Below are 144,179 nucleotides of genomic sequence, written 5' to 3' on the forward strand. Positions count from 1 at the left end.
GGCCAAGCCCAGATTCCCGTAAGGCCCTACAGAGGTTTCTGGGATTCGCCAATTTCTACCGGCGTTTCGTTCGCAACTTTAGCCAGATAGTCGCTCCTCTTACCGCCTTAACCTCCCCAGAGTGACGTTCAGGTGGTCCGATACAGCCGAGGCTGCATTCGCCAAACTCAAGAGCCGCTTTGTTTCGGCTCCCATCCTCATAGCTCCCGATCCCTTGCGTCAGTTCGTGGTGGAGGTGGACGCTTCAGAGGTGGGGGTAGGTGCGGTACTTTCCCAACGTTCCTCTTCTGACGACAAGATGCACCCTTGCGCGTTCCTTTCCCATCGGTTATCACCTGCGGAACGCAACGACGACATTGGCAACAGAGAGTTGTTGGCAGTGAAGTTAGCACTGGAGGAGTGGCGCCACTGGTTAGAGGGTTCGGGGTACCTTTTATAGTTTGGACCGATCACAAAAATTTAGAATATATCAGAACCGCCAAGCGACTCAACTCCAGGCAGGCGCGGTGGGCACTCTTTTTCGGACGTTTTGACTTCTCTCTCTCGTATCGCCCGGGTTCCAAGAATGTCAAACCTGATTCCCTTTCTCGCATTTTTGACCATTCCGAACGCCCATCCACTCCCGAGTGCATCCTACCCGGGACCCTAGTGGTCTCCACACTCACATGGGAGGTTGAATCGAGGGTCAAAACGGCCTTAGAAGGGGTAACGCCTCCGCCCGGTTGCCCGCCTAATCGGTTGTTTGTGCCGGAGGGGTGTCGGTCCGATGTTATTCGGTGGGGGCATTGCTCCAACGTAGCGTGTCATCCAGGAGTCAGCCGCACTAGCTTTTTGGTTAAGCAACGCTTTTGGTGGCCACTGATGGCTCGTGACATTCACAGTTTTGTCTTGGCTTGCTCGGTTTGTGCCACTGGGAAGGCTTCTAATCGACCCCCAGATGGGTTACTCCAACCGCTGTCGGTCCCTTCGAGACCCTGGTCCCACATCGCGCTAGATTTTGTTACCGCCCTCCCGCCCACCCAGGGCAAGACGGTTGTTTTGACCGTGGTGGACCGGTTCTCGAAGGCGGCTCATTTTATTCCCTTGCCTAAATTACCATCTGCCAAGGAGACAGCGATAACTCGCTTACAGCGAGTAACTTCGCTTACATGGCCTGCCGATGGACGTAGTTTCTGACAGGGGGCCCCAATTTGTGTCCAAGTTTTGGCAAGAGTTTTGTAGGTTACTGGGAGCGAGTGTCAGCCTGTCTTCAGGGTTTCATCCCCAGAGCAACGGTCAAACGGAGAGGGCCAACCAAGATTTGGAGAGAGTGTTGCGATGTTTGGTTTCTAAGAATCCCTCTTCCTGGAGTCAACAACTCTCTATGGTTGAGTACGCTCACAATTCGTTGCCAGTGGCAGCCACGGGTCTCTCTCCGTTTGAGTGTAGTTTAGGTTACCAGCCACCTATCTTTCCCAGTACGGAGTCCGAGGTCACTGTTCCCTCCGCTCACGCTTTCATCCAGAGGTGCCGTCACGCATGGAGCAGAGCCCGTGAGACTCTTCTCCGGGTGGGGGCGCGCACCAAGGCTAAGGCCGATCGCCACCGGTCGAAGCCTCCGGTATACGTCGTTGGCCAAAGAGTGTGGCTTTCTACTAAGAACATTCCACTCCGATCCGTTTCGAACAAGCTTGCCCCCAAATTTATCGGCCCGTTCAAAGTCACCAGGATCATTAGTCCGGTGGCGGTCCGGCTCAAGCTTCCTCCGGCGTATAGGAGAATTCATCCTACCTTTCATGTGTCTAAAATAAAACCTGTGTTTCAGGCACGCATTAACCCGCCGGTCCCGGTTCCTCCGCCGCCACGACTTGTTGATGGGGAACCCACCTTTTCTGTCAATCGTATTTTGGACTCTAGAAGGAGGGGACGCGGATTCCAGTACCTGGTGGACTGGGAGGGTTACGGCCCGGAGGAGAGAAGTTGGGTACCTGCTAGGGACATTCTGGATCACTCCCTTATCGATGATTTCAATCGACAGGTAAATTCGCCTGGGAACGCCAAGAGGCGTTACAATTCGCCAAGAGGCGTTCCTAGGGGGGTATTGTCACGGTTCATGAATCCACTGCCTCCCTCTTTCTCTTTCTCTTTCTCTTTCTCTTTCTCTCTCTCTCTCTCTCTCTCCGTGTTTGTGTGGGCGTGGTTCCCAATCTCGGCCTGATTGTCTGTGCCAGCTGGAATCACTTATCTTCCCCTTATATGTTCTGTAACCAGTGTTTCTTGTTGTCAGATCGTTGTTACTTCTCTGAGGTTGTGTCGTGTGTCCGTGCTCATCTCTCACCGCCCTTGTGTGGATTATCTGCTGTGCTTCCTCCTACCCATCCGGACACACTCCCCTGGATTTCTCAGCACGATATCATCGGAAGATGCTCCCTAGTCCCTGGGTCGGATTCCGTCTGAGTACAGTCTGTCTGTCCTGTTGCTGCTGTAAACTGTATTCATTAAACCATCGTTGCTTGCATCTTGCATCCGCCTCTGTATTGTCACAACAGTATGAGGTCACAGCCACACATAAGGGTGAACCCTGACCTCGACTCCTCTTCTTGTTGATATGCCGCTGCACTCGACGAACCATCCGCTTCCCACAATGGCACAAATACACGTGACCCACATGGACAAAAGTCGAGTGTGCTGAGGGGAGGACCGCTTATAATAATAGCTGGAACGAAGCTAATGGAAACCATGTTTGATGTCTTTGATACCATTCCACCTATTCCGCTCCAGCCATTTCCACGAGCCCGTCCTCCCCAATTAAGGTGCCAATAACCTCCGGTGATGGACACGTACTTCAACACATGGGAACTTGTGTCCAAGAACACGGTGCACTGATGTTACACTTCTGACATCGCTGGCCAGGTTTACTATCTAATACTGTAGCTCTATGCATTATATGGAGAGTTATTTCAGACCGGGGTGTGGAATCTGGATGTATATAATCACACAACTTCAGCTCATAAACAAATGCATGAACTCTAAGAGCTGAATTGTAAAGCAGTTTATACACTATGACTAAATTGAATGGCTCAATGAATAGTATTGTATGTGTGCCATATTTTAGCATCCTAATCAATACATGGCACCATTGGGGCTATTTTCATGCCTCCATGAAATGCATCCTAGAGTAGATTATGTAACATTGTTTGGAAAAATGGCTGGGTCTGCTACGTCATGGTTATCATAAATCCCCTTAGAGCTGGTTACTGCATTGCGCAATCATCCAACAGTGTTTTCAATAACAGTGTTGAGCCTGAACAGTTATGGTTCGGCAGACATTAGTCTTTCTCCTAAGTAATTAACTATTTCTCCTAGACTTGCCAAGATAAGCAGGCTTATACTTGATTTGTTTATAGCGTTGGCTGACTTTTTTCTCTCTCAACTCTGCAGATTAAATGTCTTGGCAGTACCTATGAAACTCTTAATGGTGTGGATGATTATCTTAAGGCAGGAACTAACACATGCGACCATTGACGTGAGGCAGTTTTATATGATTTCAGTCCTGCTACTAGCTATTACTGGAACTCTGTTCATATAAAAATTCACCATTTATTCAATTCAATTTCCCTTCCTTACTGTATGTTTTTTTTTCAGCAGGGTGGGGATACTCTGGAGAGCATTCTGAAATACCCCTTTTCAGCATTTTATGTGGACTCTTCAAAATGTGTTTCTCCTACCTTTTTGATTCAAAAATGCATTACTTGTTAAGCAAAATCACTTTCTCTAAGCAATTGTGGAGAATACAATATAGCTCAGTATTTGAATAATTTTATACAGTCTTTATTGCTAATCTTTATCAAGGGTGTCAATCATTTCAGACCCCACAGTATGTTGTTGGAAATAAAGATTAGTCTGTTAGCACTGCTGAAATGTTAATGCACTTCCGCAAGGTCAAATCTGCAAGGTCAAATCTGCAAAGCATTCATGCACACTTTACACACTTGCCTACTGATTTGCCTACTTAAAAAAGGTTTAAAAAATATAAATTAATTAAAAAACATCAAGTCACTCAGCACTGCTATTTTTACGTTGGTGTTGTCAGATAATCTGACAATTATTGACTTGATTCTTAATCAACTTTTTGCATAGTGCAGAAATGTATTCTTGCCATTAAATCTGTGCCAATCTCTGTCATGCCCACAGACCTGGTGGTGTAGCAGGACATTCAGGTCATTAGGTTGTGAGTCAAACCCCAAGTGAGGTACAGTCTCAAGTACCAGCATTCATCAGCATACTGTTCTTTTACAGCAATAATACCTTAATTCAGCAGTATAAATTAAGTCACTTGTTGTGTACCATAAAATTACAGGAACTTTTTAACAGTGTAGAATTTCATGGCATAAAAGGAAAACATGGTGGAGAGGGAAATAACTATCACACCAGTAAAGAACCCTTCCTGATGGTTGGTTACACATATCACCCTCACCTTTAGTGTATGCTGGTCCAGCTGGTCTGCAAAACCATGCTCATCATTATCATATTTCCCAGCATGCTCTATTGCAGTCTGATTTGTAGAGTTGTTTCAATATCTATAATATTTGCATGTACATTGATTGATTAATTCATCACAAAGATAAATAACATATATTTTTCTAAACTAATCCAATCTGTTAGTTGGATGTATTGCTCCCATTACTGAAATGGTTGTTCCAGTTGAGATGGTTTAGTCAGTTTTGTTCATTTTTCTTTTTAACCCTGGCAGTCATTCTGAATGCATTTTGTGGCTGAATAAAAGTTCAAATTGTTGGATATCCCTAATTCCAATAGTAATTAGACATCACTTCGTAAACCAGCATAATGTGATTTATTGCTGGTTTTGCAGGTGACCAACATATGCTGGTACAATACGTTGCTGGTCACCAGTGCCCAAAACACAGCGAAGGCTGGTCCCCAGCGAAAACACAAGCTCATGGTTATTGATGGAGGTTCAGCACATGTGCAAAAAATGTTGTCTGCAACTGTTTCCGTTTATAAATTCCATGACATTTGTCAAAAACAAAAAATAAACTTTGGACTGACACGCTGCGTCCCATTCAGCATCCTGTTTGTTCACAGGGAGAGACATGCTTCTCCTTGTGTGAGTGACCGCGTTGCATACTAATTGTGCTAAATACCATATGTGACACATACTCTCTAACTGAATGTGTGTTGTTTTCCTAATTAAGGTCACAGTTAAGGTAACATGGATAGGGGATGGTGGGTAGCTGGAGGGGGCGCGGATGGGGGTTTGGATACTCTACCTCCTTTCCTCTGATTGGCCAAGAAGGGGGACTATACAGCTACTGTCTGTGGCCGGCCCTGTTTCTCCTTCACTGCACTGGGTCAGCACTTAGCATCTGTAACCATACATTCCCTCCAAATTAGACACGACGCCACCAGTATGGGAACAATGCGCCCAAGCCATCAGCAGAATGGCCTTTGTGGAAATAATTGTTTAAGGCCACAATCCAGCAAGAAGCGTGGTTATGAGAGGGCTTAGCCCTGAGATCCTTATGGAAAAAACAGATGTTCCCTCTCTTCTCTTTCTCCTCTCCATCTATTCTTCCCTCTATTCTCTATCAGACCAGTCAGCTGCTGCTTCTGCATGGTGTGACCACAGAATGTCAACAGAGCCAACTTTGTCAAGAGCAATTCCAATTCAAACACACCGAGATAGTATGCTTATAGAGATGGAGCTGTTTGTTTGAATTTCTCCAAGTTTTAAACTTTCTATCATTCTATAGTTCGCTCTAGGTTTCCTTAATCATTCCTATATTTATGAGATGGATGTATTGTTACATATATATAGTTACAAACAGTACCTCATTACCTCATTATGCTCAGCATCAACAGTTAGATTACAAATAAACAAACATCCTAGATTATTAACATGCACCACGGGTCTATGTCTAACTTTTCTTTCTTCCTTTCTACCATCAAATAGTTTTCCAAATGACGAAACTACTTTGTCTGCCTGACGCTCCCTCACTGGCGTATCACGTGTTAATTAGAGGGGATTAGTTCAAAAACGGAGCGGCAGGCATTGACTTGTCTGACGGGGACTCTTTTCTCCAATTAAAATGGATGGGACAGTTTTTGGTGTGAAGTCGACCATTTCTCCTGTTTACAAAGGAGCTTTTAAAAATAAATGAATACAGTGTCCATTATAACACGGGAGAGTTATTGCCAGTTTGTTTTAAAGAGGGATAAAGCTCTTTCGCCATCACTACCCACATCTCCACTACTCCTCCCCTCCTCCTCCCACCACTTGCTTTCATAATTGCTTAGTGTCTACCGTTTCTTTTAAGAGGGCGGCAGAGGCCTCTTCTGTTTTCATGAAAAACTTCAGCATAACTGGGCCATTTATTGTGTAAAACGAATACAGTTTTATGGGAGTGAAATAACAATGTGTAATCTCAGTCGTGTGAGTTATATCCTTTGCTTAATAATGCAGTCACTGTATTGTGTTCTGTTGTTCATTTGTTGACTCCTGGTAGCATTTCGGAATACTGTACATTTTCTCAAACATAACTTAATCAGTGGCTTGTGCTGAGACACTGCCTGTTTCACATAACATCTTATCTACCAGCTCTCATAGCAGTATTGCAAATTATATTTTCAGGGATGACACTTTTTACTTGTCCTCTTGGTGACAAAGAATAAATTGTTTATTCATGTGATAAATGTATTCTTATTGAAAACCTCATTCTCCAGTGTGTGTGTGTGTGTGTGTGTGTGTGTGTGTGTGTGTGTGTGTGTGTGTGTGTGTGTGTGTGTGTGTGCGTGTGCGTGTGTGCCTGTCTGCTGTCCACCTCAGCTGCTAGCAGAGGGGGGGGGTGAGTGTAGTCTGCAGCTCTCCAAATCTCTCTGTATGAATCACAGCCTCCTTTTACAGAGGAGCACTAACACCATGCTTTCTGTACCCAGGCTAGCAGCCTTTTATGGGTTCCTCTCTTCACGCCGCCAGCTTGGCTCTGCTTGTGAGGAGCAAACGAACAAACACCACACTATGCTACACTATAAAAGCTGAACTATTGGAGGATGCTTCTAAGCAATGAAAAGAACAAAGTACTTTGCTGTCTGAAATCCTACACATCTTCTGAAGTCCATGCCACAATGAGAACAATGTAATGTGGGGTTCAAGAACACCTTAGCTGCTGCAGCAGGACACTTATGAAGTAAAGACATGAGCCAAACTCTCTTGAGCTAAGAGAGCTAAAACTATAGTTGTGTTTATCATCTCAAAGACATGAATCATTCCTTTCTCTGTCATGGATGACAAGGTCTTCATTTGGCATGTCAGGGTAAGCCTATGGTGTCTCTCTATTCTCCCTCAGTGGGTTAGCTGCATGATGTTTAACAACTACATACTGTACATGGTATCAAGCTTTCTGCAGAGTCACTTTTTGTCTCCAGCACGTTATTGATTGTCCTGCAGCTGCGCTAGCCAAAGGCAGTTAAAAATACCCTAGTGAACCAAATGAGGTGCAATTTGTTTGTTTCTCCTCAAGCTTGTAAAGTGGAACCATGTGAAGCAGACGTATATCTCAAAAGAGTTTGCAAATAATTGGAAATCCCGATTTCTAGTTACCGCATTTCAAACATAATTACAAGTTGCAGGCATAGTTTGTTGTGTCTGATGTGGTCTCTGCCTTTTCTTTCCTCTGTTTAAGGCTTTGAAACCAGAATCAATAACTTTTTCTTTTTATTTAGGCCAAACAATGCCCTGAAATAAAATGAAGCCAGAGAAAGCCCCCCCCAACATCCACAGCTAAAATAATGTTTTGAAATATACAAATGTTTTCTGATTAATCTATTGCAACATTTAGTTTACTGTTCAGGTATTGTACACAAATCTTCAGTAAGCGCGATAGGTAGGTGATAATAACATATTTTAAATTTAAACCATTTACTTTCTCAGAGGTCTGATGTTAACTTAGCTGAAATAGCACAGGAGTGTGGTCAGGTGGTCAGCTGTGGAGAGGGAAAGCCCAGTTCCATGCTATACTTACACGTTGGAGGGTTGGAGGGGTGAATTATCTCCTCCTGACATACTTCTTCTTCTGCCTCAGCATCTTTATTTCCTCCACAAGGGAGACCTAACAGAATTAGGATAACACCTTCAAGTTAAAGCTTTTTTAATGGCTGTGACAGAACACTTTACAAGACCCTGAGACGACTTGTTTATGGTCTGTGGGTGATAGAGTGCACTAGGTGGGGCTCTCTTGGAGCCATACACGGCCACAATTATGTCACGTGGGCTTTCTGCCCCTGACCTGAAAAAAAGGCTGCTTTTCTGAGCTTATGTAAAACACTGTGACCATTCCTCAACTCATGAAGTTCGGCAAAATATAGTCATACGTTCTCCTCAAATCTTAATTTTCATGTTATTCAATAACGCTTCTGAGAGGAACACTATCCAAATAGGACCTGTTTGAGCTTTTGTGTCGTTGCACTGAGAAGAGCTGTCTGTGTAGTTTAGCTTTCAAAGTCTTTCCAGCATCAATTACGAAAGGTTCCATAATGCCTGTGGTCTGTTCCCAAATGCCCTTTGAACTATTTATAAAGTATCTATTTGCACTGGCAAGTTCAACGCAAGTATCAATAGTACTATTAAAGATGTAAAACAATCTAGGTCATCCTTGAAAGTATACTTTTTGACTTAATGGTAGATTAAATGTTAGAGAGTGCTTTCCTTCAGTGGGAATTAAGGTGGTGTGGTGGAGGTCTATGTACCAACCAAGAATGGGAGATGGAAGTTTCATACTGTCCCTTACTCCTCCAGCCTCCAGGTGAAGGCAAATATGTTAGTGCCATGCTAGAGATATTTCAGTGCTCCCATACTTAAAACAGTTCAGAAATTGCAATAAGCATCCATTTACAGTGTCTTCAACACTTGATTTCCCTTCAAAAGACTTGTATGTCCCTCTATTCTGAGCAGTATGTGCAGAGCAACCATGCTAATGTAGCACCCTTCAGATAAGTGTCCTTCCTTAGGTGTGAAGATAAACCCTTCTGACAGAGTGATGGATGGTTTGTATGTCTTTAGAGGCAGCTCTTTGAAAACCAGTAACATTGGGAGAAAGCTTTATGGACACAACAGCCAAGAGCACTTAGTGTTAAAGGGATACTTTTTTGTTTCAGCTTCATGCAGACTGCACTCAGTGGAAACAAAAAAACAACTATTTTAAACATAATTCAGACTTCATCAGAGAGACCCAAGATGTGAACTGCACATAACCAGAGAGCATGAAGAATTCTCGGACATAGATGGGATTCACCCCAGTGAAAGTAACAAACTCAGTCTCAGACACTGTCTCGATAAGTGAAGTTGAGTCTGATTTCTCAGAAGCATTTCAATTTTTTGAGGATTCAATTAGCTCAAATATAACAGATGACTTATGACGATAATCTGTTTTGTGTAGATCTGATATGAGCACTTGGCGAACCAGCATTGTAGTGTGGCGTAGTGCGTGTGAATGGGCCTTTACCATCACCCTCCTTAATGCCAGGCTGGAAAGGACAAAATGAAGACGTCAGATCTCTTGGTTGTCTGCAACATTACCAAAAGATTGCACATAATAAGAGCTCGGATGGCTTAGGCAATCAGGGCCTGATTGCTTTGGCCACTCATGAGAGTTACTGTGCTGTTTGATGTGCTAACCAAAAAGCCCATCTCCTCTGTGTGACCGCCTGCTTTCTCATGATAGTGGTATTAAACAATGCTAAACTGATGCAGAAGTCCCAAAACCAGCTGATACATAAGTGGCTCGGACAAATGCTATGTAAGAACAGAAGACAAAGATCTCACAAGGCATACAGGGTGAATTTCAGAGCTACAGTATATAGGACCCCACAGTGCATTGTGACCTTTTTTACAGGTTCAGTCACCAAATAATATAGCATTTGTTATGAACACAGGCTTTAGTTTTTGGAGTTTCATTTTTTACATCAACAGGCTTTAATGACCATATAATTAACTATTCAATTCAAGGTATAAATAATTTATTGTGAAGTAAGCTTATACTTTATATGGATTTCATGGTAGTTGCAATCACTAGATTTACCCGTTGACATCACTAACTACAAGGAACAGTGAAAAGCTAACATCGGCCCTTCATTGATGACCTGCCTACTAATGAGGAGGAAATAATCTCTCTGGTTTCCTGGAAACATGTCCAAGGACCGAATAACAGATCTGTTCTTCTGTCTCAGAGAAAGACGTACTGGATACAAATACAAAAAGATGCCTTCAGAGTACCAACTTTCTATTATAAAGTTTGTCAAATATACTTACAGTGAAGAATAGTTACTTAGTTAGCAGTATACAGGGGCGTTTAAATGTCACCTTTAGCTCTCTATGTATCTGTATATTGATGATGCAATCATAGATACACTTGCTAGGGTTTTTTCCTTTCACAGAGACTTGATAACTCACTACATGAGGAGCAAACATGCATATACTGTAGGTTGAGCCCTAATTTAAAGCCATGTAAACTTTACACCAAAGACTATTTTAGTAAACTGAGCTCACTGACACACTCCTCTATATGAGGCAGGAAGTGAACAAGTCCAACAGCTCTACAGTATATCACCCTTCTACAGCAGCTGAGTCATGTCATACAGGCATATTTTGGCTGTGAGCTCTTTTCTGTATGGTGAAAATGGCTTAAACGTTACATTGTAGAGTAGAATGTCATTCAGAAGGAGTAGTTCTGAGAGAGTAATTGTTCTGTCTGTTTGGTCAACCAAGAGACTGCAGAAGGAAAGGAATAGCCCAAATGTCAATCCCCTTTTTGTTCAATCAGAGATACTCCCCCTTAGGGGACACATCACTAGAAGTATTCAGGTAGCCAATACAACCCTCCTAAAATGAAGACTGACTTGAAAAAGCAAAACGGTTACTGGTGCTTACTCTACCTTATAAGCCATTTTGAATGGGTGGGACACAGTGCAAAGCACGCCTACTGTATTTTTAGTACATCCTTTTTACACAAAGTTCATAGTTTTCCACTAAATCTACTTCTAAATCATCATATATTTCTTTCAAGTTGTTAATAATGGGTTATTAATACATTTGAGATTTTATTACAACTTTACAACCACTCCATTTTGAAGAAAGTGACGCAGCTGCGCCATAAACAATGTACCATCACCCAGGCGTATTGGTCCAATAAAAAAGGTTGAAATGTGAGACTCATCTAGGGCCTGTGGTGATGGTGACGGGGGGTTGGAGGGGACCCACAGGGAGCTCCCCTTGTGGCGTAGCCACACTGTCCCTGGCTGGCCCCAATGTCCATGGGCCAAACACACCCAGCAGGTGATACTGGTAGCTACTGTTAATGAAGCTGTTTTGTGGGCAGTAAAACCCAAGAAGAGGGTTATTAGGCCCTGTCTATGTCTGAGAGACCCCGTCCAAACAGTTCAGCACGCCTAATTACAGCATATAAATGCTGAACTGCTTTAATTTTCATTACTTATCGCTGAGCCCAGCAAAAACTAAAGACTGTTGGACAAACATATCTAGTATGCAAATTACTGTATGGTTGTCCTCCATCTTGCTCGACTCAACTGACTGTCTGATACAGCTCTAATGTTGGTGACAAGGATGCTAGAGGTTCAAAAAGGTTTTCCAAACCAATAATGTATAATACTGAACCAGGATACTGTGACTGGGTGACATTATTTCCCCCCAAAACATGACAGAATGTGTTTACAAGAGACTTGGCCAAGCCCACCTGACTGACTTCATCTGAAACACCATGGGAACATAATGGTGGGAACATTCAAACTGAAAAGGTGTAAATAATAATTTCCTCAATAATTATGTTTAGACAAAACAGACCGTAACCATACTTAGAAACACATGATGTATTGGCAGCATAACGTATGATTTCATAATCATGGAGTAAACTTTGTCTGGGTAGCAAGTTCATGAACATAACATCATAGTTTAATGCCATACTCTTTTCATTAGAAACAAATGTTGTGGGCAAAAAAATGGGCTTAGTCTCCTTGAAAAACAAAAGATCAGCAAATCTCAAGAATCCCCGAGGTTTCATGTGGGATTTGAATTTCAGATAATTACGCGAAGTGTGAGGAGAGTAATCCTATTTTCCAAGATACAGTGTTTATTTTCTGATTAAGACCAGATCATATAGGTTTTTTAAATTGCAATTGCAATCCATTCTCATAATACTGTCTTATAAATGTATTATATTTGCTAAATATAAGCTATATCCTATTCTCACCCTCTGTGCACTTTCTTATTCACCAGTCTAACGAGAAATAGTATTTTTATGATCTGAAGTAAATCATAAAAAGATGGACAGGAATTTCTCTAGGCTAAACCCAGAGGCTATCAGAACATTAGGAAGAGTGCTTGTACAGACAGGAAGGAAGGACATAACGTTTGGTGAAAGGGACAGAGAGCCAAATTAAACACTTGTCTGTTGCTGCTCAGCTTTGCTATGGTTACCATTCTTCACACTTTTCTATTGCATGTGGACTATATTGGTACAAAGAGGTACAGACATCAGGAGAGTATTGCACTCCAGCATGTGGGGGAGATGAACCCACCCAGTCACCTGGGGTGAACTTTCAGGCCATTACCTGTTAGTTAAATAGTACTTAATCTCAGTGTTGTAAAGTACTTAAGTAAAAATACTTTAAAGTACTACTTAAGTAGTTTTTAGGGGTATCTGTACTTTACTATTTATATTTTTGACTATTTTTACTTTTACTTCGCTACATTCCTTACGAAAATATTGTACTTTTTTACTCCGTACATTTTCCTTGACACCCAAAGGTACTCGTTACATTTTGAACGTGTAGCAGGACAGGAAATAAGTCAAATTCACACACTTATCAACCGGACATCCCTATCCCTATCCTTATCCCAAAAACTCTGATCTGGCAGACTCACTAAACACACATGCTTCATTTGTAAATGATGTCTGACTGTTGGAATGTGCCCGTGGATTTCTGTAAATAAAAAATAAAAAATGGTGCCATCTAGTTTGCATAATATACAGAATATTTGATGATTTATACTTATACTTTTGATAAGTATATTTTAAACCAAAAATGTTTAGACTTTTACTCAAGTAGAATTTTACTGGGTGACTTTTACTTTTACTTGAGGCATCTTCTATTAAGGTATCTTTACATTTCCTCAAGGATGACAGTTGGGTACTTTTTCCTCCACTGCTTAATCTTACTCTCACATAACCATATCCTAAATGATTTTTCCTTTTGAGAAAGTATTTGAAAGTATACACTCTTTAAAAAAAGGTGCTATCTAAAACCTTAAAGGGTTCTTCAGCTGTCCCCATAGAAAAAAGCTTTGAAGAAATCATTTTGGTTTCATGTAAAACCCCTTCCCCAGAGGGTTCTACATGGAACCAAAAATAGTTCTACCTGGAACCAAAAAGGGTTTTCCGATGGGGACAGCCGAATAACCCGTTTGGAACCCTTTTTTCTAAGAGTGTATGCAATACTACTGCTGACGTAATTGTTGACCATAACAATGACTGAAGCATAAAGATGTGGTCATGCCCTAATTATATCCACTTCTCTAGATGAGGTGAGATCATTGCTTCTGCTGTGCATATCTTAAATCAACTCACAGAAATGATAATTGCTGTACAAATAGGCAACACTGATTAAATACATTCAGTACTTCTTTTAAAAGCTTCCAGAGCATGGCACTGCATTTAAGTATGTGTCATAACTCTTTGTTGCCAATATCACAAAGACCGACAGCCAAGCATTCGGAGACGTGTGAAGCAGAGGCGGGGTTGCGTAGGAAATACATTCCTTAATTGGGCTCATGCAGGGAAATTTTTAAAAAGCAAAACACATTTAGTTGCATGTGTGGGAGGGTGTCTTTGCAGTTGTGTTTCTGTCAAAAACATTGAGACTAACTACTTGCATTTATTTTATAAATTAGGTCTGTCACTTTGCATGCTACTGTCAAAGGGCAATGAGAGCTCATGTAAGTGAGGTATAAATCCTGAGTGTGTGCCTGGATAAACAGTTAGTAAATAGACTTTGAATGGACCACCCCTTCACTAAGGACTTGGTTTTATTTGTCAGCATAATTTAGAATCTGTCAGCATTTTCAGTTGATTAGCTCTGGCAGTGGGATTGAGGTGGAACATAGAAATGTGCCAATACTCTTTGGGTGAGAAAGTATCTCTCTCTGGCTGTACTCAAGTCTAAGTGAAGGATTTGAGGTCTCCGCTGAATCCTGTAATAGGAGTTAGGTGCATTGCTTCACATGAAGTAAAACGTCCAGGTTTCAAACAATACAGAAACAGGAACAATTTAGCAATGCTAATGATAGCCTAGCCGTCTTCTGGTAGATGGAAAGGCTTTCCCCAAACCATCTCTATTAAATGTTAACTAGCTACAAGTAGCCCATGCCTACCTGTCAGAACTATATCATGGTGATTATTTGCATCAGTCCAATGGCCATTTATTTTGCAAACTCCATCTCATGTGCTACAGAAACACTGCTAATCAAACAGTAGTGCTAGGTGCCTGCACACTTGGTCAAGGTCTTATGTTTTTCCCAGGCCTCAAAAGTGGTCTCCTGATGTGGTTTAAGCATTGTTATGGACATAGAACGCACAATTTTGTTGCCCCCAATATATATATATATATATATATATATATATATATATATATATATATATATATATATATATATATATATATATATATATATATATACGTATATATACGTATATTAAAAAAGTGTGACTGAACTAGAACCTGAAAAGAAATCTCGAACATTTCTGACCCAGTTTTTCTGTTTCATATTGGTCTTCACAGTCAGGCCAACCCAAGCTGCACTCTGCAGTAGGTTAATAGTAGGTCTACTATTAACCTACTGCAGAGTGCAGCTCGGGTTGGCCTGACTGTGAAGACCAATATGAGATGTGTCATTTTAGGTCATTCATTGTGTATGTCACTGTTTCTCAGAGAATATTTCACATAAGGCACCTTTCTTTCTGCGGGCGGGCCATTTAGATTATTGTTTTGCAAAATTAAAGTATACCTACTTCTTCAGGCACCAATACACCACTGAGGCAGGGTTAGGGCTGGTTATTCTCATGGAAAATACTGTCAGTCAAATGGAAATTGACCGTTAAGTAACATAAGCATGTTTAGTGTCTCTAGGCCTCCACACATACAGGCCTCATACAAAGCCTCATGCGCTGCTAATGCGCGCCTTTGGAACATCTAGCCAACATTTAAAATAAGTCTAGCCTAATAAATCCATTTAATATACACCATCACAATAAATCCATTATTTATTTTATGCAGATATTTTCTTGAGCAGATGGTTGGGGGGCCAGATCATAATTATTAATCATTTGTAGACTGCAAATTGACCACAAGAAGCTCGAACATTTATAATATTTGACGAAAAAATTATAATTTCAAACCTATTATGCATGGAAATACTTGGGAACATATTTTCAAAAGGGAAATCACTTGGAGCTGATTTCCTGGTGTTGTCTTTTATGTCCAACAATGGGAAGGCAGGATACCTAGTCAGTTGTACAACTGAATGCCTTCAACTGAAATGTGTCTCCTGCATTTAACCCAACCCCTCTGAATCAGAGTGTGGGGGGCTGCCCTAATTGACATCCACAGAACAGTGGGTTAATTGCCTTGCACAGAACAACAGACTTTTACCTTGTCAGCTTGAGGATTCGATCCAGCAAGCTTTTGGTTACTGGCCCAACACTCTAACCACTAGGCTACCTGCCGCCCCAATGAATTCTTCTTATTTTTTTACATGTATTTATTTATGCTCAGAAAACTTGGGAGGCCAAATAAAACAACCCTTCGGTCGCCAGTTGGGGAAACCTGCCATAGACTGTAGGTTTGTTCATTTAGCAGCCAATATGAGAATGTTTTAGAAATCATAACGTATATGGGCTGCATGATGCGACTACAGGCTATTGATGATTTGAGTATGGTACTCCAGCTCTTTCATTCCAAGCATCAACCATTGTTTGAGGAGCATGCAGCCTCTCTCTGCATGACAGGTGATATTCCACCAAAACTCTGTATGCCATGGGCTCTCCAACCCTTTTCCTGCAGCTACCCAGTACTCTGTATGCCATGGGCTCTCCAACCCTTTTCCTGCAGCTACCCAGTACTCTGTATGCCATGGGCTCTCTAACCCTTTTCCTGCAGCTACCCAGTACTCTGTATGCCATGGGCTCTCCAACCCTTTTCCTGCAGCTACTCAGTACTCTGTATGCCATGGGCTCTCCAACCCTTTTCCTGCAGCTACCCAGTACTCTGTATGCCATGGGCTCTCCAACCCTTTTCCTGCAGCTACCCAGTACTCTGTATGCCATGGGCTCTCCAACCCTTTTCCTGCAGCTACCCAGTACTCTGTATGCCATGGGCTCTCTAACCCTTTTCCTGCAGCTACTAAGTGTTTAATTTGCAAAACCAGGAGAGATCTGTTCGAGAACATCAACGTTTTCACAACTAAACATATTTCATTAAACTGTTGACAGCCCCTCTCTCTGCGGGCTTGAAAGGAATGAAGGAGAGAGGGGAGGAGACGGAAACGCATGGTGGTGAAATATTCTGTAGCTAAAGAAATGAAGGAGAGAGGGGAGGAGACGGAAACGCATGGTGGTGAGATATTCTGTAGCTAAAGAAATCAAGGAGAGAGGGGAGGAGAGACGGAAACGCATGGTGATGAGATATTCTGTAGCTAAAGAAATGAAGGAGAGAGGGGAGGAGACGGAAATGCATGGTGGTGAGATATTCTGTAGCTAAAGAAATGAAGGAGAGAGGGGAGGAGACGGAAACGCATGGTGGTGTAGCTAAAGGTGATGTGTTATTACTAGGCTATTCAACATAATGTACAAATTCACTATAATTGTAAACTACACTGTACGCCACCCAGCACAGTCAGTGAACCAACACCATCGCCTAGGCCTATATGTTCTCTCCCAGACTCATGGATAGAACGTTTGGAGCATAGCATAAGGTAACCAGTCCATCCAGTATGCATAATAATACAGTCCACAGTCAAAGGTGATTACTAGAATTAGTTTCATTTTGGAGTACAGACTAGACCAATTATGTACCAAAGACATTTTAAATCCGTTTTTTTGTCATGGTTTTCTGCCATGCATAATATGCGGTAGGCTACGTATTGTTTAAAGGCACAATCAATATTTTAATTTGTGTTTTTTTTCGGACTTGGTCTCATATATAGGCCTATGTCTTCCGGCGCCGACAGAGAATGGAGATGGCCGCCACGCTTCGCGTTCCTAGGAAACTATGCAGGTTTTTGTTTTTTTACGTGTTATTTCTTAGATTAGTACCCCAGGTCATCTTAGGTTTCATTACATACAGTCGAGAAGAACTACTGAATATAAGATCAGCGTCAACTCACCATCAGTACGACCAAGAATATGTTTTTCGCGACGCGGATCCTGTGTTCTGCCTTACAAACAGGACAACGGAGTGGATTCCATGCAGCGACCCAAAAAGACGACTCCGAAAAAGAGGGAAACGAGGCGGTCTTCTGGTCAGACTCCGGAGACGGGCACACCGTGCACCACTCCCTAGCATTCTTCTTGCCAATGTCCAGTCTCTTGACAACAAGGTTGATGAAATCCGAGCAAGGGTAGCATTCCAGAGGGACATCAGAGACTGTAACGTTCTTTGTTTCACAGAAACATGGCTCACTGGAACGACGCTATCCGAAGCGGTGCAGCCAGCGGGTTTCTCCACGCATCGCGCCGACAGAAACAAACGTCTTTCTGGTAAGAAGAGGGGCGGGGGCGTATGCCTTATGGCCAACGTGACATGGTGTGATGAAAGAAACATACAGGAACTCAAATCCTTCTGTTCACCTGATTTAGAATTCTCTTCGATTATAATCACAGCCGTATATATCCCCCCCCAAGCAGACACATCGATGGCTCTGAACAAACTTTATTTAACTCTCTGCAAACTGGAAACGATTTATCCGGAGGCTGCATTCATTGTAGCTGGGGATTTTAACAAGGCTAATCTGAAAACAAGACTCCCTAAATTTTATCAGCATATCGATTGCGCAACCAGGGGTGGAAAGACCTTGGATCATTGTTACTCTAACTTCCGCGACGCATATAAGGCCCTGCCCCGTCCCCCTTTCGGAAAAGCTGACCACGAATCCATTTTGTTGATCCCTGCCTACAGACAGAAACTAAAACAAGAAGCTCCCACGCTGAGGTCTGTCCAACGCTGGTCCGACCAAGCTGACTCCACACTCCAAGACTGCTTCCATCACGTGGACTGGGAGATGTTTCATATTGCGTCAGACAACAACATTGACGAATACGCTGATTCGGTGTCCGAGTTCATTAGAACGTGCGTTGAAGATGTCGTTCCCATAGCAACGATTAAAACATTCCCTAACCAGAAACCGTGGATTGATGGCAGCATTCGTGTGAAACTGAAAGCGCGAACCACTGCTTTTAATCAGGGCAAGGTGTCTGGTGACATGACTGAATACAAACAGTGCAGCTATTCCCTCCGCAAGGCTATTAAACAAGCTAAGCGTCAGTACAGAGACAAAGTAGAATCTCAATTCAACGGCTCAGACACAAGAGGCATGTGGCAGGGTCTACAGTCAATCACGGACTACAGGAAGAAATTCAGCCCAGTCACGGACCAGGATGTCTTGCTCCCAGGCAGACTAAATAACTTTTTTGCCCGCTTTGAGGACAATACAGTGCCACTGACACGGCCTGCAATGAAAACATGCGGTCTCTCCTTCACTGCAGCCGAGGTGAGTAAGACATTTAAACGTGTTAACCCTCGCAAGGCTGCAGGCCCAGACGGCATCCCCAGCCGCGCCCTCAGAGCATGCGCAGACCAGCTGGCCGGTGTGTTTACGGACATATTCAATCAATCCCTATACCAGTCTGCTGTTCCCACATGCTTCAAGGGGGCCACCATTGTTCCTGTTCCCAAGAAAGCTAAGGTAACTGAGCTAAACGACTACCGCCCCGTAGCACTCACATCCGTCATCATGAAGTGCTTTGAGAGACTAGTCAAGGACCATATCACCTCCACCCTACCTGACACCCTAGACCCACTCCAATTTGCTTACCGCCCAAATAGGTCCACAGACGATGCAATCTCAACCACACTGCACACTGCCCTAACCCATCTGGACAAGAGGAATACCTATGTGAGAATGCTGTTCATCGACTACAGCTCGGCATTCAACACCATAGTACCCTCCAAGCTCGTCATCAAGCTCGAGACCCTGGGTCTCGACCCCGACCTGTGCAACTGGGTACTGGACTTCCTGACGGGCCGCCCCCAGGTGGTGAGGGTAGGCAACAACATCTCCTCCCCGCTGATCCTCAACACTGGGGCCCCACAAGGGTGCGTTCTGAGCCCTCTCCTGTACTCCCTGTTCACCCACGACTGCGTGGCCACGCACGCCTCCAACTCAATCATCAAGTTTGCGGACGACACAACAGTGGTAGGCTTGATTACCAACAACGACGAGACGGCCTACAGGGAGGAGGTGAGGGCCCTCGGAGTGTGGTGTCAGGAAAATAACCTCACACTCAACGTCAACAAAACTAAGGAGATGATTGTGGACTTCAGGAAACAGCAGAGGGAACATCCCCTATCCACATCGATGGAACAGTAGTGGAGAGGGTAGCAAGTTTTAAGTTCCTCGGCATACACATCACAGACAAACTGAATTGGTCCACTCACACAGACAGCATCGTGAAGAAGGCGCAGCAGCGCCTCTTCAACCTCAGGAGGCTGAAGAAATTCGGCTTGTCACCAAAAGCACTCACAAACTTCTACAGATGCACAATCGAGAGCATCCTGGCGGGCTGTATCACCGCCTGGTACGGCAACTGCTCCGCCCTCAACCGTAAGGCTCTCCAGAGGGTAGTGAGGTCTGCACAACGCATCACCGGGGGCAAACTACCTGCCCTCCAGGACACCTACACCACCCGATGTTACAGGAAGGCCATAAAGATCATCAAGGACATCAACCACCCGAGCCACTGCCTGTTCACCCCGCTATCATCCAGAAGGCGAGGTCAGTACAGTGCATCAAAGCTGGGACCGAGAGACTGAAAAACAGCTTCTATCTCAAGGCCATCAGACTGTTAAACAGCCACCACTAACATTGAGTGGCTGCTGCCAACACACTGACACTGACACTGACTCAACTCCAGCCACTTTAATAATGGGAATTGATGGGAAATGATGTAAATATATCACTAGCCACTTTAAACAATGCTACCTTATATAATGTTTACATACCCTACATTATTCATCTCATATGCATACGTATATACTGTACTCTATATCATCGACTGCATCCTTATGCAATACATGTATCACTAGCCACTTTAACTATGCCACTTTGTTTACATACTCATCTCATATGTATATACTGTACTCGATATCAGCTACTGTATCTTGCCTATGCTGCTCTGTACCATCACTCATTCATATATCCTTATGTACATATTCTTTATCCCCTTACACTGTGTATAAGACAGTAGTTTTGAAATTGTTAGTTAGATTACTTGTTGGTTATTACTGCATTGTCGGAACTAGAAGCACAAGCATTTCGCTACACTCGCATTAACATCTGCTAACCATGTGTATGTGACAAATAAAATTTGATTTGAAATTTGATTTGATTTGATTTGATGTGTATGCATAAAGTCTAGTATGAGTGTGGGTGTTTTGAATTAATCATCACCTTAGAAAGCACTGTCCATTTTGTTGTGTTAGGGTTTGAAACAGCATCCTGTTGTTGAATTTATTTCTTCAAAATGATCAATCACAGTGAGGTGAGTTTTAAAATCAGACTGTTTTGATGGTGTTTGATGTGATTTTCAACAACATTTGCATTGATGTCAGAATGGTTAGAGGGACAATAGAGCCCTGACTACCAGGCCATTAGCGACCTGATGATCATTAGCGAGTTTGTTACTACCAGCGCGTGTCTAAAGTACATACTAAGTGTAGATTACCGTGCACATGGAATTTTACTGCGGTCATGACACATGACTGCCGGTGTGGCGGTAATATGGTCACCGCAACCGCCCTAGGCATGGTACTGGGTGGAGGCCAGCTAGTGGTGTCTATTTAACAGCCTGATGGCCTGGAGATAGAGCGCTGTTTTTCAGTCTCTCAGTCCCAGGTTTAATGCACCTGTAATGTCTCTGTCTTCTAGATATTAGCGGATGAACAGGCCGTGGCTCAAGTGGCTGAGGTCCTTGATGATTTGCATGGCTTTTCTGTGACACTGGGTGCTTTAGATGTTCTGGGGGCCAGGCAGTGTGCCCCCGGTAACATGTTGGGCAGAACGCACAATCCTCTGGAGAGCCCTGCGGTTGCTGTGGACATCTTGAAGCAACACCCACATTCCAACTTAAGTTGCAGAACCACTTCTCTGCTCTCGCCCACAATATCCCAGCCAATCCAGAGGAGATCTGGACTGCCTTTAAGAACAACATCACTGAAGCAGCTGAAAAGACACAAAGAAGAAGGACTCAGAGGCAACCTTTAATATAATCGGGGCCAGTAGAGCGGCCAGACTCAAAGGACTCAGGAGCGAGTTATGAAGGTTGAACTCCACAAGGACAAACAGAAGTGGCATGACACCATTGCTGATAAAGCCAAGGCTACTTCTAAGGTAGGAACCATGGAGCCTTTTACAAAACCCTCTGGACTCTCACTGTGAAGAATACAGTGTCAGTATATGGCACTCAATCGGTCTGAGTTAGAGACCTCAGAACAGCAACTTGAGTGCTAGAGTAAACACTTGTCCAAACTCCTTAACCTCCCTCCTCTACCTCCCTCTCTAATCCCAGATGAGCTGGCATCCTCCTCAGTGGAAGACTCTACCATCATGTCAGAGCCTCCCTCGGAGGCAGAGGTTGACTAGGCCATAGGGAAACTGAAGCTAGGCCGAACAACAGGTTCTGACTATATCCCCCCAGAGCTTCTGGGGAAAGGGGAGCCCCCCGTAGTCACCTGGCTGCACTGCTTTATCAACTCTATCTGGCAGACCATACCAATTCCCAAAGACTGGCTCCTGGGAGTCATTCTACCTTCCTGAAAGAAGGGTCCCAAGAACCAGTGCAACAACAACAGAGGCATCACATTCCTCAGTGTCGCAGGAAAAGCACTCACCCACATACTCCTAAAATGCATACGCCCCCTACTTCTGCAAAAACAGAGCTGTGAACAAAGCGGATTCACCCCTAGTCTTTCCACTACCGACCAGGTCTTCTCCCACAGACTTCTTGCAGAAAAGAGAGTTCAGGAAGCCACTATACGTTGTCTAAGTTGACCTAAAGCAGGCTTTTGGCAGGATGCACAGGGAAGCCCTCTGGAAATTCCTAAGGATCCTAAGAGTTTCAGGGAAGCTGACCGGTCTGCTTTCCTTGCTGTACAGGAACACCATCTCTTGAGTTCAGGTCAGCGGGCAAACCTCCCCCACCTTTAATAACAGTGGAGTTAGACACCACTGTGTTTTGGCACCTACCACCTTTAACACAACCATCAACTTCGTAATGGGAAGGACTGTTACCCGAAGCATGTGTGGTACCAGTTATAGCAGCCTCAGCTTCACTGACCTGGAATATGCGGACGATGTGGCAATCCTTGCCGAGCTCTTGGACATTATACACCCTGCTGTTGAATGAGGAGACCCAGCCACTTGGCCTCATGATCAGCTGGGACAAAACTAAGATCCAGTCCTTCTGTCACACCCTGATATGTTCACCTGTCTTTGTGATTGTCTCCACCCCCCATCCAGGTGTCGCCCATCTTCCCCATTATCCCCTCTGTATTTATACCTGTGTTCTCCGTTTGTCTGTTGCCAGTTCGTCTTGTTTGTTCGAGTCAACCAGCGTTTTGTGTCTCAGCTCCTGCTTTTTCCAGTCTCTCTTTTCACACCCTCCTTGCCTGTCCTGACTCCGAGCCCACCTGCCTGACCACTCTGCCTGCCCCTGAGCCTGCCTGCCAACCTGTACCTTTGCCCCCCTCTAGATTGGACCCTCACCCTGGACCTTACATGTCATCTGGACGCCTTTGACTCCCCGATACCGACCAACCTCCTGTCTCCTCCCTGGTCAGAGCCTCCTGACTCCAACTGTTTGGTCACCTGGTCAGATCAAACCCACCTTTGGAGCCTGCTCTTATCCTCAAGGAGCCATCCCCCAACTGGACATGCACAGGAGGAAGACTGAGAGCCAAATGGTCCAACCAGTTGGAGGACGACCTACACAACCTAGGACTCAACACCGTGGAGATCTATTTGTTGAGGCGCTATGCTACAAGGAGCGAGCGAAGATGCGTGAGAGTGATTTAGTACTTCCACCTCAAGATGCTGTGGAAAAGATTACAAATTATCTATTGAAACATTTGGTATTTGTATCTGTTTTAGTACACAAAACATGTGCAGTATATTGGAAAATGGCTTAGAGTTCGTTTAAGGACATAAATCAAATGGATTATGACATTAGTTCTGAGTACAATTACCATTTGTCTGGGACAATGGAGAGGAAATATGTCAGTATCTCTGATGTTTGGATATCTCATCACCACCACTCGCCCAAAGTAGTGGCAACAGCACATTACCTTTTGTCCTTTATTATAAATGCCATTTAATCCTAGTCATTTGTGCAGCTACGTCCTTCCCTCCTTCCCTACCTCTTGAACATAATAGTTTGTTCCACACTGGGTATTTTTGTTCTGTCCAAAGAAACTTGTGATTGTCTCCTTTCTATCACAATGTGAACATTTTGAGAATCCCTTTTTACTGAACAAAGGGGGAAATTAATGTTGAGGGTCTGGATGGTATCCAGGAACAAGCAGGATCAACATCCTCAGCTTTGCAAAAACCTGTCCAGTCCCTATTGTTGGTAAGCACACATACCTCCACTTCCTGTTCAATTTCCTCAGTGGCCTGTCTCCTTTTCTACATGAGCTGCATATGCTACTTTTCATTCTGCTTCATTCTGCTTTATCCAGCTAAACGCCCAAGCTCCCACTGCGCAGGTTTGTACACTAATGGGAAAAGCAGTACCCTCTAAGCATGTTAGACTCATTACCAGTAACCGTGACACTGCCCCCGATAAATCTACTACAACTCACAATATCTCTCTATGATCTCAAATGTCTCTTGAGAGGTATTCATCAGGCTAAGACAGTAGCCTTTGATCTTTACATTTCAATCTACCTATTCAGAGAGAAGAAAAAGTAGAGACTGCATCCCTCGTGTGTGTTTCAGATGCCCAGTAAGAGACGGGAGCCTAAGATTTTGTGGCAAAGTAATGAAACTTGAAGTATTTTTAACTTTAAAACAATCATTTGTCAGACAATGTTACTGTATATGTTTCGACATACGGAATAGTTTCGTAAGTAATCACACACCACACAGTCCTCCCTGCATCAAAAATCTTTGACATAATCGGTGTCTCATGTACATAGCCTTATATTGCGAAAATAGCTCACCAATGAAAACAGGCTATATTTTGACATTGGTGGATGTGTTCTTCAACTTGTTTGTTGAATAAGTCCACAGCTGTTAAAGGGGGTGCTATGTTATACCCAGCGTGTTGTAATGGCCTCTGAAAGTAATTTGTAGCCTACATTTCACACAAATCTACTGGATCTAGTAACTTAACAAACATGTTCTGTAAAATATTCAAAGCGTAATATGAAAACAAACATGTCAAGGGTTTAAGGGTTTGCATTCTGGTTGGCCCATATTGGTGTAATTTCTTGTGAATTGTATCTTGTGATCAAATCAAATCAAACTTTATTTGTCACATGCATTGAATACATCAAGTGTAGACCTTACCGTGAAATGCTTACTTACAAGCCCTTAACTGACAGTGCAGTTCAAGAAGAGTTAAGAAAATATTTACCAAATAAACTCAAGTAAAAAACAATAAAATTAACACAATAACATAACAATAAGGAGGCTATATACAGGGGGTACCGGTACCGAGTCAGCGTGCGGGGGTACAGGTTAGTTGAGGTCATTTGTACATATAGGTAAGGGTGAAATGACTATGCATAGATAATAAACAGTGAGTTGCAGCAGTGTACAAACAAATGGAAGGGGAGGGTTGTCAATGTAAATAGTCCGGTGTCCATTTGATTAATTGTTCAGCAGATATAGGCAACTGTGGTGATGGATACTGGAGCAAACTGAGGACTGTAGTCATTATGGTCAGGTAAGCTTTAGCTATTGCTACGAGTGCAAATCCAGATCTAGCTTAAACACCAGATTTAACTGGTTCTGATCATCAATCACAACATACCCACTCGGCACAGATGTCAACTCAACATATTTCTCACATTGGTTCAACGTAATTGAATTGAAATGACATGGAAACAACGTTGATTCAACTAGTGTGTGCCAAGTGGGTAATGATAATCAGAAGCCATTTTTTTCCTAAAGTAGATTTGAATCAGTTACCAGTGAGTAACAGTTTCCACTTGGCAGTCTGTTCTGCTCTGTCCTCCTACTGTCTACACTACAGCCATCCAACTTATCACTTGCTTTGGGAATACAAATAATATGTTATTATGATTTTGGGGGTCTTGTTTCTTTTCATTTGCACAAGAAGCCAGGTGGTGAATGTACAGGTGGATCTTGAACCAAATGGCTACATTAATTTTGTTACGCAAGAGAGAGGTTGACTTTGGGCCTTACCCAGTGACTGTCTGAGCCATTCATCACACATTACCTCTGGTTATTTCACTCTGTTCCCTCTGCAAGAGCAAGTGTATAACTGCGTACAGACCTTTCCCGATGAAATGACTGCTATGGCAAATATGTACAGCATTGCTAAAATAATCTTGCGCAAGTGATTCAATCGCAAGTATATTAGGTATCTGAAAAATAATGTAGGACTCGCCATTCTTAGAATACTCCTGGCTTGATTTTCGAGATTTGGATCTTGTCATGGTAAACCAGGACCCAACTGGCCAAATAGAGACTAACCGGCATTGCCAACGCACCGACCAGTCTGCATTGTTAGTGGATGCTGATGTGGAAGAAAATACACAGAACCTTATTTAGCGAGATGTGGAAATAATTAGTGTGCCAGTACAATTAGCTATTACATTTCTATGCCTGCTACGTAGTTTCTTTATTATAACGTTTCAGAGAATAAAAAGCTGTCAAAAACTGTCATTTTATCCTCACCAGTTTTATGATAACAGTTCCAGTCCCATCCATCTAAATCCAAGTGTCTTGTTTCATAGGCAGTGGCTTGAACTGGCTTATAATACTTAAATGAACTTGGACACCTTTCATGTTGCAGAAACCACTGTACTGTAGTTACCTGCCCCTGCACTTTACCATAATCTGTTCTGAGACCCTGTTTTTCTGCTCAGTGCTTCCTTCTCTGTGTCTCTCCCTGCCTCAGGCTCCAGTTGTTTGGGACAAGGAAGCTCATGAACCATATGCCTAATGTGCTGCTCACAGACTTCAAAAGCAAAAATGTCTGGGACACAGCTTTTTGCAATCAGTGGTTTATGTGCCTTGAAATAAAGGCACGTACAAATATGAATTGACTCTCTTTGTGTGTGTGCGTGTGTGCGTGTGTGCGTGTGTGCGTGTGTGTGTGTGTGTGCGTGTGTGCGTGTGTGCGTGTGTGTGCGTGTGTGTGCGTGTGTGTGCGTGTGTGCGTGTGTGCGTGTGTGCGTGTGTGTGTGTGTGTGTGTGTGTGTGTGTGTGTGTGTGTGTGTGTGTGTGTGTGTGTGTGTGTGTGTGTGTGTGTGTGTGTGTGTGTGTGTGTGTGTGTGTGTGTGTGTGTGTGTGTGTGTGTGTGTGTGTGTGTGTGTGTGTGTGTGTGTGTGTGTAATGATAAGATAAAAAAAGTATGAGTTTAAGGACCAATTCAGTCATTTGAAAATGGTCAAAAGAAACTAAAATAACTTCTTAGCAAAGAGAAATTTCTCAAGCAAGAATTTAGCTAGGAGTGGTCTGAGTGGGGATGGGAATACTGAAAACAAGCTGTTATTGACAGAGAGGTTTGGTCTGTAATTATTATTGGTCTCGAATTTAATTTACCAACTGGTGATGTCACCAAGCAGGCCAAAGCATCCCACCAAAACTTTTATTTTTTGAAAGCTCTTACACTAAAAGGTTATTATCATCATTTTCACAATTTCACAGTATTATTCCAACCTCATAGTGTGGAAATATATAAATATATAAAACACAGAAAAATCATGTTTTTTACTGCACTGGGCCTTTAAGTTTAATGAAGTGATGTTTTATGGCTGATATTATGGTAAGAACTCCCCAAGAATGCTTTTAGCTTTCAGTGATTGGTAATCTGGTTAAACGTTTCAACAATAATTTAACTTTTCTTATTATGTCAGTTCATTAAACAATTCACCAATATTAACACATAGTTCAGATACATTTCTGTTTACCTTGTGTTTTTGTGTCCTTTTCCATGGGAGGAAACCCTGGGGTCATATGCTCCCATGCTCTGGCACCCCACATTTCAGCACAGACATCCTGCTATGGCTTCAGTTATGGTGGACACTTCCAGGGCACTTCCCTAATAGATTGGGCATGGTGCTGTGTGCTTGTCTAACTGACAGTAAAAGTACATTAGCACAAACCTACTATGACTCAGCGCAAGTCCTCATGTTCATTAGACATGCTTAGAGGCGCTTTCCCGTGTTTAATATAACCACAGTTCGACGGCCTCTGTCCAGCAGTGGAAGAAAATGGATTGGGTAGGAATCTAATTGTAACCGCAAAGAAAGCTGAGACACCTTTTGAAATCTTCTACTCTTTTTTTTTAAAGATCTGCTACTCTTGCCATTTAAAATTGGAAGTATCCGATTGTTTTCCTTTACTTCTGCTTATATACACAGTTGGGAGCAGGTAGACAGCTCAGGAAACATGACTGAGCATAATATCTGCACTCACTGAGGAGCTGCACATTAAAGAACAACTGTGGATACAATTCACATGTAGCACACATACTGACTTTAGTTTCCACTGAATCATATGAGATCTCCCACATGTTTTCCCACACACATGTGGAATGGCTGGGTTTACCCTTACTCTCCATGCTCTATTTGAGTCTGATCTGTTTGAAGGGATGAAATATGATGTTCTGTTTCACCAATAATCCTGGCCGCTGCCAGCTAGCAACAGGTGGGATATTTCCATGCAGTGATTTTGCCAGAACTGCTTGTCAAAGTTGGTTAGCTGCAGCAGCAATTTTAGCAGGTAAATCTTGGTGGGGCAAAGCCCAACATTTTTTGGGGGAAGCATGCCAGCATAGCCACTACACAACACAACACTAAACAATACATTAATTGTACTAAACCGGTGACAAATGGTTCCCATAAACTGTTAGGGCCTACATAAAGCTGTCCCAACACCTTACTCCTGCTACACCTGGCTATCAGCGGAGCCTTGTCTGGCAGTGAAACAGTTCATTCAACCTCATTTACTGCCTTTTAAAAAAACATAGCTGATATGGCTGACTTACTTAAACAAATGTGGGTTCTACTGACAATTGAGATGTACAAACTATGGCATAAGGTGACGACAAGCGGATAAGAGATCATCCGTAATTTCGATTAAGACATTAATGAGCGAGCTCGGACGGATGTAGTCAATATAACTATTTGTTCAGCACTGTACAGCGGCAGAATTCAGAACATGGGCCAGAACATCTTACAGTATTCTCCCTGTGCATCAAGTCAGAACTGTAGGATTATTTAAAGGGGACATATAAGCAGACAATGAAAGCGCTTTCAATATTCAATGATTACATTTCTCTAAAACAGGTTATAGGCTACATGTGCACCACCAAGTCAGAACTGTAGGTGAAATGAAGAGGGGAAAATAGATCAAATTATTAGGATTAGGCACATGGGCTTCTAACAGCTTAATACACAACATACAATTAGTATTACTTTCTTAGCTACAGTATACATATCTCCCCGGCATATTACATAATTTATGCAGTAGCATACAAGACATTCTTGGACTCACCTTGTTGTGCTGTGCTCACTTGAACAGGAAGGTGGCCCGGCGGTCCTTCGTGGGCAAATCTTGCCATCAATCTTTGTCATCAAAATCTGACATTCTCTGGATTTATGGTGCTTTCGAGACAACTGGGATCTCAGGAAAAAAACAAGATCGAATCATGATGACGTTAGTGATCTTCAGGTCGGAGCTCTAGAAAAAGCCTTGAGTTCCCGACTTAGTTGGATGACCGTTCAAAATGTATTTTCCCAGTCAGTAAGGGTGAAGTGACTATGCATAGATAATAAACAGCGAGTAGCAGCAGTATACAAAACAAATGGAGGGGGGGGGGTGGGGTTGTCAATGTAAATATTCCGGTGGCCATTTGATTAATTGTTCAGCAGATATAGGCTACTTCCGAGTTCCCAGTTGTCTTGAACTCAGTTGTTTTGAGCGTGGCAGAAATTATGCTGGATTGACAGCACAACCAATGTTGAATGTTTATCATTTTAAGCTTGGAAAAGAGACCCTTAAAACCAGACTTGGGACCACAGAGCCACTCCACTGAATATCAGACTAGTGCCTGCTTTGCAATGCTTGCAGTTAGCCACTGACTCCTTCCTAACCACTCATTGTTGAATTTGCAATTTCCAACTTGTTCTGTAATGTTTATGTCTGAAGGCCGATGAGCACCGATACATTTTATCTATAATTTCTCTTAATTATTTATCTACATATGACAAGGATTTAAAATGATTTGCCAGTAGATTGTTGACTTGATTCATGATGATGACTGCTAGCTATTTTGAAAGTATGATGTTTACATGATCAGTCCAATCAAAGCTACTGTAGATATAACATGATTTGACGTAATTTTATCTGTGGCCAATGACCTTGAACCTTCTTGGATTGGCACTTCTAATGTAACTCTATGGCAGCACCCAAGGGGCTTGAATTTCCTAGCTCTACCCTTAGATTTGGCGGTGACGTAGTGTCCCCATGAGTGACAGAACACTGAACCAATCACGGCGCAAATACATTACCAACCCCTACGCTCCGTATTTTCCGCTGGCTGCCCCACCACCACAGAAAGCACTGAGCTAGACTGAAATATCTGCAATTTGTAGCTGCCTTATTCAAGAAAGCAAAAAAGAGACCATGTTTATATGCAGCTTCATGTATTTATTTTATTTAACTAGGCAAGTCAGTTAGAAACAAATTCTTATTTCTAATGACAGGCTACAAGTGGTTATCTGCCTTGTTCAGGGGCAGAATTACAGTTTATTTACCCTGTCAGCTGAGGGTTTTGATCTAGCAACCTTTTGGTTACTGGCCCAACACTCTAACCACTAGGCTACCTGCCACCCATAGGATTTTTCATAGATTTTTTGCATTGTTTGCAAACTGATATGTGACATATATTAATGCCAAAATAACATGCAAAACAGGCAACCCAGAATTTAAATAAATGTTTTTATAAAAAAATATATAGCTAAAAATGTGCGGCTCTAAACAGACGGGGCTCTGCCCTGAATGACGGGTCACCACTGGTTAGCTGACCCAGTAATGGTGACCACAAAGTAAATAGGGTCAAGTCTGTCTTATGAATCCACAGGTTTGCCCTAACAAGAGGTGGGAAACTGAAGAGCATATCAAAAATAAACATCAATTAGGTCCAAGTTAGTGACGCTAATGGTCTCGCTATAGACTCCATAGGACAGTTCAGTTACTAATAAACTCTGCAGAGAGAGGTGAATGATATATCTACCATGTACAGTCGATAGTTTAATTCACTTTTCATGTGTTGTGCTACTCATTTATCTGTAGTTTTGCAAGCTGTCTTTCCTTTAGAGGACAGCGAATGGCTAATCTGTCAAAGATGCCTAATAAAACTATTTCCCACCCCACTGACATGATAAAAGGAATAAATAACTTAAAAGCTTATTCTGTGATGAGAAGTCTACACCAAGCACCATCTGTTTCTGTTTCTGTGGTGACGTCATGATGAAAAGTTCATCTAGGATTTTTAGTTAGATTTACCAGATTTACCATGCATTGGTAGCACCGCCCTGGCCTTGTGGTCTGAGTGGTTGTACAGACAGCGGAAATGTAACTCAGACATTGAGGTTTCCAGTAGTCTTCGGGAGAAATTAAAGCTGTACTCATTTGAATCCTCGTTGTCTAAAAATAAGCATGCACAAACACAGTAAAACTGTAACCTAACCACTGCACCAAGTACAGTTACTTTATTTGACATTTATCAAGTATTCATGTGGTTAGCATCTGCACTAGAGAGGCAGAAGTTGTAGTATCACATTTTGTTTTCCGTCACCTTCTGAATGCTTTAAAATGTACTAGGACTACCATTTTAAATTGGACAATTCTGTGATATAGTTTTGCTAATGGACTTTGAACAATACCATCTAGTATTCCACAGTATCGGGGGTCATGTCTTTGCTTCACTCACACAGAGAATCAACATTTAAAACATATTTAAGAAAACTTTATCTTAATTAGGTGAACTGCTGTGTTGTTAGTTTTCACACTCAGCACAGTTCTTAATTTTTATGATCTCTTCTGTTATGTAAATACATTATGTAATACAGATTTTTCGTAGAAATGGTATGTGTTTGAACCATTTTTGTGTTGACAGTTGTACTTACAGTAACGTCTTGTTTAAAAGTCCTGATAAAAACTCATCGTTAAATTAAAAATCTAGATGAATTAGCATTGGATCAAAGTATCGCTTTTTTCCATTCTGCTTCAGCCACATGTGGTCTACAGATTGGGTCCAAACATGTGGTTTTATTTAGCTTTGTGGAAAGGTTAAATAGGAAACTTGGATAAGAGAAAAGCGCTGAGTCTTTTCATATTATGACATTTTGAAAGTCTCCGAGGCATTTTCAGTACATAATACTGGATAACTCTTGTCATTCTGTCAATATCCCCAAGCTGACTTTAACATAAATGATTCATTGTTTGGGGTTCGTTTCCTATAAAAGAGGAAAGTGTGAGCTACTGTAGTCTCAAAACATGACAAATGTATCTTTTAACCATAACATTGATCTATTTGATACCTATTAAACAGTAGGTCCTTCACTGAGGAGGCTGGACTAGACACATAGCCTGTATCAAGACGGACAAAGGCAAAATGAGGTGCAAATGATAACAGACTTGTAAAGAAAACAATCTTAAGAAAGAAAAAATCTTTATTGGGTTAAAATAGCTTTTCACAGATATGATTAATGAGGTTTTTTGCTATCATGCACTTACACACTGTACAACAGTGGATTTCCATGGAATGGCGTTATTTGATCACGTTATCAAACAAATGTACACCCAAGTTTGTCTTGTAATCTGTATGGAGGCCCTTTGCTTTAGCCTTGCAAGATCATTGAAACCAGTGGTCAAACAAAAGCACTGTCTGAATGTATGTACTGAAGTGATTTCTGCCTGGTGTTGTAAAATAAATTAGTAACATGCATATCCGAAAACACTTGCCACTTTTTTAATCCTATTAAACCCTAGTCAAGATCTCAGTGCAAACACCATCGTAGCTGAAAAACCCATGAAACTCTCTGTTTGAGTACCGAAATACTATAAATGCAAAATTGGAGAAAAAACCCGGAAAGAAAACATGAACATTTCCAATTGAAAATCCATTTACAAGTGTATGGTAGGTGTGGAGCTACATTGGCATATACCTTTTAATATATTTGACTAAATATTAGTCCGGCTCTATAAGCAGTCTTCTAAAAACTCACATTTGTGACACAGTTAGCTTGATTTACAGTACTAAATATCTATCTCTCAAGCAGCAATGATTACATTGAGTTTGGGGAAAAAAAAACATTCACTCAAAAGGCAAAACAAAAAAATCATTCTATTGCCCTCCTCTACCATCCAACAGGAAACAACATTAAAAAAACAAACACACACTTTAAAATGAGAAAAATATAAAGCCTTTCGTTCAAAGATGCTTCCGAGACACATTGCAATACAAAACTGTTGCTCTGTATTTCTCTTCCAGCAGCTTGAGTCCACCATCTGACAACAACCTCAAAAAAACCAAAACAACAAACATAAAATAAATCAACTGACAAAACATAAATTCAAAGTTTATCAGGAAATGACAGTCCACAATAATAAAAATCAACCTCTTATTTGTTGAACAAATTGTACTGCTGTAATTTGGATTATTATCAATAAATATGCAGTTGGGTGTATGGACATGACCTTGGATAGTAGTCAATCTTTTTCTAGTGGTGGATGTCCTGCATATTAATAAATACATATTTATTCATGAATTTGAGCATCCTTCTCACAACCCAGTTTGACAAGACATACTTGGAAGTCATACAGACAATGAGTGTGATGGAGACTTAAAAGCCAAGTGTTTTTCAAACTACTTCCAAAGCCTGGAAAAAGACACATTGCTATTATATTGAAGAGTCATCTTTCTAGATGTAATGTCATTGTGTGTGACCATATGGTGGAGGCAGGTTGAAGTTTATTGCCATAAATCTTGCACTGGAGGCAGAACTGAGCAATTTCTGCTAGATGGGCCAGCAGCTGCAAAGTCAAAATTGGTTATATCATAAAAATTTTAAAATTTAAAAGTTATTTTTGGTCTTAATTTAAGGTTAGGGTTAGACATTAGGGTTAGCAGGTAAGGTAAGGTAAGAAGTTCAAATGAAATTGTATGACTTTGTGGCTGTACCAGCTAGTGACCACTCAGCCGAGCTGCCTCCAGGGCAAGATTCATGACAATAAATGCCATCCTGCGTAATGAAACCTACAGGTAAAAACATGATAACTAAACCAAACACATCACCAAGGCATATTCTTCTAAAGTGAAATGAGGGACTGTTGGGCACAGTTATCGGAACACGGTCACATGTTCTTCACCAACGAGTTGTTTTCTTTTTAAAGCTTGTTAGCTCCACTAGTTTGAAAGTCATCAATAAATGTATAGTACCTCCAACAGTGTAAGTATTTGAATGTCTCTTTATTGACTAGATTCTCTGGTGAGGCTAGTGAATGGGCTATGCCCAGCCCACTTCAGCACTTTGAGAATGCTTCCTGTTCTCTGTTCTCTGACACCAATGGGGGGGGGGGGCTAGACATCTAGATCATCTGGCCTCGGCCGACTGCTCATGCGACTGCTGGCCCGACTGCAGGGCCTGGGGTCCATCAAGGCCAACGGCTGCAGCTCGTGCCCTGGGGTCAGTTTCTTACTCTCCTGGGTGTCGTCAGGAAAGTCAAAGGCCTGTGCATGGGAGTTGGAGATGGTGCTGCCATTCTGGCCCAGGCGGTTCTGCTCCGTACTGTAGTTGGCCCAGTTTTGCTCATTGGCTTGCTTATTGTAGTTGCGAACGGAGTTGGTTCTCTCCCCAGTGGCCAGCTTGTACCCCGGGGGTGACATGGGTGACAGGGGGGCAGTGGGAGAGGAACAGCCATTATAGTAGGCATACTTAGTGGTGGACAGATCCTTGGGAGTGGGGCTTAACGTCCCAGTGCCAGGGTAGTGGATGGGAGGTTGTTTCCCCTTCACGCGGTCCTTGATCCTCTTGAACATCACGTAGAAGAGCTCAATGACGTTCAGAAGCAGGGAGACCAGAGAGACCACCAGCATGAAGATGATGAAGACGGTTTTCTCAGTGGGTCTGGAGAGGAAACAGTCTACTCTGTGGGGGCAGGGGGACCTCTCACAGGTGTAGACAGCAGCCAAGCTGAAGCCGTAAATGTACCACTGTATGACCAGGAAGCCCACCTCAAAAATGGACTTGAAAAAAATGCTGAATATGTAGGTTCTCAAGAGGGCTCCCTTCATCTTAACCTTCCCATGCTCCTCCAGCCCATGCTTGAGCTTTTTTAACTCAATCTTCTTTAGAGGTACGTCCACGTCGCCTCCGTCATTCTGGATGGTTTTCAGCCCTTCCTCTTTGCGGTTAATCTTCTGCTCTATTCGCAACAGGTAGAACACATGGGCAAGGTAGAGAAGAGTCGGCGTCGAGACAAAGATAATCTGTAGCACCCAGAACCGTACATGTGATATAGGAAAAGATTTGTCATAACACACATTCTCACAACCAGGTTGCTGGGTGTTGCACTTGAAGGCGGACTGCTCGTCCCCCCAGGCAGACTCCACAGCCGTTCCCAACACCAGGATCCTGAAGATGAAGAGGACAGAGAGCCACACCTTCCCTCCAGCCGTGGAGTAAGCCTGTACCTTGTCCAGGAGCCTCCCCAAAGCACTCCAGTCACCCATGATGAAGGAGCTTTAGCTGCAATTAGACAGAAAATAATTGAATGCAATATATAAATAAACATTCCTATATACAGTAAACATGCTTATATATCACTTTCTCAAGTAACATTTTTGATTATAATCAAACACATCTCAACGTTCTATGAAAAAGTGGAATGACCACAAGTCTTGTGATAGCTCTTTCATGGCTCTGGAGTGAAATCCACTTCCTGTATGGACTAGACCAATAATGTCTTATTGACCACAATATGTCAATCCCTTATGGTATGCTTTATGAATCTTCAATCCAGAAAGTGAATTTGATTGCTATTGTCATCCTATTGGAAGTGATGAGAGGAAAGTCACTTTGTGTGGTCCTACAAGTGTTGATGGTACTTCTTAAACAACTGAGTAAGTGAATAGTGTAATGGGAGATGATAGAGCCCAGGTTTTTGAAACACAAGCACAAACATTTGTTTCCCCTTCATCGGCAGGCTATAAAAACATGACCTGTTTCTCATCAAACCATTGTTAATTTGGTCCGCATGCCTTATTTCTACATTGTTTCATGTTTATTAGGGTTGTTAAAAAGATGTTAAAAAGATGTCAAGTAGGGTGTGTGTGAGCATTTCTCAATGTTAACTTGTGTTGTACAGTGTGTTTGAAGGATTGTTATGCAAATACCCCCAAGTCTCAAATAAATGTCACACACAGTTTCAGACAAAGTTACTGTTCTTCACAAAATACATCAATTTACTAGTCAGCTGAGAATATAACTATAAGATCTATAGAATGCAAGATCTATTTGCATTCTGACTATCCTGGATATATAATTTTTATTATTTTTAAGTATCATCTTCAAGTAAATATTGTTCCTAAAAGCTGGAGATGGAATTAAACCAACTTCCACATCCAGGTATTTACTTTACTAAGCCCTAATAGCTCTCAGAGCATGCCTCAGATTGGGGAACAATGGCTCTCTTGCTGGGGCCAATAGCAAGAGTGTCTGGAGCGCACTCAGACAGTCCGTCTGCGCTCTGAGACTACAGCACAGGGCCCGTTCATTGTGCGCTTATTAGTGACCTGCCTACTGTAGCTCCGCTACAGAGACCCAACTCTCACAGATACTAAACTCACACTGCATGTCATATGAGATTCAAGTTTGTAAACACGAATACCATTTGAATAAAGGTTCTGAACGATGCCAGTACGCAAATAAATCCCGAGAATGACTGCACAATGAACAAACATGGATAAGTAGAAGCCATCTGTTAGGAGGGTGTACCAAAAGCATGTGTCTTCAATTAGCTAATAATATACTGCATATACTGTAGACATACTGTACTAGAGTCTGCAACTTCACATCACAAACAACCTTTCACATGCAGGTTTCACATGCATGAGCCCTAATGCCTAACCCCAACCTTGACAATGCCTAACCCTAATGCCTAACCCCAACCTTGACAAATTGTCATTCAATATGTAATTGTCATTCAATTTTGATGTTTAGCATAAAGGAAAACTTCTAAACTCCCGCCAAACCTCAAAATTATTCTCACTTGTGGACCCACTTCTCAAAGCACTGCAGTAAAGTGAAAAATAACACATCAATCTAAGGACTGCTTCTTACTCAACAATGATGGTACCATGATAAAAGCCTTTTCAAATAAATAATTTGTAATTCAAGAAAAATTGTTTAAACAATTTCACTGGGTAATTTATAGGCCTATTTAATATAACAGAATCATTTCGTGATTTGAGGAAGAAGAAAAACGTCCACAAAGAAACCCACTAAAGCTTAAGATCTCTGATCTTGTAATGATGTTATTACATCAATTAAATTAAACGTTGAGCGAATATGACAATGTATGAGATTGTAATAAGTACATCAGTTCAACCTCAATGTTTCCTTACAGGGGAAGCGTATTTTAAACTGCGCTTCCCAGATGCAAGGAAGAACTTCACAAATCTGAGTAGCAAAATTCGACAATATTTAATTTAAAAATAGTATAAATAAGCATGTCAATATGCTTGGTTAGGATTAAGTTTAGAAAACAAATCTATCTCCAGTCTACAGCTTATAAGCAGTTCAGTTGCAATTCTCTATAAGCTTGACATCAAATGCTGCTTTTAGAGTAATTGGACCCAGGTTACTCGTGTATCTCATAAGCAATGGTCACACCAAATTATAAAATAAAAACATCAAAAGTAACAAATGAATCAATGTCTCAATCTTTCCTGGAGGATCATTTACACTTCTCCTTGTTAAACACATTTTTTTTAAGTATGTATTATGGATCATACTATAGCGGATAGATAGCCTATATTAATACAATGCGTCTGTATTGGCACAGTGCATCTGGATTCTGAGCAAATTAGTTTCTCGGCAAATATATATATATATATCTGGATTCACTGCATCTGGAATCTGAGCAAATTAGTTTCTCTCTCTCTCTCTCTCTCTCTCTCTATATATATATATATATATATATATTTGCCGAGAAACTAATTTGCTCAGAATCCAGATGCAGTGAATCCAGATACTTCTTCAGATCAATATTGGCACTGGAATTTAACGCAACGCTTACCTGGAAAGTTACTCAGAAGGAAGAAGACAGCCCTTAGGGACTTTCCCTGTCACTTCTTGAAAACAGTCACCACTTTCTTGAAATCCAAGTTTGGGACCAGGGAGAAACTTAGACTGACTTGTCAAACTTTGCTTGCCTTATAACAGTCCACATACAGGCTGGGGGGAGAAAAAAAACGATGGAGAGAAAAGTTTGGAGTCACCTGACCCCTACGTCAAGGCTTAGACCTCCTTACGCTCGGTTTCTGTACTTTTTTTAAATTTTATTTTTTACTTTTTCTTTAAATAACAAGATTAACCGCAACTTTTTCAGATCACTGTGAATTCAAAGCTTCACCGAGACCAAGTCTACACCATATGATAGGTTAGAGCGGTCCGTTGATAGGTCCTGTGCGCCAATCCGTAAACCAGTAGCCTAGTTGAGGAGTATGTTTTAATTGTTTAAGATAATATCCATTGTAATGTAGATCAAATCCCACAGATAGTTGCTTAACATGAGTGACAGTCACATTTTCTTGTTAGTTGTAATGACAGACCACAAGTGTCAAGCATTAATCATGATGAGAATAACTCATCAATACGCTTAACGATTTAATGTTGCACTGATAATATGAAGCTTTGACATGAAAGGTAACTTGTGTTGCATGTGTTTATAAGCATAGAGCTAGACATTTAGATAAGACTACAGCCTATTCTGCAGAACAAAGTCGGACCACTGGTGCTGGTAAAATGTGATTTCAATCACCAAGTTTATGCTGCCATCTAGTGTAAGCCCTGGGAATGTGCGGCCGTGAGTTATTTTTCACGTTTCTTTTTCCAGTACTTTTATTTTGAACAAAGATATGCATATCCTACAAAACATTAGTCATCACAGTGTCAGCATAGAAACAAACTGTAATATTTACAACATTCAGTAACAAGGTAGTCTATTTGACAAACAAAACTCAATACACTCTGGAATGTTTTGTTTCCCTAATTTACTGGAAGTGTAGCCAACTAATTGGATATGATTACATCAATTCACATGTCAGAATATCATCACATGAAATCTATTGCAAACCTAAGGAGTATTTTTCTTTTCCTCCATTAGTTCAGCTTCTCTTTGGATGTTGTGAAGGGGTGAGCAATCTTCATGTCCATCCAGGTTACCTTTCCATTCTGATGCAGGACAGTAAAGTGTGGTTGGGTTCTCAGTTGAGATGATATGCAGTGGGTATTGGTTCTTGTTTCCACATTTTACTCTGGTGCAAATCAAATAAAACACCTCGATCACATTCAAAAGCAGAGAAACACAGCCCACCACCAGCATGAAGATGATAAAGATGGTCTTCTCTGTGGGACGGGACATGAAGCACTCAGCACCCAGTCTGGAACAGGGCTGTTGTTGACAGAGGAACATGGGTTTCATGACAAACCCATATAAGTAGTACTGTCCCACAATAAAAGCGAGCTCCAACACTATCTTAAAGAACAACTGGGTCATGTAGCTACGTAGCAGAATTCCCTTGATTTTGATTTTCCCCCGGTCATCTGTGTATTTGGGCCTCTTCAACATGCCATTGTCAACCTGGCTCTGCAGTGCCTCCCTCATTTTATCCTCCTGTTGGATGACATGCATGGCATGGCCCAGATATAGAAGAGTTGGGGTGGAGACAAAGATGATCTGCATGACCCAGAAACGGATGTGTGAGATGGGGAAGGCCCAGTCATAGCACACGTTCTCACACCCAGGTTCTTTGTTGTTGCAGTAGAAATCAGACTGTTCGTCTCCCCACACACTATCTGCTGCTGCACCCAGAACCAGGATCCTGAAGATGAACAGGACACTCATCCATGTCTTTCCGATGGCCGTTGAGTGGGACTGCACCTTGTCCAGTAACTTGGAAAGATATGACCAGTCCCCCATTGTCACTGATTATTATCTCTGTTGAAAACATAGGTCAGATTTCATTCATGAATACCATTTTAGAGAAGAAATGACAACATACTGAGATAATTAATTGCCTTTGATAGTAGTGAGCTGTGAAAAGACTGGGAAAGTAAATTGGCTTCACAGCACTATTTCAAAATGAAATACTAGTTATTTCTACATATCCATGAGATATTATCTTCAGTTTGTACAAAAATAAACAAATTTACTCACTTGTTATGTTGCTCAGATCAGAATTGTTTTTCATCAATAAACCAGAGGCAAGGAATAGCGTTCGTGAACATGGGATTAGGATATTGAAATACTCAGAGTAGCCCATTCTTATAAACCTGATGGGTTTGGTCAGCCTGACTCACAGTTATACAAAGTGCTTGGAGTAACACTTATACACCAATCAGACTTCCATGCAACAATTTCATAATTTCACTTCATCTCTCTCTTCCTCTAAAGTGGGTTGACCTTTTGACATCCCACCCCCTCCTCATGTTATTGTCAGCACAAAAGATGTGCTTGAACTCCCAATCTAAAAATGTGAACTATCACAAACACATTTTGCAGAGTCATTCAACACTCTCTGACATATTTTCTACAGAAAGTTTGTTTCTTACTGGATTTTTGTGTCAGTACTTTAAATGATTGTACACAGCTGAGATTCTCCATGAGCAAACTCATCTGTTAAAGTAAAGCATCTTTGGAAAGTCTCAAAGGAGACATCAACACAAACATAGAGATGAATAGTAGCATACCCCTCTAGGTAGGGACCAAATGCCATGGATCATGTTTGATAACATCCCTGAATCCACCATGACCTTTTACAGTCAATTGATTGCTTCACAAGGATGAGGCATTGGGTGGTGACTGACCAATGATGACATATTGGGGGGGGGGCAGTCATGAGTTTCTGCCTTCCTTGGTTTAAACATTTGTAAAGAGGAATGAACGACGTGCAAGTTGTCAGAGAGTATGGGGCTGGATGGGGTTGACCGGATGATTCAAACTGATGTCAAACTATAAGAGGGGAGAGTTCAATTCATTAAGAGAGAATTCCCCACAGTAGAGGAGAACTGGTGTGGGGAGATTGTGCTCACCTCTGAGGTAAGAAAACTGCTTTATATACTCAACATTTCAGCAAACTACCATGTTATTTAGTTTACGCTGCAGCAAAACATGTTACATGGAACATTGGCTGACTACTGGATCTTCATAGAGTATACAGATGTATGATCTTAATTTGACCTATGTTTTCACAGCAAAACAATCCTGCAGCAAAGGGATTTTAACGTTTAGTCCATAATGTTGCTTGATCAGTGGTTAGGCTATTAGCTGTCCAAAAGTAGGCTACATGAAAAGCTCTGTTAATATAACCGTGTGTTAGCGTGGTTAGTTACTGCACCGTGTGTCAGTGGATTTATGTAAATCACAAAGCTTATCTGCATATCCTTCGGTGCAGAAAAATTCTCAGCAACAACAGAGTGATCAAACTAAGATTCATATGTAGTAGATACAGTACTAACAACACTAATCATGTTTTATCTCCTATTATCCTATCTATCTTTGAACATCTAGCCATACCTGAAAAATGGGGGACTGGTCCTTTCTTGCTTCCCTGTTGGACAAAGTACAATCCCATTCTACAGTTGTTGGGAAGGTTTGGCTGACAGTCCTGTTTGTGTTCAGACTGCTGGTTCTGTTGGCAGGGATAGAAAAAGTATGGGGGGATGAGCAATCACGTCTGGTCTGCAACACACTGTCACCAGGTTGTAAGAATCTGTGCTACGACCGGGCTTTCCCCATCTCCCACATCCGCTTCTGGGTCCTTCAGATCATCTTCGTCTCCGTCCCAACTCTGGTTTACTTGGCACACGTCATGCACGTCATCCACAAGGAGAACAAACTGAGAAGACAACAATCAAAAGGAAAGAATGGAATCGTGAAAATGCCCAAATACACTGATGACAATGGCAAAGTTCACATAAAGGGGACCTTGCTTGTCAGTTACATGTCCAATGTGTTTTTTAAGATTCTATTTGAGGTTGGATTTATAGTGGGCCAGTATTACCTGTATGGCTTTGTCTTGCCCAGTAAGATTAAATGCAGTGGATACCCATGTAAGGGAGACCATGTAGAGTGCTTCATATCACGGCCCACTGAGAAGACTATCTTTATCATCTTCATGCTGGTGATGGCCTGTGTGTCTCTGCTGCTCAATGTGGTGGAGATGTTCCACCTGATTGGATCAAAGGTTAGGCAGGGATGTAACAGACAACCTCCTGTAGCTGAGAGGTATGCACTCCATGATAAACACAAGCAGTTTGATAAAGAGTCATTCTGCTGAATATTCAGTTGAATCACTGTCTATCTTAATTTGTTTTCTCATGTACAGTGTGGCGAGAGCCATTGACCTCACAATTATAACAAGAAATCCCCAATACAATATGTTGTTGTTTTTACTGCTGCTCTCTGACTCTGTTGTGTGAAATTGATTGAATGTACTGCCTATATGTTTAATGTGCAGTAAAAACTGGGATGTTCTAACAAATTCTAAGACATTGCTGAGTTGTGACTAAAATATCTCTGAAGTCTGACGAATACTAGAGGAGACTAGATGCATAGGCACTACTGAGACAACCGAATTGGTTCTTTTTGTGCATTTTTTGTTTGGGATATGAATCATGAAATAGTGCTGTGCATTTGATAAGGACGTGCCTTTTCAACAAATACAACAAATCAAATCAAAGTCTATTTGTTGCATACACAGATTAGCTTGTCTGGATCCATGCAGTCATATATCAAGCATCAAATTTGAGTTCACTGAGTTTTATAATGTTACATAATTTCTCTTCACATATGCAGCTGTATACTAACACATTTTGTCACGATGTAGTAAAAGCAAACTTTCACTGATTGGTACATAGGTGATTAACTTTTGAAAATGCCACCTCATCGAAATCTAACTGATGAAGTACTTATAATTGCATCTCCTACAATTCAACCATAATTGACTCAATATTATAGTACATTCCTGCAGATATAAATACAGTGTGTAGACTACAGCCACTGGGCATAGACATCAATTCAACGTAATTTAATTGAAATGATGTGGAAACAATGTTGATTCAACCAGTGTATGCCAAGTGGACAGCCTCATTGTACACATATTTGTTATGGTCAATTACCATGACAAGTTTGTTCGACCTCTTGACTCAGGAAGACTATGCTGTGTATATGTTTTATGTTTTGGTCTGAGTCAATTACATCACTGATATAATATACAGTACACATAAAGTCCTGTTTTGCTGCACAATTTACTTTTTTATATATGATGTACAAATAGAGAAAAAAACATCTCACCAGTCCCCTGTTGATATAATTTATCATCTTTCCTCATCTTATAACATAAAATACACTCAAGTCAACGCTCACATTTTTTTTATTTTATAAAACCATAAATAAATTACAAAATCAAATTGACATATTCACATGATGAAATTACAAATATTTTCTGAAACCATTTTTTTGTGTCACTTTAGGACAGTGTGGGTTCAATAACCAAAACAATGTATGCTGAATCGGCAGGGTAACCTAGTGATTAGAGCGTTGGACTAGTAACCGGAAGGTTGCAAGTTTGAGCCCCCGAGCTGACAAGGTACAAATCTGTTGTTCTGCCCCTGAACAGGCAGTTAACCCACTGTTCCTAGGCCGTCATTGAAAATAAGAATTTGTTCTTACCTGACTTGCCTAGTTAAATAAAGGTAAAATAAATACAAATTACATCAAGGTTCACACCTCATTAGAGAAAGACCCTGTGGTGACTAGCTCACTGAGGAGTGACAGCAAGACTGCTGAAAATTAGGCTGCTCCTAGTGCACATCATGAACAAATAAAAGACAATGATGCAAAGCTCAATGCATCAGTCCTGCTCCACCTACTGTATTGTATTAACCCTTACTTGTCATCAACTGTTCCTAGGCCGTCATTGAAAATAAGAATTTGTTCTTAACTGACTGGCCTAGTTAAATAAAGGTCAAATTAAAATAAATTAATTTACGGAATCAAGCCAAGCCTAAAAATAATCTTAAAGGTCCAATGCATTTGTTTTTATCTAATTATTTATTTATCTCAATAATTTCAATGAGGTACCTTACTGTGATTGTTTTCAATGTAAATGGTCAAAAAGAAACAAAAATAACTTCTTAGCAAAGATCAATTTCTCAAGAAATAATTTTGCTAGGACTGTCTGGGTGTGGTCTGAGTAGGGAGGGAAAAACTGAAAATTAGCTGTTAGCGACGTTTGGAACTCTCTTTCTTATTGGTCTATTTAACTAATTACCGCATGGTGATGTCACTATGGAAGGTCAAAACTCCATCCGAACTCCAATTTCAGGCAGCCATTTCAAACAGCTCTTACACTGAAAGGGCATATCATTATTCTCACAAGTTCACTGCATTAGTCAAACCTCATAGTGTAAAAATACATATAAAACACAGGAAATTCACGTTTTTTACTTTACTGGGCCTTTAAGACCCTGCATTATTGTAGGGCTGACAGTTTTAGTGGCATTCTTCCTCTGTATATCAACAGAAATGTCAATAGTGTTTACAATAGTTGATTGGTGATCAGTGACTTCAGGCTGTGCTGTGACCAGTTGCATGAAGACTCATCTTCTCGTTCTGCATCATACTGCCTCCATCCAGACAGCTGTGGATTGCGATGGCTGGAACTGCTTTGGCTCGTCTTCTTGAGCCAGAACCACACTTGGAGCAGATCAGATAGAATATCTCCACCACATTCAACAGCAGAGATGCGCATGCCACCACCAGCATGAAGATGATGAAGATGGTCTTCTCTGTTGGTCGTGACATGAAGCATTCTACAGTGAACGGACAGGGAGCTCTGCTGCATTCAATCTTGGGGTCCAGCACAAACCCATACAAGTAATACTGACCCACTATAAATGCTATCTCCAGCAAAATCCTGAAGAAGATATTGACCATGTAACTGGCCAACAAGTCACCTTTGATTTTGACATGACCCTTCTCATCAGAATACTTAGGCATTTTCCCCATCTCCTTGCCTGCCTGACTTAGCCGTTGCCTCAGTTTGTTCTCCTTGTGGATGACGTGCATGACATGTCCCAGATACACCAAAGTTGGGGTGGAGACGAAGATGATCTGAAGGACCCAGAAGCGGATGTGGGAGATGGGGAAGGCGTGGTCGTAGCACACAGTCTTACAGCCGGGCTGTTTGGTATTGCATTTCATATTAGACTGCTCATCGCTCCACACCTTCTCTGCCCCGGCACCCAGGACCATGATCCTAAAGATAAACAGGACGGTCATCCAAACTTTACCCACGACCGTGGAGTGTGACTGCACCTTGTCCAGCAGTGATGACAGGAATCCCCACTCTCCCATGTTTGCGGATTGTTCTGGTTGGAAAGAAAAAGAACATAGGAATGACACATGTGATGCTGATGTTTGGGAAAACAAATGTACAAGTTGAGTACAAGTTGAAAAATCTATGATAAAATTAAATGATGAAATATCAAATGACTAAAGCAGAATCACACACAGTAGGTAGCTCAACAGAGAACAGTCTGTGTTGTGGAGATAAGAACACAAGCTGTGTATGGGATAGTAAGGCTATTTCCTAGAGCCAAGTGAGCTATAAAACATATCGCATAACAGGAGAGATATCCCATGCTGTCTGTTAACAACCAGATTATGTTTCTTCTTAGTCAAAATCTAATGTGTCATCTTTCAGCATCTAACATTGGAATTCAGTATTTCGGGAGCAAAATACACTGAGTGTACAAAACATTAGGAACACCTTCCTAATATTGAGTTGCATCCCTGTTGCCCCTAGAACAGCCTCAATTCGTTGGGGCATGGACTCTACAAGGTGTCAAAAGCATTCCACAGGAATGCTGACCCATGTTGTGTCAAGTTGGCTGGATGTCCTTTGGGTGGTGGACCATTCTTAATACACACGGGAAACTTTGAAATGTGAAAAACCCAGCAGCACTGCAGTTCTTGCCACACTCAAACTGGTGAGCCTGGCACCTACTACTATGCCCCATTCAAAGGCACTTACATCTTTTGTTTTTCCATTAACTCTCTGAACGGCACACATACACAATCCATGTCTCAATTGGTCAAGGCTTAAAAACCCTTCTTTAAACTGTCTCCTCCCCTTCATCTACACTGATTGAAGTGCATTTAACAAGTGACGTCAATAAGGGATCATAGCTTCCACCTGGATTCACCTGGTCAGTCTATGTCATGGAAAGAGGTGTTCCTAATGTTTTTTTACACTCAGTGTATATCACTTATATATACCTACAGTATGTATTCTATTTCGATGTGATAACATTTTGTTACAAATTCTATTAATTTAGTTTTATGATATGCCCAAAAACATTGGGAAAGTGAGTAAATGTGATATTTTTTCCATGCTGTAAGCCTCACGGGGCTCTTATGAGGTCAGTATACCAGTATAGGTGGTCTGTGTGTTTAGTCTGCATCAATGATTTACTTGCTTCAAGTAATGGACACAGACGGCACGAGGCTATCAAAATAAAATGTCCCAAATACCACAAAATCAATATCTAAATAAAAACTATTACACTTGTTTCAGATAATAATTTGTAGGTTATGTTTCACTTAGGGTGTCCATCTTAGAATGGTTCAAGCATATCAATAAATCATTTTTTGATTATATTAGATTTTCATTCTCATGTCTATTCATGTTAGATGAAAACAATACAATTATTAATAATTGTAGGCAACATAAAAAGAAGTAGATAGATAAGTTTAAAAAATGCTTTACCTTTAAAGAGACCGTTTCTGGCCAGAACACAACAGACACCAGCTGTAGAGACAAATTATAAAATTCTGTGTAGTAGCCTACAACCGTCTACTTTGAAGTTGCACAATTAGCCTGTTGTGCAAGGTGGCACGTTGTGCATGACATCTTGAAATGAGAAGTCTGCTGTTTAGAATTTGGCTGTACCTGGGGTGATTGTGAAGGTTAATAATTGGCAACACAATGATAAAGTTAATTATGTATCAGTATTTCTGATATTGAAAAAGTGGGTGGTCCAGGTAGGTAGAAGGTAATATGAGGTCTTGAAATCTGAAATATATATTTTTTAATACAATATACTCTTTCAGAATATGTGCCTGGGTTGGTACTGTAGTAAATCCAGTTCTGGCAAAACAATAAGGATATTTCTGTTATATTATACCTGTAAGCCCCTTTATTGTGAGGGGTTGGGAGACATACCACTCTTCGATGCCTCTTTATTGTGAGGGGTTGGGAGACATAGCCTCTTTACATACCACTTTCTATGCCTCTTTATTGTGAGGGGGGAGACATAGCACTGCCTCTTTATGGTGAGGGGTTGGGAGACATACACTACCACTCTTCTATGCCTCTTTATTGTCAGTTTGGGAGACATACCACTCTTCTATGCCTCTTTATGGTTGAGGGCCCCTTTATTGTTGGGAGACATACCACTCTTCTATGCCTCTTTATGGTGAGGGGTTGGGAGACATACCACTCTTCTATGCCTCTTTATGGTGAGGGGTTGGGAGACATACCACTCTTCTATGCCTCTTTATGCATACCACTCTTCTATGCCTCTTTATGGTGAGGGGTTGGGAGACATACCACTCTTCTATGCCTCTTTATGGTGAGGGGTTGGGAGACATACCACTCTTCTATGCCTCTTTATTGTTGAGGGGGTGAGGGTGGGAGACATACCACTCTTCTATGCCTCTTTATGGTGAGGGGTGGGAGACATACCACTCTTCTATGCCTCTTTATGGTGAGGGGTTGGGAGACATACCACTCTTCTATGCCTCTTTATGGTGAGGGGTTGGGAGACATACCACTCTTCTATGCCTCTTTATGGTGAGGGGTTGGAGGACGCCTCTTTATGGTGAGGGGTTGGAGGACGATCCTTATTTTCAAATGACGCTATAGACATATTTTCATACTCTCACTTCTAGAACATTTGTCTTGATTGGTAGTTTGACAAAGTTCTGGTAAAAAAAATGAGAGTTTATTTACAAGCCCCTTTATTTTAGCATTTGGAGACCAGATGTCTTATGTTCAGTGATGTTAATTTGATAGACATATTTCCATAAATGGTGTCCTAAGATAATCAACTATTTCCTAATGTGTGTTATTTTGTTATGTTTCAGTGATTTTATTGATGGGTTTTCAGTCTCTCATTTTCATTCAGGCACCATTGATACAAATAAAACACTACCAACTTTGGATTATTATTTTTTTAATACACTTGTATATCTTGACACATTTATTGTATCACATGACAGAAAATATCTCAACTGTAGGCATTCAAGTGTGAGTTTACAACTCAATTCAAGACCCCAGCTGGTAGTTGCCATAACTTAAGGACAATTTTAGAAACGTAATACACACTACTAGTGCACTGTGCCTAAAACAAATACAAATAAAAAGACAAAAAAGGTAGTTATTCATTCAGATTTTCAACAATACAAAAGATTAAGATACATTCAAGGAAAATTAACTTTCAAGTGTTTTAGTGGTTGTCACCCAGCAAATGTTTCTCTTCCTTAGTTCTATCCAGACTACCCCCTAAACTCTGGCCACTCTCAAACTCCAGATTCATCTTGTTCTGTCTCAGGGCGTCCATTTCAGTATCTACGTGACCAGACCACCCAGGAGCCGGGAGGGGGGCTGGGTTCGCTGTTGAGGTAGTGTGATAACTGCGGCCTTTGGAGCCACCGCATCTTAATCTTGTACAAAGCAGATAGAACACCTCAATCACATTCAGAGCCAGAGACACACAGGCCACCACCAGCATGAAGATGATGAAGATGGTCTTCTCTGTAGGACGGGACATGTAGCATTCGACAGTGAAGGGGCAGGGAGATCTTGAGCAGGGGATCATGGGGACCATGACAAACCCATACAGGTAGTACTGACCCACGATGAAAGTGATCTCTATAATGATCTTAAAGAACAGCTGGGTCATGTAACTACCTAGCAAATTCCCCTTAATTTTGATCTTCCCTGCTTCGTTGCTGTATTTGGGCTTCTTCAATGTGCCATTGTCAACTTGGCTCTGCAGTATGGCTCTCAGTTTGTTCTCCTGGCTGATGACATGCATGGCATGGCCCAGATATAGAAGAGTTGGGGTGGAGACAAAGATGATCTGCATGACCCAGAAGCGGATGTGTGAGATGGGGAAGATATGGTCGTAGCACACATTCTCACAACCAGGTTGTTGCGTATTGCATATGAAACCAGACTGTTCATCGCCCCACACGCTCTCCGCTCCGGCACCCAAGACCATGATTCTGAACAGGAACAGGACACTCATCCATATCTTTCCGATGACTGTTGAGTGAGACTGCACCTTGTCCAGTAACTTGGAAAGAAAACCCCAGTCCCCCATGTTTGCTGATGTTCAATGGCTATCTAGAGTAAAGAAGAAGACATGAAACAAGTTACTGTCGATGAATATGAGGGCAGAATGGGCACGAGGGGCTCAGTACACAAGGTCCATCTTATCAATGAGTCAGGTTTTCAATGTTTTTCACCCAGTTTTCAGCCTTAATCATTAATCTGACCATTGGGAAATGCACACAATAGCCTCAAGCCAAGTGCCTAAAACTGATATCCCTTCGATCGCTATAATTTACCTTTAATAAGAAAATGATTGTTACAAAACATTGTCTTCTAATTCAGTGTGTATCCAAAAACTATTAAAACCAAAAATAAATCAAATGTAAGCAGTTTGTCAAATGTAGAGAAACCACTGATTGACAGTCTATTTGATAGTAAATGTATAGTATTAAATGTAAACGTAATCATTCTGAGATAAAATGTTGGTATAACTTTGGAATCATTTATATTTAAACATTTGATGATAATGCCTGTTATTCAGTAAACTTCAAAGACAATATCTACAGTGGAATCCTTATATCAAACATTATTACAAATTGAACTGCTGTTCTGTTCATTTTTCGTTACATTTAAAAAGAAAATGTTGCCTCTTACCTTGTCCTGACCCTATGGAGACTGTGGCCAACTGATGTTAACATAAGTTGAACCTTGAGATTTTAGGGCTGGTGGTAAGAATTGCGTAACCCATCTGCAGGTTCACAGTCACAGTCATCATAGGGAAATGGGATTTTAAAAGTTAACCCTTGGGATTGACTGGAAGGTTCCGCGTAATTATTGACAGATAGATACCAACAACAGATTAAACAGGAACACATCTACATAAATTATTTTATATTGCATTGAATTAATAACACAGAGCTCAGCGTTGTTCATGAAATAGGCATCATGGAGGCAGACATTCTGAGACTAATTTATAATAAAAGAGGAATCAAACCAAACACAATGATAACAGCCAGAATAGATTCTTATAAAAGAGTAATTTATTAAATCAAGATTATGGTGATATATGAATTACATTACATCAACTCATACAAGCAATGGCACAACCAATAATACAAATCCCAAAGAAATACACACATTTATATTATTTATCTGTGGGACAAGCTCAAAGAAATCCTCTATTCGATGAAAACATTTTTAAAAATGCAGTTAATATTTATGAGAAATAGACTTTCTCCATATTAGCAATGTTGTCCTCAGAAGCCACACTTTTCGTCACCCCACTGCCCAGCTTCCTCCCATGCAGCTCCAACTCCAGATTTTTTACAGTTCTGGATCATCTGGTCCCTGTTCTCAAAGGCCTTTCTCTCCAGGACAGGGGTGACCAGGGTCACCGTGTAGTCCTGCTTCCTGTCCTCACTCTTTGACCGATTTGACCAACAAGTAGAAGAGCTCGATGAACATGAACTGGATGAAGACAGTCTCTTCTCTGTGGGTCTAGACAGAAAGCAGTTCACCTGGTGAGGCCAGGGGAAGCGGCTGCAGACAAAGCGAGCCTGGAGGGTGAATCCATACAGGTGGCATTGACCCACAAAGAACTCCAGCTCTAACCGGATCTTCACCAATATGTGCACAATATAACAGAAGGCCATGCAGGTTAATCATCTCATTGATGTTTGTACACTGTGTAGCCCTTCTTCAGGAAGTTAATGGCCTTCTCATACTGTACTTGTTAATTCTTCTCGCACTTTGTCCAGCAGCTGGCCCAGCAAGTCCCATTCACCCATTTCGATTGTCCAGTTGGACAGTTTACTGTGAAAAAATAATATCAGTCAGAAGTCAGAAGTTTACATACACCTTAGCCAAATACATTTAAACTCAGTTTTTCAAAATTCCTGACATTAAATCCAAGGAAAAATTCCCTGTTTTAGGTCAGTAAGGATCACCATTTTATTTTAAGAATGTGAAATGTCAGAATAATAGTAGACAGATGTCACGCCCTGACCTTAGTCATCTTTGTTTTCTTTATTATTTTGGTTAGGTCAGGGTGTGACGAGGGTGGTATGTGTGTTTTCACTTGTCTAGGGTTTTTTGTACATCTATGGGGTTTTGGTTTGTCTAGGTATATATTGGTCTATGGTGGCCTGAATTGGTTCCCAATCAGAGGCAGCTGTTAGTCGTTGTCTCTGATTGGGGATCCTATTTAGGTTGCCATTTTCCATGTTGGGTTTGTGGGTTATTGTCTAAGTGTAGTTGCCTGTCAGCACTTGTGTTATTAGTGTCACGGTTGTTTTGTATAGTTTGTTCTGTTTTTATTCTTCATTGAATGAAGTATGTATTGTTATCACACTGTGCATTGATCTCCTTGTTATGATGAACGTGACAACAGAATTATTTATTTCAGCTTTTATTTTATTATTTCATCACATTCCCAGTGGGTCAGAAGTTTACATACACTCAATTAGTATTTGGTAGCATTGCCTTTAAATTGTTTAACTTGGGTCAAATGTTTCAGGTAGCCTTCCACAAGCTTCCCACAATAAGTTGGGTGGATTTTGGCACATTCCTCTTGACAGAGCTGGTGCAACTGAGTCAGGTTTGTAGGCTTCCTTGCTCTTGCACGCTTTTTCAGTTCTGCCCGCACATTTTCTATAGGATTGACGTCAGGGCTTTGTGATGGCCACTCCAATACCTGGACTTTGTTGTCCTTGAGGCCATTTTGCCACAACTTTGGAAGTATGCTTGGGGTCATTGTCCATTTGGCAGACCCATTTGCGACCAAGCTTCTACTTCCTGACTGATGTCTTGAGATGTTGCTTCAATATACCCCTACCCTGGTCAACAGCACTGCACCCCCCACAGCAACTCGCCCAAGCCTTCCCCATTTCTCCTTCTCCCAAATCCAGTCAGCTGATCTTCTAAAAGAGCTGCAAAATCTGGACCCCTACAAATCAGCCGGGCTAGACAATCTGGACCCTTTCTTTCTAAAATTATCTGCCGAAATTGTTGCCACCCCTTTTACTAGCCTGTTCAACCTCTCTTTTGTGTCGTCTGAGATTCCCAAAGATTGGAAAGCAGCTGCGGTCATCCCCCTCTTCAAAGGGGGGGACACTCTTGACCCAAACTGCTACAGATCTATATCTGTCCTACCCTGCCTTTCTAAGGTCTTCGAAAGCCAAGTCAACAAACAGATTACCGACCATTTCGAATCTCGCCATACCCTCTCTGCTATGCAATCTGGTTTCAGAGCTGGTCATGGGTCACCTCAGCCACGCTCAAGGTCCTAAAGGATATCTTAACTGCCATCGATAAGAAACATTACTGTGCAGCTGTATTCATTGATCTGGCCAAGGCTTTCGACTCTGTCAATCACCACATCCTCATCGGCAGAATCGACATTCTTGGTTTCTCAAATGATTGCCTCGCCTGGTTCACCAACTACTTCTCTGATAGAGTTCAGTGTGTCAAATCGGAGGGTCTGTTGTCCGGACCTCTGGCAGTCTCTATGGGGGTGCCACAGGGTTAAATTCTTGGACCGACTCTCTTCTCTGTATACATCAATGATGTCGCTCTTGCTGCTGGTGAGCCTCTGATCCACCTCTACGCAGACGACACCATTCTGTATACTTCTGGCCCTTCTTTGGACACTGTGTTAACAACCCTCCAGGCAAGCTTCAATGCCATACAACTCTCCTTCCGTGGCCTCCAATTGCTCTTAAATACAAGTAAAACTAAATGCAATGTTCTACAACCGATCGCTGCCTGCACCTGCCCGCCTGTCCAACATCACTACTCTGGACGGCTCTGACTTAGAATACGTGGACAACTACAAATACCTAGGTGTCTGGTTAGACTGTAAACTCTCCTTCCAGACCCACATCAAACATCTCCAATCCAAGGTTAAATCTAGAATTGACTTCCTATTTCGCAACAAAGCATCCTTCCCTCATGCTGCCAAACATACCCTTGTAAAACTGACCATACTACCAATCCTCAAATTCGGCGATGTCATTTACAAAATAGCCTCCAATACCCTACTCAACAAATTGGATGCAGTCTATCACAGTGCCATCCGTTTTGTCACCAAAGCCCCATATACTACCCACCATTGCGGCCTGTACGCTCTCGTTGGCTGGCCCTCGCTTCATACTCGTCGCCAAACCCACTGGCTCCATGTCATCTACGAGACTCTGCTAGGTAAAGTCCCCCCTTATCTCAGCTCGCTGGTCACCATAGCATCACCCACCTGTAGCATGCGCTCCAGCAGGTATATCTCTCTGGTCAACCCCAAAACCAATTCTTTCTTTGGCCGCCTCTCCTTCCAGTTCTCTGCTGCCAATGACTGGAACGAACTACAAAAATCTCTGAAACTGGAAACACTTATCTCCCTCACTAGCTTTAAGCACCAGCTGAAAGAGCAGCTCACAGATTACTGCACCTGTACATAGCCAATTTGTAATTTAGCCCAAACAACTACCCCTTTCCCTACTTTCCCTACTATTTTGCTCCTTTGCACCCCATTATTTTTATTTCTACTTTGCACATTCTTCCACTGCAAATCTACCATTCCAGTGTTTTACTTGCTGTATTGTATTTACTTTGCCACCATGGCCTTTTTTTGCCTTTACCTCCCTTATCTCACCTCATTTGCTCACATCGTATATAGACTTATTTTTCTACTGTATTATTGACTGTATGTTTGTTTTACTCCATGTGTAACTCTGTGTTGATGTATCTGTCGAACTGCTTTGCTTTATCTTGGCCAGGTCGCAATTGTAAATGAGAACTTGTTCTCAACTTGCCTACCTGGTTAAATAAAGGTGAAATAAAAACTAAAAAAATATCCACATAATTTTCCTGCCACGTGATGCCATCTATTTTGTGAAGTGCACCAGACCCTCCTGCAGCAAAGCACCCCCACAACATGATTGATTGCACTATTCGCACCAAAGTACGGTCATCTCTAGGAGACAGAACGCGTCTCCTTCCTGAGCGGTATGACGGCTGCGTGGTCCCAGTGTGTTTATACTTGCGTAATATTGTTTATATAGATGAACGTGGTACCTTCAGGCATTTGGAAATTGCTCCTAAGGATGATCCAAACTTGTGGAGGTCTACACGTTTTTTTTCTGAGGTCTTGGCAGATTTCTTTTGATTTTCCCATGATGTCAAGCAAAGAGGCACTGAGTTTGAAGAGAGGCCTTGAAATACATCCACAGATACACCTCCAATTGACTCAAATGATGTCAATTAGCCTATCAGAAGCTTCTAACGCCATGCCATCCTTTTCTGGACTTTTCCAAGCTGTTTAAAGGCACAGTCAACTTAGTGTATGTAAACTTCTGACCCACTGGAATTGTGATACAGTGAATTATAAGTGAAATAATCTGTAAACAATTGTTGGAAAAATTACTTGTGTCATGCACAAAGTAGAAGTCCTAACCGACATGCCAAAACTATAGTTTGTTAACAAGAAATTTGTGGAGTGGTTGAAAAACTAGTTTTAATGACTCCAACCTAAGTGTATGTAAACTTCCGACTTCAACGGTATATATTTATCACCTGGGGGATTATCACTTATGACAAGAACTGTATAAGATATTGCATTTTTTAAGCAAGGTTTTAAAGAATGAATAGATCTCATAACAGCATTATTAATATGTACTAATTGAAATGTACCAATGAGCGCTCAGTCAAAGACCCTCTTTATCTGTTCATTTGGACCAGTGAGTACATTGATATGTGAAGGCCCATGAGGCCCAGATATCAATAGCCATTCCAATAACAGACCTTTCCAATCTGGTGGGAACCAAGGACCTGACCTTGTTCAATCCCTAAACATTGATTGTTTTATTCAGAAGGCACATGAAGACATGAAGATTATTTTCCTACCTTTTCATTACATTCAGTTTGCTGTGCCACTATTTCATTCAGGAACATTTATTGAATACATACTCGAAATTAAATCTTTGCCTATCAAAGTTTTCTTTAGGAAAAACCTCCCACTGCAGATAGTAGTCTACTTTTCATCAAGGCTGTATGCGTAGTCTATTGGTAAACTAGTATGGTCACATAATGTTATAATTATCTGCCATTACTTTTTGTCAACGTCAGCAATCCCATCCATCCTTACAAAGCAGGTGATATATCTCTAATGTAAAGCTCATTTGATTAACCTCACTGTCTATGCATTATGACTGTCTAATACCAACAACTAACCAGAGGCAATTAACCATTACATCTCACTTTCTAATGTCATGAATGCAATTTTCACAAATCTGGCATTTGATCATGTAATTATCATAAGTGAATTGTTTGCTTTTTCAACTTACCAAGGGACAAGCCTGAAGAAAGGTCCGAGCTCAGTCTCTCAGGATGGTGATGTCAGGGTGAAGATGAGAACCTTCTCAACCTTCCCCTCTTATGGACGAGGCACCATCCAAACCACAACAAAGACTACATATCCCACCTCTTAGGCATGACACCATTCAATGACCTGTGGTAGTGCTGTGGCCCAAGAAGTGATCATTTAGGTTCCTATGATACCTAGTGTACAGCTATACCAAACATAGAGGCAGTGTATGTCAATATTCAAGAAATTCAAGAAGTTTGACAAATGATTTAAAAGTCAGAGACACTGCCAACCCGCAACAAGATTTGATTTTCATACACAACATGCATTTTATGTGTCTAATGATTACACATGTTGTAATTTCTTTGTCAATAGTTACTTTCTAATTGTTCCATCAATTGTTTTTTTTGTTTTTTTACAGCAGACTTTGCTTCACATGTTTGTAATCTTCACAATAACAATGCCTGACCTAATTTTTCCAAAATAATATGTCAACAGTGTTGGTCCTTCTAAGTGTAGATGATTTACTAAACTATCTTGTCTTTGTTGATAAAAAACAGATTTTTGTTCAAAAATGAAATCCTCATGAAGTACATCAACAAATAATGATTTAGTAAGGATTATCTTTATTGAGCTACATTTTGTATTGTGCTATGCATAACATATTCATATTCACCAAGCATAAACCAGATGGAATGTAATTCACAAGCACACAACTTATTTCTGCAATCACATCACCAATAATTAGAATCCCAGCACCATCAGTAAATAAAAAATAACTAATTTCAAAATGTATTCTCAAGTACTCTGTAAGTTGTCAAAACAACTGGCTTTACATAGGAACGGCAGTTAAACACCTCAAAGACCACAGTTCCTCAAATAAACATCTCAAATCACTGCAAAAAAAATCTCCATGACCTCACATATCTGTGCATTTCAAAGACGTCATCAACATAATTTGGGAGCGACACTCCTGGAGATGATTTAGTATTACATTCACTGAATAAATATAGATTTTTAAGATACAATTATTACACACACTCATTCACTCATCATCTGTTTGATGCCTGTATTAGCTAGGCATAACTTTGTTGTCATGAGTTTAGTGACTGGAGTTCAGTTTTCTGTATGAAGGAGACCTTTCAGCATGAGATTGTGAGCATACATGACCGAAAAACACTAATCCATTCTGGCATTGACTGCACAAGTCCAAACTAGAAAAGATAACACAAACAAGGGTCATGGTTGGCCTAAAGTTTAAAATGGACTATGGACTACTAAATGTCTATCCGTCACCCTTTCCGTCACCCCATTTTAATCAGCACTGATCTGTGTACCTGCAGTTTATGGGGACAATAGCCTGTGGTCCTGTGTGAGATGCCCAGGGTGGAAATGGCATGACAGGCATAAACAACTGACTGTGGTACTAGCACAAAGTTTCTAAACCCAGAGGCGCAACATCGCAAGCTTTCCAGGAATACTTGGGTTTGAGAAGTCAATTTTATTTATTTAACTAGTTAAGAATTTACAATGAAGGCCTACCATGACCAAACCCAGACAACGCTGGGCCAATTGTGCACCGCCCTATGCGACCCCTAATCATAACCAGTTGATACAGGGCCACTAACCAGGGCCTGTAGTGACACCTATAGCACACAGATGCACCACTATGGAGCCCAAATGAGAGTCTAACAGTATTCCATAGTTGTTCATTTTCTCGAAATCAAACATTTGTGCCAATGTCTTAAGTAGTTAAACGTTATTACAACAACCTCATAAAAGTGACAAACAGATACGTTGTCATTTTCGTCACCAACAACTTTATATCGAAGGAGCGCCTTTGATTTGACGGCTTACACATGGGCAGTTCGGTGCCAGATGACCGTTAGACCCGATGACGTGTTTTTACGTATGAGCTTAGCTAGCCAACGCCTTCATGGCCTCACCTAGACGCATGGTAGGAGATTTCGATTAGAGAAGCACTTTAAGACTGGCCCTTTTTTTTGCCTGTCTTCATACTGTTCTATTTTTGATTTGGCTTTTGACAGACGTTCCTTTCCCGGAAGAGAGTATAAACATGGGGGACCACGTGACATCTAACGGACAGGGATTTAAAGGCACAGGAAAAAGCATAGTGCATGAACACTTTGGTTTAAAATAACAGGAGTAGCTGGAATTTATTGTTTATCATAATTGTCAGTGTTAACAAACAAAAAAATATGGTGTTTGTTTGCACCCCTTTTCCAAAGTACTGTTACATGTTTCCATGTTTCTGCAGGAGGTTGGAAATTGTTGCTAACTGCACAACTATATTGGCGAAATGAGCAGTACGGTATGGAAGTCGTACACTGTTTATTACAATGTGATACATTTGCAATGGCTTTGCGAAAATGTATAACCAAGGTCTGTCATGCAAATTACTTTATCTCCTTACCTTCGTTGCTAGCAAGCTAACGTTAGCTACCATGTCAAACAAACAACGTCAACTAGCTGCAGTAACGTTACATGGCAAGATAATGCATGCCCACGTTTTAATACAATGGCATCGTTTGTCTAGCTATATTTGTTATATTTCTATTTGTTTTCTTCTTCAAACTGCACTGTTGGTTAAGGGCTTGTAAAGTAAGCATTTCACTGTAAGGTCTACCTACACCTGTTGTATTCGGCGCATGTGAGAAATACCATTTGATTTGATTTTAGTTGTTACATTAAAGTAGCACTGTAGCTAGCGAGCAAACTGAGTTGCCACTGGATAATCTCCATTCTGTGGATATTTCTGCAGAGAAGAGTGAATCCACATTAGGACCATGTCGCAGATCTCAGCTGCGGAGGAGTCTGAACTTCAGTCTGTTGAGGCAACTGCTAAAAAGCATCAAGACAGAATCTCAGGTGCATCTACCAATTTAATGTGCAGAGGAAATATTGCTTAATCTGGAGGAGATGGACAAGAACTTCCATAAATAAGCAGAATGTAATACCTTCTCATTTGCTACAATCAAATCTGTAGTAAATTATATCCATTATTATCTAACGCTTGTTGAATATCTGTCTCTTTTTCAGTTATGAATTTGTTAAGTACCTGCGGCAGTATGTGGAAAGGTCTCTGAGAGCCGTTATCAAGGAGGTGACAGAGAGATGTAACAGGAGAGGGACATGCTGTTGGGTCCGGTCAGGACACCTTGGTTCATGCTGTTACAAGGAGGACTAGAGAATCTGGAGAGTATGTATGGTGTCTCTATAAAGCATTATCAGTGAAGACTTGTCACAAGTGACTTCTGATGAACTTCATCCTTTACTGTATTCCCAACATGGTTCGTCACTTACTTCACAGAATATGTCATTGCTTACAGGGAGTCTAAATCCTATGTGCGTGTGTGCTTCACAATGAATACAATCTTGAAGCAATAGCGCCAAGGTAAAAATCTGTCGTTCTGCCCCAGAGCAAGGCAGTTAACCCACTGTTCATGGCACCAAAGACGTGGAAGTGGATTATGGCAACCCTCTGCACTCCTCTGATTCAGAGGGTTGGGTTAAATGCAGAAGACACATTTCACTTGAATGCATTCAGTTGTACAACTAACAAGGTATCCCCCTTTCCCTTAGTGTAGACTAGATTTTTCATTGTATTTACCTCTCTCATTTACTTTGTGTAAAATTTCATCAGGTAACAATAATGTAAATTCCTGCGCCAAAGCATGCGATCTTATCCTCCATCGGATAAGTTTCGTGATAAGTGCCTAAATGTCCTTTTACCTACTATACTTTGTTTCTGTGTTTATTAATACATGTGTATAGATGACCTAATGTATAATAACTGTTACCAATAATGTAGATAATGTAATGTACATGACGCGAAAGGAACCACTGTACCATGTCTGACTATGTTTGTTGCTCTACCTGAGTGGTCCACATTATGGTAAAAGAAAATCTGTAATATGTGATGTAAATTATTGTGTCATTGTGGATTGACACTTAAATACATTTCTCTGTTTCAAATATTTTTATTAAACACACACAAGAATGACAGGTATACAATTCTTATCTAAACATAAAAGAGCATACAGGAGCAACAAGACCCAGAGTTCTGGGTGCAGAACAAATAATACAAAACACGACATACAAAACAAGGACACGTAGAAAGAAAGAGGGAAGATCCCACCCCACCCCCTTATTCCCCCAACCCCCCCCAACGGCTCGGGTGGCAGGGCCAGCACATGCTGCCCAAAGGTAGATTAAAATATTACAATTGAGAGTGCGTTAATAAGTACAAATTCACAGCGCCGACTCGTCCAAGTAGGAGAGGAAAGGCTGCCAGATTTGATCAAATGTTGATAATTTATTGTTCAGAATATATCGAATTCTTTCTAAGTGTACAGTGTTTGCCAATTCACTGAGCCATAATTTGGTAGAGGGCGCTTCCCTCCTTTTCCAAAACAACAAGATTAGTTTTTTTGCCGAGATGAGACCGTACGAGATTAGTTGTTTTTGGGGGTTGGTTAATCCGTTTAGGGACTCAGATACTCCCAGGATTATCAGAAGCGGGTCTGGATCTATTGAAGTCTCCAAAACTTCAGAGAGGATCCCAAAATTCCACACCAATAACCATGCAAGCTAGAGCATAGGGCAAAGCAGTGGAGTAGTGTACCCTGCGTAGCCTGACATTTATCACATGTAGGGGATGTGTCAGGAAATATCCTATGCAGTTTAGTTTTGGAATAGTGTAATCTGTGTAATACCTTGAATTGTATGAGACGATGTCTGGAATTAATGGAGCATGTGTGGATGTACTCCAAGCTCTCTTCCCAGTCTGCCACCGAGATGTCAGTCCCTAGTTCTTCCTCCTATTTTGCCATGATGGCATCTGTAGAAGGTGTGCTAACAGATTGAAAAGCATCATATAGACGCGATATCAGTTTATCTGAGGTGGGGCATATTTTTATGCATCCGTCAAACATGGAAGGTTTAGCATTCCCAAATGTTGGGAGGTGTTTTCTAACGTAGTCTCTAATTTGTAGGTATCTGAAAAAATTACTTCTGGGAAGATTATAAGTTTCCCTCAGCAACTCAAAGGAAGCAAAGGTCCCCTCTATGTATAAATCCCCTATGGTACTTATCCCCAACTCTTCCCATCGCTCAAAGGTGTTATCAAGGTTAGAAGGGGCAAAGGAGGGATTCCTGGCGACAGGGAGCATGAATGACATTGGTCTAAGCTCAAAGTGGACTTTAATTTGCTTCCAGATTCAGACTGTGCTATGTATAATAGGATTGTTACAATAAAGTGACATCTCCAGATTGACAGGCGACAAAATCACAGCGCCAATAGAGAAGGGGTGACACTCCTCACGTTCCATACTAAGCCAGCTGGATGCCGGAAGTACGTCGTCCAACAGAAACGTAACAACGCGGAGGTTAGCGGCCCAGTAATAAAATATACAATTTGGGAGAGACAATCCTCCTTCCATCTTGGATTTACAGAGGTGTTTTTTACCTATCCTGTGTGTTTTATAATCCCAGATGAAAGGATTGATAATTGAGTCCAGTTGTTTATGAAAAGATTTAGGTATGAATACTGGGATGTTCTGATATAGGTAGAGCAGTTGTGGGAGGAAGACCATTTTAATGGCATTAATTCTTCCAAGCAGAGAAGTTGGTAGAGTTCTCCAAAATAGTATGTTTGCTTTGAGTTTTTGTATCAGAGAGGGGAAATTCTCTTTAAATAGTAAAGAGTATTGTTTGGTAACTACAATTCCTAGGTAGGTCAATTTTTCTGAAGATAACTTAAATGGGAGATGTTCTAGCCAGGAGGTATTTTGCGACCGTATGGGCATTAATTCACTCTTGTTCCAATTTATTCTGTATCCCGAGAAGGTACCAAACAAATTGATCACATCAAGAATAGCTGGGATACTAGCCTGGGGTTCTGTTACATAGAGGAAGATGTCATCTGCGTATAGGGAGATCTTATTTAGGGTATCTTTAGTATTATAGCCGTATATTGCTGCATGAGATCTAATCGTCTGAGCGAGCGGTTCGATAATTAGGGCGAAGAGCATAGGCGACAGCGCACAACCCTGCCTTGTCCCCCTATTGAGGTTAAATCGGGGCGACAATGATTGGTTAGTGAGTATTCTGGCACAGGGGTTCCTATATAAAAGCTGGATCCAATTTATGAACCTATCTCCAATATTAAATTTCTGTAGGACCTTGAATAGATAGGGCCACTCAACTTGGTCAAAGGCCTTTTCGGCGTCAAGAGATATGACGGCAAGGTCCACGTTGGGTAACCTCTGAGAATACATAATATTGAAGAGGCGCCTGAGATTGAAGAATGAGTTTCTGTTAGGGATAAAGCCGGTCTGATCCGAATGGACCAATTTGCCAATTAAAGTGCTAAGCCTGTTAGCCAGAGTTTTTGCTAAAATCTTCAAATCAAATCAAATTTTATTTGTCACATACACATGGTTAGCAGATGTTAATGCGAGTGTAGCGAAATGCTTGTGCTTCTAGTTCCGACAATGCAGTAATAACGAACAAGTAATCTAACTAACAATTCCAAAAACCTACTGTCTTATACAAAGTGTAAGGGGATAAAGAATATGTACATAAGGATATATGAATGAGTGATGGTACAGAGCAGCATAGGCAAGATACAGTAGATGATATCGAGTACAGTATATACATATGACATGAGTATGTAAACCAAGTGGCATAGTTAAAGTGGCTAGTGATACATGTATTACATAAGGATGCAGTCGATGATATAGAGTACAGTATCTACGTATGCATATGAGATGAATAATGTAGGGTAAGTAACATTATATAAGGTAGCATTGTTTAAAGTGGCTAGTGATATATTTACATCATTTCCCATCAATTCCCATTATTAAAGTGGCTGGAGTAGAGTCAGTGTCATTGACAGTGTGTTGGCAGTAGCCACTCAATGTTAGTGGTGGCTGTTTAACAGTCTGATGGCCTTGAGATAGAAGCTGTTTTTCAGTCTCTCGGTCCCAGCTTTGATGCACCTGTACTGACCTCGCCTTCTGGATGACAGCGGGGTGAACAGGCAGTGGCTCGGGTGGTTGATGTCCTTGATGATCTTTATGGCCTTCCTGTAGCATCGGGTGGTGTAGGTGTCCTGGAGGGAAGGTAGTTTGCCCCCGGTGATGCGTTGTGCAGACCTCACTACCCTCTGGAGAGCCTTACGGTTGAGGGCGGTGCAGTTGCCATACCAGGCGGTGATACAGCCCGCCAGGATGCTCTCGATTGTGCATCTGTAGAAGTTTGTGAGTGCTTTTGGTGACAAGCCAATTTCTTCAGCCTCCTGAGGTTGAAGAGGCGCTGCTGCGCCTTCCTCACGATGCTGTCTGTGTGAGTGGACCAATTCAGTTTGTCTGTGATGTGTATGCCGAGGAACTTAAAACTTGCTACCCTCTCCACTACTGTTCCATCGATGTGGATGGGGGTGTTCCCTCTGCTGTTTCCTGAAGTCCACAATCATCTCCTTAGTTTTGTTGACGTTGAGTGTGAGGTTATTTTCCTGACACCACACTCCGAGGGCCCTCACCTCCTCCCTGTAGGCCGTCTCGTCGTTGTTGGTAATCAAGCCTACCACTGTTGTGTCGTCCGCAAACTTGATGATTGAGTTGGAGGCGTGCGTGGCCATGCAGTCGTGGGTGAACAGGGAGTACAGGAGAGGGCTCAGAACGCACCCTTGTGGGGCCCCAGTGTTGAGGATCAGCGGGGAGGAGATGTTGTTGCCTACCCTCACCACCTGGGGGCGGCCCGTCAGGAAGTCCAGTACCCAGTTGCACAGGGCGGGGTCGAGACCCAGGGTCTCGAGCTTGATGACGAGCTTGGAGGGTACTATGGTGTTGAATGCCGAGCTGTAGTCGATGAACAGCATTCTCACATAGGTATTCCTCTTGTCCAGATGGGTTAGGGCAGTGTGCAGTGTGGTTGAGATTGCATCGTCTGTGGACCTATTTGGGCGGTAAGCAAATTGGAGTGGGTCTAGGGTGTCAGGTAGGGTGGAGGTGATATGGTCCTTGACTAGTCTCTCAAAGCACTTCATGATGACGGATGTGAGTGCTTGACTAACCTGCTTTCTTGGGAACAGGAACAATGGTGGCCCTCTTGAAGCATGTGGGAACAGCAGACTGGTATAGGGATTGATTGAATATGTCCGTAAACACACCGGCCAGCTGGTCTGCGCATGCTCTGAGGGCGCGGCTGGGGATGCCGTCTGGGCCTGCAGCCTTGCGAGGGTTAACACGTTTAAATGTCTTACTCACTTCGGCTGCAGTGAAGGAGAGACCGCATGTTTTCGTTGCAGGCCGTGTCAGTGGCACTGTATTGTCCTCAAAGCGGGCAAAAAGTTATTTAGTCTGCCTGGGAGCAAGACATCCTGGTCCGTGACTGGGCTGGGTTTCTTCCTGTAGTCCGTGATTGACTGTAGACCCTGCCACATGCCTCTTGTGTCTGAGCCGTTGAATTGAGATTCTACTTTGTCTCTGTACTGGCGCTTAGCTTGTTTGATAGCCTTGCGGAGGGAATAGCTGCACTGTTTGTATTCAGTCATGTTACCAGACACCTTGCCCTGATTAAAAGCAGTGGTTCGCGCCTTCAGTTTCACATGAATGCTGCCATCAATCCACGGTTTCTGGTTAGGGAATGTTTTAATCGTTGCTATGGGAACGACATCTTCAACGCACGTTCTAATGAACTCGCACACCGAATCAGCGTATTCGTCAATGTTGTTGTCTGACGCAATACGAAACATCTCCCAGTCCACGTGATGGAAGCAGTCTTGGAGTGTGGAGTCAGCTTGGTCGGACCAGCGTTGGACAGACCTCAGCGTGGGAGCCTCTTGTTTTAGTTTCTGTCTGTAGGCAGGGATCAACAAAATGGAGTCGTGGTCAGCTTTTCCGAAAGGGGGGCGGGGCAGGGCCTTATATGCGTCGCGGAAGTTAGAGTAACAATGATCCAGGGTCTTTTGGTCTGTATTAAGGAGAGATATTGGTCTGTATGACCCTACCTCTTCTGGATCTTTACCCTTCTTATGTATAACTGTAATGAACACTTCGTCCAAAGTAGAAGGGAGAGCTCCATCCTCATTGGCCTGAACCAACATTTTGTGCAGGTAGGGAGAGAGCATGTTGCTGAATGTTTTATAGAATTCACTAGGGTATCCATCTGAGCCCGGGGTCTTGCCACTCTTTAGAGATTTAATTGTTTCTCAAATTTCATCAAGAGATATTTCCTTATTCAGGAAGTTAGAATCTTCCTGGTTCAGGGCAGGAAGATTACAGTCCTCCAAAAATGTTTGCATAATTAAGGGGTTAGGATCCGCTTTAGATGTATATAGAGTCTCATAAAACTGCCGGAATCTGTCATTGATGTCTTTGGGGGAAGAGAGTAATTCCCCAGATGCAGATTTAACCCTGTGAATCATTCGGTCACTCACATTTTTTCAAAGTTGTCTGGCGAGTAATTTTGTGGTTTGTCACCAAACTCAAAATATTTTTGCTTGGCATAGAGAAAAGATTTAGCCATTTTAGCTGAGAGAATCTGATTATATTCAAATTTTAAAGAGGTAATTTTTTTACCCATAGATGGGTGGCTAGCATTCTCCCTATCCAGTAAGTGAATTTGTCCCTCCAGTTCTTCCAGTTTTCCTCTGTTTTGCCTACTCCTGGCAGCCTGAAAGGAGATGATACAGCCTCTCAGATAAGCCTTCAGTGTTTCCCACAATAATGCTGGGGAGGTCTCTGTGTTGTCGTTGGTATCAAAGAAAAATGTAATTTGGTCTTTAAGATATTCACAGAATGTTGGTTCTGTGAGGAGCTGAGGATTCAACCTCCAGACCCTCTCGTTTGGTACAATGTCACCCAATCTCAGGGAGAAGGTGAGTGGACTGTGGTCCGAGATTATAATATCATGATACCTCACATTACAGGTATAGGGGAGTAGTCTAGCATCCAACAAAAAGTAGTCAATTCGAGTGTAAACCTTGTGAACATGAGAGTAAAAGGAGTATTCCCTACCCGTAGGGTTAGCGATCCTCCATATATCAAATAAGTTCGAATTTTTTATGTAGGTATTCAAGAATTAGCTTGAATAGGAGGTAGGGGTTCGCTGGGTAGAGGATCTGTCCAAATATTGGTCTAGCACACAGTTAAGGTCCCCTCCAATGACCAGGTTAGTATGGGAGATATCTGGAATCAGGGCAAGGACTCTTTTGAAAAAAGAGGGGTTGTCAATGTTTGGCCCAAAGATATTTAGTAGAGTTACTGAGGTAGTAGGAGTGGATTTCTCCTATCATGATCACATACCGACCCTCTTTATCCGCAATAGTGGTTTTATGTAGAAAGGGAATTCCTTTCCGTACCAGAATCGCTGTGCCTCTCGTTTTGGCAGAGAAGTTCGAGTGATACACTTGCCCCACCCACCTACACTTAAGTCTGCTATGAGAGTTATTCTTCAGATGGGTTTCTTGCAAAAATATAATATCAGACGAGAGTGCTTTCAAGTGGGCTAGGACCTTGCCCCTCTTAATTGGTTTGTTTAAACCCTTGACATTCCAGGAAGTGAATGTAAGCCCCGCCCTCCTCTCGTTTGTAGTTCCTATGGTGGCCTGCATACCATGTAACTTGATAAAAAGGTAAGAAAGCGCACCAAACCATCACGATCAGCATATGTAGCACCTACACCCGAGCACTATCCAACCCACCCCTCCCCCCTGCAAGCACCTTTACTTCCCACCCTGTACCCCTAATTTCCCCAACACTTACCCCCCCATCAACCCACATTTAACAGGCATGTACAAACAGGAGAAAAAAAAAGTAAAAATAAAAATAATAAACACATTGTCTGGCCGATTCCAAAAAAGCACGCCGCGACCTCGAACAAGAGGTAAAACAAAAATAAAATCCCAACTATACGTTCACCTCTCACTATCCTAGAACTTCTACTAACATATGAACTGAGGAGGCTAAGTGTTAATTAAGTGTTAAGTGTTAAGTGTTCAGTTAGCATCTAATAAACCTAAACCGAATAAGTTGCAACTTAAACATATTGCGCATTTAAGCGTCATCCTGGGTCAATCCCAGAGATAAGCAAGATATAGCCTCAAGATTATATTGCTAAGCACTGCCGGTCAAAAAATAAACCATCCGCAACCGACATAGTCAGCCGTACCTTTACATACTGTGGGTCAGGAGATCGGAACAAGGATTTGTTAAATTAAACGTTCCCCCCATAAAAAAACATGTTTAATAAGAAAGAAAGAAAAATATATGCATACATATATATATACATACACACATGTACACACATACATACATACACACATACACACATATACATATATATACATACACACACATACATACATACACACATATACATATATATACATACACACACATACACACATATACATACATACACATACATACACACATATACATACATATCTATACATACACACCCACACCCACATGTATGTATACATACCCACACAAAAAAATCATATATATATTTAAAGAATATGTATATACATCCATATGCACATATACACATACACACATTCATACCCCAGAATAACAATCTACACTGATTTAAAATATACACATACATAATACTAAAGTACAAATAGTAATTATATGTACGCACACCTACACAGACATAAGCACTGCAGAAGGCTGGTGGGACTCTAGTCGGGAGAGAGGCCCACGGCCAGACAAAGGCAGAACGGCACAAAACATCAACTTGCTAACCAGGTGTCTGCCCCCTCCCAACCATCACCCCCAGTCCCCCGTAAGCAATAAATAAATGGTATGGTAGTAAGAATAATGTAAGGATTGTAAAATAAATAATGAAACAAAACAAAAGTGGGGGAATATAAGTATATCCGTCCGAAGGTGTCAGTGATCAAACCTGGAAGTAAAAAATATGCATCGCTCTGAACACAGCCGGGATGAAAGTGAATTTAACGTTAAATGAGAGCTCTGACCGCCATTCATTGGTCTGCTCAGCGTCTTACATGTTCGGTAGCCCTTGTTGAGCCCGTTTAATACGTTTTCACCCAATATGGTATAGTATGGATTCGAGTCCTTGAGCAGACCCTAACACGCAATAACAAGGCACTCTAACCTGTACGGGGGATTGGTGTATATCCCCGGATAAACTTCTCTGCGTCCAAAACCGAGGAGAGCCAAATCTTCTCACCGGAAGGTGGGGTAATTCTTAGTCTTGCAGGGAAGAGTACGGCTGGGCGAAGATGGAGTTTGTAGAGTTTGGTCATGACATCTCTGTAGTCGGCGCGATGCTTTGCCACATCGGGCGCATAATCCTCATAGACACGGAATGGATGCCCTTTATGTGACAGGTTGCCCCTCATTCGAGCTTCACGCAGGATAAGATCCTTGGTCTTGAAACTGTGACAACAGATGATTACTGGGCGAGGACGTTGGCCCGGTCCAGGCACTGGGACAAGGGAGCGATGTGCGCGGTCCAGCTGGGGATCCGAATCCAAAACATCCGATCCCATTGCATCCTTCAATAGCTTGGCGAAGAAGTCGGTGGGGCGAGAGCCCGCCTCTACCCCCTCTGCCAGACCAACAACGCGAAGGTTATTACGTCTGGATCGGCCCTCCAGGTCCACCACTTTCACAGAAAGCCTCTGCACAGTATCCTGCAATGACGTGCATCGTTGACGTGCAGCGTTGAATTCAGAAGCTTTCTCAAGGTCCACAATACTCTGGCCATGCGAAGCGACCGTTCGAATGATGTTCTCGATTTTGGTGTCCAGTTCAGCAATAGTGGCCTTAAGATCCTCAGCTATAGCAACACGTAGCTCCATACATTTCTAACCTCTACTTTGTCATTTATAGATACAAGCAAATAATCAGAAACACTGAAGAACACGATGATGGTAGTTGTTGAACCATTGATGAATACATTTGAAGAGGACCAACTGAGAAGGAAGGAGCTGCACAGGGAGAGCCAACATCATCAGTTAAACAGCCATTACACTGACAACTGCTCCGACAGTCATTCTTCCTTCAATCAGGTAATACCATGTGAAAGAAATAGCCTACAAGTCACTCTTGCAAAGTAAGGATCCACCCAACGATCCATTGAATGGATTTTTATACACTACCGGACCAGTATCATTATACCGTATAAACATATTTTGTTGATCTGGATAAGTAATACTAATATACTTGTAAATCATTACATTATAAGCTTAAGTTGTTTGTGTTGCCTCTGAGTTGAGTTTGCAATCAGTGTCATTTATGCTGTCTAATTATAACTCACGAGCACAAAAAAGTGAATGTACAGTAATTACACATTAACTACAGTTGCAAATGTTTCCTTAGGGTTATGTATTTATCAAACAATAGCAGCTGCAAGTACTTGCTGAAAGGTTGGACTCTAGTAGGCCTAAAGAGTTAAAAGGATTTATATATGATTTCTATTCTGTATAATTTGCTAGATTATTACTAGATTGGTAAAAGTGTTATTAATTGCATCCAATGTTGTGTGCAAGTGCATTGGGAGGCCATGCAGGGTCTGTGTGATGCATAGACCTTGGATGTGCTGAGCTGTGGGAGTTGGAGCAGCCTGCATAGGAACCTCTCAGCTGCACTGGCTGACCCAGACCCTGACCTCAGTGTAAGTCACTGAAAAATGCTCACACAAAAGTTGGCACTTATGAGTGGAGATAACATGCTCTCAGCAAAATGCCTTTCTTATGTAACTTAGAAAGTAATATTAATGTACTACTCAAAGGAATGCAGTCATCCTGGTTTTGCTAATACAACAAAATGTTAAAAGGTAAAGAGCTGGACAGCTTAGTTTGGCAACTGAAGATGTCTGATAGATTAACTCAAAGTAAAGTAGGCCATCTTCATACGCTATTAAACATTGACAACAACGCTTGTAGGCATTCTTAGAGTAGACATTTAAAATCTCTGTCTTTATACTAGGTCTTTAAAACCCCTTAAAGTCGATTTCCGCACCCCGCGGAAATCAAATTTAAAAAATTACCATAAAAATCTGTCTATTTAAGCTAAAGATATCTGTTTTTTTGCATTGGATTTACCGCATTTGCTGAGGTTACAGAGCTAGGACGGTGTTTGTCAGACAATGAGACATCCCGAAAATCTGTCTTCTCACGAAATCGTCTGTAGCATCCGAACAGTTTGGTTTACACAATACTATGGAAAGGTGAGACTCTCACGAACAAATACATGTTCGTTGTTTTGCTCTAGGATGCCCGCAGGCTTCACAAGACTTGTCTGAAGGTCCCCTGGTACCATTTGAAAAAATGGATGGAAGTATGTATGGAGACTATACATGCAAGTGGCGCATGGATATTTTTTCCAGTTTTCAGTGATCAGTTTTTCTTGCGCTTTTCGATGAAACAGACGCTCTGTTATAGTCACAGCCGTGATTTAACCAGTTTTAGAAACGTGAGAGTGTTTTCTATCCACACATACTAATCATATGCATATACTATATTCCTGGCATGAGTAGCAGGACACCGAAATGTTGCGCGATTTTTAACAGAATGTTCGAAAAAGTAGGGGGTCGACTTAAGAGGTTAAGTGCCAAAAATAAGGGTTTAAATACATGTAAAACATGTTTCCTGATCTTTCTTATATCTCTCAGATATAGGACAGACACTTCAGAACAAACTTCCTTTTTTATTTCATTTTTGGGACTATCTGTTATTCCATGTAGTGAATCTGTTATTCAATGCCTTTGTATGGGCAAATAGCAGTAAGGCCAAATAAAATGTTCATGAAATACTTTTTAAATATTTTTTTTGATACTTCAAGGGGTCTTAAAATTCTAAATCAAATAGCAAAATTATCTTAAGTATGACCTTCTGTAAACAATTCCATAAACCTTAGTAAAACCCCTTACCCCAGCTTAGACAGGGCTTAGAATGTAATGGGCTAAATAGAATAGGATACTCTAATATGGGAATTCACCCCCTAGGGATTTTGTGTTCTCTGTTTTGTAAACAACTTTCGTTTTTTTATTGGTCTGATGAACATTTGTCACACAGTGAAATTGCAAAAATTCACACCTGCATGAGTCTTATAGTTTTGTTCATCCTCTATTCAGGATAAGGTCCGGGGCTTTTTTTATCAAAAACATTCTCTTCTCCACTGAATGTAATAAGAGAGATCTACAACAAGTTTAGGTAATTCATTAGTTTTCTCCTATATGTTTCTGAAATGTCTTGTTTCTTTTTCTATTCAAAGTCTGATGTGGATAATGATGTGAATAATGTATATTTTGCCTTCTGACAAATAGCTAAAAGTCTGGAGTCTGACTTCATGTACCTTAAACTGGGGCTCCCGAGCGGTCTAAGGCATTGGATCTGTGCTTGAGGCGTAAACAAGAATTTGTTCTTAACTCACTTGCCTAGTTAAATAAAGGTAAAAAAATAAATAAACTGAGCCTCCTGACTGGATCGGTTGGGATTAATGTAAACAGACCGGACATTACTCGTCTTCTAAAACAAGAATGCACTCTGTAATGTGATACTTGCATGGCAGTTATACCCATATGAATATGATATAGTTTTTATTGACATTTATTTTTCCACCAGATGAGACTAATGAATGATTTTCAGAAGGAAGTGACAATCTTTTGGATTCGCCACCCACAAAAGTGAGATGTTCTCTTTTACAGTATATTCAGTAATCAGCACTTGCAAAGTAATAGTTTAGTCTAAAATGTAATTTGATATCCTCTTTGTCTCACTAGGTACATGGAGGAGATAATAGAGTACTTTCTCCCTCCTGTCCTTACACCCTGAACACGGATTAGAGACACGAGGGTCAGAGAAAGCCTTGCACCTCATTGCCTTACTGGATATCAAAGCCACCTGGTTTAATAGGTGGATGGTGTGCACAATATAAACCTAGCTTCTATTAACACTACAAGAAACCAACCCCCCCGCCCATAAGTAGGCTAACTAATTGTCAGTGCTGAGTGAAGATGATGTCAGTCCTGTCTCCTACAGCAGGACCGTGGTCTACAGGCGTCTGGAGATGAAGTACAAGTCTCTGGTGAGTGAGTGATGACTAATCTTAATGGTTCTGTTCTGTGGCAGTGAGAGTGGATTGGAAATGAGGGTGGTGGTGAGATTGATGATGAGCTGATGATTGACCACTCCAGGAATCTCAAGGGTCTGTCTCTGATTCTCCTCCTTCGTGATTAGAAATGAGTTCCCAGTTTGATTAATATTAAATTCCTTGCCTTTATAGCTATTAAAACCTTGCCACATAACCTTGCCACATATGCTTGCCTTACAGTATGACATTGATGGATGATGAAGACATTACACTTGCTATTCATAGTTATATTCTGAGGTAGAGTTCTGGAAAATATATTAACTTAAAATGAATTAACCTTAAAACAAAATAATTTCCTGGTCTTCAGTTGTCTTTTTTTCAGTGTTTAAAACATCCCTTTGATTGATGTAATGAGTGCTGTTCTATCCCAGATTGTAGCAGCTCTTCAGCAGTGTATCTATTGAGTCCTGTGACCCATTCATAGACGAGACGGGTGAGGTCATCCACTCTATCGAGAACCAGCACATCAGTGAGTTCAACTTTAATCTACACAGGTATTTCTCTATTCTATTTCAATTACATTAAAACCAAGATTTACTGTAGCACAACACCAACAATTGACATGTAGGCCAATTTCATATCTAGTTGTTGGAGGTGAAAATGTCTATTTATTTAACCTGTTCTATATCCCTTGAGAACTCGATGCAGGCGCCAGAAGCCACCCCTCACAGCTTGCCTCCATCTCTCCCTATTGACCTAGTTCACACACCTCCTTATCCCACTCTGTGGTGGAGGGTGTTTAGATGCTGAATAGGTCAAGTCTTGTTTAGGCGGACTGTATCAGGAGTTATTAGGCTGGTTTGATTTCCTCTGTGGTCTTGGTCTGTCCTCCTCCTCTCCAGGCCCAATGGCTCTGCTACTATCTATCGCCAGAGTCGAGGAGTGCTCACATGCACTGATAGAGATGACCACTGTGTATACTGTATAGTCTGGGGAGGAGCTGCATAGTGTTGGTGGGGATGGAGGGAATCCCTGACTGGTCAAGCTCAGGTAGTACAGGGCTCATGAAAAGTCTTGAAAAGCCCAGATTGTCTATGACCATGCAATATGTATACATCATTTAGTCCATGATAAAACTAATGGCTTATGTGTGGACTAGAGCTCCCTCTAATTTTGCTAAATAACTTGTGGTAGGCTATATCATTCTATGGGGTAATTAAGTAAAGGAGACTCTGGGTTATGGAAATGCAGAAAGTATTTAAGAATCCATTAGGTGTTTTGTCATTTGGTTAGGACGGAACATATCACTTATCCTACGCCTGTATTCTAATTCAGACTAGCTTCTCTATTCTCTCTCATGCTAAATCCATTGAGACACTATTTTTCTCCATACATTGTTTCTCCAGAGTACAGTACAAATGTCCACAGCCTCATGTATGATATGGAAGGCCTAGTGAAAAAGAGACGCTTAATGCCTCACTATGCTGTATAGTTCTCCTTTAAACATAGGTGTTATTCCCTCCCTGCCTATCTCCGGAGCCCAGATAGCTGTGTTATCGTCAGAGAGGAGGGAGTATTTCTCCGGAACGTGCCTCGTGTTATCTGGCGTAGAGTGAGGTTGCGTTCTTGACCTTGCATTGGATGAGCACAGATAAACTGAACCCATTGTCAGTGATTGTACAAAGGCTTTTTGTCCCTTAAAAATTCGTAACATATTGTATAAATTGTAACATCAAACACATTTTTTGTTTTGCAGGACGAAAGATATATACAAAATAATTGATGTACACAACTGTACACAATTCTGAGCACCAGTTTTGACTCGTGAGTGCTACTTTCAAAATTACTGGCTGAAAATATACAAAACCTTTGTAGTGTCAGAACTGCCCGTTGTGTGTTTGAATTGTTTTAGCATACGCTAAAAGATAGGTTTGTGAAGAAATGGTATGAAATTACATCAGTATGCTATTTGTTATACATCAATTTTACCTGATCAGATGTTAATTGGGTCTAGACAGCATTTTATATATTATGTTCCCACTGTTGAATTATGATCTTGTTTCTGTTCAGGCATTGCTAAAAGTACTCTACACTGCCAAAAAGCTGGAATACACATATTTTGTTCACTCATTATGTGTGCTAGGAAGGCTTCTCATGTACATGAATGGGAGAAAGCTCTTTCCCATCAAAGTGGGGAAAAGCAAAGGTATGAGCAGAAATAAAATGTTTTTTTTTAAGTCTTATCATTTTAGATAGTTTGACAGTTATTTCACAGAAGTTACGTAGACCTCATCCTTGAGGTACAGCAGCTGCAATCCATTATTCTAGGTTGCCACCCTAACTGATCAATTTGTAATTTTCCTGTCTTACAGATCCAGTCAGTCTGACAGACCTGGTTGTCATTCTGATTAGCATCATGTACCAACACCCCAAGCCTCTGCACAGTGACTCGTTGCATGCAGGTGTGGTTCACGTTGCCTCTCCCATCCCTTGACTCACTACAAAGCCGTCATTTACACATGCTGCCCAGCTTCCGATTAAGATTATTAATTAACTATGAAAGAAGGTGTAACGGATACTGTAGTATGTGTCTTAGTTTTTATGACAGCCCTTTATCTCGATATAGTGTTCTAGAGTACACCCACTTTAATTCTGTCAGACCTTTTGTCTCGACTCGAGAGAACACTGTGATACTCACTGAGGTGAGACATAACAAAATCACTGAGATTCACTGGCGTGCCATAACCTTGTATTGAGCCATTAAACATTGTCTCAGTTGGTGACAGCAACACCTCTTTTATTTCCCCTTCACTTTCTTGACCAACACTACACTATCTTTATTCCAGTCAAAAGATCAATAATAATGTACCTTCCCTGTCTCACAGGATATCCTTTGTTTGTGCTTTGTCACTAACTAGTTTACAGCTAAAAACAGCCATATCATTTGTTATCTATGTTCAGATAATGATAACTGTTACTTAGGAATTTACGCTGTAGAATTTATGCTGCAATTCTACACTGCAGAACCTGAACTGACCCCTGTGGATGTGTGTCTAATCTGTTGATGGTATGTCAAGAGTTACATATGCATTGTATGAGTTGTCTGTGTCATTTTGTATTCATTCCGCAATGTGCCCAAAGCCATTTCAATTTGTTTTGTGTGTCACAGGCCAGATTAAACTCCCCAGAAACTGCTCTCATATAGCAGACACTCTCACAAGAATTGCCACCACGGAATGAGGATTGTCGCTTTTCTTATATGAAAGAAATCTAGTTTCTGCCGAGAGTGAAGGGTAAGTTAAAACTGATTTTATTCAGTACACAAGGTGCTTATTTATTATTATGAATATTACATTTTCAGCATACTAAGTATACTAAGAAAGTATGTAGAATTTCTTTCTTGTGTACTTACAGAGCACAAATAGGAAATTGGCTTGTTTAACGTCAACTGCAGCTCGGGTTTTTGTAATATCTCAATACCAAATCATTTCTGGGTAACAATTAAGTACCTTACTGTGATTCTTAGCCAGAGCAATTTCTCAAGCAAGTGTTTTGATAGGACTGTCTGGGAGTGAGTGTGGAGTAGAAAACTGAAATCTAGCTGTTATTGAAATGGATCACTAGCCACTTTAATAATGTTCCGTATCTAACATTACTCATCTCATATGTATAAACCGCACTCCACACTATTCTACGGTATCTTAGTCACTTTTAAATTGTGTTGACATATTGCATCTCCCATTTCATATGTATATACTGTATTGTATTCTATACTACACCACTGACTGTTAAACAGCCATCTCCAGCACATCAGAGGCTGCTGCCTATAGACATAGATTAGGAATCACTGGCCACTTTAAGGGAATGGACACACTTTAATAATATCTCTGTATCTTGCATTACTGTATGTGTAAACTGTACTCTATACTATTCTAAGGTATTCTAGGTATCTTAGTCATTTTAATTGTTTGTAAATATTGCATCACCCATCTCATATGTATATACTGTATTCTATACTCTGCCACTGTATCTTATTCCAATGCTGCTCTGATATATATGTATATATATTCTTAATTCATTCCTTATTTAGATTTCCATGTATTTTGTGTATATGTTGTGGAGCTATTAGATATCACTTGTTAGATATTACTGCACTGTCGGAGCTAGAAACACAAGCATTTTGCTACACCCACAATAACATCTGCTAAACACGTGTATGTCAACAAATACAATTTGATTTGATTTATTGGCAAAGAGGTTTGGAACTCTTTCTTATTGGTCTATTATGTAATTTACAACCTGTTGATGTCACCAGGCAGGCCATACTCCATCCCACCATAACAGGCAGAAATGTCAGCACTCTTTTCGAACAGCTCTTCTAATTGTCTCACGTCAGATTTACGTCACTCCTACGCAATGCTCGTCCCTTAACCGATCTGTCTGGATATGGAACTCCTCTCTAAAAATCGAGATTTTGCTCATCCATTTAACATTAGTTCCTTGTTTATTTAACCTTTATTTAACTAGGCAAGTGTGATACAGCCCGGGATCGAACCCGGGTCTGTAGTGACTCCTCTAGCACTGATGCAGTGCCTTAGAATTTTGGGATCCAATCAGGATCCAGTTCAGAAAATCACCAAAACATTTACAAATATTCAGAAAATCTGTGAAAATCCCTCCGCTCTTGGAAGCTATGATGTACTGGCTACTTGGAAAACCATGCTCGATCAGCTGAGCAAATTTGCTCCAGCTAGCAGGCTAGTGCAAGCTTGGTGAATGGCCATACGGTAGCTAGTGTGCCAGCTTGTTGATGAAGTTGTACAGCACCAACATTATGGGACTGTTCTCAGAAATCAGCAAGTATTGTATCTGACTCTGACAGTGGGCACTGTGCCTCGCTATTTTGTAACATTTGGCCAATGTGATAATGTCGCGGAGAGAAATCAGCTGTGCTGTAGAACTCGGCGCACCAATCACGGCAGAACAGATATCATGAAAACTGATATGTGCATTAGCTAGAACTTCACTTAGCTAGCAAATTGTCTTGCCAATTTTCGATTTTCATCAATACCACCACAAAATACCTTACTAGCTAGATGTAGAAATAGGTAGTGAAGACTTGCTCATGAAAAATAAGAGTCAATATTAGCTACAGGTTTATAGTTTTTGGTAAGATTAACTCTGCATTTTTTTGAGGATGAACGGGGGGGGGTTCAGTGGCTGACATTTTCTAATGAGGGGACAGCATTTTGTAGCCAAACTTATTTTTCGCTATCCCATGTGTGTTTGCAAGTTATCAGTGCAGACGTCCGTGGATGTGAGTCAATGCAGCTTTTACACTAAAAGGGCATTGTCATAATTTTCACAATATTATTTCAACCTCATAGTGTGGAAATATACACAGTACATTTGGAAATTATTCTGATTTGTTATTCTGATTTTCCACATTCCTTATTCTAAAATGCATCAAATAGTTTTTTTGCCCCCTCATCAATCTACACACAATACCCCATAATGACAAAGCAAAAACAAGATTTTAGAAATGTTTGCAAATAAAATAAATGGAAATATTTCATTTACATAAGTATTCAGACCCTTTACTCAGTACTTTGTTGAAGCACCTTTGGCAGCGATTACAGCCTTGAGTCTTCTTGCGTATGACGCTACAAGCTTGGCACACCTGTATTTGGGGAGTTTCTCCCATTCTTCTCTGCAGATCCTCTCGATCAGGTTAGATGGGGAGCGTCGCTGCACAGCTATTTTCAGGTCTCTCCAGAGATGTTAGATCGGGTTGAAGTGCGGGCTCTGGCTGGGCCACTCAAGGACATTCAGAGACTTGTCCCGAAGCCACTCCTGCATTGTCTTGGCTGTATGCGTAGGGTCATTGTCCTGTTGGAAGGTGAGCTTTGATCTCTGGAGCAGGTTTTCATGAAGTATCTCTCTGTACTTTGCTCCGTTCATCTTTCCCTCTATCCTGACTAGTCTCCGAGTCCCTTCCACTGAAAAGCATCCCCACAGCATGATGCTGTCACCACCATGCTTCACTGTAGGGATGTGCCTTTTACTGGGGAGTGGCTCCCGTCTGGCAACTCTACTATAAAGGCCTGATTGGTGGAGTGTTGCAAAGATGGTTGTCCTTCTGGAAGGTTCTCCGATCTGCACAGAGGAACTCTGGAGTTCTGTCAGAGTGACCATTGGGTTTTTGGTCACTTCCCTGACCAAGGCCATTTTCCACCGATTGCTTAGTTTGAGTCTTGGTGGTTCCAAACTTCTTCCATTTAAAAATGATGGAGGCCACTGTGTTCTTGAGGACCTTTAATGCTGCAGAAAACTGTCGGTACCCTTTCCCAGATCTGTGCCTCGACACAATCCTGTCTCAGAGCTCTACGGACAATTCCTTCAACCTCATGGCTTGGTTTTTGCTCTGACATGCACTGTCAACTGTGGGACCTTATATAGACAGGTGTGTGCCATCTCAAGTATAATCAATGGAAACAGGATGCACCTGAGCTCAATTTTGAGTCTCATAACAAAGTGTCTAAATACTTATGTAAATAAGGTATTTCAGTTATTTTCTTTTTAATAAATTCAAAAAACCTGTTTTCGCTTTGTCATTATGGGGTATTGTGTGCAGATTGATGAGGGGAAAATGTATTTAATACATTTTTGAATAAGGTTGTAACGTAACAAAATGTGGAAAAGTGAAGGGGTCTGAATACTCTCCAAATGCAGTGTATAAAAAGCTGTGAAATCATGTTTTTGACTGCACTGGGACTTTTAATTCTTGATTGTTGATACCAAAACATCAAAGCTTGTTACTTAAAAGTAAACATTTGAGGTGGATCAGGTAATCAATCAGGCTATTTGATCTGTGATCTTCCAGTTCACGCAGAGGTTCCTAGCTAAAGAGCTGCCATTGTTACAGGAGGCAGAGACATCCCCTGGTGTGAACGGGGCCTACATCTTTGTGTGTCGGCAGATGTACAATACATCTGAAGGACTGCAGGTGCTCAGGCCCTATGGCCTGCATGAGTGCATCGCTGCAGCCTTGAAAAAGGTAGTGTCTTCACTCTACCAAAAAGGGAGCAATATTTCCATCATATTACAGTTAAACTAAAGTACTTTGTTTTGTTGTGAGTATGGCAATACAAATTGCAGTTATGGGCAGTTCTTTTAGCTAAATCAGACCCAGTAACTCAAAGCATCTGTTCATTGGCTTTGTCGTCGGTAAAAAATATACAAATTTTCCCAGTGGTGGAAAAAGTATCACATTTTCATACTTGAGTTAAAGTAAAGATACCTTAATAGAAAATGACTCAAGTACAAGTTAAAGTCACCTAGTAAAGTCTTACTTAAGTAAAAGTAAAACAAATATTTAGTTTTATTCAAAAGTATATGTAATTGCTAAATATATACTTAAGTATCAAAAGTAGAAGTATAAATCATTTCAAATTCCTTATATTAAGCAAACCAAACGGCACAATTTTCTTGTCTTTTAAATGTACAGATAGCCAGGGGAACACTCCAACAAAACATTTGTGTTTAGTGAGTCCTTCAGATCAGATGCAGTAGGGATGACCAGGAATTGTATCTTTAAGTGTGTGAATTAGACCATTTTCCTGTCCTGCTATGCATTCAAAATGTAATGAGTACTTTTGGGTGTCAGGGAAAATGTATGGAGTAGAAAGTACATTATTATCTTTAGGAATGTAGTGGAATAAAAGTAAAAGTTGCCAAAATATAAATATTGAAGTACAGATACCCTAAAAAACTACTTAATTAGTACTTTAAATTATTTTTTACTTAAGTACTTTAGACCACTGTATACTACTATATCAAGTTATGGACCAATAAAAGGTTACATTAGCAAGACATGTTGGAAAGGAATATTTTAGGGTACGTTTATTAGCAGTTTTACTATTTTGATTACTCTTTGCCAGTTAGCACTTATGATATGCTGTTGGCTATCATGAACCATCGTCTATGCCTTTATCAATATTTATTTTTTATTTCACCTTTATTTAACCAGGGAGGCTAGTTGAGAACAAGTTCTCATTTACAACTGCGACCTGGCCAAGATAAAGCAAAGCAGTTCGACACATACAACAACACAAACAACAACACAAAATTACACATGGAATAAACAAACATACATTCAATACTACAGTAGTACAGTAGTACAATAATACAGTGTGTGCAAGTGAGATAAGATAAGGGAGGTAAGGCAATAAATAGGCCATGGTGGCAAAGTAATTACAATATACCAATTAAACACTGGAGTGATAGATGTGCAGAAGATGAATGTGCAAGTAGAGATACTGGGGTGCAAAGGAGCAAGATAAATAAATAAATACAGTATGGGGATGAGGTAGTTGGATGGGCTATTTACAGATGGGCTATGTACAGGTGCAGTGATCTGTGAGCTGTTCTGACAGCTGGTGCTTAAAGCTAGTGAGGGAGATATGAGTTTCCAGCTTCAGTGATTTTTGCAGTTCGTTCCAGTCATTGGCAGCAGAGAACTGATATGAATTCAACGTAATCCTTAACCTAAGTTCACATATCAAACTCCACCCTACTAGTCTTCTCTCAAACATGTGAATGAAACATGAACTATTTCATTGGGTGTAGAAAAACATCTGAGCAATCCACTTCCTTTTACCTGAGTCGCCCTTCTAAAATATTCGGAATAATTTTTTGAGAGTTTACCAAAAAACAAACTTTATGATGGATAGGCTGTTGATCCCAAGCCCCAATCATCCATGGTCTCACTTCTCAATTAGAGCTTCTCAACTGCCCTTGCAATTCCCAGAACAACAGTTTATCTTAACAAACCAAACATCATGACTGTTTGAACATAAGCATCCCACTAGGTACAGCACGTCATTTCAACGTGGATAATTGGGTAATATTTGGTTGAGATGTTGGTCAATTATTAGGCCTCAGGATAAAACCCAGATGCAGACAGTTCGAACTAACAAAAGTTTATTTCAAAAACGGGGCAGGCAAAAGACAGGTCAAGGGCAGACAGAGGTCAGTAATCCAGAGCAAAGGTCCAAAAGGTACAGAACAACAGGCAGGCTCAGGGTCAGGGCAGGCAGAGGTCAGTAATCCAGGGCAGTGTCACAAGGTACAGAACGGCAGACAGGCAGAATGGTCAAAACCAGGAAAACTAGAAAACAGGAGTACGGGAAAACCGCTGGTAGGCTTGACAAGACAAACTGGCAACAGACAAGCAGAGAACACCGGTATAAATACACAGGGGATGGGGCAGATGGGCGACACCTGGAGGGGGGTGGAGACGAGCACAAAGACAGGTGAAACAGATCAGGGTGTGACATCAATGAGATGAAAACCTATATTCAATTTCTCCCACTCAAAATGAGGAAAAAGTTAGTTGAATTCGTAATGTGTTATCACTATGCTTTCAAACATCTAAAGCACAATCAAATTCCAATGTAACAACAATGTCAGATGTTTGGATTAGTTACCTAAAAGTCACCTAAAAGCGTGATTTCAGCCATTTAGAAGGACAGCAAGGTTCAAATGGGAATACAAAGATATTTTGTTTATTTATACAACAGATGAATGTGTTATCACTGTGCTTCATCTAATAGCAGAACCAAATGACCTGGATTGCAGTTGAATTTACATTAAAAGTACATGGTGCAAGTGATCAATGCCGTTCGTGATTCTGCACAGATTATTACAGCAATTGTGAAGATTTCCACAGACCTGCGACGACCTATGTATTCTATCTTCAACATGCACGCTTTGTATGATTACATAAGAAGTGTATATTTACGGTAACCTCACAATGTGGTCAGGGATGTTTACCTCATGTTAAGGTTGAATTGAATGTTACATTAGTTTGTAAAATGGCCTTATCTGTAGGCTGTTTACTGGATTACAAAGGAATATTGATTTGTGTTTGATTGTCAACGCAACCAAATATCAGAATTTGAAGGAGATTTATCTTCAATCTGTGCCACTGGTTGAGATAGAGGCGTGATTCCAACGTATACATTATTAATAATTAAAGCCAGATGGAACTATCCAAGCAGAAGATATCTCCTTCAAATGGTGATATTTGGTTGCGTTGACAATGGAATACACTTCAATATGACTAAATATGACATTTTAATTCAACCAGAGCTTGAAACCCTAGGTCTATTGTATTGTCTATTCTTTGTTGAACCCTGTGTTGAATTGAAACAGTAGCATGACTTTTGAAACATGACTTTAGTATAATTGATGATACATGAGTGATAAAGTATGGTTACATTTGATCTGCTCTGTTAAACTTACCCTTTGGAATGAGTTTGATAGCAACATTGAATATATTTAGTTATTAAGAGCTCTCTCAATGTCATTTTCATGTTAGCACATTGGTAATAGTCAGTGGCAATTATAAAAGCTAAACAGGGCTTGGTTAAAACCCTCGATGGGAGACCAAATAGATTCTCCAGTTGGAGGTGCTGCCAAGGCTATTTTTTTCTTCTGATAGTGGATATAACATTTAAGATCTGACATTTTCAAGGTACAAATTCAAAATATTTTATACAAGGTTTGTCTGTTAAAATTTGGTTACCATGATGACATAATCCTGTGGTTGAAATTTCACCCTCAAAACGACAGTTAATTACTTTTTTTTTTTAAATATATTTTCCATGTAGATTCCAAATCACAATACGTTTACAAATGACTGTAAAACAACATTGATTGAACCTGTTTGTGCCCAGTGGGATATTGTCCAAGTCCATTATTATGTGAGGGATGTAGTGTGTCAGGCAGGCAATGGAGGAGAACAGGAGAGAACTTACTCCACTCTGCTAATAACTCATCCCTGTGAGCCCTGTGCTCCTATGGAGGAAGGTAGAAAGGCTGGAGGAATGAGATTCAGAGCCCCTAATATCACTGCTGAACTCCTCATTATTGCTGTTCAGTGTACGGGTTCAGGGGAGAATTACAAAGGCTCACTCTGAAGTTCTTTTCCCCCTATCATAGATGAGCTCCCTGTCAGAAAGAGATCCCACCCCGGTTCCCAGAGCCATCCTTTCTACATCCTCTCAGGAGCTGCAGAATATGTTCGTTTTGCTAGTGTCTCCCTCTGTAGGCAAAGGGTGCTAGTGGATCTATGATAATGATGTTGTGGTTTTATTTTCAGTCACCCTTCTGGCATGTTGTTAATTAAGAAGGATAAATAAGATGGGGAAATAATGAGGTTTCCCATTATACTTTCCTTCTGCTGTCAATCCACACAGTGTGGTTTGGGAGGAGACTTTCCTGAACCTGAACGTTCTGAACTTTTCTGCCACTCTGAAAGGCCTGCTGCTCCTCCAGCATACTCCAGTTTCACCAAGAAACTACAGGTATTATTACCATGCTATAGTCAACTCTTATTGCTTACTGGTGATGTGCATTGAGAATCAACACCATGGTAGGGATGAATAGGCAAAATTAAGTCTACTTTCGTACTTAGTATTTATGACGCCCAGCTATGTACTGTATGTATATCATATGCTGGTACTATTATACTGAATGAGATGTATTAGTCTCTCATTAAGTACCCTTACTGCCCAGTGTATGCATCTTATACTGAAAACCTGGGCAGAAATCCCTGCTGCTTTAAATGACTAGAATTGTTTACATGCGCTTTTAATTACCCCCCTTGTTTTGCATACATTTTTCTCCATATTCTAATTAAACTAATCTATTTTTAAATCACACCCTTGTTTTGTAATTAATTAAGGATCTTTACACATTAAATCAATCAGTGTTTACATTTCTAAATGTTTTAAATCTTCCATTTCAGCTTGTAGTCCTATTTTTTAGTAAATTCCCATTACTTTGATTAATCCACAATAGTGGTGAAAATGTGCTTGGAATATTGTTTTACTTTTATCTTCATTTTCTATCAATTGTTTGAGCTAGAGATTTACATAAAGTCAATTAACATAAATATATTTATACACTTGAGTGCCATTTCAATATCCCAGAGTATAGAATAATGCCTCTGGTCTAACTAATGTGTTCCCATTTTAATAACAAACAAATATACTGCACACAAAGAATGAGGAATCACACACACACACACTTTTGATTATGCAAGATAGTAAATTGCTTTTGGCTAATAACAATCATGGCCTACTTTTAATCTGTTATCACACTTTCCTCTAGGCAAGACCATGTGACAAGTTTGGCTACAGTGTGATGGTGACACAGGTAGCAGCAACAACCCCTGGTGTGGTGGCATTACACAGCTCAGGTACTAGCTACTACATGACAGTACTGATAGCAGTTTGAAAATACAATTATTGCACATTACACATGAATTACAGCTCAGTATGTTCTGTCAGGTTTCGTGCAGGCCTTAGTGGTGGAGCTGTGGTCGGTTCTGGAGTGTGGGAGAGAGGATGTGAGGGTCGTTCACCCCAAGTCCATCCGCATGGACTTCATTGACAGCAGCTGTGTGAAGGTAAAATATCTTCTCAGTTTTTTACAGTTCTGTGTGCTTCCACACTCATGGTTTCCTTATGATACCTCCTGAGGACAATCAGCAGGACAACTCAGCCTTGACATACACAGTCAGCCTTCCTTATGAGGTCAGAGAGGACTTACTACAGAGACCAATAGAGTGCTCAAAACTGCATGAATGGCTGATCTGAGTTGGCAGATGTCAGTGAGCAGTGCTCTGATTGAAGTTGGCGTTATGAGTATTGCCCTTGTTGTGTTAGCTCTGCATGCTGGATGGTTAAAGGCTGTGTGTGAATGGTAGGTCTATACCAAGAATGGGCAACATACTGCCAATTCAATCTGGTTTGGGAAATTATTATTTGGGGATAAAAAACACCTCAGGCCACTCTTGAACGTCTAAAACTAGATACAAAAAGTATATAGAAATTCTAATGGACCTGCAGTATACATTTTCAAATAACTGTCCTTTTTCTGGACCGCAAATTTATTTGGGCTAACAAATCCGTCCGTGAAATTGTGAAATTCCGATGTGGCCCTCGAGATAAAATGATTGCCTAGCCCTGGTCTATACCATATTCAGACAAGATAGGAACCAGCCCAGCCATAGATAAAAACGACAGACACCAGACCTGCAAGAATGACAATGTGGGTTTTTAGATCTGTTTTGGTATGATTTATTCCCTAAATTAAATAACGGTGTCTGCCAGATAAATATCCTAGCTCTTGTTTTCTCATGTTTTATTTAAATCCAGTCTTTTGTATTCACTAATCTACAGGAAGTAATCTACTCATGTATTCACAGTTTGTATTTGTTTTTATTATGGATGGGTTCCATCAAAACTAAGGCAGTTTATACAATTTTAAAAACATTACAATACATTACATTACAATACATTCACAGATGTCACAATATACTGTGTGCCCTCAGGCCCCTACTCCACCACTACCACATATCTACAGTACTAAATCCATGTGTATGTATAGTAGAGATTGACATGCATATTATTAATATTAGCTCTCTGTGTACATCCAAGGGCCAGCCGTGCTGCCCTGTTTTGAGCCAATTGCAATTTTCCTAAGTCCTTACAGGCCCAATTTTCCTAGGGCCTGTAGGACCTGTCTTGTTGATAGTGTTGTTAAGAAGGCAGAGCATCGCTTTATTATAGACAGACTTCTCCCCATCTCAGCTATTACTGCATCAATATGTTTTGACTATGACAGTTTACAATCTAGGGTTACTCCAACAGTTTAGTCATCTCAACTTGCTCAATTTCCACGTTATTTTATTACAAGATTTAGTTAAGGTTTAGGGTTTAGTGAGTGTTTTGTTCCAAATACAATGTTTTTAGTTTTAGAAATATTTAGGGCTAACTTATTCCTTGCCACCCACTCTGAAACTAACTGCAGCTCTTTGTTGAGTGTTGCAGTCATTTCAGTCACGGTAGTAGCTGACGTGTATAGTGTTGAGTCATCCGCATACAAAAACACTGACTTTACTCAAAGTTAAATAACATGGGTTGTTTAAAATATTTGAAAATGCGAAAGAGAAGAATGTTCAGTTGAGATTATGCAGCCAATATGAAAGATAAGGTGTGGTTGCAGTCCCAGGTTCTACCATAGGAGGGCATACTTACACTGTGTGCAAAAAGGACGTGTGCTTCTACAGACAGCCAAATCAATAACTACTGCACGTTATCAGTATTTAGGTAAGAATTCATTGTCTACCTTTCACATCATCACAATTTTCCATCCTTTTCACTCTGTTTTGTTCCTCTTTGCCACAGTATTTGATTGATAGGCTGATTGCCGTGAATTCAATGTGAAAATTCATTCACTGTTCAACTATGAGCAATCTCACACGTTTGGCCTGAGTTAAGATGAATTCTGTTCTCCGATCTTCCTTTCAGAATGAATGGGGAGCAGGAGCACAAAGGCACAGCAGCGCATACATTGTGTGGTTTACCATCTGATTAGCCTGTTGTGTCGCATTCATACATCCTTCACCCATTGATCAATATGAGATTGACTCTTTACTTTATGCTATATTTAAACCACATGGACTGCCTGATATAATAATTCCGCTACATGAAAAGAGCTATTCTCAGGATTGAGTCGTGTCTATTTTATTTTTCTTTGAAAAGCATTCTTAGTTGAATTAAGTATTGCTGTACTGAGTCCCTCTTTTAGACACAGAGAAGACTCATTAATATAACACTAATGCATTTACAACAGATAAGACCCCACCATGGCTATTAAAGCTACCACAAAGGGTGTTCTTATTTTTTTGTAATTTCTTCATTCTTAACGTGATTTGATGTGAACATTTATTTTGCTTATATTGCTCACTTATTTTTTGTTCACTAAACCTCTTCGGAGAATACTTTTGGAAAGGGCAATGTATTCCACACACACTCCAAACAAACACTAACTTTCCTCAGTGTAAACACAGCTCGTGCTTTCACTTTAACTAAACCACACTTCCAGTGGTTATAGACATGTCACTGGATGGCCTCTGCCTCTCTCTTGTCTCTCTGGGGAGAGGGCATCATTACTGAGCCACTGTCCTTTATCACGTCCTCATTTCACCCAAAAACTGTCAAAGCTGTCAGTGTGTCGCTGGAGTGGCTGGCGGGACATCACAGGGAGAAGGACCGGTTTGAGTGGGTGTTAGCTCACAGTTTGTTAGGGTTTCTCTGCACTGATGTCCCGAAGTGAACACAACAGCTACATCTTCAAAAGAACTGTAGAATCTAGAGACAGTTCATTCCGGCTGAAACTAGTTGAAACCATAAAGGTTAGATTTTGATCTGAATGGTAAACAGTGAAGGATGAGGTGGAAAATGGACAGCCTTCAGAACTCACAAAGCCATTCTGTCTTCCAGTGGACATCAAATTGAATGACTGAAGGTGCCCATGACACTGGGGGCGTGATGACAGTTCACAGCATCACAGAAATGAATAATTTTGCTTTGACAGGATGCTCCATCACGGCAACAACTCGCACCTCTCCTTGCTTAACCAGATCACATTTCCATCTTCATGTCAAAGTCAAAGGGAATCCTTAGCGATGGCCGCCTCAGTCAAAGGGAGCGCAAGTCAGTGTTGGTGTCTCGCGGAGCTTGGCGCGGTGGCAGAGACTGCAGATGAAAGAGCCTGAGCTACACTCTCTTTGGAGAGACCTGCTCAGCTCCACCATATATGCTAAATACATCAATAAAGAGGCTGTTGTTTTGGAGGAGGAAGGCTTCCTGTTGACAAAACCATGCGGCTGTGTAATTTTCTTGAGCGGTTTTATTCAGTGTTCATTTCAGCAGCACGTTGGCTCCCAGTTGTCATGCTTAAAGTAATGATAATGAATTGCCCTCATGCTGCACTCCTAATCAGAGCCTTCTAATGGTATGAACAAATATGGAGCTCCTCACTCCCTGAATGCAGGACGAACATGTGTAATGTTTACTGGCTCCTGACAGGCTTCTACGGAATCTTTCACTTATAGTTAATGATTAGAATAGTTTAATTGTTTCTGTTCTAGGACTGGTATTTTTTCCTGTTTACAATAACTTGCATTCCTGCAGTTTGGTGTCTGTGTTGAAACAATGCTATCTTGAATTGCTTCCAGGTGTCCCAAGATTGCTTTGGTCCCAGCTGTGCAAATTTTGGTTGATTACAGCTTCAGTATGTTGTGTTACTGCCCAAACCCTATAAAATGGGCTTGTGTTACTGTCACAGCAAAGAGACAAGGCTGATATGAACAGACTGCTTGGTAGTAAATCCCATCATTATTAGCCATTAGGGAGGGAAATATCTGTCACTTAACAATGACACGCAGGGTTGTCCTGTTTTACTGCTCACTTCCACCTGCCTGTTTTATGTCACCGTTGTTATGTCCCCGTCACATCCCGCCTGCATCCGCTTTCATGATGTATTACTCTCAACTGCTGCGTTAATGTTGAAATCTATTTCCACAATTCAGTTAGAGATTCTTTCTCCCTATTATGCAAAGCACTCTGGCTTGGCCCTCTGTGGAGTCTGCTGATATACAAGGCAATAAGGCAGGCGAGCGGAAACGAATAATAACTTTTATAAGACCTGGGAAAAAATACAACACACTGTCCATTACAGGTCTGAAGGCAGTAGGCAGCTAGACCCAATGGGTTTTCAGAGCAAGCACTCTAAATCAAATGGTTAACTCATTTTATAAGTCTGTACGATCTGTAATTGTATGTCCTTGAAAAGTGACATTTGTTTATCTATGTATTTTCATGTACTTTCAGATTACTAAGTGTGTGATGCTGCAACCTAGACTCCCTCCTGCATCTGAAGTCACAGTACAACATTTACGACATGTTGTTGCGATGTCAGAAGGACAACATCACCGATACATTGTCTGGTGAAGTGTATTTGAAAAGCTGTTTGTTTTCCTGTGCCTCATAATGTTATGACAGGCTGTGGTTCCACCGGTAGTCTAATCATGACAAAATAAGAAATTGATCATTTGCCTTGTCACAGTAAAAAGAAATAAAGTGTAAACAAAAGGCCATTTCCAAAAGTGTTTTTTGAATGCCTCCATAATGGATATTGTGACTGGTCATGAATTGAAATGCTGTGAATTGTCTGGTCACAAAATAAATGTGCCTGCATGCACGGCAGTTTTGTTTCTGAATTAGAGATCACCTAATTTCTCCTCCCATTTTTGTATCCCCTCCCCTATCTTCATCATTGATGGTCTGTCTGTTGAGAGGAACCACATCCTGGTGCGTATGAGTGCGATTGGAGGACTATCGGAGAGGAGACTTCCCCCTAGGGCCCTCCAGAAGGTCAGTGATCTTCTACTCGCACCCCTTGGCTTAACATAAAGAAGAGGAAGTCCTGAAACTAGTTGCAGGTGTATAAAATCGAGCACACAGCCATGCGATCTTCATAGACAAACATTGGGAGTAGAACGGCCTTACTGAAGAGCTCAGTGACTTTCAACATGGCACCGTCATAGGATGCCACCTTTCCTACAAGTCAGTTTGTCAAATGTATGCCCTGCTAGAGCTGCCCCGGTCAACTGTAAGTGCTGTTATTATGAAGTGGAAATGTCTAGGAGCAACAACGACTCAGCCATGAAGTAGATCACACAAGCTCACAGAATGGTAAAAAGCGTTTGTCCTCGGTTGCAACACTCACTACTGAGTTCCAAACTGCCTCTGGAAGCCACTTCAGCAATATAACTGTTCGTCAGGAGCTTTATGAAATGGGATTCTATGGCCGTGCAGCCGCACACAAGCCTAAGATCACCATGTGCAATGTCAAGTGTCGGCTGACTGCGAGCCAGGCCTAATCGCCTAACATCAGTGCCCGAACTCACTAATGCTCTTGTGGCTGAATGGAAGTATGTCCCTGCAGCAATGTTCCAACATCTAGTGAAAAGCCTTCCCAGAAGAGAGGAGGCTGTTATAGCAGCAAAGGGGGGACCAACTCCTTATTAATGCCCATGATTTTGGAATGAGATGTTTGACAAGCAGGTGTCCACATACTTTTGGTTATGTAGTGTATTTCTGCCTGACTATGGTAAGGGTATTAGTTATGCAGCAATAATTTTCCGATAGGTGAATCAAGATTTTGTTGTTTGAAGTTCTCATATGAAGGGTTTGGGTGAGCATGTCTGTCATTAGCTGTGGAGTTGGGGGCAAGGACAGGGTCTCTTGAACAATGCTGTTCATTCAGCCACAAGATCTCCACCTGGTGCCAAGGATCCTCCCCTGGTTAATTAATGCTTTAAAACCTTTCCTTTCATTACAGTTCTGCTTTGCCTGTCGTGTAAATATATAAACGTGGGCTATTCAAAGCACTCAATACAAACAATACCCCCTTAATCAGTAGAGGCCTTGAAAAAAAAGACATTTAGAAATGTAATGCCTGAATGGGAACATCAAGCATTAGTTGACATTAGAGATTAAGGCTAGAGAGGCTAATTGAAATTCTAAACAAATGTCTGTGAGGTGAGGTGGTACTTTAGATTCAGACACAATGTCAATGTTGTTTAAAAGGTCAGGGTTTCTGAAATAAAAGATGGCTCTGATTGCATAATAGAGGCTATAGGCTCTCCTGAAAGTAAAGTAGGATATGAATGATTGCATTTGGTAGTCAGTGAGTGAGTGATGTCTTTTGGTTTTGTCTGTAGACTCTGAGATAAGTGCCTTCCTGGCCTCCACCAAGGACTCAGAGAAGGATGGGAGCTGGATGGATACCTGCAGGAGACAATACTGTAAAGTCATGACCACCAAGTCCAACATTGTCTCAGCAAATGGGGGTGATATATTATGATGTTATGTATATAAAAACATTTTTAAATATATTACTGGTCAGGTTATTACTGGTCAGGTCACATGGTCAGAGCGAAAAAAAAGAAGATTTTGAATAGTTTATCAATAAAACCTGGGAATCCATATTTCAATGTTCTTGCCATTCCAATATGCTACAATCCACACTGTATTTGAGAATTATAGCGCTGTTGGGTTATAACTCATCTGTTTTATATTCAAACTACAGACAGGGACCAGAGTTTGTTAACATTTGATAGTCCATTACATTCCCATGAATAAATGGATGATACATTTGTCAGTGGATGAAATGATAGGCCCATATTGGGTGTGCTGCTAGACTACTAGATAATGAAGAACCAATATCTCTCTGCCTACAACTGCACATGTATAGATGATCACTTTGCCTGGGTAACAGTAAATAACGGTGAAGATGACTAATTTACCCACATAAGATTTTAATTTACTGTAACATGTACTGTACTGTTGCACTCTCTGAGGGTGTTTATGTCATTGATTGGTTGCTATTCATGTCATTGTGTGTTCAATTGCTTCCTCTGAATGTCACTTCAAAGAGTTCCATTCTGAGTTATTGGTTGTGAAGGGATTGCGGTGTACAGAGTAAGAGACTTCCTGATTGCTTATTTCATTCAGAGACAAATAAGCACCCAGGACGAAGGCTTTTGATGTATCTTAGAAATAAGAAAAAATGTCTACACAGAGTTTCCTTTCTTTATATAATAGATAAACAAGATGCTTGATTACCTTACTATTTTCCCTGCTGTGTGTATAATAAAGGCAGCACAATTTGTACTTGCCTGATGTAGCATTGAAGATAAATGGCTTTTCCAAGGCCTCTGTGATGTTCCTAAAACCCACTGTGTGTTTCCTGTCTCCTCACCAGTCCTGGCTGATCCACTGTGTGTTTCCTGTCTCCGCCCCAGTCCTGGCTGATCCACTGTGTGTTTCCTGTCTCCTCACCAGTCCTGGCTGATTTACTGTGTGTTTCCTGTCTCTGCCCCAGTCCTGGTTGATCCACTGTGTGTTTCCTGTCTCGTCCCCAGTCCTGGCTGATCTACTGTGTGTTTTCTGTCTCCTCACCAGTCCTGGCTGATCTACTGGAGAAGGCTGTGTTGCACCTCTCTGCTTTGCTGTCAGAACATTTCTTCCCCCCTGCACAATACAAAGGATAGGGTGAGCTGAGGAGCTTACTGTCTCCCTCCCAGCCCCTCAGGGTCTACCTGGGCCTAGTGGGCGAGAGAGAGAGAGAGAGACTGTCTGCCATGGGGCGTGTCTGTGGAACATAGAGGAAAGACAGGCCTGGCAGGAACATGCTGCAGCCCTATGACGTCGACATGCTTCCATACCATGTCAGAAAACGATCTCCCTCTGACCTTTACATTTAATTGATATGGAAAGGTGTGTGTCCTGCGCCGGGCCCTTTTATCTTGTAAAGGAATGACAATGGAGATATTACCCCCTGACAGCCACTCCCAGTCTCCCACCCAAAGTGCCTCACTGAAATGTCGGTAGACCTCCCAGTCCTTCATGCAGACTTCTTGTTCATTATTCATAAACTGCTTAAAAATTCATCACATCTTAAATTTGTATGAATTTTGTCTTGAAGTTATTCCAGTGGTGACACTTTTATTAATTACAAGTAAAGAGCAAATGATAGAACAAACGCTCCCATCCCCGTCACTTTCACAGCTTTGTTATCTATAATTAACTGTGTTTTAATTAGTGATGAGTCGCTCATCTGTGTGGACATCTAATGACAGGACAAATCAGCTTCCACCACTTAAATAGAACCAAACCTTTTAAATGCAACTCAAATATTGTTATTTCCCCCAGTGTTATAATCATTTTGCATGTATTATTTATCTTGTACAAAGTGCTCCATCATGACATCTGGCACTTTGTCCAGAAATCCAAAGGCAGGTTATTTACTGTTCAGTGGAGGCCTCACTCGGGAAAATTGTAAGCGCATTCTCTCCATCTCATCACTAGTTACAGTATTTAACTTTCCCTTGAAGCTCAAAGGATCCTCAGTGCCTTGGTGCTCTTTCATCCGAACTGGCCTCATAATGCTATCAACACACACTAATGTTTCCAGGGTCCACCGAGACCTCAATGTTGCCCATTATTTATTGATGGGAGCTTGCTTCAGTAACTTCAGTCCAGTCAATGATGGTCTGGCATTTCTAAGGCATTGGTGTTGATTTTTAAATCTTTGTTTTCATGTTTTTGTGGAGCTTAGTTTTATGGTTCCCTGAAACCTAGAGGCTAATAGCATACCATTATAACCTGTGAGACCCCTTCCCTTATGTGTGTTCCTTTATGTGTTCCTGTACAATTCTGTTAGCCAATAAGAAATAATACATGGTTGGCTTGGTAACATACTGTAGGTGTAGAGGTCAGTCCGTGTTTAATTGAGACCTGTAGGTGTTTTAGTCCTGACGTCTGGATCAATACCATATATGTTCAGAATGTATTCTTTCCCCGCTTCGCTTGCTTAACTCAGGCCAAACGAACACTGGAGTCTCTGTGTGAGATATGCTCATCAGAACGGAGCTGTACTCTTGGGCTGTAGCTCACAATGGACAGTGAATCATAGAGAAAGGGGAAAAAACTCTCCATCTCCCCCTCAGTCACACACTCTCCCATGCCCTGTTTTCTCCTTTCCTCTGTCAAGTTATTCCTCTCACAAAATGGTCCATCAGGGGAGCAGCTGTCATAGCCAGTGTGGTTTGACTCTCTTTCCCTCTCTTGTCATGGCTTGTGATTGACATCAACAATAGGCTCAGAGATTTGCTCAAGTTCAGGAGCTGCCATTGTGCGGAGCAGAGCCATTTTCTGGAGCCTTAACCCTGTGAGCTCCTCCACATCTCTCCCAGGCATTTCTCACAGGCTCATCTATCAAGAGGCAACAATGGCAGACAGGAGAGAGAAGTCATTCATCTCCATTAGATTGTAATTGCAATCAGGAAGTGGGGTTCGCTGACATTAATACGGAGAGGAGAGTAGTTTCCACAGAACTGCAGCAGTCAGTCTGGGTTTACTTCACTCTCATCAAGGTCATTTTCTCAATTAAAGCATGCATTGGTTTCTATGATGAATACAGATCGCTCGTCTGATCGTTTCTGCAGTGTATCACATAGAGGTGTGATTAGGGTTCGTGTCATTCCGCCAGATGAGCGAGCTTTGGCAAAGCCACATTCTCTTTGCTTTGCCGCAGTCATTGAATTTAAATTTTTATTCATGGCTGGGGAGCACGATTGTGTAAACCCCTGGTAATTTCCCGTCCCTTTATTGCCTGTTTTATAGCATCGGAGAGCGGCGTAAAGGCTGGCAGCCTGTCATCTGTGGACCAGCTGGGGATTCAGGCCTCTCTCAGGTACGCCGTCTGCATCCTCAAAGTCTAACTGAACCTTGCAGCTTTGTTTCAATCCCCCCAGTAAGCACCAGCCATTTTCTCAGAGAGGGTACTCAGCGACCAATAAACATAACTAAAATGATTACAGAATTATACGGTGATCAGTGGTATTACAGAGACATTCTAGAACAATAGGTCAACTTTCTATGAACTCCTTTAAGATATGTCATACTGTCTTTGGGCATTATGCTAATGAACAGAAGAGCATTAAAACAAGGCTCATTTGTGCTAATTATATACTTCCATTTTCCCTAATTGTTCTGATTGCACACCTCATAATTTGTTGAATAAATGAGTCAAAGTGTGATCTAGAATCCTGAATACGTACTTTGTGATGTCTTTGTGACATCGGCCACCATAAGATCAGTAGAGCCCTGTTGAATTTGTGTCAGTTTGTTTTTGTTTGTAGGTATGGGGGATATCTGAAGTTATTGAGCAATGAATTCGAGCAGGACCTTTGTCTTTTGGTGAAGCTTTGCCAAGAGCTCCTCTCTCAACAGTAGGGGCTAAACTCACATCGGAGCTTTGTATCCTTATCAGCTATCTATGTTTGACACCCGCACGAATCACAAAGGGACTGACTTAGCCTCCACAGACAATTCCAGGGTCAGTAAAGTGATAACTCTATTATTCTCCCTCAGAGGTAGAAGAGATATGTCTTTTTTCAAGGACTCATCATGAACACTCAGGCTTTTAGAAACTGACCTTTTCCTTAACAGAGTGACACCTGTAGTTCTGCCGAGACTCCTCTCTTTATTCCCTGGTAAGAACCTCTCATGGTTATGCTCTGTTTTAAATTCTGATTCATACTTCTCTGTTTAGCATCATGACTGGCCGCTTCCACTCCCCTGCAGTACGTGCCTGTCAATCACATTGAGAAGGCCCACTGGGTCCAGCCTCAGCCCCCTCAATCTGTAACCCCTCTCTCCTGCTGCCTACTGAGACTGACCTGTGGTGCGCTAGGTAAGATGCTGTGGTTGTTGTAGTGGACCTCTCCCTAACATTAGAGGGGGGCAGTCAGACAGGCCCAGATGTTGCACTTTGTTAGAGCTTCTCCTTGACACCCCCCACCAGACACTCTGCAGGGAGCCTAACCCTGCCACGACTGGTTTGACTCATGGCTGGAGAAATGGAAAGAGAGAGACACAATTTTCTGCATGTTTTTTCAAAAAGATAGCTTTAGAGTTAGATAAACTTGAATGTTTAGGCAAAGACATATACAGGATACTACCCTCCACAACATAACCTTCACTCCAAATCAAAACTCCAAACCTACTACCTGATTTTCGACAAAATTACCTGGAAAGATTCCTACTACCAAAGATTCCTATTTCCAAGCTATACAGCATATACTCTGGCAAACAAACAACATAAACCTGAAACACCATCCAACCTGGAACTGAGTGAGTAATGTTTAGTCTGAAGCTATTTTGAGAGCCAAGAAGAAAAATGCATTACAATGATATGTTTTACTTTATAAGGACTGAATGCTAAGTTAAGGCTACCAAGCTTGCTACGACAGAACAGATACAACTTCAATTAGCACTGAGGTCTGAAGTGAGAGGTGTCAAATCCTTTGAGCCCAAAAATGTCAGGAGATTCTCACAGCCTACCCCACCTAAATCCAGAGACCTTTGAAGCCCCCTCCTGCTGTTCAGAGACCATCCCCTGACATTTTCTGCTTGTTGCCATCTAATGCACATTCAAATGTCATACATCAACACTGCAGAGCTCTCCTTGTCCTCTGCCGTGCCCTGATTGTATTACTGCTGATGGTACCTGGAAATGTGCATGTGCACCCTGGCCCATCTAGTGTTGCTAACCCCAATTTTGACTTGTTCTCTGATATCTGCTTCACTGATTTCTGCTCTCTTAAAAGCCTGATTTCTTCACATTAATACTAGAAGTTTATTACCTAAAATGGATCAGTTGAAAGTGTGGGTTCACAGCTCCAATCCAGATGTGTTGGTCATTACTGAGACGTGGTTGAGGAAGAGTGTTTTGAACCCTGATGTTAGCCTTTCTGGTTATAACCTTTTTCTGCAAAATAGATCTTTCAAATGTGGTGGGTATTGCAATCTTTACCAAGGAAAACCTTCCCCAAGTCTGTCCCCAAACAATTTGATTTGCTGGTTTTACGCATTAAACTTTCAAATAGCTCTTTTTTGACTGTTGCTGGGTGTTATCGTCCTCCATCTGCACCGGCCTGTACCGTACCTGCCCTAAGCTCTCTCCTGGCCTCTTACACTAAGTCTGAATTTGTCCTGCTAGGTGACCTTAAACAGGGACATGCTTAAACCTCCTGACCAAGTCCTAAAGCAAGGGGACTCCCTAAATCTTTCTCAAATGATTACCAATCCCACAAGGTATGACTCCAAACACCCAGCAAAGGCTACTTGATGTCTCCTTGATGTTATTCTCATAAATAATCCTGATATGTATCAGTCTGGGGTTTTCTGTAACAACCTTAGTGATCACTGTTTTACAGCCTGTGTTCGTAATGGCTGCTCAATGAAATGACCTGTCCTGATTTGTAAGGGTGCTCTCGAGCGGCTAGATGTTCTTTACCATTCGGCCATCAGATTTGCTACCAATGCTCCTTATAGGACACATCATTGCACTCTATGCTCCTCTGTAAACTGTAAATCTGTATACCCGTCACAAGACCCACTGTTTGATGCTTATTTATAAAAACCCTCTTAGGTCTCACTCCCCCCTATCTGAGATATCTACTGCAGCCCTCATCCTCCACATACAACACCGGTTCTGCCAGTCACATTCTGTTAAAGGTCCCCAAAGCACACATCCCTGGGTCGCTCCTCTTTTCAGTTCGCTGCAGCTAGCGACTGGAACGAACTGCAACAAACACTCAAACTGGACAGTTTGATCTCCATCTCTCATTCAAAGACTCAATCATGGACACTCTTACAGACAGTTGTGGCTGCTTCGCGTGATGTATTGTCGTCTCTACCTTCTTGCCCTTTGTGCTGTTGCCCAATAATGTTTGTACAATGTTTTGTGCTGCTACCATGTTGTGCTACTGCCATGTTGTGTTGCTACCATGTTGTTGTCATGTTGTGTTGCTACCATGCTCCATGCTGCACTGTCATGTGTTGCTGCCATGCTATGTTGTTGTAGGTCTCTCTTTATGTAGTGTTGTGGTGTCGCCCTTGTCGTGGATGTGTGTTTTGTCCTATATTCTTATTTTTATTTTTATTCCCAGCCCATGTCCCCACTGGAGGCCTTTTGCCTTTTGGTAGGCCGTCATTGTGAATAAGAATTTGTTCTTAACTGACTTGCCTAGTTGAATAAAAAATTATAACCCTGCTCACGTCGGCCTTCCTCTGGCCCGCTAGGCTCCACGGATCGATGAGTCCAGCAGCCCACCCCTCGCTCTCCCAGGAAGGGACTGAATACCAAGAGGCCTCCAGTCTGACGAATAAAACTTAGTTGTCTCTGCTGTCTCTCCTCTGTCTCTCTCTGCCTTCCATTTGCATGCAGCTTAAGGAGTAATCAAGAAAGAGGATGTGAAAAGTATGTAAGGAGATAAACATTTCTTTCATTTGGTGGGACCTTCTACTGAATCCTGCTGCAATTGGATTATTATGAAATACTGTCGTTTGTATGGCTGTGCATTGGTAAGATGAGTTGCATTTTAATACTAAATATTCTCGCCCCAATTTATGCAACAATCATACACGTTTTGAGTTATGTTATCGTTTGTATCTTTGCAGACTAGGGATTCTTAATGCCCCATGTTTTCTTGATGGAAATGGTGAATATGATGAGATTATGGTGGCATAGTCATTACCATTGTCCCCATAAAATGTGGAAACGGCAATCTCTCTCTGCAGATGCTGGTGAATACTCTGAAGTTAATAGAGTTTCAGGGGTAAGAATATGTCTTGAAAATGGTAATGCTACCATGGACGAGTTTGCACAAATGATTATAGTTCTTCATAGCTCTGCCATCCGAGCAGCAGTGCATGCAAATCAGGATGTATGCAGACAGATGGGAGTATGCACACCATGTTGCCAATAAAGGAGAATTTCTAAACAGCGGTGGAATAAATCCTCTGTAAATTTGATGCGATTGATCCTGTCAATACCTCAGAAAACAGGGACAAGTAATTAAGTAGTAGTAGCAAATTGACTGTGTTCCCAGTGAACATACACACACACACACACACATACTGCATTCCTCGAAAGCATTCAGGCTCTGACAATTCTGTTGTTTTGAGGAAAATGAGGAGTGAAAATCAGACAAAGCAGCTGTCTGCCTGAATTTTCCCAGGTTTACCTATTAACCAACAGAGCTGGGCTTTAGGAGTTAAAGTTCTCTGCTCTGTACATTTTTGATTTCATTTGCCTTTTAGGTTCACCTCCACATGGAGATTGCTGAGTCTGGCATCTATCCAGTCTACTTATGTATAACACACTATGTAGAGATGCTGCTGAAGCCTGATATGCCACTGGTCTTCTCTACCTTCAGGATGTCTGGTTTTAGCCCCTCCCAGGTACAATATCACCCTATGTCCTTTCACTTTCCACTGTTTTCACAGGATTCTATTATAATCAAATGGATACCCTTAATTACTATTTTGACCTTGGTTTCAACCATTGAAATGGAATAGAAATGATTTTTCATGAAACAGTGTAATACGTTTTCTACAAGGTCACAGCCACACATATTCTCTATAAAGAAGCTCAGAACTGAGGTTACAGAATCCCTCTGCAGTTCGGCTTGCCACACTTGATTCCCTTGACGTAAACGTTCATGTCCGAACAAAGAGTTCACCTTGAAAGTCTTATTTTTGATCTCATCTTCTTTTGGCTCAGTGTTCCAGGCCGACTGTCATCTCGTATGTGTCAACAGGGACTGAGTATCTTAAGCTAAAGAGTTTACAGTATAGATTTAAAGTCCTTGGGTGCAAACTATTGCATCCACCTTCCCAATCACACCTCTATATATCAATCCAGTATGTTCTTGCCATGAATGAAATTATGACATAATACGTTTTGATAACATGACAAAGCAGGAATCACTAATGAAACTGACCTTCAGATGAGGTCACCTCCATCAGGAATGGCAATATATTATTGTGCACCTGCAGCTACATCATCTGGGGTTGCTAGGAGAGATATTCAGAGACTGTAAACATCACAGGCAGCTGGTGGCACCTTAATTCAGGAGGACAGGCTCATAGTAATGGCTGTAATGGAATAAATTGAATGGTCTCGACACATCAAACACATGGTTTCCTTGATTCAATTCACTTAATTCCAGTCATTACTATGAGCCATCCTCCCTTCACCAGCCTCCTGTGGTAAGCATACAGAGTAAATTGCAGTGTGGAGCGAGTGGGTGGAGGAGCTAGCAGAACAGTCTGGGACTGGCCTTAGCTCTGTCTGACTGAATAGTTCAAGTTGAATGTCACTTCTTTCCCTTCAAAATACTGTTATTGAGAAAAGACCTTGAAAAGACAGTTAGAAAGACCTATAAAGGGTGTCAAGTGTACTGTTGATTTTAAGGATGAATCTGTTCTTACAAAAACAAATTAGAAGTTGTCATTGTTTTAATTTAGGCAAGATAGGAGCTTGATTACAATACATTATGCATTGAAAATAATGATTGTCCTCTGTGTGGTTCAGTATCTTGGGTAGAGAAACAAGACAGTTAATTATGGGTAGAGTCAAGCTCTCCAGTTAATTTTGTAGCGCCAGTAGGTATAGCACATGATAGACGTCATACAACCACTCAGCATGCTCCACAACACCACTGTCTCAAAGCCTCAGTACTTATTTCTCCAAGTCATGTGGATTAGATTAAAACATTCATAACCCTTAATATCATCCCTTCATCTGTGTCATTTTCTGGTTTACATTCTTAGTGTGGGTAGGTGTTTTTCCAGATGTGTCTGCACTGGCTGTGCCAGTGTTTCTGGAACTACCTGGACTGGTCTGAGATCTGCCACTACGTGTCCACCTGTGTGGTGATGCGGCTGACCTACCAGGTGTACAAGTGTGTGGCCGTGCTGGAACACCTGCAGCACACGCAGACCCAGGACCTTCGGGTTTTCCTTAAGGTGAGTCTGGCTGGCTGTCAGTCACACTACCTGCGGCGCCGCAAAGCCCTGAAACACTGAGACACTCTCCATAGAGTACAGTCATATTCATACAGCTAGAGCTTGTGAATTTGTCCACGAGAGAAAACAATTGAGTCCCAGCTTCATCAACAGATTGTTAGTAGTTTGACTAAAATATTATATCATGGTCTTATCTGGAGATATTCTTGTGATGAATTGTAGCTTGCATTTAGCCTCAAATACAGCTAGACAGAAACATGCTTATGCAATTTCCTCATTGTCCTTGGTTCAAGTTGGACAGTGTGAAACATGCTACTTGTGTCACGGTTTTCTAGTGGTGATGAAGAGTCGGACCAAAATGCGGCGTGGTAAGTGTCCATGGTAAATCTTTAATAAAGAAAATACTGACACTGTATACAAAACAATAAACAAATGACAACCGTGAAGCTACAACATAGACAATCACCCACAAACAAACAGTGCAACCCAGGCTACCTAAGTATGATTCTCAATCAGAGACAACTAATGACACCTGCCTCTGATTGAGAACCATACTAGGCCGAAAACATAGAAATGCCCCAAAACATAGAAAAACAAACATAGACTGCCCACCCAACTCACGCCCTGACCAACTAAATAAATACAAAACAAAGGAAATAAAGGTCAGAACGTGACAGTACCCCCAAAGGTGCGGACTCCGGCCGCAAAACCTTGACCTATAGGGGAGGGTCTGGGTGGGCGTCTGTCCGCGGTGGCGGCTCTGGCGCAGGACGCGGACCCCACTTCACCATTGTCTTAGTCCGCCTTATTGTCCGCCTCCGTGGCTTTCTCACCATGGCCACCCCTCTCAATGACCCCACTGGACAGAGGGGCAGCTCTGGACAGAGGGGCAGAAGCTCTGGACAGAGGGGCAGAAGCTCTGGACAGAGGGGCAGAAGCTCTGGACAGAGGGGCAGAAGCTCTGGACAGAGGGGCAGAAGCTCTGGCGCCTCTGGGCTGACGGGCTCTGGCGCCTCAGACTCCGGCAGCGGCGCCGGACAGGCGGGAGGCTCCGGCAGCAGCGCCGGACAGGCGGGAGGCTCCGGACAGGCGGGAGGCTCCGGCAGCGGCGCCGGACAGGCGGGAGGCCCGGCAGCGGCGCCGGACAGGCGGGAGGCTCCGGCAGCGGCGCCGGACAGGCGGGAGGCTCCGGCAGCGGCGCCGGACAGGCGGGAGGCTCCCGGACAGGCGGGAGGCTCCGGACAGGCAGGAGGCTCCGGCAGCGGCGCCGGACAGGCGGGAGACTCCGGCAGCGGCGCCGGACAGGCGGGAGACTCCGGCAGCGGCGCCGGACAGGCGGGAGGCTCCGGACAGGCGGGAGGCTCCGGCAGCGGCGCCGGACAGGCGGGAGGCTCCGGCAGCGGCGCCGGACAGGCGGGAGGCTCCGGCAGCGGCGCCGGACAGGCGGGAGGCTCCGGCAGCAGCGCCGGACAGGCGGGAGACTCCGGCAGCTGCGCCGGACAGGCGGGAGACTCCGGCAGCGGCGCCGGACAGACAGGACCACCTGCAGGGAGGAGACGGAGAGACAGCCTGGTGCGTGGGGCTGCCACAGGAACCACCAGGCTGGGGAGACCTTCAGGAGGCTTGGTGTTAAAAGGAGGCAACTGAAGGACCGGGCTGTGGGGAGCACTGGAGCTCTGGTGCGCAACCTTGGCACCACTTCCCCAGGCTGGACAACTACTCTAGCCCGGACCCTCCAGAGTACAGGCACAGGTTGAACCGGGCTGTGGGTAAGCACGGGAGATCTAGTGCTTACTACACGCACCTCTCCCTTAGGCTCCACTCCCACATTCGCCCGGCACGAGCGGAGCGCAGGCAGAGGACGCACTGCACCCTCCCAGCGCCCGGAGACACAGCACGCAGAGCCGGCGCAGGATAACCTGGACCCAACCTGCGTACCGGCGACCAGACCCGCTGAGCAGGCACCATACGCCCTGGCTCGATGCCCACACTCTCACGGCACTTTCGGGGGCTGCCCTATAGCGCACCGGGCTATGGGCGCGCACTGGCGACACCGTGCGCTTAACCGCATAACACGGTGCCTGACCAGTAATGCGCTGCTTATAATAAGCACGAGGAGTGAGCTCAGGTCTGCTACCTGGCTCACTACCACACCTCTTATCTGCCCCCCAAAAATTTTTTGGGGCTGCCTCTCGTACCTGTCGCACTGCCGTGCTGCCTCCTCATATCGCCGGCTCCTCTCTCCGGCTGCCTCTGTTCTCCTAGCTGCCTCCACCTGTTCCCATGGAAGGTGATCCTTGAGTCCCGCCAGGATCTCCTCCCAGGTGTAGCAACCCTTGCCGTCCAATACATCCTCCCATGTCCAGGAGTCCTGTGATGCTGGCCGCTGTTGTTGCCGCTGCTGCTGCTGTCGTCGCTGCTGTTTACCACGCCGCTTGGTCCGTTGGTGGTGGGTGATTCTCTCACGGTTTTCTAGTGGTGATGAAGAGTCGGACCAAAATGCGGCGTGGTAAGTGTCCATGGTAAATCTTTAATAAAGAAAATACTGACACTGTATACAAAACAATAAACAAATGACAACCGTGAAGCTACAACATAGACAATCACCCACAAACAAACAGTGCAACCCAGGCTACCTAAGTATGATTCTCAATCAGAGACAACTAATGACACCTGCCTCTGATTGAGAACCATACTAGGCCGAAACATAGAAATGCCCCAAAACATAGAAAAACAAACATAGACTGCCCACCCAACTCACGCCCTGACCAACTAAATAAATACAAAACAAAGGAAATAAGGTCAGAACGTGACACTTTGTAAATGTTCATTGAGGTTCACACTTTGAACAATAGGGGATCCGTTTTAGACAGACAGTCAGATGGGTTTGTTGGGTTTTGTAAGTATCCGCAGCTGCTTAGTACATCTATATTTCATCTCAATTAAACATTTAAATGGAAATTACTTGTTACAATTGTTCTGGATGTCAGTCTGCAGCTCGATGCGGTGGAAGACAGAGTGTAAAAAAGCATTGCCGGTGACTCAAATGCTACATGAATCAAATGGTAAGTAAAGCCTCTCTTTGTTACTCAAAATTCAAAAGAAATTGCCTGTCACTACACAATGCTGCCATAGGTTCTCAGCCAACTATCTGCTCTGAGATATTTTCTAGAGTGCATTCCTAAATGTTTTCTCTTGTCCCTGCTTCTCTCTAACAGTAACAATGGGAGCAAGGCTACAGTGCAGTTGGTATACCTAACTTGTTGTATGAATTCTTATCTGTTCACTCTTCACTTTTTGCACATTTGATGGTGTTTACAGCTCTTATCTGGGTGACAAGTGATGAAGACTCAGGAAAATTATATTGGTCATTTGGGTGGCTTTTCATACAACGATTGCCATTATCAACTGGGAACAGGAAGGAGCAGGAAGAAATGTCACTGCATTAAGTAGAATGTTCTTCATGCTAATCCCACATTTATCACCACAGCACTTCCTTGTTTTGACAGGGCAAGTAAGTGAATGTGCTCGTGAGCATAGATAACAGGTCTGCCTTAGAGCAGGGTCCTGGGGGCGCTGGTTTGGAGATGACCTAGCCCATTACAGATAGAAGCATGTCTGGTCTATGAGATGTATTCTCAAATATTTTATTTTCTCTTTTACGCTGTATGCACTGAACTGACATGCATGACAGTTTCTGACACTCCGATGTTCAAATGAAAGGAATGAAATAGTCTATAATGCGCCGCAGCACTCAATTCAGACAGTGGTGTATTGCCTCTCGTAGCTGCTGGTAAAGTAATTCAAAGCATTTACTTCATCCCTCAGGACGTAACTTTCCAGAACTACTATTTTTTCCATGTAATGTTGTTATTAACACAAAATCAGACAACACCATGTTATAATAGTTGACCTATTTACCTGGTCGACTTATTGTGTGTTCTATGCAGAGATGTTCACAAGTCTTTGAGGTAGAGTCAAGTCTCAACTCTTTTAGGGCCAAGTCTCAAATCGCTTTTGGCAATGGCTTTCTGCCTGCTGTGGGTTAGGTCTATAAACCTTGTAAATTATTTGAAGAGACTCCCTTGTTCATTAGTCTATACTTGTATGAAAGAAAGCACATCAGGCACTATTTAAATCAAAATACATTTCCTTTAAAAATGTAGACAGTTTACATTAATAAAAGTAATTGTACCGGACATGGAAATAAGCAGACATAACATTTTAAAGTGCTTGGTGGTTTGTGGCAGACAGTCTATATTTCACGTCATTCTGTCACACAAACAAAACATCTGTAGGTGAGGGAAGATAAATGACAAGTATGAATGTAAACCAAAATGACTGACAACTGTTCAGTAATTGCACTACTAAAGTATCCTATATATCAAACGTAATGACCTTTATCACTAAAATATACTTACTGAGACAGAGAACATTTATGTTGCAGACAGGTTACATTTCAGAAAGATGAAGTTTGTCAGCGTTCTTGCACTGAGCCTGGCACGATGAGGGCGCATGATGAGGCCTCCATGACTAAACACTCTCTCCACTGGGGCACTGATGGCAGGTACAGCCAACACTGTCATTGTTACCTGCTTGAGCCTTGGAAAGTCTTTTGCATCCAAAAATCCAAGCAATCAACTTCATTTTCATCAGAAGATACTTGAATGTAGCGAATAATCTCTGCTCTGACCTGGCTTTGTCTCCTTTCTTCTTGCTGATCTTGTTGCGGTAGCCAGAGAACAGTCTGGAGGTTTTGGCAGGTGGTGGTGGTTGTTCTTCTTCTCCACTACTGCTCTCCGTAACAGTGACTTTCCGTGCCTCAGCCAAAACAAGGTCTGAAAAAAATGTATATGATGTATATCTATGATCAAGAATATAACAGTATACATTGTACATGAAAAAAAGTTATTATTTGAAAGCGAGTGACATAGAAAACATTGCATGTTGCAATGCATTGTACCTACCAATCATAATCTCCTTCAATTGAGCTTCATCTTCATGTGGTATGAGGACATCATGATCAAGCCAGAACAGGCAGAAAGATGGGTTCAGCAGTGCAGCCATTATGTATACATTCTTATCAAATGGAGGTTTTGTTGGCTGTTCATCCAAGTGCTCCATTCTGACATTCACAAACACCCCCTGGAATCAGCATTTGAGTGACTCCTGCAGTGCTTTTACTAGACTGACTAGGTGACGACTTGTGCTCAGTATACTTTGCAGATGATAGTTGAGTGACAGTACACAAGGAAGGGCAGCACTGAGTCACCACTTTCTCCCCCTGAGTAAGGGCAGTGGCCCGGACAAAAGGGTCTAAAATGTCCACTAGCTCCAATAGCTGTCTCCATTCCCCTGGTGATAAGCAGAGCACCTTGTGTCTTTGGGCCTCAAGTAGAGTATTGAGGCTTTGTTGATTCAGATTGGTGACTGCTTTAACAAGCTGGAGGATGGAATTCCATCTGGTAGACACAGCAGCAGGGATACTACGATTGGCTCCGAACTCAGCTTCAAATGCTTCTTTCAGACCACAGGTAGTATGTAGTAAGCTGCAAAGTTGAGTTACCTTAGCAATCACACTGTTTATGTTTTTGGTTTTATTTAGTCCATCTCTAATCACCAGTTGTAATGAATGGGCAAAGCACTGTAAGAGCTGTTGCCTAAAGTTGGCTTAGATAGACAGTTGCAACAGAACTTTTAAAGGGGCATTGTTGTTTTTAAAGGGCAAAATTATTTCTGGAAAATATATTTTGATGAATTGTAAATAAATTATATTTAATTGACCACTTTGAGCTGGCCAAATCTGATGAAACAAGAACCGCCACAGACCGAAAACTCTACCAGGGGTTGCTAAAACTTTTGTCCTCAAAACGATCTTATACGACCCACTTGAACTCGCCCTACTGTCCGAGTGCTTAGCTTACAGAAACGTACCACCTCTATTGCATATGAAGACAAGCTGATCCACGCATGAACCTTATCATCACACCAATGAGATCTAGTATCCAAATTCACCGGGTGTCTGCCTTGATGTTCATAACACTCCACGGACACCCTGCAGTGGAACCCAGAACAATACGTGACCACTGCCGTCCTTTTAGCACGGCGATACGAAGGGCGCACAAAACGCTTATAATCACCCTCATCAAGATGTTGCCTACGCCTAATAGTCCTACTCATCACTTATTATTATTATAATTATATTACAAATGTCACTTCTCACAATGGTGCTAGTTTAGTAAAGTTAGATAAAGCTGAATAAATGTCTCGCAAGATCATATTCATTGGTATTTTACATAACAGATTGTAATATAATACCATATAAGTCTACTGTAGCATAGTAGACCTATAATATGTTACACCAAAAACACCTCCTCAGTCATTTCTTATCGGAAGCTGAATAGTCCCAAAAAAATCCTCATGCGGCCAAAACTCAACGGCGCGCACCGCATGCTTTGGTTGAAACAAAACAGGCCTACAAGAACTGCTAATAGTTTGTTAACACCAGCTTTAATTCGCTCATGAAACAGTCATTCAAGAAGATCTAAATGCATGTTCCCATGAAACTGATTGAGATCAAATAATGGGGACGCAGTTTGGACATTTCACTGGTAAAACGTGAAGAATTATCATTCATTATTGACAGTGATAATGGCCTATTTTGAAATTAGGTATGCCTAACTTGGTGTTTGGGGGTATTAAAAATATGAATAATTCTTAAGACAAGATGTGTGGGCATATAGGCAGACGTTGCAATTGGAGGATGCATTTTATGCACCTATTTTTTTGTGATATTCAATCTGTCGGTACAAACATTTAGTAGTTATGAAGTCAAAAAAATAAAAAATAAGATCCCTCGCCTATAAAACATAGCACTACACTACTGATGGTCCAATCATTTTCACCAATATGTTATTGCGACCATTTCTGGAGGTGGAAATTATATTTTAGATGGCGTCAGCATAATTTTATTTTCATTATGTTTTTTTAGAATGTCCTTTTAAAAAGTAAACAATCTCCCGAGTGGCGCAGCGGTCTAAGGTATAGCATTGCATTGCTAGAGGCGACACTACAGATCTGGGTTTGATCCCGGGCTGTGTCGCAGTCTGCCGCGACCGGGAGACCCATGAGGTGGTGCACAATTGGCCCAGCATCATCCGGGTTAGGGAAGGGTTTGGCCGGCTGGGATGTCCTTGTCCCATCGCGCTCTAGTGAGTCCTTGTGGTGGGCTGGACACATGGACGCTGACTTCGGTCGCCAGTTGTACGGTGTTTCCTCCGACACATTGGTGAGGCTGGCTTCCGAGTTAAGCAAGCAGTGTGTCAAGAAGCAGTGCAGCTTGGCAGGGTCATGTTTCAGAGGACGCATGGCTCTCGACCTTCGCCTCTCCCGAGTCCGTACGGGAGTTGCAGCGATGAGACAAGACTGTAACTACCAATTGAATACCACAAAATTGGGGAGAAAAAAAAAGAATGTACAAAGTCACCAGAACTCAGCCTTTCAGTCCTTCTACATAAAACTGATCCCAGGGAGGACCCGGACCCCCTAAGCAAGGGGACTGGAATTGGTCAAACTCACAGTTTAATACATGGACAAAACTATCCTCTTTCCCTAAAAGCATGATGGTCATGACTTTCTTACATAAAAAGGAGGTTTACTTGGCCCCAGGTAATTGATCTGAGATCGACTTAATTTCAATCATGTCATTTTTGGGGGCTTTAACCCCTGCCACTACATAATTTAAAGTGTGAATATAAGGGCATTTGCATTGCACTTGTTTGCTCAGGGTTGTTCTGTGTCATTGGCTAAGATATCGCCCCTTTGGGTGCTGTGTACTGTAGGTAGCAAACAGAATACGCTTGCACTGCACACATCGACTTTCCAATGAACCCATAAAAGTTTATTTCCTCTGTTTTTCATTTTGTATTGTCTGTGTACTTGAGAATCACCATAAAATATGTATCACTCCGAGAGTAATTATATCGCCTTAAATGAAATTGCTGACTGTACAAATTGCCCAAATTAAATAGTATTTTGTCCTTGCAATTTGGCCTCGATCCAATTGAAGTTGTTAAAATGTCATTGCACATTAGGCCATCCCACACACTGGCTGTACTATTACAGGTTGTTAAAGTCCACGTTGTTGTTGGTTGTATATTGCTATGTCAACCCCCTCACCAAACACACACACACACAACATGCCCATAGAGGGCTGAACTGGAAGACTAACCAGAGTTGTTGTGTTCTCTCCTCTCATTTCCCATCAGGAGGAGCTACAGAGTGAGTCATTACCTGGAGTACATGGAGGGTCTGGAGCACAGTTACAGAACAATGGTACTGACAGACATGAAAAATATCTCTTAGAGAATCAGCTAGCAGTGCTGACACACCACAGCCATCACTCCCCAGGCTGCACTGGGACTGGGACTGGTAATAACAAGGTAAAGGCTTCTCGTGACAGGATTAACCAGTGTGTGTACCTGGGGAGTCTCATACTACCTGTTGTTTGGATTGAGGAAAGGTTTGATACTGTGTATGCTCTCTGTAAATGTTGTTTATACCTCTAAGATCTGTCAGTATAGTTCTACATATTTAAAGATGTACAGTGGTAGGGATGTATGAAATATTAAATAGCAGATATGAATAATGTTATGAAATATACTGAACAAAAATATGAACACAACATACAATAATTTCAAAGATTTACATTTCATGTAAGGTAATCCGGCAATTGAAATAAATAAATTAGGCCCTAATCTATGGATTTCACGACTGAGAATGACTGTTGGTCACAGATACCTTTAAAAAAAGTTAGGGGTGTGGATCAGAAAACCAGTCAGTATCTGGTGTGACAATCATTTGCCTCATGCAGCGTGACACATCTTCTTCGCATAGAGTTGATCAGATTTTTGACTGTGGCCTGTGGAATGTTGTCCCACTCCTCTTCAATGGCTGTGCGAAGTTGCTGTATATTGGTGGGAACTGGAACACGCTGTCATATACGTCGATCCAGAGCATCCCAAACAGGCTCAATGGGTGACATGTCTGGTAAGTATGCAGGCCTTGGAAGAACTGGGACATTTTTAAGATTCCAGGAATGGGTGTACAGATCCTTGCGACATGGGGCTGTGCATTATCATGCTGAAACATTAGGTGACAGTTGAATGGCACGGCAATTGGCCTCAGGATCTCATCACCGTATCCCTGTGCATTCAAATTGCCATCGATAAGATGTAATTGTGTTCTTTGTCCGTAGCTTATGCCTACCCATACCATAACCCAACCGCCACCATGGGGCACTCTGTTTACAACGTTGACATCAGTAAACCGCTCGCCACAGGACACCATACACATAGCCTGCAGTTGGGAGGCCGGTTGGACATACTGCCAAATCTTTAAAACAACATTGGAGTTGGCTTATGGTAGAGAAATTAACATTCAAATTTCTGGCACCAGCTCTGATGGACATTCCTGCAGTCAGCATGCCAATTCCACAACCCCTCAAAGCATGAGACATATGTGGCATTGTGTTGTGTGACAAAACTGCACATTTGATCAGTGTCCTTTTATTGTCCCCAGCACAAGGTGCACCTGTGTAATGATCATGCTGTTTAATCAGCTTCTTGATATGCCACACGTCAGGTGGATGCACTTTTTTGGCAAAGGAGAAATGTTCACTAAGAGATGTAAACACAATTTGAGAGAAATAAGCTTTTTGTGTGTACAGTATGTAACAATTCTGGGATCTTTTATTTCAGCTCATAAAACATGGGTCCAACACTTTACATGTAGCGTTTATATTTTTGTTCAGTGTATATAATAATGAACTTGATGTACTGTCTTTTACATCTTCATGGACCTTCTGTAGGGTTATGAGGATGCATTATAGTTATACAACTCTAAGGGCATATAATATTTACTTGTAAACCTACTGACCTCTCCTATCCGATACGACCACTACTAATACCTACACTAGACAATATGATGATTGTTTGGTAATGCCCTTTTAATTACAATTCTACTCAGCAATGCATTACACATCCTCTTCTTGAGATCAATGCTAAGCTCCAAATCGTTATGGGCAGTATAGGGTCTGTGTATGTGCCACCAGTGTAGCTTACCAAGTAGCTCTATCTTGCAGGACCACTCTCCTCATAGAGAGGGTTGATGATGACCGTGGAGAGGCGGCTTTGTTGTTGTGAAAAACCTTCATTAATAAACATCCCCTCTCTCTCCTTCAGCTGAACCATCTGATATGAAAACCTCTGAATAATTAATGAGATCATTAAAGCCTTTGGTTTCTCCAACACAACAGCTGTTAAATATGATATACTGTTTACCATCTACATAGGGTAGAGGTGGATAGAAGTGATAGAAATCAGTGCCACCAAATGTTTACCTGGTAAGCACTTCGAGCAAGGTTTAAAAGTCATTAGACTTGTATTTCTTTATCTTTGATCTCCATGTGTTAAATAAAATTGAACCTTCTAAGTTTTGATTGTCTGACATTCCCTTTTCTTTATTGGTATGACTCATGCAGTCATTGTACTAAACCATTACATTTTTGTCTAACGAGCTGTTTATTTCAATTACGTAAAAAATTGCAATATCAGCCAACACTGCTGCGTCTTCTGGAGATTGCTGTTAGATTGCATTTTAGAAATGACAACAGCAACCTTTACAGTAATGATCAATCTAATATTTCATATGAATGATAGACTTGAAATGACAGGAAGGAATTTAAATTGGCTAATCACTTATAATTACACTGATTATGTGGTAATAAAGCTACTGTGCAACGCTACATGATCCTTGCCAAGCGAGCAGATTCCCTATACTGTAGACAGTGTAGGCTTTCTATTATAAATATACAACAAAATATACAAAAATATGTGGACACCCCTTAAAATTTGTGGATTTTGGCTATTTCAGCCACACCCGTTGCTGACAGGTGTGTAAAATCGTCCACACAGCCATGCAATCTCCATAGACAAACATTGGCAGTAGAATGGCCTTACTGAATAGCTTAGTGACTTTCAACGTGGTACCGATCCCACCTTTCCAACAAGTCAGTTCATCAAATATCTGCCTTACTAGAGCTGCCCTGGTCAACTGTAAGTGCTGTTATTGTAAAGTGGAAACTTCTAGGAGCAACAAGCTCACAGAATGGGACCGCAGAGTGCTAAAGCGCATAGCACGTAAAAATCGCTCGTCCTCGGTTGCAACACTCACTACCGAGTTCCAAGCAACTTCAGCACGAGAGCTGTTCATCGGGAGCTTTATGAAATGGGTTTCCATGACCGAGCAGCCACGCACAAGCCTAAGATCCTCATACACAATGCCAAACGTCGGCTGGAGTAGTGTAAAGCTTGCCGCCATTGGACTCTGGAGAACGATACTTGCCCCAATGCATAGTGCTAACTGTACAGTTTGGGGAAGGCCCTTTACTATGTCAGCATGACAATGCCCCTGTGCACAATGCAAGGTCCATACAGAAATTGTTTGTCGAGATCGGTGGGAAGGAACTTGACTGGCTTGAACAGAGCCCTGACCTCAACCCCTTCGAACACCTTTGGGATGAATTGGAATGCCAACTGTGAGCCAGGCCTAATCGCCCAACATCAGTGCCCAACCTCACTAATTCTCTTGTGGCTGAATTTCCTCCCTAGCATGTCAGTGGTCACTAATGTCCCTTTGGTGCTGTATAATGTTCACCTTGCGTGCGTGTGGAGCAGTGTGGTTTTGGAATAACGGCTCAATACCTCACACCAATACATCAATAAATATTGATGGCCAGCCAGCTCACAGTCATTGGATACATCTCAGATGAAGAAGCGATCTGAACTTAGCGTTTTACAACCACCTCTTTGCTGACTATAGAAATTACTATGGAAATGACGAATTGTTTAGTGATCCAAAAGTGCATCAAGCAGCAGTAGAAACTTCATAGCATGTCTCTCCATTCCATTGCGGCTTCTCCTTTAATTTGAAATGGACTGATGTTGATTAAAATGCAAGAGGTAGACTCCCACAGTCACTCTGCCTAAACCCTGCTTGCTTTAACCCCTAGCTTGGCAGTTTTCTCTTCTGTGAGAGAATAGAATGATGGAGAGAATAATACCATCCATTCCCTTCGTTGGATAGACGTGGAAGAAGGAATAGGATGTAAAGGACAATATAATAGGGAGATCAATTAGGTGGAAGGGAGGAAGACGTGAAAAAAGTAATGAAGAAAGATTTTACGTTTCTAGATAGCGCTCTTTACATTCTTTTTCATGGGCACAGGCTCTGAATTGGTAGATACTCACGAGGCAACATTTTGCTTGGCCTTTTAAGATTGTAATGACATTGCTGTCCCCAACTTAGTGGCTAAATGGTTGGCTCTGGATGCTCTATGCTTTTCTCCACGTCTAATCTAATGCCTCCATGATCTAACCTTTCATGATTGTATTAGTCCACAGTCACTTCGATTTCATTACTGTTAATCCACATTTTTGTTTGTTGCTATTTGAAAGGCAGCTCAAATCAAATCAAATGTATTTATATAGCCCTTCGTACATCAGCTGATATCTCAAAGTGCTGTACAGAAACCCAGCCTAAAACCCCAAACAGCAAGCAATGCAGGTGTAGACATTTGTACAGAGATTTGCACAGAGAGCTCATGGGAGAGGAGAATGGTTTAAGAATAGAAGCTGATGACTGAACGTTAAATGATAACCCAACCGAACACACCCCCTCTAAGTGTCTGTCAGAGTTGTAACCGATGCACGCTCCCACAGCGCTGGACCTATTCCACTCACAAGTCCCAGGTCAGTGGAGGAGGACTGAAATAGATAGGACCAGAGGCGCAACTGTGGCCCCTGGCTGGCAGAGAAATAAGCTTTGCAAGGGGGTTTTCGTTCTGTGTGCAGCATGGCGTGTCATCCAAGCCGGTCCACTCTGAACCTTTGGGAGACCTTGTGGAGGAGAACTCTAAATTGACCTGTAGATTGCTTGGAGACTCCTTGCCTTTGGGCGGAGTGGTGAGTGGATCGATAGCACATTAATCGCCCATGCTACCTTGCTCTTATTACTCCCCTTCCACACACAAAACATGCTGCCACAGAACCTGCACATTTTTTAAACTCTTAACGCACGATCCTAGATTCCACACCACCTTGTGTTGCACTCGGTTGTATCTGGAAGCATAGCCGCAGGAAGTAGGGGTGCTGAGGGTAAAAAAATAAAAAATAATTCATATTTGTAAAAAAAATACTGTATATATACACTGGAACATTGCTGGGGGACTTGCTTCCATTCAGCCACAAGAGCCTTAGTCAGTTCGAGAACTGATGTTGGGCGATTAGGCTTGGCTCGCAGTCGTTCCAATTCATCCCAAACGTGTTCGATGGGGTTGAGGTCAGGGCTATGTGCAGGCCAGTCATGTTCTTCCACACCGATCTTGACAAACCATTACTGTACGGGCCTCGCTTTGTGCACGGGGGCATTGTCATGCTGACACATGAAAGGGCCTGAGCTCTTCAGTAAGGCCATTCTACTTCCAATGTTTGTCTATGGAAATGACATGGCTGTGTGCTCGATTTTATACACCTGTCAGCAATGGGTTGGGCTAAAATAGCCTAATCCACTCATTTGAAGGGGTGTCCACATACTTTTGTATATACAGTGTATACAGTATATACTGTATTTCCCACAAAAGTAGTGGACTGGGCCTTGACTAATCTTGTATTAGCGGACCGATATAGCCATCTGTAGCGCATGCAAAAACATTCTCAGTACCTATGGTTATTTCCCCTGGAATACAACTCCTGCAGTTGAAGCACATCTTTTCAAAGAACACACAATGTGCACTGGTGTGTTGTCTGTCTGTGTGTCCTGTTAGAATACTGAACAAGAGCCTTGCGAGAATGGATGAGGAATGGCAAAGAAACACAGACCTGACTGCAATACAGAGAGGAACTCACACTAATAAGAGCGCACACACATTCTCACTGCACGCACACACACACTCGCAAACACTAGGTCTCCAGTACACACTCAAGGATCACTGATCCATACAAAACAATGAAACAGGAAATCAAGCTCCAAATCAGCCACATAAAGAGGGTGGCAGAGTTAGAGAAGCTAGAGAGGGTGTATTGTGCCAGGGGCATCTGTTAAATGAAGGGGCAGTACCTGACTATCTGGCACTGTGTTACATGAGTGAAGGGTAATAAGTCAGAGCAGCTCCCCACCATACATCACAGCAACATGATAGCAGACGAATCAGACATGCTTCCTGACGTCTCAAAGAGAAAGGTCACTTGAGACACATCATTAGAAGGGCCTTACAGCAGGCTGTTCCGCATATTGCGTGCATGGACTGGACTATAAGGATTAGATGCTCTCATTTTGACATGAGCTCTCAACACCTCATCCTTCATTTTAATGGTCAGTACTGAAGCCTGGTAAACTTCTACGGGATCGGTGTCCCTCCACCCGGACGGTTGAGCTAATGTGTGCTAATGTGATTAGCATGACGTTGTAAGTAACAAGAACAATTCCCCGGTCTTATATGGACAGAAAGCTTCAATTCTTGTTGTAAGTAATGGCACTGTCCAATTTACAGTAGCTATTACGGTGAAAAAATACCATGCTATCGTTTGAGGAGAGTGAACAACAACAAAAAACTTTTCTCACAGCTACTGGTTTGATACATTCACCTCTGAAGGTAAATAATGTACTTACATTCAGTAATCTTGTTCTGATTTGTCATCCTGACAGTCCTGGAGATAAAATGTAGCATAGTTGTCTTTGATAAAATAAATGTTTATATTAAAATGTAGGAACTGGGTTCTAAAGTTTGAACCCCTGCTGTTTCTGGGCTTCTTCTATAGAAATAGATCATGTAGGGCCTCCTGAATGGCGAAGGCACTGCATCGCAGTGCTGGAGGCGTTACTACAGACCCGGGTTCATTCCCGAGCGGTGCCACAACCAACCCTGGCCGGGTATCCCATAGGACGGCGCACAATTGGTCCAACGTCGTCCCGATTAGGGGAGGGTTTGGCCGGTGGGGCTTTACTTGGCTCATTGCGCTCTAATGACTCCTTGTGGTGGGCGGGCCGATGTCGGTCACCAGTTGAACGGTGTTCGGTCCTCTGACACATTGTTGCGGCTGACTTCCGAGTTAAGCTGGCGGGTGTTAAGGAGCGTGGTTAGGTGGGTCCTGTTTTGGAGGACGCATGACTCCACCTTCGCCTCTCCTGAGCCTGTTGGAGAGTTGCAGCGATGAGACAAGATCAAAAATTGGGGGAATTTTTTATAATTTTACATATAAAAAAAATATGTCATGCTTCTAGCTTAATAGTAGGAAGCAGATCAATACACGTCACTACACTCTGTATCAGAAAGAAAGTTGGCCCTTTGAAGTATCGTAGATCGATGCATTGCTCTCTTTTTGTTTATAAAGCTATTTTACAAAAACTTCTGCTGTACCTAGCATCAAAATAACTTTTAGATGTACAAGGGATGTACAAGGGTCTCAGGGATGGATAACTCTGGAAATTCCTTCAGTCTACAGAGTTAAGTAAATCAGCTTTTATTCTTTTTGCACCTTATAGTACTTGTGGAATAATCTCCAAAACTCTCAAATTTGATGAATTGGTGCCTCTAGGACATTTCAGATAGCAGATTGAGGACCTTTTAAATGAAGGATGTGTTTGTTTTCTATGACTGTGTTTTGCACAGTATCTTTGTTTTGCTTTTCATATTGTATTGATGTGTATATTTTGGTAATTACAGGGCTTATCTGTAAAAAAGATCTAAGCATGACTCCCTGTTAAAATAAAGGTTAACTAACTCTGCAGAAAGCATAGTCTTAACTCTCCGTATTATGGACCTGTTGCTCCAGTGTTTTGAGTTCAAATGAGTGTACAGCTGAAAGCCCTGTCTCTGACAGCTTGTTCTGATGAGAGGAAATGTCATGCTAGTGTCAGAGTGTTCACAACAGTGATGTTTGCTCTGTGCTGTTGAATGTCACAACTCCAGAGACGCTGTTTGGAACGGAGCACTCTAGAACCAGTCAACGGCTGCTGTTAGGGGAGATGGCTAACAATGGCTCCACGTGTGCGTCCTTTAAAGGTCAGGGCCAGATGTCACTCATTGTTTAATAAAAACCATACCTTTGTGTACACTGAACATTGTGTTATCCTCCAACAGGTGTGTCCATACAATAGCATTGTGATCACAGATAAACGCGCTTACTGGTCCCCATGACTCATGATTTATTCCAGTGAAATAAGGCAGTAGAAATAAACACAAGGTTTGATGGGGATGTGACAAACAACATTGGGTGAAAGAAATGAGACAAATGAAATGGCATATGTTGTATAGCCTTGACTGAGCAGATTAAACAAGCTGAACTTAGTGCTCTCCATTTATCAATACAGGCCTCTCAGGGCGTTGGAGACAATATACCAGTGGACAGTTCCAGTCAAATATTAATCATAATATGTCACGGGAGTGCACTCTGCAAGCTCCCAGTCAAAAGTGGTCCACTCTGCAAGTCCTGCAAAGAGATTAGATTGATAATGACAAGGCTTTGCAGACTCACTAAAAATCTGAATTGAAAGCTCTTCGCCAGGCGATCTCTAAAGCTAAAGAAAAGCAGATAATTATGTAATCATATTAACAGCTATGAAGGCTAATCCATGGCGTTTTCCCATGGCATCTTGTACACTGGCTTGATAATTCACCTTTGGATATGAGCAGCGGCGAGGTTTGGCAGTTACTTTGAGTGTGTGGGTGTGATGAAACTACAGCAGTAAATTAGTTTGGCCTGGGGATGTGCAGAAGTTCTCCTTGTAGCAGGGGAGATGACAGGTTAGTGAGCAAGATGGGAGTCATCACATCAGCCGGGCTGGTGTGAGCCAGACAGCGATGCAATTAACATGAGCTTTATTAGCTAGACCTTACACCACAGACGGACGGCCAACAGCATCTCATCTGCTGATTACAAAAGAGATAACTCTATACCTGTAAAAGGAAGTCCTGCAATTACCCCTGGCACCATCCTGCAGACAATGCATTTGAACTAATATACAGCTCTGGAAAAAAATGAAGAGACCACTGCAAAATGATAAGTTTCTCCGGATTGACTATTTCTAGATATGTGTTTGGGTAATATTAACACGTTTGTTTTATTCTATAAACTACTGACCACATTCCTCCCAAATAAAAATTGTCATTTAGAGCATTTATTTGCAAAAAATGACAACTGCCGCAAATATTTAAGGAGCTCGGCTTTGTTTCATGGCTTGTGACCATCCATCTTCCTCTTGATCCTCCACCAAATCTCACAGTGGTTGTGAGACACTGTGGCTTGTAGGCCTCTCCAGGTCTCACACTGTGGTGGAGGATCGGTGATGATCTGGATGCATGAATCAAGCCACGTACAAGGTTGTCCTGGAAGAAAACTTGCTTCCTTCTGGTCTGACAATGTTCCCCAACTCTGAGGATTGCTTTTTCCAGCAGGGCAATGCTCAATGCCACACAGCCAGGTCAATCAATGTGTGGATGGAGGAACACCAGATCAAGATCCTGTCATGGCCAGCCCAATCTCCAGACCTGAACCCCATTGAAAATCTCTGGAATGTGATCAAGAGGAAGATAGATGGTCACAAGCCATCAAACAAAGCCGAGCTGCTTGAGTTTTTGCGCCAAGAGTGGCATAAAGTCACCCAACATCAATGTGAAAGACTGGTGGAGAGCATGCCAAGACGCATGAAAGCTGTGATTGAAAAATCAGGGTTATTCCACCAAATATTGATTTCTGAACTCTTCCTAATGTAACGGATCTCTTGTGGTGAAGGAGAGGAGGACCAAAACGCAGCGTGGTGGTTATTCATGTTTCTTTAATGAAGACGCTATACATGAATAAACTAACGAAAACAATAAACGTGAGACCTCAAACCAGCCCTATCTGGTGCAAAACACAAAGACAGGAACAATCACCCACAAACACACAGTGAAACCCAGGCTACCTAAATATGGTTCCCAATCAGAGACAATGACTAACACCTGCCTCTGATTGAGAACCATATCAGGCCAAACACAGAAACAGACAAACTAGACACACAACATAGAATGCCCACTCAGATCACACCCTGACCAAACAAACATAGAAACATACAAAGCAAACTATGGTCAGGGTGTGACACCTAAGTTAAAACATTCGCATTGTGTTGTTAAAAATGAATATTAACTTATTTTCTTTGCATTATTCAAGGTCTGACACCACAGCATCTTTTTTTGTTATTTTGACCAGTTCTCTTTTTCTGCAAATAAATGCTCTAAATTACAATATTTTTATTTGGAATTTGGGAGAAATGTTGTCAGTAGTTTCTAGTATAAAACAAACATTTTCATTTTACCCAAACACATACCTAGACATAGTAAAACCAGAGAAACTGATAATTCTGCAGTGGTCTCTTAATTTTTTCCAGAGCTGTATATTATAACATACTTTACCTAAATCATCCAATAATGTTGTGTGCAGAGGCCTCCTGGTCAGTCAGTCAGGATGACACGTGGGTTTGAAGTGAAGGAGGAGAAGAGGCGAGGAGATGGAGGGATTCATTATTTAGTGGAGATGCTGACATGCATGGTAATTGCAGCCTGTCCATTTCCTCATAATTAACTAGGCCCTGGAAAGTTCACACTCGTCCTGCCGCTATTGATCTCATCGGCACGACCAGCATTAACGAGACAGAAGAGTGGAGGTGTTGGCCTCACACAACACACAGAGGAGCTAGCTAGCATAAAGCTACATTTCCTCGACGGATTCATTAGCAGTAGGTAGACTTGTAACCCATCTGTTGTCATAGTAAAAGTATGTCCTTGTTTTTATACTGTATCAAATCAATAACCATAACCATATTCGTATGACGCTAAATCTATGCCTTGTGTACAGTGTGTTTCTACTTATGTAGTTACAAAGTATTTACATAGTTGTGCTATTGGTTACCCAATCAGTGTTGCTTTACTTCTTGAATAACCGTGAAATGAGCATTAGAGCCACTGCCATCTGTGAGAGCACTACAAAAATAGAAGACCCTCATTTACATCCAAAGACTTTGACATTAATTTGGTGGCAGCTGCACTCGCCCTGGAATCCCTGCAAAGTTCAGAGTGGGGCACAGATTATACCAGCTCTAATTAATGATGTGTGTCACGATTTCTGCCGAAGTTGGTCCCTCTCCTTGTATGGGCGGCGTTCGGTGGTCGATGTCACTGGCTTTCTAGTCACCACCAATCTATGTTTCATTTTCGTTTTGTTTTGTCTTATTCATACACACCTGGTTTCCATTCTATTAATTGATGTTCCTTGTTTAACCCTCTGGCTTCCCTCTCTGTTTTGTGCGTTATTGTTTGTCATGTGGGTTCGTTCTATTGTGCTCTGGAATATTGTGTTTTTTCCTTGTTGAAACATTACTTACATTTTGGATTATTCGGATTATTACTCATATCTGTGTCCTGCGCCTGACTCTGCATTTTTCCATTCACCAACAACCTCACAATGTGGACCTGGACCCTCCACAACCACTGAGCTCACATATCTACAGACAGAGCGCACATACAAGCACGCACACACTCTGTATGCACACACACACACCCTGTATACACACACACACACACACACACACACACACACACACACACACACACACACACACAGTATGCCTTCATTACCCCCATATAAACTTGGATAAGTGAAGCGGAATTCATGTTCATTATTGAGTGCAATCACACAAACGTAATGATTTTATAGATCCTACCACCTGAGCTTTTTGCAGATAAGAATTTGCATAACCTCAGCCACTACAATTTGAATATGATTCCTACCTTCCAGACAGATCACAGTAAATAGATACTGGAGAAGAATATAACAAAAGTGGCCTTTCAAGAGGGTTCGTCACCAAACTATGGATTGATTGCAACACATTATCATCACAGAAAAAGACAGAAGGCCTCAACACGCATCCTGTTGAGAACTGTGCAATTCATCTGACTTAAATTCCATATTCATCACCCAAAATTTGCATCTGCACAATATCAGTAATTACAGAGAGAGCGAGTACGGCAAGCCAGTAATAATTTCAGCCTTTCCCATGCGGAATGACACATACAGTCAGAGATTCAGACTTCAAACCAAGCATCCTTTCAGCACATTCACAGAACCACTGTGTTTCTCTTTAGAAATATACAAGAGCAGAGATTAAATCCAAGCACACGTAGATTGAAAGTTTGATGAAACCCTGTAGAGCTAATGAATTTCCCTGAGTCATGCTACTGTAGACATCTGTTTATGGTTAACAGTAGCTGTATTGTTAACAGAAATGAACTATACTATTTATTTATATTTAATTAGGCAAGTAATTTAAGAACAAGTTCTTATTTACAATGATGGCCTACCCCAGCCAAACCCTAACGACGCTGGGCCAATTGTGCACCGTCCTATGGAACTCTCAATCACAGCCAGCAGTGATACAGCCTGGAATCAAACCATGGTCTGTAGGTGACGCCTCTAGCACTGAGATGCAGTGCCTTAGACCACTGCGCCACTCGGGAGCCCATTAACAGCCAAGGATACTGTGTCTATTTATCTCATCCATTTACCTTCACCTTTTCATCAACGCATCCTGTTCTTGAACTTTAATTGTCACTTCAGAAAGCCTTGTGTCCAAATGTAGAAAAAGCAGACAGGCACAGATGGTCTCCATGGTCTCGGAGCAATTAAACACGGTACCATGCTCATGATGATAATATGGACGTCCTGAGAGTCCTGACAGTGGCTTTGTGTTTGTGGTTTATGGGCACAGTAAAGATCAGGAAGTTAGGTTTTTTTCACACCCACAATTGATCTGCCTTGAATCCATCACTTGGGGTCATCATGAACAGCTCAGATTATGATATCCTCCCTCTCTCCTCTCTGTCTATCTCTCTCCTCTGGAGGTTCTGGAGGAGATAGATCACCTCAACACCTAATCTGACAGTGGTACTTGTCTTTGTAGATGGAGAGGCGATCTTGTGCACTCATGCCTGTCCATTGGATTATATGTGCGGTTTGTGAAGGCTGAGCTGCTTCTGACGGCCGCATGTATATCACCTTGAGGCTTTGATTTAGCTTACTGTGCCTATGGTCCTTCTATGCAGCAGTAGAACAGTCATATCTGCCAAAGGATGTGTTTTTATTTCTGAATAATGGGTGTCATTTGAAAGGGTATCATTTAATGGGGTTAGAGCAAGAGTCAACTACCTTTGTTTCTGACATAGCTGTTGTCACACTCAAACCTCTATTTGGAAAGTTTTCCCCTCTCCCAATAAATGTGTATATAGCTGGGCGAAATAGAACAACTTTTTGATTGTCTGGGGCTTTCTGGACACCATATATATTCCTAGTGACAGTTATGGGGACACAGTGGTCCCTGTTCCCTGGTTATTGTGGCGGAGTAGAATATCTCCATTACTCCCATTTATCTGGGTGACAGTAATGGACCAATAAATGTGCCTGAGACCAGAGTCCAGTTACAGGCGGAAGACAGGGTCCCAGCCAGCCCAGGCTAAAACAGTCATTGAAGGGCCTCGGGCCCCTAGCACCACCACTCTGTCTCCTCTGATGTGTCTGGTACTCTGAGAGGGAAGTGTGTGTGTGTGTGTGTGTGTGTGTGTGTGTGTGTGTGTGTGTGTGTGTGTGTGTGTGTGTGTGTGTGTGTGTGTGTGTGTGTGTGTGTGTGTGTGTGTGTGTGTGTGTGTGCGTGCGTGCGTGCGTGCGTGCGTGCGTGCGTGCGTGTGTGTGTGTGTGTGTGCGTGTACGCGCATCGGGCATTTGCACTGGCATAATTCTGACAGCTTTTGTCTTCGGCTGACAGCCCCGCTTGAACTTGTCTCATCACCGTTCTGAAAAAGAGACCAATAATCACAAACACAACAGCTATTTCAGTATCCACAGGAAGCATAACTTCCATTAGTGTGAGTCGTTTCACACAGAGTTCTCTGTAATACAAAAATGGCAGCTCAGAGCAGAGATTTGTGTATTCAGCTGAATAGGTTGTGGATTTGTTAGCTAACGATGGCCATCTAGACATAAAAATCCCTTCTCAAATACAAAAGACCCTTCATACTGGAAGTGTGGCATGATTAAAATTGTAAGGCGTAAATGATAGATCATCAGGCGATTTTTGAAAATGTACCAGTAGACTGATTAGTCAACAAGTCTAGACATGGTTTATGTTTAAAAAATAGATATAATCCTCTGAAACAGAATTGAAGAGAGACATTATGTAATAATGAGAGGCCAGGTGTTTTACTATTCAAGCTTCCTGTCTTGAGCAGTTAATTATTCTTCTGTTCTCTTGTTGCTCGCCAGGTAAAGCAGAAAACATGAGGATTTGTAGGCTCAATCAGCCTCATAAGTCATATAAATGTCCTGTCAAATCATTAGATGGAAGCAATCTCTGCCTCATTATTTTCAGAGAAATCTGAAATAGCACCTCCATAAAGACTTCAGTGTTTTCAAACGTCAACTGTCAAAGTGAGTGGATTAATTCACTGTTCAGGAAAAGGTTAACATTTAATTCACTCTATCAAGAATTAACAGGAAAGAAATGTGGCAGTAAACTGACTGTTGCTTGCTGTTTTTCCACTCTCCCCTCTCGTTGGTATTCCAGATACAGTCACACATAGCCAGGGTCCCCACAAACCATATTCAGCATGAAAAGTGACACCCCACTTCTTATGCCACAGTCATATTTGACTGATCAATAATAATGGTTCTAAATAAATCAGACCTTTCCAACGACAGAGGCCATTTGAAAAATGTGTATCCATTTTGTTTGTCTGTTGTCTCTTTCATTTCTTTATGTCAGAGCGAGAGAGTGATGGTGGAAGGCTGTTGAAACAGTACACTCCCAGGAGGAATGTCTGTCCTGTTTTAATGGATTCCTTCAAACAGTCTGAGAGGCTGGTGCCCACTGTTCGTTCAGCTCGTGCAGCATATATCCACAGCTTAATCAACAAGATGAAATTCTGACACCACAGACTACCATGCCATTAAAAATATCAACAGTGGACAGCAGCATAATTGCCCCCTTCATTTACTGCTAGAGTCGCTTTGATTGTTTTCTTAACATTTTCATTTAAAACACAAAGATTAGGACTAGAGGACAGGAAACAGACAGCCCCAATAAAATGATAACGACGTGTTATAACCGTCAGTTAAACTGCAGGATTTTGACTTTTAATGGAGTGCTGGAATCTGTCAAATAATCCTGTTCACAAAGGAGGATATGCCATTTTAGAAATCCTAACTTTCGAAACTTTGAGAAGCTACGTTTTTGGTGAGCATTGTTTTTCTACCAGTGAAGCTCATTAAAGAGGAGATGTTTCTACTCTCACAGTAGGGACCCATCTTAATCAACACTTTCCCTTCAGTCAGGGGAACAAGAAAGTTCTAGATAAGCAGTGGAGCCCACAGTCACTGGTATGACATCAAGTATGATCAAGCAGTACTAAAATAATTTACAAAATAGTTTTTTAGGCATTTAAATTGCCTATTGAAGCATACAGCTTGTATGTATGTACTGAAACAGAATGTACAGGTATTATAAAAAGACTATGCTAAATAAATCTGGAAAATACCACCAATACTGCAATACTCTGTAATACTCATGATATGTGCAATATCATGATCCAAAAGTAGTAAACACTGGAGGGTAACTATTAAAGAATGTAGTAGTTTGTGGCATAGCAACAGGCTTATGACGAAACCCTAGTTAGCACAAAGCACAGAGTACCTTCCCGACCTGAACGCATCACAAAGCATACTAAGGCCTCCAGCTCATGTAAATCCCAGTGATCCACATCCTCCAGGGACAGAGAGAGAGGGAGGAGAGAGATATGGAGGGAGAGAAGGGGGGGCGAAGAGAGAGTTTTACTAAAGCCATCCTCTGACTCTTGGCTCTCCATGGGGAAATCCCATCCTCTGCATACTATAAACTGTAGAGGTATGCAATATAAACTAATGTAAAAGACACATAGCTACGTACATCAAATACTCACCTAAACATGCTGACCCCAATCTAACCAACTTGCTCAAAGGACACTGACCCAATTTGTAATCTAAATATAGACATGGATTTCTTGTAACGGACGTTCTAGAAAGTATGATAATTCTCCAGAGGTCTATAAGACGACCAATACTAGGGAAACGACGTCTAAGGTGGATTTTCCCCAAAGGCTGTTTATGTAGGCATCAAAGGTACTGTTAAAAGCCAACAACAAAAAGTAATTGCAGCCCAATAGGTTTTAATGTCAAGATGTATATATGAAGTTGTGGGAATTGTTCAAATACAACATAAATGATTCATGCCTTATGATACAGATGTTTATGCGTAAGATTGTTGTCAATATTCTACTTTCAGTTAATATAATATCCCAATGCCTTTATAACAATCACTTTGTGATGTCCTGCACTGATTTATATTGTGTATTATTGCACTTGTAGTGGCAAAGCGTATTCCTTGTAGGTACATTGTGTAACCTTGAGTCATTCATCCTCATGTCTAGCAAATTCATGTAATGCAGTATCAATAGGACTATTGCAGAGTTTTATTTCTTGCATCTCCTGTGAATTTGCCCACATCTAATTGGAAAAAATGTTGAATCATTTACAAAAAATACAGGTAACAGCCAAAATTAAGGAAACACTTGAGTAAATGAGGGATACAAAGTATACTGAAAGCAGGTTAGTTAATTAAGCAATTCACATCCTCATCATGCTTAGGGTCATGTATAAAATGCCCAGTTGCCCATTGTTTTGGCTACCACAGCTAGAAGAAGAGATCTCAGTGACTTTGAAAAAGGGGTCTCAAATAAGTATAATGGGGTTTTAAGAGTGTCTGTGTATGTATGTGTGTCACCAGATCTCAACCCAATTAAACACTTATGTGAGATTCTGGAGCGGTGCCTGAGACAGCGTTTTCCACCATCATCGACAACCAAATAATTATATTTATTGTGGAAGAATGATGTTGCATCCCTCCAAGAAAGTACCAGACACTTGTCAAATCTATGCCAAGGCGCATTGAAGCTGTTCTGGCAGCTCATGGTGTCCCAATGCCATTTACTCTTTATGTTGGTGTTTCCTTTATTTTGGCAGTTACCTGTATTTCCTTTGCCGTGGTTTCACCAGGTAAGTGTACATATTCATCGGCAAGTTTATGTTTTATGAGTTCCATCAGTGAATCTGACAATATTCAAAAAGTGGTTACTGTGTGTCTATAAAAAATGTATCAAAACATTCTCAACTCATTTAAAATCATAGCAAGTAAAATAACCATGGGACATTCAGAATGTGTTAAAGTGCCCTGATAACTAAGATCAAGCTCTCAAAACGCAGCCTGCATGTTGGCAGCCCTCATCACCTGCAACAACACATTCGGGGAATGTAAAATTGTCCATCTCATATATCCAGTAATGTATGGTTCTGCAGTCAGGATGCAGGACAAGGAATATATTATGGACAGGCAAAGGATAGGAGAGTGAAGATGTGGCTGTCGGTTCCCCTTCCCTGGGTTCCCTTGGATCATTTTCACAATGGTGTGTCTGATTTAAGAAGAGCTCTCCCGGGAAGAGTTAGAGGAGAGAGACAAACTTCAGGCCAGATTAAGTCAAAGCCACGGCCATAGAAGAAGTCTCATCCACTCCAACACTAGACTCCTGAGTGCACTCACCCTCGCCCAGTCACTAACTCAGTCTCTAACTCACTGAGGTAATGGAGACCTTACTGTCAGTCACAGAGATATGGACTACAGCATAGAATAACAAGGCCCAAGACCCACTGCAGTCTGCTCACTCTGCTCACTCCTCACTCCTACAAGTATAAGATCTGAGATCTTTCTGGATTCTGGACTTTTGGAAGCAATGAACACAAATACTCTACAAACTCTGTATGAACTTTGCTTGGGACATTGGAGAAAATTACCCACCCAAAAAAATAATACAAAAGAGATGAGGAGAAACATAGCATAAAACGTCAACGGGGTTCTACCTGTGATCTTCACCACACTGACACAGAGTAACCCTGCTGTGACCCACAGAGACTATAGCAGCATCCTAAGGGTTGGCATTTCTGATCCCAGACCAGTGGAGAAGGGCACCCTGTTGGAGCAGATACATTGTGGGATTCCTTTGAAAGTCATCCCAGGGGTACACAGTCTAATCTGTTTTCCCCCTTTGAAGCATCTGCTCACAAATTAAATATTAATCCAAGATGGCTCAAGTCATTGGACTATATTCTCAAGAGCAACATCGGATCTGATCGGTTGCCAAGAGCAGCAGAGTATTCATATTTTTATTGTGACAATTAACTGGTTGTCGAGCAAAACACACAATAGAGGCTGTCAGCCTCTTGATTAATTCATCCTTATTGAGATGGAAAATTATGATAATTTCTATTACATTTCCATATCAGCTCTGAGAGCAGCTCTCAACTTTGGACAATCATTCTCGAAAGATATATGCCACAATAACACTGTGTTAAATAGTCCATAAGGGACAAAACAGTTATGAAAGACAGAAGAATGGTCAAAGGGTTTCAAATGTTTCTCAAATATATGTATTTAACTTCACTAGGGTAGTGGGCAGCATTTGGAATTTTGGATGAAATGCGTGCCCAAATTAAACTGCCTGCTACTCAGGCCCAGAAGATAGGATATACATATAATTAGTAGATTTGGATGGGAAACACTCTAAAGTTTCCAAAACTGTTAAAATAATGTCTGTGAGTATAACAGAACTGATATGGCAGGCGAAAACCTGAAAGGCTGCCTATCCACCATACAATTACTTAGGACCCAGTTCACGAGCTCTATGGCTTCCTCTACATGTGGTCGTTAGGCATTGTTTCAGGCTTTTACTCTGAAAAATTAGGGAGATACAGCACTTTCAATCAGTGGACAGTGGAAATTTCAGCCATGCGCCTGATCGGGAAAGCGCCTTTCTTGTTTCTCCTTTCCTATTGACGAAGCTTTTGTCCGGTTGAAATATTATTGATTATTTATGACAAAAACAACCAGAGGATTGATTTTAAACATCGTTTGGCATGTTTCTACTAAATTTTATTGTACTTTTTAAAAACTTTTCATCTGAACTTAGTGCACGGGCCTTGTGCATTCAGATTACTGGACAAAACGCGTGAACAAAAAGGAGGTTTTTGGTCATAAAGAGGGACATTATCGAACATTTATTGTCTAACATGGAGACCTGGGAGTGCCACCAGATGAAGATCATCAAAGGTAAGTGATTAATTTTAATGCTATTTCTGACTTTTGGAAAATGGCTCTATAGGTTTCTGTGGCTAGGAGATAACCTAACATAATCGCAAAGTGTGCTTTTGCCGTAAAGAAAACGTTTTGAAATCTGACACAGCGGTTGCATTAAGGAGAAGTTTATCTTTATTCGTATGTTTAACACTTTTATCTTTTATCAATGTTTATGATGAGTATTAATGTTATTTGATGTGGCTTTCTGCACTTTCACCGGATATTTGTTTGAGACAATGCATTTCTGAACATAACGCACCAATGTAAACTGAGAATTTTGGATATAAATATGAACTTTATTGAACGAAACATACATGTATAGTGTAACATGAAGTCCTATGAGTGGCATCTGATGAAGATCATCAAAGGTTAGTGATTAATTTAATCGCTATTTCTGACTTTTGTGAGCCCTCTCCTTGGCTGGAAAATGGCGGTATTGTTTTCTGTGACTATGCACTGACCTAACATAATCTCATGGTGTGCTTTCGCAGTAAAGCCTTTTTGAAATTGGACACTGTGGTTGGATTTACAAGAAGTTTATCTTTAAAATGGTGTATAATACTTGTATGTTTGAGGGATTTCTGTCGTTTTAAATTTGGCGCCCTGCAATTTCGCTGGCTGTTGTCGAGGTGGGACACTACCGTCCCACTTCTACCAGATAGGTTAAGGAAAAAAGTAGAACCTTCTATCTATTTAATCTCGCAAACATGTTTAGGAAAAACAAATCAAAACCTCCTCAAAGCAGTTTATACACTTTGCTCCCGCCATTCCATGGGTTGTGCTTCATTTCCAGCACCCGGTGTGGGGATATGGATAGATCAGTACATGCTGCTGTTAACATTATCCTCACACCGGATGCACCAATCTAAATTAATCATAAAAAAATAAGGTACTCTTCATAGCTGGTACCCCCTGTGAGGATACTTTTCTTACATAACTGGTGCATGGGGATAGAGGATAATCTTCTTACATATCTCGTGCCCGCTGTGAGTATACTTTTCATTAGACATCCCTGAGGCTACTGCTGAGAAGAGGAATATGTACAAGAAATCCCGCTATGACCTCCGCAGAGTAATCAAATGAGCAAAAGGACAATATAGGAACAAGGGGGAATCATACTACACAGGCACCGCTGCCTGCCGCATTTGGCAGGGGCTACAGTCAATTACAGATTACAAAGGAAGACCCAGCCATGATCTGCTCAAAGATGCCTCTCTACCAGATGAACTCAATACATTTTGTGGACACTTTGACAATAACAACATCGCACCGGGTGTGAGGGCTGTCACCAACCCAGAGGATTGAGTGATCACGCTCTCCGAGGCTAACGTCAGAAAGGTCTTTAATCAGGTCAACACCCGCAAGGCTGCGTGTTTCCGACGGTATTCCTGGGCGCATTCTCAGAGCATGCGCAGAACAGCTGGCAGGCATATTCAAAGTAATTTTCAACCGGTCATTGTCCCAGTCTGTAATCCCCACTTGTTTTAAAATGACCACCATCATTCCTGTCCCGAAAAACTCTAAGGCTTCATGCCACAATGACTACCGCACTGTAGCACTCACTTCTGTAATCATGAAGTGCTTTGAGAGGCTGGCTATAGCACACATTAACTCCATCATCCCATATACCCTAGACCTACTCCAATTTGCATACTGCCTCAACAGATCCATAGATGATGCAATCTCAATTGCTCTCCACACTGCCCTCCCCCATCTAGATAAGAAGAATACCTATGTGAATGCCTGTTCATTGACTACAGCTTAGCATTCAACATCATTGTCCAACCAAGCTCATCACCAAGCTTAGGATTCTGGGTCTGAACAACTCCCTCTGCAACTTGGACTTCCTGATGGGCCAACTCCAGGTGGTGAGGGTAGGCAGCATCACCTATGCCACACTGACCTTCAACACAGGGGCCCCACAGGGTTGTGTGCTTAGTCCCCTCCTGTACTCCGCATGACTCCAACACCATCATGAAGTTTGTTGACGACACAACATGATCATTGGTGACAGTGAGTCAGCCTACATTGAGGAGGTCAGTGACCTGGTGCTAGAACAAGAACCTCTCCCTCAACGTCAGTAAGACCAAGGAGCTGATCATGGACCACAGGAAATGGGGGGGGCACGCTCCAATCCACATCTCCACGGCTGCAGTGGAGCAGGTCGAGAGATTCAAATTCCTCTGTGTCCAAATCAGAAGACTTAAAATTGTCCAAACACAGGCGCACAGTCGTGAAGAAGGCGCGACATTGCCTCTTCATCCTCAGGAGGTTGAAAAAGTTTGGTATGGGCCGTCAAATCCTCAAAAAGGTATACAGCTGTACCATTAAGAGCATTTTGACTGGCTGCATCACTGCCTGCTATGGCAATATAACCGCCCTCGATTGTATGGCGCTACAGAGGGTGATGCGGACAACCCAGTACATCACTGGGGCCGAGCTCCCTGCCATACAGGACATCTATATCAGGTGGTGTGTTGGGAAGGCCTAGACAATCAACTCCAACCACCCAAGCCATAGACTATTATCTCTGCTTCCGCACAGCAAGTGATACCGGTGCATCAAGTCTGGCACCAACAGGCTCTTGAACAGCTTCCATCCCCAAGCAATACGTGATAAATAGCTAACAAAATAGCTACACGGACTAGCTGAGTTAACCGGTTATCTTTATTGACCTTTCTTTTTTTGGCTCTATGCACACTCACTGGGTCCTACACACTCATACACAAACACTCACTGGGTCCTACACACTTATACACAAACACTCACTGGGTCCTACACACTCATACACAAACACTCACTCTGCTCTCTCACAGATAATATGCACATACATTAATACTGAATCTACACACACGCTCACATACAAGCTGCTGCTTCTCTGTTTATCATACATCCTGATGTCTTGTCACCTAACCCCTATACATATCTACCTCCATCACTCCAGTATCTCTGCACATTGTAAATATGGTATTGGAACTAACCCTGTATATAGTATGCTTACTTACTTATGGTGTTCTTCATATTCTTTCTGGTATTACATCATTATTGATTATTTAATTGTTTGGTTTGAGTTTGTAAGAAAGGCATTTCACTGTACTTGTGCATGCGACATTAAAACTTTAGACTTGAAACTATCGACCATGTATCTTCTCAATCATTGGAACCTGGTGGTAGTACAAAATGAGTGAAGTGACTATTGAGAACACAGTAGAGGGAGGTGATGGAGGAGTGATGGAGGAGTAGTGTATTTGATTCATTATTCTGTTTATTTCCTGCCAAGATAACTCTCCTGGCATGGGAGAGAGTCTTTAGATTCACCTCCAAAAGTTGAAGGTTCATGTTAGTTATAATATATGGAGATTATTTTATTTCTGTCTGAGTCTGCTACTAATTGGCCAGCCAGTATGAGTTTGTTAATGTGGCTAAAGAGACTGACAGGTAGCTATAGACCCCTGTTGTGCCTCATGATCACAGAGTTATCGTGGTGTCAGTCTGCATCTGGGTGAACTGAGCTGCTGCTTGTTAAATGGGCTCCACTTCATTCACTTACCTATTTTTCAAGGTAATTTACATGCACCTCCAGGAAAAACTCATCGACAGTAGCGGCTATCATGATGTGTTTAGTTACTTTGAACAAAATATCCCTATGAATGATGCAATCTCTGTTAAATGTGTTCATACATGAATTTACTTACATCAACTTCAGCAAATCCTACAGCACAGCATGCTTTGAAAACCTGTGCCTGTTGGCTGTAGCATCATTCTGCCTGCAGTGAGATGTGAGGAGCAAACATATTGCTGTTTTCAGGTAAAGCGACAGGTCCATGTCAGCCAGCTAGTTCTCCTTCATTACTGAGGCTAGCTCTCAGAGTGATAACCCAGCTCATTGGGTATTCATGTCCAGTCTCCTGCTTTGCTCCCACTTAACTCAGACCCACTTCCTGTACATTGGATCAGTGTCCCCAATCACTCATTAATTATTGAAGTAAACATGGGCCTCAACCCTGGCATATCCAGGGAGAGGGAGAGGAGAGGGGGGCATTATGATATTAAAAGTATGTTTCTTTTCCAAGCTAATGAGGTGTGTTTTTCAAGTAAAACATATCACAAACGCTGACCAAAACAATATAATACATCTATACACTCCTGGAGAGCTACAGTAATGGACAGGTTTAAATAGGAAGCGTAGCTTTGATGATTAAAGAATCGCATTCCACTTGTTGCATGTTACTTGATTAAAGTACATTTGAATCAACATACAGTGGTGTAAAAAGTTAACACACAAATACATAATCACTATAAGCCTGGAACAGAGAGAGATACTGTTTATCGCAGGGATTTTAAAACATTTCTAAAATATACTCTAAAGTATACTCTGCCAGCCTTGAGATACACTTCAAATTGTAATACTGCATCTGAGTGATGACACAAAATCTATCTTATTGCATGTGCTTATCTAAGGATAAATGTAGCATATACCAAAGACCTTGGTATTGAAAAGCATCTTCAGTGATCTGTGTGCAAAACGGGTTGGAGCCAAAACTATTTTCCAAGGGTTTTGTTCGACTGTTCCGTTCCACTGTTCCAACCTGCAAAATAAAGTTCTTAACTGGTTAGAACCAAAAAAAGTAATGGTTTATATTGGTTCCTTTTTAAACCTCAGAAATATTTAATGAATTACTTCACTAATCAGTGTGGATAGAGCAGCTTGCTTATGGAGCGGGCAAGCTATAGTTGTTTACATGCATTGGACAGACAAGTGTAGGGCGCGAGATGCAAATGAAATTTTGCAGGTGGGGAGAGAGCAAGAGAGAGTGAAGGAGGAGGCTTGGCTTGAAGCACTGGGCATCTTGTTATGACGTACATTATCTGAATTAGGCCCACAGGATTAAACCTACGGAGGAGCGGCTTCTATGAAGGAACTTTTAATTTCTTTCAACTTCCCAAGAGTTGGCGTAACGTTGGACCAGAGCTATCTAGCTAGCTAACAAGCTTGTGTGTGCAGAGTGGCACCAGAATTAAAATAAAACATGTCTTACCTTTTTGTAGTTAATAAATCCAATGTGAAACGTGATGACTATAGTATTATCCATTAGCATTGAAAAAGTGAATCCATTATTCTCTGATAAAAAATCTCTCCCTAATTTCTGAATCATCGCTTGTAAACGTCAGTAAACTACAGTAGCCTATGCTTCAAAGGGGAGGGGCAGATAGTCTACACACGCACATACACTGGCAAAGATTTCCAGCTGTCAGGCAGATACATTTCTAGGTGACAGAGTGAGGGCCTTTCATCAGCTCTTTGTTGCGTTTTTTTGTGGGACTGGAAAAAAATGCCTGAAGTAAAAGAACGTTATTAACCTCTTCCCATGCATTTTAAATAACGGTTCTGTTCCAGAACAGTATAGATCCCTTTCGTTCCTGGTTCTGATTCTGTTTGGTTTTCGGTTCTGTTCACTGAAAACGGTTCCAACACCTGGTGTAAAATAATTTATCCTGTAATTCGGGAACATTATTTATAGATGTTTCTACAAAAAAAAAAAATCTTAGAGGGAAAGCAAACCTTTCAGTCCTTGTTTACAGTATGTATTCAATTTTCCTCATTATATCATCAATTAATAATTCAGCAATTGAGGCGGTGAGACTGATGATTTCAACCCACTGATGGAGTCATTGCAATAATCAGCCATGCACTGGGGATGTGCTGTCATCTGAATTCATTTTTTAATTGAATGGTTTTCAGTTGGGCTCCATGTTACTGTGTGCGCTGCTGCTTTCTATCAGTAAGCCCAGAGAATCTTTCACGCTTCCTCTGAGGCGGATGTAAGCCGTGAGCCATATACCAGCAGTCTCTCATCAGGGTGGGCCTGCTTGGGATCTCTCTCCCCACCGGGCTGCATCACTTAAAGAGGCTCAGGCTCAGCAAAGCAACATGGCCAAAGTTAGATTTGCAAGGGATTCAGAATCTGTTCAGGGTTCCCAGGCATTCTTGATATACAGGCTGTGCCATGTCTGAATTAATCTGAGGGCCAATCTCATAGGTAACTGCTGTAAGGCCTCATAACCTCTAACATAATTATCTCCTCTCTGAAATGTGACTGTGGTGAAATATGTAGCTATGTTAGCAGTGATGTGAAACAACAGTGAGGACATTAGCCTTACATATATAATGATTAGGATCTTTTTTGAGTCAGCAGGTGTCAGGCAGGTATCAGAGCTCCAGATATGTACAGCTCTCATCATCCAGTGATTGTAAGGTGGCCCGTGTTACAGCATCCCTCAGGGTACCACTGACATCCAGAAACAGAGGGAGGAAGTCACACTCCAACAGTTCCTTTTGCAAGCACCTTTCAGATCTGAGCATTCCTATCATTTAGCTATTCATCAATACGTGGCTGCCAGAATGGCTGAATCGTAGAGAGAGGGGAGAGGGGACGATTTGTCATTCTCCTGGGGAAAGGAGAGCACATGCTGTGATGTATCTTCATATAGAGAAATATTTTTCAGTTTCATGACTCCTAAGAGGACACTTATTTGGGAGCCATGTAGATCCGCTTTCCCTGGTCACATAGTTAAACACGGACATTCACAATACAGAGCCATATTGTCACCTTTACAGGTCACGGAGAGGACGCTGTTATGTGGGCTGTGTTTACATTTTAGATGTGCCACACTCTGAATTTCAAACCGGGTGTGCTCACTTAGCTATTGCTGTAGATGTACAGTGTATGTCTCAGACAAATGGGAACATCCCTGTGCCATAGTGGCTGACTCGCCCTTTGCCTCTGTGGATTATGGACTATTTATCAAAACAACTAGCCTATTCACCAAAACATCCAGTGACTGAAACTGGTGATGTTTTTCAGATGTTTCCTGATTTGCAGTTTATCACATATACTAATATACAGTACGTACAAAATTAATAGCTGTTTGATTGAAAGGGTACTTCTCCATAAAACCCCATTGCCGGTAATACTCTAAATCTGTGTGGAGCTGCAGCGTGAAATCACAATTGTGGGGAGTGGATTAGTTACAGTACCCCTCAATGAAAGAGAGAGAGAGAGGAGATCTGCTTGTCAATCATGATGTGTTGTTGAGCTAGCTAATCACTCTTTAGCCCACAATTAAAGCTAACCAGCACAGCAACCCTGTATAAATGTTGGAGAGAGAATAATGAAAGAATGAATGTGAGACCTGACTGATAATTAACACACCTGGCTAGAAGTTTGATTATACACCGATGTTTGTCTGAAATGTATAGTTTTTTATTGTAAAAAAAACAATATACATATTATAGTTAGAAAGAATTAGGACAGGTTGTCATCATGTCTGGCATTCAATATTACAGGCAATTTTCTCCACAAATAATAAGTACTGTATGTACACAAAACATACATATATTGGAGGCTGCTGAGACAATTGTAGCAGTATTGCTGTTGGTTGTGCTTGTTTATTTGTTTGTTTGTACCAGCTCTGTATGGTGAAGTCACAGACTTGACTTGTTCTTAATTAGGAAGTGAGAGGTGATGAAAATGAGGGAAAAAAATTAGCTGTCTCCTGGAAGAAGTGATTACATATTTAATGACAATACTGTCAATGTTGGAAAGAGAATGATTGGCAAGCCTGTTATTAAAAAGATGTAAACACTTTCCTGAGACACCCATGGTGGCTGTATTCACACCAGTGTAATTAAATATTCTTGTCATTGACTTTCAAGGTGAAATGTATCGTTCTCTCATTCTTGACTTCACTTAGAAACAAACTTTACTTAACCCCCTGGCTGGGGTAAACAACATCAGAAAGCTCAGTTTCCATAGTCACTCATAATCACAGCAAGTTTTAGCACATGTAATATGATGTATGAGGCGCTAGCCCACTAGCTTGCATAAAGTGATTCATTATACGTAGATAGGATGGACAAGGCTGGGGACAGAATTAATCAGTTGGACAGGCATTTGATTTCCATAGAGGGGCACATTTTTTGTCACGGGACCTCCTATGTATGCGCCCGGTGTTATACTAAAGACCATAGGCGGCATGTGAGTTTCAAGTTTGGAGAAGCTTACAATTTATCCTACCATTTCTACTGATCTGCGTGCCAGTTGTGATTTTCATATGCACATTTTTGTTTCTCAAAATAATTTTCACATGGTTAAACATAATTAGAATAAAAATAATAAAAATGAATATTCAACTAATATGAGAGCAGCGGCCTCTGCCATATGGACACATTGTTACACCGTGATCCAATGGCGGCTAAAGAAATGAGAGCATGGAACTCAGAGATAGCCTATAGGCTAATACAGCTGTAGGCCTATAAGTTCCATTGTCAACTAAGTAACATACACAAATTGAAAACAATAGAAAATAAACAGACGAAAATTCAGGTTCTTTCAATCACATTCATCTCTCAACTCTGCCTGTCTGACTGCCTTTCTATCGGTCTTGACTTGAGCTATCGCTAGTTAAGTGCAACGTATCAAATCAATCAACTGGGTCTGGCCTCAAGCTGTCTAGCGAGCTTGTAATGTATCAAGTAGCCCATTTCCTGCCCTCAGTTTCCCACACCAGTGAGCTTGGGACAGACAGCTGTTTTTGCACAAGGGAAAATGGTTCAGGTATTTGATGATGTGTCCACTGAATATATGGGATCATCAGATCATGATATTTAGCTCTTTCACACCAAGGCCGGTAGAATGTTGGAAAGATTTTTCAAATACTGTGAGGAACTATTATCATTCGCAATCAGATGTTAAAAAAAACTGATCTTGTTGACTTACTGTGTGAGGTGAAGAAGAAATGACTGAGAAGCACAACCTATTGGTGGTGGACGTGCTTTGTTAAGACAATCAGAAATCGGACATCCCCAAATGGGCACTTTCCTACATATGAACGCAGCAGGCCAGGTTCTTCTATGTGTGCTCCCCAAACTTTATCAGTACAGAGAGGCGAGACACATGCTCATTAGTCGCATGGAGCCCTCCAAGCAAAAGACAATGACAAAATTGACAAAACTCGTAAATGATGGTTATGAAATAAACCAAAACTTGTTTCTCACAAGTGTAGCAGGTTGTGAACTCCGAGAATGAGAACGGTAAATGACTGGAAATAATACATGGCCCCCAAGTGGTGCAGCGGTCTAAGACTTAATGACTTGCTTAGTTAAATAAAGGTTTGATTTTAAAACAGAAATTAATGTAACCACATGACTGGATTAAGGGTACGTTTACTACTTTTTACATATGTAATGGAGAATTGATAAAAATGAACAATCAAATGGCAAATAATTCACACAATGAAACAACGAATGTGAAAGAATTGGCAGGAGACAGCTGGTCGCATTCTGGAGAGGCGAGTGCATGCATTCTGGAGAGGCGAGTGCATGCATTCTGGAGAGGCGAGTGCATGCATTCTGGAGAGGCGAGTGCATGCATTCTGGAGAGGCGAGTGCATGCATTCTGGAGAATTACGCCCAATATCATGCCATACTCTTTTTGTCCAAACAGCATCAGATACAGTACATGGTCTACACATACTGAGACTGTTAGTTCACTCAGATACTTTCCCTGAGATCGATGAGTCTTTCTGTCTGCTAGCATCTCAGTCAAATAAATGATCAATGTTTCTATATTTTATTTGGATGGTCAAGGAGGTACGGTAGGGTGGGCCAGACCCGCTAAGGCCCGCCAATAACGCCAGCCCTGTGGATGGAGGAGCATATTTTCCATGCAGCATACCCAAACAGGGAACAAGGCAGAAGTCATTAATATGCTCACTAATCTCTCAAACACTGGTATTGCTTCAAGCTACAAAACAGCAAAAGCAGTGGTGGAAAATGTACCCAATTGTTATACTTGAGTAAAAGTAAAGATACCTTAAACCCCCTAAAATCGATGTCTGTGCCCCTAAAAAAATCCTCATAAACATCTGTCACTTTAAGCTAGAGATATCTGTTTTCATTTCGATCTACCGCATTTGCTGATGTCACACTTCTGCATCTGCGGTGAAAGGTTACAGAGCTAGGACGGTGTTTGTCAGACAATGAGACCACCCGAAAATCAGTCTTCTCACAAAATCGTCTGTAGTATCCGAACAGTTTGGGTACACACTAATATGACCCCTCTGTCGAAAGGTGAGACTCTCAAAAACACGCACATGTTTTGCTCTAGGATTACCACAGGCCTCACAAGATTCCTCTGAAGGTCCCCCGGTACCAGTTGAAAACATTTATGGAAGTACTGTATATATGGAGACAGTTTAGTGCCACAAATATGGGGTTAAATTCAAGTTCAAATATATGTATATAAAAACAAAAATCCTGATCTTTCTTATATCTCTCAGCTATAGGGCAGACACTTCAGAACAAACTTTTTTTTTTTGGGGGGGGGCACTCTGTTGTTCCATGTTGTGAATCTGTTATTCAATGCATTTGTATGGGCTAATAGCAGTTAAAATGTTTTTATCGTATTTTGTGGGGTATTCACTATTACTATTTTGGGTTAATAGAAAATGAAAAGGTAAAAGTGAAAGTCACCCAGTAAAATAGTGCTTGAGTTAAAGTCAAAAGTATTTGGTTTTAAATATACTTTAGTATCAAAAGAAAAAGTAAAAATATCATGTTAGATTGCTTACAGTGCATTCAGAAATTATTCAGACTCCTTCACTTTTTCTACATTTTGTTACATTACAGCCGTATTTGAAAATGGATCAAATAAAATACAAATCCTCATTAATCTACACACAACACCCCATAATGACAAAGCAAAAACAGGTTTTTAGAAATGTTTGCAAATGTATAAAAATATTGAAAAATCACATTTACATAAGTATTCAGAGCCTTTACTCAGTACTTTGTTGAAGCACTTTTGGCAGCAATTACAGCCTCGAATCTTCTTGGGTATGATGCTACAAGCTTGGCACATCTGTATTTGGGGAGTTTCTCCCATTCTTCTCTGCAGATCCTCTCAAGCTCTGCCAGATTGAATGGGGAGAGTCGCTGCACAGCTATTTTCAGGTCTCTCCAGAGATGTTAGATCAGGTTCAAGTCTGGACTACCTGGGCCACTCTAGAACATTCAGAGACTTGTCCCAAAGTAACTCCTGCCTTGTCTTGGCTGTGTTCTTAGGGTCATTGTTCTATTGGAAGGTAAACCTTCCAGTCTGAACCCCAGTCTAAGGTCCTGAATGCTCTGGAGCAGGTTTTCATTGAGGATCTCTCTGTACTTAGCGCTGTTCATCTTTGCCTTGATCCTGACTTGTCACCCAGTTTCTGCCGTTGAGAAACATCCCCACAACATGATGCTGCCACCACCATGCTTCACTGTAGGGATGGTGCCAGGTTTCCTCCAGACATGATGCCTGGCATTCAGGCCAAAGGGTTCAATCTTGGTTTCATCAGACCAGAGACCAAAGAATGTTCTCCCGTCTCACAGAGGAACTCTGGAGCTCTGTCAGAGTGGCCATTGGATTCTAGGTCACCTCCCTGACCAAGACCCTTCTCCCCTGACTGCTCAGTTTTTCCAGGTGGCCAGCTCTAGGAAGAGTCCTGGTGGTTCCAGACTTCTTTCATATAAGAATGATGGAGGCCACTGTGTTCTTGAGGACCTACAATGCTGCAGAAATGTTTGGTACCCTTCCCCAGATCTGTGCCTCGATACAATCCTGTCTTGTAGCTCTACAGACAATTCCTTCGACCTCATGGCCTGGTTTTGGCTGTCACGTAACAAAATGTAGGAAAAGTGAAGAGGTCTGAATACTTTCTGAAAGCAAACCAGGGGGCACAATTTTTTAAATTGTTTTATTTACACTTCAACACGCAGACATCATTTACAAATGAAGCATTTGTGTCTAGTGAGTCCACCAGATCAAAGGCAGTAGGCAGTTCTCTTGATAAGTGCGTGAATTGGATCTTTTTCCTCTCCTGCTAAGCATTCAAAATGTAACGAGTACTTTTGGGTGTATGGGAAAATGTATGGAGTAAAAAGTACATAATTGTCTTTAGGAATGTTGTAAAGTAAAAGTAAAAGTTGTCAAAAATAGAAATAGTACAGATACCACAAAAAAAGTACTTTAAAGTAGTTTTACTTAAGTACATTACACCACTGAGCAAAAGTATAATGGGTGCGTGTTGGTGGCAGGGAAGTCAGGCGCAGGAGAATGAACTTGGTAAAAACGAAATTGACCAAAACCCCGGATAAACCTCCGGAAGAAGTTAGAAAACCCTAAGAATCGCTGCACCTCCGGCTAAAATGCGGTCACTCTCCATCCCTGATGTGGAAATGCATATCCTAGGAAGGAGACAGACTTTTGGAATAACAGGCATTTCTTAGCCTTGACGTACAGGTCATGCTCCAACAGGCGACCAAGCACTTTGCGCACCAGGGACACATGCTCGGGGCGTGTAACGGAGTATATCAAAATGTCATCAATATACACCACTACACCCTGCCCGAGCAGGTCCTTGAAAATCTAATCTACAAAGGGTTGGAAGACTGAGGGTGCATTCATCAACCCGTACGGCATGACTAGGTACTCATAGTGCCCAGAGGTGGTACTGAAATGCGTTATCCACTCGTCTCCCTCACAGAAAAGCATCAGATTGTAAGCGCCCTTGAGATCTAGTTTGGTGAAGAAGCGCGCCTCTATTGCTGTGGCTATGAGCTGTAGCCGGTAACTATACCTCACAGTGATCTGATTTAGACCCTGGTAGTCAATACACAGGCGCAAACCTCCATCCTTCTTCTTCACAAAAAAGAAACTCGAGGAGGCGGGTGAAGTGGAGGACCGAATGTACCCCTGACGCAGGGATTCGGAGACATATGTTTCCATAGCCTCCGTCTCCACCTGTGACAGGGGATACACGTGACTCCTGGGAAGTGCAGCGTCTACCAGGAGATCTATCGCACAATCGCTCCATCGATGAAGTAGTAATTGAGTCGCCTTCTTTTTGGAGAAGGGCGAGAACCAAATCGGCATATTCAGGGGGAATGTGCACGGTGGAGACCTGGTCTGGAATCTCCACCGTAGTAGCACCAACGGCAACCCCTAAACACCTACCTGAGCACTCTCGTGACCACCCCGTGAGAGTCCTATGTGGCCAAGAAACAGTGGGGTTATGACAAGCTAACCAGGGTAGGCCCAGCACCATGAGAAACGCAGGAGAGTCAATAAGGAAAATACTAATTTTCTCTGTGTGACCCCCCTGCGTCACCATGCCTAAAGGAGCGTTGACCTCCCTAATCAACCCCGACCCTAATGGTCGACTATCTAAGGCATGAACGGGGAAGGGCACATCCACGGGAACAATGGGGGTCCCTAAACTATGAGCTAATGCTCTATCAATAAAATTCCCAGCCGCGCCTGAATCTACAAGCGCCTTATGCTGGGAATGCGGGGAAAACTCAGAAAAAGTGACAGACACAAGCATATGTGAAACAGAGGACTGAGATTCTGGGTGAGAATGGTGCCAGCTCACCTGGGGGGATGCCAGAGCGCCCTGCCTGCTGCCTTGATTCCCATAGGAACCAACCCGGCACCGACCAGCAGTGTGACCTCTGTGGCCACAGCTGGTGCACAAGCGGAAACCCCCTCCGTTCTCCCTGCGCACCGCCCCTCCCAGCTCCATGGGTATCGGAGAGGGGGTGTGGGAGGATGGAACCACCAGACCCCGATCTGGACGTCCGCGAGTAGCCAGCAGGTTGTCCAGCTGGATGCACAGGTCCACCAGCTGGTCGATAGTGAGGGTGTTGTCTCTGCAGGCGAGCTCCCGACGCACACACTGCAGCGGTAGTGGTCGATCAGGGCCCTGTTGTTCCATCCCGCGCCGGCAGCCAGGGGTCTGAACTCCAGGGCAAACTCCTGGGCGCTCATTTTATGGGTGAACTCCACAAAATGGTCCAAAGCCGCATGTCCCTCTCTCCACACGGCGTTGGCCCACTCCAGGGCTTTCCCGGTGAGGCACGAGACAAGGGCGGACACCCTCTCATGGTCCGATGGAGCTGGGTGGACTGTGGCCAGATAGAGGTTAAGTTTAAGGAGGAACCACTGGCGGTTGGCAGCACTCCCGTCATACTCCTGTAGAAGGAGAGACGGATCCCACTGGGCTCAGGCGGGAAAGGGGCACTCAGGAGAGACCCCAGTTGTGCTGGTGGAGGCGCTGGAAGAACTCTCTGTCTCTCCCAGCGTCCATTGTCTGGACAACGCGATCATCTGGACAGCGGCGCCCAGATGGTGAAGCATAACCGCATGCTCCCGGACATGCTCCTCCACCTCCATGGCCGGGGTACCTTCTCCTGCTGATTCCATAGGTGGTCGGAGATTCTGTATTGGGTGCGTGTTGGTGGCAGGGAAGTCAGGCGCAGGAGAACGAACTTGGTAAAAAAAGGAGTTGTTTAATAAATGCTTATAAACTCCAAAAACCAAAATGTACAAAATAACACCAACATAATACATGCAGATCACATACAAGCAAACAAATTGGAACCAGGTGTGAAGGAAGACAAAATCAATGGAAAATAAAAAATGGATCAGTGATGGCTAGAAGGTCGGTGACGTCGACTGCCGAACACCGCCCGAACAAGGAGAGGGACCGACTTCGGCGGAAGTCGTGACAAAAAGGGCCTGGGGAAGTCAGACTTCAGCTCCATACCAACACTTAAGCCACTTGGAAAAAAGCCATTCGGCAAGGAGGGAGAGAAAAAAACTTAAATACAGTCAGCCAATTATTACAGATAGTCCTCATTCATTTAGGGCAACCTCCTGCAAATCGCTCAGGGAACATACTTAGTGCAAAATCCCAACGAGTCCTTGTGCAAAATGAGGTGGAAAAGTGTTTTGCATCCTTGTAATCACAACATTGCTGCATCTCCTGGTGATTTATTCTCAAGGTTCCTGTTTGTGTGTGCTCTAAATCAGACTGCTTCTGGCTGCTGCTGATCGCTGGCTTTACAGCCTGCAGGCCCATAAGGAGACAGATTTATTGTATGTTTGCCTGCTTCTTTGAAATTAGAACCAGGCTAACATTATTTTTATGTTATTAGCACAGGCTGTGAAACAAGCTTTTTATATGTTAGACACTGAAAAAGTCAGTCTCCCTCAGAGTGTTGTGCCTCAGTCTAACAGGTGCTTGCACAACAGCTCTTGCTAGACCTTGAGTTTTAAGTTTAACCAAACAGTGTTTAACCAACCAAAATGTATTCAGCCTCATGTCAAATCAGAGTTGTATTCTTTCTACTTCCTAACTTATTTCCTCTGGTTGGGTGATGACTGACAAGTGAAGGAAGGCAGTGCTCAGAGCTTGAGATAATTGTATGTGCCACTGCTGGGTGGCAGGAATCGGATGGGGGCTGTGGTGTCATAGGAGTTGCTACACAAATCAGTCAGAAGTAATTACTGCAAGCAGCCACAGCACTGAGGAGAAATGCCACAAGGTAAGCAGGTCCCCAACACCCCACTTACTTCCTCATTAGCGCCAAACATCCCAACCTAATCTGACATAACACTACCACACTCACTACCGCAAACGAAGTGTCCTCTGTTCCTGATCAACTCACCCCACACCAGAGCCTCTCCACCCCACATTCCATTAATCCACGTCTAATGGTAACATTCACATTAAAGTAGAAGAGTTTAGAAACATACATTCTTATTTACAATAAAATTGACTACAAAATGACACAATACATTATTTACCATTCATTTTTACTGGGCACAAAATAATCTGAAACACAACCAAAACAAAGCAAATGCATCCAACAAGTTAATTATCATTGCGTGCTAGGAATATGGGCCCAAATATTAAAACGTTTGACTACTTTAATACACATTTAAGTGAATTTGTGAGTTTTGGTCCACAAAAATGGGGGGAATATGCACAAAAAAGTGCTGTAATTTCTTAAACGGTTCACCAGATATGGATGAAAATGCTCTCAAAATAAAGCTGACAGTCTGCACTTTAACCTCATAGTCATTGTATCATTTCAAATCGAAAGTGCTGGAGTACAGAGGCAAAACAAACAAAACATGGTCACGATCCCAATACTTTTGGACCTCACTATTGTCTGATGTTCATTACAGAGATAGTCTAATGTTCATTAGAGAGATAGTCTGACGTTCATTAGAGAGGAGAAGTAGTGGCCTGGGATGTTAGTAAAGGTTTTGTGGACAGATTATGCAAACCTAAATAGTACTGCTGTAACGGATTTCCTCCTCGTCGTCTGAAGAGGTGTAGCAAGGATCTGACCAATACGCAGTGTGGTAAGTGTCCATGTTTTAATTGAAAAGACTGACCATGAGACAAATACAAAATAACAAAGTGAAATGGAAACAAAACAGTCCCGTGTGGCACTGACACAGGAAACAATCACCCACAAAAAACCCAAAGAATATGGCTGCCTAAATATGGTTCCCAATCAGAGACAATGATAAACACCTGCCTCTAATTGAGAACCAATCTAGGCAACCATAGACCTACAAAAACACCTAGATGGAAAGAACCCCATAAATCTACAAAAAACGCTAGACTGTACAAACACCCTAGATGAGACAAAAACACACATAATCACCCATGTCACACCCTGACCTAACCAAAATAATAAAGATAACTAAGAAAACTAAGGTCTGGGCATGACAACTGTAGACCTGTCATGATGCAATGGGTTGCATGAGAAAACGAGCAGCATTAGTTCCTGTGCTTTAGACAAAAAAAACAATTTTGCAGGTGTTGGCATCTTTCGAATTTCGGAATGGGAGGGGACATTTGGTCCATAGACTTGCCTGTAACTTGCGAAGAGAGTGGGTAGAGTTCTTCGTTCTCTTCTCTTAACACGTATGCAGTGGTG

At 41.9% G+C, this 144,179-nt stretch overlaps 4 protein-coding genes, 1 long non-coding RNA gene and 1 pseudogene across 8 annotated transcripts; 3 read left to right on the forward strand and 3 right to left on the reverse strand.

Annotated features, from left to right (window-relative positions):
• Positions 1 to 32,253: 32,253 nt before the first annotated feature.
• Positions 32,254 to 38,057, reverse strand: LOC112250138 (gap junction alpha-1 protein). The gene is made up of 2 exons (XM_024420028.2): positions 37,901 to 38,057; positions 32,254 to 35,349 (listed from the first exon to the last, which is right to left on the reverse strand). Exon 2 carries the CDS (start codon positions 35,331 to 35,333, stop codon positions 34,182 to 34,184), a length of 1,152 nt encoding a protein of 383 aa, XP_024275796.2. The 5' UTR covers positions 35,334 to 35,349; positions 37,901 to 38,057; the 3' UTR covers positions 32,254 to 34,181.
• Positions 38,058 to 38,716: 659 nt separating this feature from the next.
• LOC112250139 (gap junction Cx32.2 protein) lies at positions 38,717 to 49,947 on the reverse strand. 3 transcript variants are annotated; one of them, XM_024420030.1, is made up of 3 exons: positions 49,884 to 49,947; positions 49,036 to 49,301; positions 38,717 to 39,562 (listed from the first exon to the last, which is right to left on the reverse strand). In XM_024420030.1, the coding sequence occupies exons 2-3, from the start codon at positions 49,276 to 49,278 to the stop codon at positions 38,960 to 38,962; spliced, it is 846 nt and encodes a 281-aa protein (XP_024275798.1). In that variant the 5' UTR covers positions 49,279 to 49,301; positions 49,884 to 49,947; the 3' UTR covers positions 38,717 to 38,959. The 3 variants fall into 3 exon arrangements, with proteins under 3 accessions (XP_024275798.1, XP_024275799.1, XP_024275797.1); XM_024420031.1 differs by lacking the exons at positions 49,036 to 49,301; positions 49,884 to 49,947 and adding an exon at positions 40,043 to 40,128 and having other exon boundaries at positions 38,717 to 39,823; XM_024420029.1 differs by lacking the exon at positions 38,717 to 39,562 and having other exon boundaries at positions 48,110 to 49,301.
• Positions 40,771 to 42,369, forward strand: LOC112250141 (gap junction Cx32.2 protein). The gene is made up of 2 exons (XM_024420034.1): positions 40,771 to 40,924; positions 41,396 to 42,369. Exon 2 carries the CDS (start codon positions 41,409 to 41,411, stop codon positions 42,162 to 42,164), a length of 756 nt encoding a protein of 251 aa, XP_024275802.1. The 5' UTR covers positions 40,771 to 40,924; positions 41,396 to 41,408; the 3' UTR covers positions 42,165 to 42,369.
• On the reverse strand, positions 43,526 to 46,792 carry LOC112250140 (gap junction Cx32.2 protein). The gene is made up of 2 exons (XM_024420032.2): positions 46,659 to 46,792; positions 43,526 to 45,258 (listed from the first exon to the last, which is right to left on the reverse strand). Exon 2 carries the CDS (start codon positions 45,242 to 45,244, stop codon positions 44,456 to 44,458), a length of 789 nt encoding a protein of 262 aa, XP_024275800.1. The 5' UTR covers positions 45,245 to 45,258; positions 46,659 to 46,792; the 3' UTR covers positions 43,526 to 44,455.
• A 7,478-nt stretch (positions 49,948 to 57,425) lies between the features above and the next one.
• LOC112249858 lies at positions 57,426 to 100,042 on the forward strand (annotated as a pseudogene).
• LOC112250142 lies at positions 73,749 to 91,273 on the forward strand. Of its 2 annotated transcripts, none has more exons than XR_002953496.2 (8): positions 73,749 to 73,884; positions 74,051 to 74,140; positions 74,848 to 74,971; positions 82,940 to 83,047; positions 83,856 to 83,943; positions 84,035 to 84,153; positions 88,427 to 88,969; positions 90,322 to 91,273. It is a non-coding gene; the product is annotated as an uncharacterized LOC112250142 (long non-coding RNA). The 2 variants fall into 2 exon arrangements; XR_002953497.2 differs by having other exon boundaries at positions 83,002 to 83,047.
• Positions 100,043 to 144,179: the final 44,137 nt, after the last annotated feature.

This window comes from Oncorhynchus tshawytscha, linkage group LG05 (genome assembly GCF_018296145.1).
Source record: "Oncorhynchus tshawytscha isolate Ot180627B linkage group LG05, Otsh_v2.0, whole genome shotgun sequence".
NCBI lineage: Eukaryota > Metazoa > Chordata > Actinopteri > Salmoniformes > Salmonidae > Oncorhynchus > Oncorhynchus tshawytscha.

Bases quoted from the DNA above. Each gene is read 5' to 3' on its own strand.
- LOC112250141 (XM_024420034.1), top strand. From the start codon at position 41,409: ATGGGGGACTGGTCCTTTCTTGCTTCCCTGTTGGACAAAGTACAATCC.
- LOC112250140 (XM_024420032.2), bottom strand. From the start codon at position 45,244: ATGGGAGAGTGGGGATTCCTGTCATCACTGCTGGACAAGGTGCAGTCA.
- LOC112250139 (XM_024420029.1), bottom strand. From the start codon at position 49,278: ATGGGGGACTGGGGTTTTCTTTCCAAGTTACTGGACAAGGTGCAGTCT.
- LOC112250138 (XM_024420028.2), bottom strand. From the start codon at position 35,333: ATGGGTGACTGGAGTGCTTTGGGGAGGCTCCTGGACAAGGTACAGGCT.